The sequence below is a fragment of the Hirundo rustica genome, chromosome 8 (genome assembly GCF_015227805.2).
Source record: "Hirundo rustica isolate bHirRus1 chromosome 8, bHirRus1.pri.v3, whole genome shotgun sequence".
NCBI classification, from domain to species: domain Eukaryota; kingdom Metazoa; phylum Chordata; class Aves; order Passeriformes; family Hirundinidae; genus Hirundo; species Hirundo rustica.
The window spans coordinates 19,998,960-20,116,876 of NC_053457.1; the positions used below are offsets into that span (position 1 = coordinate 19,998,960).

Sequence of the window (117,917 nt, forward strand, 5' to 3'; positions counted from 1 at the left end):
TTCTTTTTTCTAGTTAGAGTTCTGTTTAAGTCAGTGAAGCTTTACATAAGTGCAAGGATTGTCCAGGTGATAATTTATAGGCTTGTGTGTGTCAATGCAGTGTTTTTATCAAGAACTTCTTGTTATTAGTAAAACCCACCTGATCTTGAATATTGTGCATCTTCTATGCAGTACAACACTGCATTGGGCAATATGCCTTCTTGGCTTTATTTTATATGTGTATAATATATACACAAATAAAAGGTATCACCTGCAAATAATATTTGGAATGTGAAAGACACAAAATGTAAACATTTTATTTGGCAGTTGTTTCAAACAGGTGAATAAATAAATGGAAAAGTACATCTTAATATTCTTTATAGCAACAGATGCAGTTGCACATGTATTTACATATTGTGGATGCAAAGAACAGTTAATTTAATTTCTTTTGTTAAAAAATGCAACTTCCAACACCACTAGACAATTAAAGATGAAGATACTAGTAATACTTTGTTCTAGCAATCTCAACTTTTAAAGGCATTCATTTGGAAGTAAGATAAGAGAGTCATCATGCATTTAGTTCATTTTGTCCACTTACGGTAGAAAGTCTGATGTAATCTCAGAATTATGAGTGTCATGCGCTTAAGTCAACTATGACATGTTTATAAATCAATGTAGTTCCCTTAAAACTTGAAGCAAAGAGAAAATCTCGTTTATCGATGGAGACATGTATGAAAGATCTTGGTGCCTGTACGTTTAATTCTTGAAACTTCACAAATTTTGCCTTTTCCGCATCCCAATAATAGACTTGAGTGAAAGAATAATCGCTTCCAAGAATGGCATATTGATAATTATTTATCTGAAGTGGTTGGAATACCATTGACCCTCGGGATGGCATCCTTTGTAAATCCAGAAATGCTGAACCACCCCATTTCATTACTTTAGAGTCCCCAATAAATCTTGTTAAGCAAATGTATACATCCTCTTTCACTTTGAAATGCTTCACAGCATATGCATCTTCCATATCTTGAATATCAAACCGCTTAACAAATTCATTTGTTCCTTTGTTCCATTGATATATTACAGGTCTTTGCGAACTACTTGACAGAATTAAATGTGGTTTGCCAGATATTTCAAGATACTCCACATCAGTATCTCTGTACCAGGCGTGCAGAGACTGATGGGAATAAAATCCATTCCCATTCCACTTGTAAACCGTGGTGAAACCAGCCTTTGAACTGTCTGCAACAACAAAATACCAGTCTTCAGCAATCCTGAAAGTTTCAATGTCATTGGGTTTTCGGATTTTAAGGATTTCAATATCTTGAATTTTTATAAACTTATTAGCAAAAATATCTCTTTTATATATGTGGGAGCCTCCAAACAGCTGTGCGACAATGACATACAGCTGACTCTCAATAACTATAGGTTTACACACAACAGTTGAAGTACCTATAAAAGGAAAAGTAAAAGACAGGGTTAGTACCACTTCTTGGATAATTCGTTGTAATGTTATCGGTCAAGCAGTGTTCATACCTGTAATGTTGTCGTAATTCCTGAACATCACTTCCACATGGTCCCATTCAAGAAAGATGCATTTTCCAGTAAAAGGCTGAGCAATAACCACGTGTTCATCATTCATATATGTGAAAGTATCTACTGACAGAGATTGGTATGGCAGGGACTGATAAACTTCAAATTCTGCAAAAGTGCGCACAACAGATGATAATTATTGAGAAATTTTACATACTATACTGAAAAAACCAACTGCTTATCAGATACAAATTTATAACAAATTACAGTATTTCATCATTAGTCCAATTTTTCTGTTGATAAAGGAGCACTGCAACTTGGTTTTCAATCTTTCTCAATAAAAAGGGGTACTGTTTTATGTCCCACTTTTCCAAATCATTATGTAACATATTAAAGTTTGAGTAGATACTGAAATATAGGACCCTGCTCCCAAATGATTCCCATGTCAGACTTAAACCAGCAGAGTTCATACTGATTTTAGTAGAAATTCAATCCAGAATGCAGCATTCCTGCAAAAACGGGCTCTAGAAGGAAAAACTATAGCTTTGACTTTAACAAGATTAAATAATTTGAGGCACTTTACCTGTAATAATGCAATCAAACTCTTTTGGAGAGAGGCTATTGATTTTGCGCTTCTTATATTCTGGTGGGCTTTCACAGTAAATGTCTTCAACAGTTGCATTGGTGCTGCCCAGCCACTCCACTAACCACTTCAGTTTGCAGTCACAATTAAATGCATTGCCTCTAAGATCTCTACAACAAATAAATCACGCATTGAAAATAAGTAGTCAGCTACTGTACTTCTCCTCGAGAACAACAAAACAGGCTTTTGTTAAATATGCGCCCTTTTGCATATTCTCACTTAAGGCCTTCCTAGTTTAATTTGTCCTGACCCATACTTTGCCCTACATACCAGAACCCACACAGATTTAATTATATTAAGGTAATCAAGGAGACCTTAACTTGGTGATCAGTCAGAAATTTTTATCAATTTCCCCAAGTTTACAGGTTTTTTACACAAAAGCCTCCCAAACTAATGATCCCATTTCCTTTGAATTACCCTTTCTCAGTAAGAGCATTCTAGATAACAAAATAGGAATTAATGTAACCTGATGGTCAGCCAGTCAGTATTCACTATCTCCTTTAGATACACTCATTTGGGGCTTCAGGAGACACAAGCCAAGGAGCTCTGCTCAAATCTTTTACAGCTGTCTTCAATCAGATTTCCGATGGTATGTACAGGAACAGGCAAGCGCCAGGACCAGACTGTGAGACCACCTGGCCACAGTCAGCCGTGCCAAGTAATGCTCCAGCCACGCTGGCCACGGCCACATCTTACTACTGCAGCTCTGCTCCAGGGATTCAGCCTGCCTTGTTCACCCTGGGAGCAGGCAAAGGACTTTCTGAGCTTGTTATCCCAGGTCAGATGGAACAGGATTTGGTATATTGAAAACAGGATCTGTTTCACTAAAGCAATTATAGGATTTATATGTTTATCTATATTTTGTATTTTTTTACTGGTATTTTGCATATATTTATATATTTAAACAAGCTGATGTTTTGAACTGGTTGCAGTTAGATTTAGTATGGGATACTTACTTAGATACATGCTTTACTGATAAAAGCTAGCTTTCCCAGGACTTGCTTGCACATTAAAATGTTACTCCATTAAATATCTTCCACCTTCCCTGCATGCCTTGCTCTCTCATGCATCCCTAAGGATCCTCCCTTCTTATTCACAAAATCTTAATGAACATGCAGCTTTATTACATAACTACTAATGATATTACTGATCTTCATAACTGATGGATTATTCAAAACTATCACAAATTTTCCACAACAGGAGACAAAAAAACCCCAAGCCTACCCACACTGTGTAGTCTCTACCCAGTAATAAGATCCATTACTGGCTACTGATTTGAATGGTTACTCAGATTGTCCTCTAAAATAATCTCTTTATACTTCTAGTATAATTAAAATATTAATTAATTGCTTTCTTACACATTTGTTAAAGAATCCAAGCCTTTAAAGATGTCTTTTGGAAGTGACTGGAGGTTATTATTTGCGAGACTCCTGTAAAAGAAAACACTTCAGTGTTAGTGCTAGTGGTTCGTGAAACTATTCATTTTTGCAAGTTGTGATATACTGTGTGGGGTTTTTTACTTACAGCAAAGAACATTGGTATTTTCCAGCACTTAGTTCTAAAATATTGCATTTTAGAATAGCTCATTTACTTTGTGACTTTTCCTTCCACTAAAATGCCGTGCCTCCTTCTGCTTTCTCACTCTTCAGCAGCCTTGCAGCATTTACAATACTTCACTTAGCAGAGTAAAAAGTTCTCACCTTTGGTGTTTTGCCAACACCATTTAACGTTTGAAAACAATTAGTCATGATTGGATCTACTGATGTTTTCCCTATGAGATCCCAATACATGGTGCTCATATCTGCAATTTTCCCACTTTCTTGTGCCTCTTCTGGAAGGAAAATCTTACCAATATGGGCTGATGGGCTCAGGTTTAGGTCATAGTTTTGGAAAATATGCAGTAATAGGCAATAAATTGCTGATTGGCATGAATTGCTTTCCTGGCATATGTGTGTGTGTGTAAATGTGTATTAGACCAGCAAAAAATGTTACTAATTCCCAGTTTTCAATGTTGGGAAAACTTGTTTAAATTCAGTGAGTATTCCAGCTGGTAGAAGTGACAAGGAAATGTGAGCAGGCTTTGAACACACAGTATATTATATTTCAGTCTGACTGTCTCTGTGAGTCTGCCAAAGGTCTCAGATGTCACAGAGGGCATGACAGAAGAAAAATAATGTTGTAGGGTATAGTTTATGCCCCTTCCAATTAACAGAGTTATTTATTACTTATGAGAAGAAACAAAAATGGAAAGAAAACATTTTAGATTAAGATCCCAGTTAAAATCTGTAGCTAGTAAGACTTAGAACCTCTTCTGTTTTAACTTGTAAACATAAATGTCATTTATTAACCACAATTTCTCTAGGCAGGCAAAGACACTTAGGCACATACTTAAATAGAAGAACAAGCCCAGATGTACTAGGCCTGCTGCCTCATTTAAAAGCAAGTGTTTCTCTGATCAGTAATAGTAAATATGGGATGCCTCCATTAGTCCATTCTGACTTCACTACTTTAAAAGTACACCTGAATGTAACACTGTACGTGAATGTATCAGGTGCTTCACTTGTGTGCAATTTTATGCTCCAGAGCAATTCTTTAAAAGTCAGGTAACTCACATGGAGAAAGCTGTGTGGATTTGCAAGCTGAGACAAGTTTAATGCCCTGTATTGTTTTTATATGTTATTATATAGCAAACTAAAAGGGAGGATGTACTTGGAAGTAGGAGTGGCTCACTGCTGCCATAGGTACCTGACTGACAGAAAAATCTAAGCAAGGTTTATGCATCTGCCAATTTTTGAATGAAAATTATGCATTTTATATCCACTGTTAAAAAGTATACTTATAAATGAGAAAACACTGTTTTGCCTAGATGGTGCTGTACAGGGTATTTGTGTTATAATAAGAGAGTAAAGGTTGACTCAAACATGCAGTTAAACTAATGATGACAGTTGATGACAATGCTAACTGTAAGATTTTGACATTAGATTAGCAAATTAGTAAAAAAATGCAATATTTTTAAAATTTTCCTGTTCTTAAGTGTACTCTGGCCAGAAAATAAATCCTGTTGCACAAAATAAATTCTAGATGGCTCTCTTTTACATTAAGGACATATGTAATTATTGAAGTTAATTGCATTATAAAAGTAAAAATGATTGGATAGCTTACTGCATTCCAAAATTTGTGTTGCAGAAAGGAAGTAAATAGAATAAATAGGACAAAGTTCATCTTATCTAACTTCATGGAACTTATTTGCATGCTCATTTGCTATGATTCTTTTTAATATATTTAATGTACACAAGTTCTCTCCTGTTTCTTAAATGAAAAGTACCTCAGGATGCCAAATGATCATTCTTAATGTGTATGTGCAATTTTCCCCAAAAGATGGGGAGTGGTTCTTCAAGGAGATTAAACTAGTGGTGCCTTTGCAGTTATTTTCCACAAATTTCTCATTGTCTTTGTGAATAGTGCTCCATGGACAATAGCAGCATGACACACAAATCTATGTCCCCAAAATGTGCATGAAATGGCAGTTGTGCCTCAAATGTGGTTCTGTCTTTTGCATATGTTTTCTCATGAAACTCCGAAGCATCCTCAGAAACCAAAGTCACAGACAAGACAAGATGTTAGCCTTGAACTATATGCTCTGTGGAGAAGAAACTGTGCCTTCCTCTGTTTCAGAAAAGCAATTTGTTCACTAGCAGCTGCAGCTACTAAATAAGTAAATGAATATGATAAATAATGTACTGGACCCATTTGTGAATATAAAGCTATTCATGTGCGCAAGTATTTTGAAGATAGGGTCCCAGTTACCAGCCTTATACAGCTATCTTTTTTTTCTAACAACAGTATAATTCTGCCTCTACCTCCAATATGGATTGTTATGGGATGTGCACAACCTTTTTATGTACCTCTTTCCCTCTCCTCTTTCCTCTTCCTCAGACCTAGAGCCATTCTGTAAGTAACTTTATCTACACGAGTAGTCACAGTAGGCTTGGTTTCAGCCAGCTGTAAATCTTGTCCTGACCAAAAGGGAAAGCATAAAGTGTTTTATGGTACATTTACTAGGTGGTGAAGATGTGGTGAATTGCAATTGGACTATTATATTTATGCATTAACGGTTTAAAATAGAACCTTTGTTTCTTCTCCTCTGTCAAAATATATGAAAGAAAAAAGTTAAACCACCCTGTTTCAAAACCCTCTTGGAGGTTTTATCATGTTAAGGCCAAAAGTTCAGAATCCACTCCCCTGCCTATGACATGCACATGACAAGCTTCAGAATGTAGATGCTCGGAACTGGGTATAAACCCATGTCAGGCACACTACAGATATTGTAGCCTCATTTTTTTTTTTTTTTTTCCTTTTCTTCTTTTGTATTTTTTCTCTGTTTTCTTATAGTGTGTATTTGTTGTTTGATTTTTTTTTTTTTAATATTCCTCATTAAATTAAAGCATTGCTTAAAGATAAACTTGCTGTAAGAAGAGAGACAAAAGCCTGTATAAAAACTGTCTCCCTAGCTCAGAGACAAGGAAGCTACTCTTGTTTGCAGTGAAATGTTGCAGGTATTTGTTGCCAATGTGTGTCTCACCTTCTGAGCACAGTGTGAGAAATGCTCCTGCTGGTGGGGGTATGGGGAGCGCTGTTCCTACTTCACATTGGCATCCACAGTGCCTTGGACTAACTCTCCCTCCCAGCTAACGCAGCAAGGGGCTGCAGCAGGTCAGAGGGCAAGAGCTGGCCGTGTTTCCAAGATAGCCAAAGGGCTGAGCGGCACACAAGGAATGCTGAGCAGATCCCAGTGTCAGCATGTGACTGATCCTGACTGTCGGAAGCTCCTGCTTGCATGCAGGAGAGGACACGGCGCAGAGTAGGGTAGGTGCAGAATAGAAGAAGTAGATCAGTAAGCCATAAAAAATACATCTTGTTGCAACTCTTCAATTTAAAATTGCGCTGGGTAGAGATTTCAAGTTTGCTTTCGTCAAATTCTTCTGTATACTATTACTGTCTTAAGAGGACACGGGCACAGACAGTGATGGCCTGTCCTAAAATGGCTGTAATATTCTCCTGGATCCATGTCAGACTGGGGTATCTGGGAAGAGGTGTGGGTCCATCCCTCAAGCCTCTCACATTCCTAACCACAGCTCCCACCTTCCTCCTTTCCGAGTCCCAAACTGGGACTCAACTCATCAGTGCCAAGATTCCCAATTCATACTCCTCCCTGCTCCTACGTGCTCAGCTGGAAATCCCCTGTGCTCCAAGCAGAGAAAGTCAGGGAATTACTGCCAAACATGTACTGCTTGGAAGCTGTTTGTGTCTTTGCCTTCTACACATACCACAGTTTGGAAGCCTTTGGTGGAAACACAAAGATTAACATTCTAGTTAAATTACTATTAATACCACTTAAATAACCATAAACAGTCATATATGGAAATCAGAAATTAAACAACACAGTGGTTCAGTTACTGTATGAAATATACCAAGTAATATATTCAATCACTTTACTTACAGGTGAATTAAAGATTTCAGTCCTCTGAAAGTATTTCTTGAAATTGACTTAATGTTGTTGTTCTCTATGAACCTGCAATGGATCGCAAAGGGATTCTGGTCAAAGCAATGCCTGGAACTTGGAAGCCCACCCACTCTATTTAATAATACCAGGAAATATACTTTTGTCCACTCACAAATATTCTAGATGAGGAAGGCCCATGAAAGCATCATCACTAATAACATCAAAAGTGTTGGATGTAAACAACCTGCATAAAGAAATTTTAAAAAATAATAAAAAAATAATAAAAAAAAAAATTTAAAAAAAAAAAAAAAAAAAAAAAAAAAAAAAAAAAAAAAAAAAGACCATTAGGTTATCAGCAGCTTTGGAAAATGGTTCAGCAAGCCATGGCAGGCCAAAATTCCACTGCCTGCTTTCATGCTTTTTCTGTGAAAGCACTATAGGACTGTAAGGCTGATATATTGCACTATAGTGTGGTGCAAAGGGAAGGATCCAACAATTGTCTATGGGGGCCATCTGATAAAATTCCTTTGACTTCTGTGGGATGTTAACGTGGGTTTATCATGCCAGCAAAACAATGGGATTGTACAAGTGCCTCTGGAAATATACTAGGACAACAATGAAATCTTCAAGTACTACAGAGGTTTAAATTGTCTTGGTTTAAATTTCTCGTTAGCCAGACATCAGGTTCAATTTGAAACACTGACAAGAAGGAAAATTCTTTAAGTTAAACTTCTGAATGTATTTAACCCGAGGGAATAGAAAGTTATTGGGGGGAAAAAAAAAAGAAAAGAAAAATCTCGTAAATTCAAAATCCAGTCAGTGTTCAAGTCAGAAGTATTTTTAAAACCTCATTATACCTCTTGGAGATAATCTCAGCATATACATCTAATGGTAAAAATACCAGCAACACATTCAATTTTATGTAATTTTGTAAGCATTAAAAGTGGACAAGCATTGATTTTTCCAGCATTATTTATGCTTATCAGCCATGTTTGCATTTGTCCATTATAATCTAGCCATGGACTGCCACACTTTTAATGTGGTGAGACATCATAAAGTACGATGAACTTTACCCCAGTGGAATACTACATGCACATCTATATTTCAATCAATTGACTTGATGGATAAATAGACTCATATTATGGCATCCTTAGACATTCAGGTATGCAAGATTTCCAATTACTAATTAATCCATTTAATGAGTTAATCTCTTTTTTTGACGTTTACATTCAGAATAAATTGCAGGTAATTTATTTTCTCAGTTGGCTGTTGCAGATTATGCTTTTTCCACTTTCAGTATGTTCCTATATGAAGTGTATGAAAAATATGAGCAGGAAATTCTTCCTTTTTGTCAAAATCAAGAAATACTTCAATTTTAGACAAAACAAGTATTTTTATAGAATTCTTGAACCAGAAGACCAATTTATTAAATCCTGCAACTAATTTTACTTTTCTGATGTGATTTTATTGGGTAATTTTTCCTTTTCTGCACTCTATAATTTAGAGAACAGAGTGGTATCTCTTTAAATAGTATTGCTATTTTAGAGATTGCCAGGCTTACAGCATAGGTCTTGCACTCGGTGAGCTCATTTGCCTTCCAACTCATACCTCTCCCCAACTGGCTATATCATAGGCATTTGATGCACAAAGTGTTTTTTCCCCCAGTTTGTCCTCAAACACCATAGTTGCTGCTTCCAGGGATAGAGGCTGTAGGTATGGCGCTGTAGCTGGGGACTGTATCACTTGGCAGGCACAGTACAGTGCTAGCAGGTACAAATCCTGATGCCATGATTACCTCCCTTCTTTCTGTGGGCTTTCATGTCATCAGTTTATAAGGGCGCCCTCAGCACGTTGCTGATACCCAGAGATAAAAGTGCTGAAGATGAGAGCTGGGAGGTTTTCTTTACATTTAGGGAACACTCCTGCTGGCATGTCACCGTAGTTGTGCAGGTTCTTTGTATTTTTGTTGTCAAATGAGGAGCATAGAGCTTACCATCCAAACTACACAAGAAAAGCTCTCCTGGACTGGGAGTTACGAGCAGTGTTTAGCTCAAGACCATGATTTTTTCCAGAGACCATTGGTGTTACTACATTAAACATAGTAGTAAATAATAATAGAGACAGAATTACACCATATTTAGAAATCTGTGGCTCGTGTATTGGAGATATCCAATTAAATTTAGACTTCAAAAATGTAATGCTAGAGACTATTTCTGTATGTATTTCTATAATAATAGAAATATATATAAGCTGCTAAATCTTGCTGTTGGCTAAATTAAACCTACCAATACAGCTATAATATAATAAATAGCATAAACATGCAAAGCTAAACTTCCTATAATGTTTATTTAACGTAAGTTTTCCATATTCTTATTTCCCGTACTATCTTTTGCCAAAGATGAATTTTTTTCTTTCCCACGTACAAACTGGAGTGTTGTCCCCACATATACAATCCTGCTCCTATGGTTTGTGTTTAAGGAGTCATTTACCTTAGATCAGCAGCCTGACATTCCAAGGAAGGCAAGCAGTTCAACTACCATGTTAAAAATATATCTGGAAAACAGATCACCGATCAAAGCCCACACTGGAACAAACCCTGATTTTCTGGGGTCATAGTTTTTGTTGCAGGATTTATGAACAGCAGCGTAGAATGTGCATTTCATTGTACAGTAGAAATGGAAATTATTATCGTTACCAAAATGCCATAAGACATTGCCCAAGCCCACTGTGCCAGGCACTATATTAACTCAAAATAAGATGACTGTGTCTGTCCTACTCTACCATGCCCAATTCTGCCTGCTTTGCAGTGGGATTGCTAAGTGTAGGTGGTGTATCGTAGCCAAGAGAGATGATGTCCTACTCACTCTCTTCAGATACAAGCCCCACCAGTGCTGCTGCTTTTTTTTCCCCTCTCTTTTGAAAGGCCCATTGCAGAAATTATGTGAAATGTGTCCCTTTTGTGATCTATGACCACCTGGGAAAAGCTCCTCTGGAATGAAGCACCAGGGAGAAGCATTTAGGTTTCCATAGTAACTGCATTTACCTATTTACCCTGTATCCAAAATTGTACAGTATGTCTGCACCTCCTTATCAGCTCCACTTGAGGTAGCAGAGTACAGCCAGGGTCAGAGCTTCAGCTATCGGTACGCCACCAGTTTAATTTAACAGCCAGAGAGCTCCAGTAAATCAGCATTACACCTCTGACCACATCCAGAGTGCACGGGAAGTCGCTTTGGGACAGACATCCGATTTTGGTTTTGATCACACTGGGAAGTCTGTCTTGCCGGGTTTCTGAGACAAATCTGGGTGTGTGTCAGGCTGGCAGCACAGCCACTATAAACAGTTCAGGTTACACCCCCTCTACCTCTGTATAGCTCACAATTATATAATCGTATGCCCACATTTCTAGGAAAGCCTGTGAGCCTGTAAAAATCCTATGTTGAAATGCAGCTAATAGTTAAACATCCCAAAATATTCTTTCTGTGTATACCTCATGGCAGCATTTGATTTTGAAATAATGACTTCGGTTTTTAATTGGAAGAAAATCGTCGTTACTTTTAAGACCGTGAAATAACAAACAGGGTCAAATCCAGGTACTATGAAGGCAAAACTCCCACTGAAGTGACAAAACTTCCACAGAAGTCAATGGCAATTTTGCATGGAAAAGGACTTCAGGACCTGTCCCACTGCAGTGACGGGCCTGATCTGAGGGGTTCTGAGCTCACAGCCGATGGGAGTTGCAAATGGACAGTTTTATACTGGGATCAGGTCCCAGGAATGCAGAAAACAAACAAGAATAGTTGTTCCAATACTTAAGTCCTTACTGTAACGTTAATTAAAGTATAATGAAGATAACATGCATTCTGTCACCAAAAGCTTCAGCATGTCAGCATTCAAAGTAGTACTGACAACAGACAGCCTTGCAAAATATGAAGTAAAAATTAAACATGCACCATCTTTCAAATTGCTAAAATTTCAAATTGCTAAAAAGTCTTGTATTTTATAATCTCATAAATCTGCTGCTGCTGTTTCTTATAAAATTAATACTAAGACCCTTTATGAAATATTTATGAATACATATACATAACAAAAATTGTATCATTTAAATATTTCTCACAGAAGCTGCAGAGATGGTGTGAGCAAAAAACTCCCTTCTGGGATTTTAGTAAAAGCAGATCTCACAAAGGATCTGTAAAGAAGAAAAAAACAACCATACATTAATGTAGCCTCATATATCCACAGTTATAATACTGATCTGGTGATCACAGAGAAATTTATTTATATAAGTAAAAAAAATAACCTACCCCCCCCCCCCCCATATAATGTGACAGGTTTCATGTACTATACTAGAAGGTATAAAATGAGATGTGTGCACATTCACAGACAGACAGACAGACAGACATATGAAAGAGATATAAAATCAGGATTCAAGGATGCAGCACAATTTTAACACATTAGCTGATGATTCTGAATGCTGGAGGTACTCCCTGCAGCAAGCATCCTTCTGTATGCACTGAAAACACCACACATCCTAGTTCATTTTAAATCATAAATTAAATAACCAAATGCTTACAGCCCTTACAGTGAGATAACATCAGGCGGAACGCTGCGAGGAATAGATCTGGCATTTTCACATAAAGCATTATCTTTGGTACAAGTACACCAGGCAGGACATTTTGGCTTCACTGGTTTCTTCCCTTCAGTCAGCAAAAGCACAGATAAAAGGCATAAGAAATAAGCAATTCTTCTAAAGGGTCTGCTGGCATTTCCCATTCTTTTGATCCGCTCTCGTTCCAGCCAGTTGAAAGAATATCCCAAAACATGAACAGGGTTCTTTATTCAGCCATTGGATGTCTTTCTCTAAGTCCAGGTCAATATTTGTCTCTGCTTTCCCAACCCTTTTCTTTCTCTTTCACTCTGTTTTTGTAGATAGAAACCTGCAGCTGATCTGTATGTTTCCACTCACTCAGGCAACGTACTGCTCAGAGAAGAACCTGCGAGGTGCTGTAAGATGGGGAAAATCCAACCGGCTGAAGGGAGAAAAAAAAAAAGGGAAAAAAAAAAAAAAAAAAAGACTTGCATCACCACAAAAACACTGAGCACAACACAGCATTAGATTGCAAAGTGATGTAACTGAGAAATACACTGCTTTCTGTTTTCACAGGGAGGCCCTTTCCCTGTTTCCAAAAATAGTACAGCATTATGTTTTCCTGGTGGGTGGGTGAGTGGGTGTGGGGTGGAGTGTATGTGTGTGGGGGGAGAAATCAGTCATCTCTTACTGGATCCCTACAACCTCATGAACCTTTCAGAATTATGCTTCACATACTGCAAGCAGCAGAACTAATGGCAGTATCCACAGGAAAATGAAATCAAATGAAACCATCAAAAGCATTGCTGCAAAAACTGTTAGATTTTTATCCTCGGCCTTTATTGCACATATTTGTACCACTGAAAAACAAACTGCCACACATGGAAAATATTACAATGTATGAGAGAATGCCTTTGACTGTCATTCCTAAACAAAATATTTTCTCATGCAAAATAGACCCCAAATACAGCTTTTTTTTTTTTTTTTTCCCTTTTTTTTCCCCATTTTTTTTTCCTCAGAAAAAGAATGCTTCTCATTTGTTTCATGTTTACTGAGCTGGTTAAATAAGGGCATAGGTGGATCAAGCACAGTTCTATATGGACAACATTAATTTAAAGTTCAAGTTAAAAAATGTATTTTCTTGGAACTGGTTTGATCATTTTAGATAGAAAAAAATTTATCATTTGAAAACCAGCTGTGTTAAACACATAGTTAAGAATGGACCTCCTTTGAAGAGTGACAGGATAAGGGCAGATCTTGGTGGTAATAATGAACCTTTACAATACTGCCTGGAGGCTGCAATCAAAATGAGTGCTAGGTGTGGTATGAGTGCTCTGTCAGATACATCCTCAGCCTGAAGACTTTACAGTAAACTACATTCAATATTTTACAGGAAACTGAAGCAGCACCTAAGTATTACTTTCTTAATAATGGTAAGATAAAACTAACAAATGCCAAATGGCTAGTAAGCCATACAGGATGATTTTTTGTTCAATATACTATTGCTATTAGATGAGTTTTGCAAACTTTACCAGGTCTTAACACTTCCCCGTTGGACTGTTTCCATTAGACAAACACTACTGAGGTCAGCCTAGTGGTACAGACATTTAATACAGTCAGGCTCACTATTAGCTCCTTCACATGGATGCTGTCTCCTCACCAGGAGACACCTGATCTCCTGATGAGATCTCTTTTGACTTCTGGTCACCCCTCCTTTGATTTCACATGGCCACATGACTCTGACCCATTACTCTTGCTCTGCAAGTCACAAAATAATATGATCAACATCAGGCCATGTCTATCTTCCTCAGGAACAATCCCAGCAAGGCCTTGGTCCATATCCAGGTGCCCACCAGGGATTTGATAGCCTGCAAAACTGCAAGAAATTCAGTCTACGGCTACAAGGCAGGACTCCAGTGCTGCTGAATCCTTGACTGGGTGGTGGCTGAGGTCACACAGGGTGGTGGGACTGCATCCTCTGGGGGACTGGGTGCAGCCAGAAATATCCAGAAAGCTTTCAGAGACAGATGGTCACCTTCAAAGGCCCTGCTGGGAAAGGACACACTTCCCGCCAGGCATCTGAGCCCATGGAAAAAAAGGGCAGCTCATCCTTTCTTAGCTCCCTTGCCCTCTCCACTGTTTTTTTTAAAGGTCTTTATTAATTTAAGTCTGGGGCCATGTTTCTGCTCTTAAGAAAACCTTCCCTGTCAGCAGTCTCTCCCTGAAGCAGCACCAGCTAAGAGTGACAGAAACCTGGGTTATTTCTGAGCCCATCCACCTCCTCTAAGAAAACAGAACAGAATTACAGTAGCCAAGGCACTGAAATCATTATTAAGTAAATGTTGATGCCTTCCCATGCCCCAGTATAAAGGTGACTTCTTGGTCCGGAAATGATCTAATTGTACCTACTGAGAAGGAAGCTGGATTTGTAGGACTTGCATAAGTAGGCTACACCATCTTCTCCCCTCCAAGATGTCCAGTGGCACAGACATGGTGAGGTGAGAACAGAAAATTCTCTTTTTTTTCTGAAAGAGGCCTGTTGTTGTTTGTTTATTCCTGGCAAAGCTACCCATTGCCATGGCAATATTTTACCACTGATGGTGAAACCCCGTGTTTCATTTCCTTTGGCTCATTCACTGAAATCCACCATCAATTACCTAGGCATTTCTCTTTAATTAATACTCCAACCACATTGTGAACCTCCTGAAAACTTTGCAGTGTAGTGTTTTCTTCAGTAACAAAAGCACATTCTGCAGCAGAGCAGTAACCTGACTCCAGTTTTGTCCATGCAGAGAACCGCCTGGAAGTTAGTTTTCTATTCCAACCCGCATGCCAAAACAACAGCTTTTTCCCAAAATTGCAATATTATTAATATTTATAACAGCCCCATCAAAAGATAGGCATATTCCCATTTTCCAAGGCCCTTTTCTGCCAAGCTCAGCATCTCATTTCCTGCCATGTAGCAGTTTAAAAACAAAGCGGTTCATGGATTTTCATGGGCACAGCTTCTCTCCGGCCCGGCGACACTTGGCTCCCCCTCTGCCGATGCCACGGCCGTTTGTTTGCGGGCCAGCGGAGCAGGCAGCGGCCCGCTGCGCCCACGGACCAGCGCCCGCCTCTCGGTCCCTGCTCGTTTCAGGTACTGAGTAGGCACAATGGGATTCAAAATTCAGCTCTTTTTCTTTCCGCCAGGTTCCAGCAGGGGGGATGAGGGAGTTGCGGACGCGTTCCTCGGTCTGCTTCCCAGCACTCGACGTTCCGGCCGAAAACCCCGCACCTTGCCGCGCCGCGGAGGGGGCCGGCGGTCAGGCGCGTTCCGGGCCGGGCAGCGGGACGCTGCGGGGGGCCGCTGCCCGGGGCTCACCGCCGGAGGGTCGCCGTTCGGGGCCCCGCGCCGCCGCCTCGCCGCGGGCCCGTATCCCGGCAACGCGGCGGCCTCGGCCGGGCGGGGGCGAGGCCGGGCCCGCGGGAGCCCCGGGGCCGCGCCCGCCCTCCGGCGGAGCCCGCGCTCGCTGTGGCGGCGGGAAGGAGCCGGGCGGGCCCGGGCCTGCGGCTGCGGCTGCGGGCTTTCCTGCACGAATGTGCCGTCACAGCTCACCTCTCCCGCCTTTACCAGAGCCAACTACGCCTTAGGGACCGATGGTTTCCCACGCAGTGGCTCTGCGTGGTACGAGACAAATCGCTGTTTCTTCCAATGGATCCAAATTGTTCGGCAACAGCAATTTTTGATGATAATCAGCCATCTAGTAAAAACCTGGGTGCGAGTATATGACAGTCAAAATTAAAGCTACTTTTGCTTGCTGCCACTAGAGGTATTCACCACCCACCGCTGCTTGTGTTCTTTGGTCAGACTTAGCACAACTTCCATGGCTTCATTGCTAGAGCAAACATTTATTTTATTTTTTTTATTATTATTATTACTATTATTATCTAAGCATACATTTTTAGCACATATTCTCCAATATCTGGTTAAAATATTAATACTTCTACAAGTGAACCTGTTTGCTAAAATATTAGAGGACAGCAAGCACAAATGGTCAGAACATAGAACAAAAAACATTTTAAAAAATATTTAATATTTTTCAAGATGTTAACTCCATGCCAGTGACTATATTTGCATATTTGCATTAGACTAGAATGTTTTTATTACCAATGTATGATAAAATTTGAATAAACTTCCTGTGAGTTCATGCTCAGTATATTGCCCTTTGCAGATCCATATCCTGTCACAGTTACCCTTAATTTCATCCTGCTTTTACAAAACTGTTGCCTTTTCTCTGTTCAGGATGAGCTGCCTGCACATATATAGCCTAATCCAAAATCCACTGATGGTGATGAAGAGACTTTACTGTGCTTGGTGTTAAGCCCGTAATATTACACCACACAGATGGGCAATAGCTCGAAGCACACCCAGTATTCACGGGTCTCCTAAAGAACAAAACATTGTCATTGCTGTTACCACTGTATTTGGAGCAGAAGGATTTTGAGATCAAAGACTTCTACAAATATTTTGAGTCCGAGTTCCTGCTCTCTTGGCTCCACCCTTTTAAGAATTCCTGTAGCAAATGGCAAATTTAAAGCAGCTGAGAGTGAGGCTGTATTTTCAATAAACAAAACTAAGTCTTGTGAATTCTAAACAGTTCTGAGAAGACTGTGCTTCCTGGTGGATCTGGCAATAAGAGTCATTGCAAGGAAGAGGCCTTCTGCAGGTTAAGTATAATAAAACTTGAAATGCCTTTACAACGGCTTATAGCACAGACAAGCTTGGGAATGATCTCAACTCTGCCGAAACTTTTTATTTGGAAAGTTCTGCTGACTTTGCCCTATCCGGACTATACAGGTTCGTATTATGGGTATCCTTCTTTATTGTACCAGTTTCATTAAAAGCAGAACCAGGCTAGTCCCTGTGTCAAAAAGCTGAGGAAATGGCTGCTTAACTGCTGCCAGCTTTGGAGAAAGACGGACTTGGAGGGTGCTCTCCTTTCCCTTATGTAGTCAGTTCACCAGTTCACAGTTCACTATGGACTTAGAAGCGATCACCTCTGAAGTAAGCTCTCAAAATTTTACAGTGATGTACAACACCTGCTCCACTGAGCATATCCTGATGAATGTGGAGGTGTCTCTGGAACTGCTTGCTGGTTTAGGTACACCAGAATTTGAACAATGACAAAAAATATGTCAGAAGAGATGTGCTGATATATGAATGATCTCTCTTTAAGAAAAACAGATGCACTGTATATTTCTTTCAAAGGGAAGCCAGGAAAAATTAATCTTTTTCTAGGTTTTATTTTGTTGCAAGTAAGAATTTTTGACCTCCTTATGATTCTTGATGCTCCATTTGCTTCTAAGCTCTGTTATAAACCAGTGTGCTTTGCCACACCCAACCCAGCAGCATCACGTTAACTGCTCCCCTGATAACCAGCCACTTTTCCCCAGACCTACACAAACAGTTCTTGCTTTGCTTCTGTTGTTTGTGTTTTGCCTTGAAAATGCTAACAATGGATATTTAAAGTTGTGGGGGGAAATGAAAGAGCAAACATACAAGCTCAAGAGCAAACCAGAGCCCAAATCAAAGGTGTATGAAGCTATGCTACTTCATGGTTCACAGCAGGAACTGATACCACACCTAATACAGGGGGAAGTGTAAGAAAGGAAACATTATAAAAGAACATGAGGTTTCCACCTGCTGCAGAAATCTGGATTTTTTTCAATTTTTCAACAACTCTCAAGAAAATTTGCCTGTTGTTTTCTCAGGGGAGATCAACTTCTACGTTGGAAATGGGGACACTTCTGAGACAGTCAACATGCCCATTCATTTCACTGGAACTGACATCACACTCATCACCTAGCATACATCTTACTGTAAGGTTAAGTGCCCTCATTATGAACCTCTCAGCAAGGAGAAGTCTTGTTCAAATATGCAAGTTACTTTTTGCCTTTTTTCCCCCCTACATAGCTCTATCAGACATTAAAACCATGATACTAGTGAGAGAATCTATGCTTAATTTGTAATTGCCAGCTTCTTCAGAACTGGCATGGCCATTTTAAGAACATATTTCTGTGCAATGCTTTCCTTAATAGGGTGGTTTCTCTCTTCCCAACTCTTGCAAGTACTATTGATTCTGCTCTCTTCCACAGATCACTGCTGGTGTTTCTGTTTTAATGCTATTCTCTAAACTGGATTAAATAAATTAGCTGGTAGAAGAACCATAAAACAAACAAAACCCCAAACAAACCCAGATCTTTCAAACCCCTCCCCCCCCCTCCCCGAAAACTGCTAGAGCCAGAACAAGCAGCTGAGGACAGGAGTGGGCAGAGAGCATTGGTTTCACTGCTAGAGAAAATGGGTAAGGAGCTGCACACTTAAGGGGCAGTTTCATGTTACAAATGCTCATATTTAAATGAACAATAGGACAGAACTGGTGACAAAGTACCTCAGTCTTCACCAAACAGGACAAAATATGAACCTTATAAAACACCCCAGTATTTACCTACCACTGTTTAAAAATTATCATCTAACTGGAGGACAGAAGTTCAACAGGTGTATACAAACTGACACTTCATAATTATCATCTGCTTTCTGCTAGCTCCTTGCACTCTTTGGTATTTATTCATAGAAGGTATCCTTCATGCCTACATTCAAAATATGAGGGATAGAAAATCCAGTCCACTAAGAACTCTGCATACAAAACAAAATGTCCCAGATTTTCTAGCATGAGCAAGTGCTTTCTGCAGACCCAAAACAACATTCTACTCTCAGTGTAGCTAAATGCCATTTAATTGGCAGCTAGAAAAGTCTATAATACATTTCTTCATGGAAAAATGTCTGAGCTCTTCCAGTGTGCCAAGATGCTAATTAAAAACAGACGGCGTGTTATAAAATCCTTTCCTTGACCTGTGCTATCTTACATGGCCTTCTGTACTTTTTCATGGCATTGGTTCCCTGAAGAATTATTCTAATCTTTATAAACTTGTCTTTGATTTTCCTTGTAATTTTGAAGTAACTTTGAAAAGAAGTAACAAAATATTATTTATTTAAATGTACATAGGAAATTTATTTGTTACATGGCAGAGACAACAAGCTTTTGAGGAGAAAGTCTTTGTTTGTTAAAAACAGGTTTCTATGAATTCTGAATAATTTACAATTAAGGAAATCTTAGCGCCACTAAAGTCACTGAAGTACTTCAAGTAGAAGCCTTGCTGGAGTGCCCTGGACATAATGAGCTGCACAATAGGAAGGATGTGCCTCATCAAACACATATTGTTTCATCATTGCTAATTGACATGCTTTACAAAACAGAGATTTGGATCAGCACTTTTGGATCAGCATTTTAAGGGGGTGTTGGTGATAGCACCACCAGTGTATTTTACTGATGTTTTTATTGTTCTCAGCAACTCAAGAAATTTGGAAAAATACCGTATTTCAGTAAGAGTTAATCCTTTTTACCTTAAGCAAATGTCAAATCTGCCTGACATCCCGCCTTGCATTATGGCAGGCATGCTGCCACTGCACAGATTCTCCATCAAGTGAAGTACTGCACCAAGCTGAACTCCAAGGTCCCTTTTTCTTACAAACCACATTCATCCTGCAGAGGAGACTTCAGAGTGCTGAAAATTTCATTACATCTGTTTGTTCATATGCCAATATGCTACATATTTAGTACAGCCTTAAGAAGAGATTTGCTCTTTTGGCTGCTGGCCCTTTCCCTCTACAGTGGGAGAACAAAACCAACACAGCATCTTTATCTAAAAACTGACTGTAGTTTAGTTTTAAATATAATTTTCATAGCAACAGAGAAATACACATTTTAGTTATGACTGCTCAGAAATGGAAGTATTTTCCCTGCCTTGAACATGGTAACATTCATATTTTAAGTTCAAAATGAGTCCTAATTACCACTTTTCTAAGACAATAATCCAAATACTATACAGCTGACTTTCTTCGTGACACCAATCACATGTAGGCATCTGTAAGTTTCCACTGTTGCTGCCTTTGTGATTTGGGCAGAGTCATTAAAACTGGAGGGCCTAATTCTCAGGCTCAATATAACACATCAGTAAGAAGTAATAAGCTTCTTCATGAAGCAATATAGCTCCCCAGCTAAATAAATGGCACACAGTACTGATTAAACAAAGGCACATGTGGCCTTTTTTCCCCAGATTTTTTTTAGATGCAAATGGATGAATATATATGAGAAAAAGACAAGGACAAAAAAAAAAAAAAGACTGGTTTTGGAACTCAAGAGAACAGTTAACATCACAGAAACTGAGATGTTGGCTCCTAGGCATGGAAAGGGGGACCTGAGAAATTCACTAGAGAATTTCTTGGAGCAAGTAATGGCTGAAAAGAGCTTGAAACTGCAAATAGTCTCCTGCTGTTCAATTTTCTCTTCACTCAGGGAAATGAAGGCTATACATTCATTGCAAATAAAGACTGGATCAAAGAGACCCAACTGCATTAACAATTTATTTTCTTAAACAGAACAATTGGAAATAATGACTTTTTAGATAACTGCTCAGATCACAAATAGTAATAATGCTCTACTCTATGTTTCTGACACTCCTGCTTCCCCCTCAGGGAGACAGATATCCCTTCATATGCACATTATATATATACATATATATTAAGATCTCTCTCAAGAGCTATATATAGCTTCTATTCACAGGCAAGCACCACAAGCACTTATTCATTCTTTCCATGCTTTACCTGCTGTTTTCAAGGCTGCCCTGATGCTAAAAATAGCTCTGCATATTAGAGGAGGGTTGCTATAGATTCAGAATGGGTGATGTTCCAAAGCCAGCTAAATCCCTCCTTGCCGAGGATCCGTGTGGATGCATGTGATGGGCATCTGTGGCCAGGGCTGTGATGCCTTTTCATAAAGACTCTTAGGCTCCAAGGATGGGGTATTTGTGTTGTTCTTAAGGCTACAGTGAACTGAAATCAATACAAATCATGGATGCCATCGTAAGTTTAAAGCTTTGTTTTCCATACCGTGGTGTCAGATCACAATACAACAGTACCTTCATATATTAACGAAGCTAATGTTCACATATCTTTTTAACTGGGAGAAAAAATTAGTATTCTGTTGCATGGGTATATTTTTCTGCAGGTACTGATGTCTTCAAGTAAGAAAATATCAAAATGCTTCACTAGTCTTCTTACTTTTTCTAGTTGTTTAACATTTGTGGCTAGATTATGACCTAGGCTGAGCTTCAAATAAAAGTTTTACAGGAAAAGAGTGGAATGGATTCACTAAACCAAGATTGATAAAAAACATTAAAATAGATCCTAATACAAATCTAAATAACACAATCCATTTTTTATGAGCAATATATTTAAGGCCAGTGTAATGCAAACTTGAGAGAATATTTTATGAAATGCTAAAGGAAATGTTTTTTCATTCAAATCTCACTTCACATCCTGACCCTTATCTTCTATGCGGTTATGGTTTGTTTCCATTCAAGAAAGTCATCTAGATATGCAACTGTTAACATTTTGACTTACCACTTGCAAACTGAATGTGGTTTCAGCAAGTAGCAGCATCTCCCCCAGGGTACAATCTGCAGTATTTCTTTTTAGTTGCAGTAGATTACTTTCCTCAGTGTTTTATTGAGTCTGCCATTTTTATTTCTAGAGCTGTGGATATTGCACAGCTCAGTATTGCTGGCTATAAATATTATAACTTGATATTTGTAACTAAGTTAGACTAATGGTTGCAATTTAGGATAGTTATCTTTCCCATTCTACTTAGGTGCCACGGAATGAATAGTGTTCTGGAAATACTTTCAATAGAAAGGTTGATAGTATTTCAGCACTTCATGTCTTAATGATATTGGTGATTAAATAACATAGAATCGTATTTAATTTGAAATATAATCCCTATTCTTTCTAAACCCTGGCAAACAGCAGTATACTTTTACTAATAAAAGGTCCGTTCTAACAGAATGGCTCATGGTATTATTAATTAAATGAGGTCTCACAGCAGTACTCTAAGAATGTTCATTAAAAACTGTGGAACAGGAATTTTTAACTGATTCTTCCTACTTCAGTGCTTGAAGCAGCTTTTTTATATCCCTGCATCCTCCTGTTTTCATTGAAGGGTAAGTTACTGATTACCTCAACCTGAATACTAACAGCCTCTACATGCAGCTACTGTACTACTTTACTATGGAACCCCACTGAAATAGTAAGATAAAGTGAGGGTTGATTGTGTCATCATTGTTATAACAATCATTACATTTTATTATGCTCTTATAACTTAGTTTATTAAAATCTGACTGTGAGATTCCAAACAACTGACTGCAGCACTGTATATTGCAAGTAATCTCTGATATATTTTCTCTGCTTACAGACAACCAGTGGAAAACACTGTGATGAACTCATCTTACCAGCCCCACAGTACATCTCTATTAACATGGCATCTGAGACTTGGACTTTGAGGCAACTTTATTTTCCAGGTTCTGTGGAACGCTGGGAACACCAACAGTGTGTAACTGCTTGATTCAGATGACAGTGACTTGTCTGCCAACTTTTTATACAGAAGACTTCAGATTCCAAACATACCCTGTCAGTGATTTGTACCTTTCCTCAATTCTCATAAGTGAATATTATGTATATATACACATGGTAGACATTATGCACAAAAATGCATGTCAGGAAAAGAGGGAATGCTTTTCTTGTCCACTATGGTTTAAAAATACAATGGACTGTAACTTTGCTCAGGTATTCTTTTTTCCCCCCTTCAAAAAAATCCAGTGGAAAACAATGTAATTTAAAGAAAATAAGTACATTGCTTGTCAGTTGTTTTATTTATTTCAACATTACTAGATTTACCTTCTCTAATTATTTTCTATGATTTTTTTTCATCTTTCATAATAACTCTAATATCAAACGAAAAACAAATTTGCCTTTCTCTTGTATTTATGTAATTGGATGCCATCAGTCACTTTCCACCAAAGCAGATCTAGCCATAAAAGTAAGATTAGGCATTCTTTGCTCTCTTAGGAAACAGCTCATACTTCAGGGAAATTAAGCATAATGAACTTCTAAAATCTCCTCAAAGGAAAACTGGAACATGGTGGTGGAGTTAGTTTCTGTATTCCACTTACTTAAATGCAGGTTGATAAAACTAAGAAGTAGTATTTGTACATACTGGTAATTACTCTTAAATTAAATTCCTGATAGGCTCAAGTCACTATTCAAGTTCATGCATGCCTACATGCATGTGTAATCTTGTAGTGAGCTTTTTCTGAGCAGAACTGCCAGACTAAGCTCTGGAGAACATAATCACCTGCCACAAAACAAATGTGGGACTAGCAGTGACAATTAAAGGACACTAGATAGGAGTCTACATAATATAACTCTAGGGGATTTATTTAGTAAAATTCTGTACATTGTGCAAAAAGAAGCCCAAACTTCAGAGATAATACAGGGAGTTGATTCTAAGAATTATTTTTTATCAAAGTCTGATTTATTATTTCCATAACTGAATCAGTTGTTTTCACAGGATCATACTGTTATTATATACAGGATACATCTTAGCAAGGACTTACATAGAACTTAATTTTAATGATTTTTTTTTTTAAGTACACAGAAGTTTTAGGATCAAGGTTAATGCTTTGAGTGTTCCCTTAATTACAACAAAAAGAATGAAAGAAGCAGTCTGGTTTTCAAGTTATAAGATTCTTTCTTTCTTTCCTATGTTATGTAATAACTCTGTAGTCATAGGCAAGAAAACTAAAATAGATGTTAGAAATTAAAACAGTTATAGTTTTTCTATATAAAGAAAAGTAACTGTGATTCTTTAACATGTTAAGAGTGGAAGTAATGCTACCGTCAAATAAACTGTGGAGCAGGACTTCAACTACTTCAGTCCGTAATAATGAAGACTAAGGCTGCTCTTCTATCAACAGTAATAAAAAAATCTTGTCAATTGTGTATGAAGTTGAGAGGCCTTATATGCATCATAGGAGGTGGAGCCAAGGGAATAAATCAGATTATTTAGCCTAGTATTTAGCTTAGTATTTTCTAACATTGTGGCCTAAACTGGGATATTGTTTACCAAATTGATCAGCTGAGAAAAAGGATGCAATTTCCACATCTTTGAAATCCTGGGAGATTTTCAGATCACCAGGAAATTTCAACTTTATTTTTAATAAGAGCCTTTGACATTTGTTTTTATCCTAACAGCAGAACAAGCTTAATGTGAATTCAGGATGTGCACCGTTGTCTTCTTCAGCTTTCCATGACTGTTTATTAAACCAGTTTCCAAACTTTGGTCTCCAAATAAATGCTCTGTAGACAGACAATAGAACCAGCACCTTCAGTGCACTTGGCAGTAAGTAGTTGTGGAGATGGCAGTGATTTGTTCACTCTAGAGGTAGAGGAGCCAGGAATAAGAAAGGTCCATGGATCAAATTCTACCTCGTACGTCCTTCTAAAATGCCATTATCTGTCGGATCTGCCTTCAGATATACGAATTTTCAAAAGAACTGTTTTCCAAATTGCCTATCATATTGGAAGTCTTCATGTTCTAGAAATTCTACCTCCACACAATGTACATGACATGGATATCCAGTGGTGTTAAACAGGAATAATTGAGAGAAAATGTCCGCAGATAACTGGAATTTAGGAAATTCAATACTCTTATAATAGGATTAGATATTATATTATTAGCTTAACTTTATCTTATTAACAAGTGAAATGCAATAAAACTATTGTGGCTACTTATACAAAGGCCTGGGATTTTAGAACAAAGAAGGAAACTGATGATCAACCAGATGCTATTTTTTCAAAGGCACTTTTCTAACAATGATTATGCACTGAAATGGTAATTGCAACTTCAAAATATCAAAAAACTGCACAGCTGCTCTTCAGATAATGGAAACAGCATGGGCTTGTCTATGATTTTTTTTGTAACTGACTCTATACTGGAAATATCTTTAAATACAGAAGTTCTTGAGGAAATTACTTTATCAGCCAAACAAATAAAACAGTATTTGCCTTATAGCACAGCAACATTGACATCTAGTGGCTAATTAAGATTCACGTTTAATATTCCCTGCATGGCAAAAAACTGTGGAACACAGCATTCATTGAATTTGACAAACCAGATATGCACTGCCAGCTACATCCACATAGCCTCTAGATGATTACAGAATATCATTAGTCTTTAATGACTAGTTTGGAGTGACCAGTACCTGTGATGGGAACTGGTGAGCGTGAGCCACTGCCCCTCACGTATACCCCGACTGTCAGGAAGTCTTAAGCTTGGGAATCAGCTTCCTGATTGCAGTGTATACCTTCCTCAGGGCTTGTTGGAAGGCACAGTGCATCCCTAAAATTGCACACGGGTACAGCTAAATGAAAAAGAGGTACAGTTACTGAATGTGATGTTACTGGCATATGTGAACGTACATTTTTAGCTTTACTTGCTTTTTCTACAAATTACTAGGGGGCTTCAAATAGGAGGAGATAAAAATCAGGATCATGACAGATGCCAAAGTACTGTTCGTACAATGAAGAAACAAAAATAAATTATTTGGCAACTTACTTCATAGACATGTAGGAGATAGGAAGGTGCCAATATCAAATAGCACCAGAAAATAATGTCTTCATTTGTCAACAAAAGAACTGACTTAATGGAGAAAGAGGAAAGATTAAACAAGAAAAATCTCAGTTTTACTAGCATTCTTGATGCTTCCGCATTACTGTTGCATAATCAAACTCAAATGTAGTCTCCAGCAACAGCTCACAATGAATGTAGTTGTCAGTGACTGCTCTGCCCTTGCTCTCCATACCAGTGGTAGCTGCCTCCTTGGGCCTACTGGCAAAGCCTTCTGATTTGCTTCATTAAAAATTGGAACAATTATTTTAACTGGCTAACCAAACTGATTTTGATTCAACAGATCAGAATCTGTTGAGTTTAAACAACTTTACCAGAAGATCTTAGGAGGCAATCATCTTCTACAGGAAGGCTGATGTGTTTCTTCCTGGCTAAATACTGTTAAGGAATAAACATCTACTCTTCATATTTCTTAAAAATACATAGAGAGATCTGAGTCAGAAAAAGAGCAATAAAATGTAGTTCTCCAATACGTAACCTATATAGAAAGGTTAAAGTACTTTCTCAGGCTGCAAAAAAAATTTGTGGGGATATATGTCTTCCAGTACTTAAAAATGTTATTCAAATGATGACGGCTTCTTGCTTTCTGTACAAACTAGTGCAAGGCATTAAATAGCAACAAGGAAGATTTTTCTTAGATAGTAGGAAAAACCCCTTTATACCTAAGAGATTAATAGATTAAGGTATTTAGCTGTGAAATCTCCTATACTAGAATCTTTTAGGAACAGCTCAAAAAGTATGTCAGGTATAATACTTTGAATTCTGCATCTCTATGATGTATGTACCATGTCTGACTTAAAGTTTTTGGATGCACGAGTTCTCATACTTTAGCCCATTCTAGATTTAGGGCAGAACTAAAGTTAAAGCTACAGTGATGTTTTCTCCTTTATGGACCACGAAGTTCAGGACTACTGTAATTTGAGACAATTGTTTCACATTACTGCTGACCTGGCCTAAAAGAGAGCTGCTGCTGAAAGGACAGCCCCTGTTTTTCACCTCCCACTTCCCTCCTGTCCCATCCCTCCATCCCTAACATTTTTCTGCCCCACCAAGGTTACTCACACAGATACCACATCAGGACAGTCACAGGAGCTAGAGTGGCAGAAAATTAAATTCTGCAGTTCAGCAGGAGTGGTCAGATGAGCACTAAGGCAAATTCAAGAAGAATGCTCTCTTCAGTGGCAGCTTGACTTACTTGTAAAGATTGGCATAGGCTGACTTACTTGTAAAAGGAAAGCTGTGCCTCTAAGGTTTGGCTGTACAGTCATTGAAATCCAACTTAAAATGTAGCACCTCCTGCCTTGTAAAGAGTTAAGCCCATCTTGTCTGGTTTTTTTTCCCCTTCCAGTCCTGTGGGACTCATATGAGAGAAGTGCCTTTTTGGTGTCAAAATATGCTGTTGCTAGAATTAAACTATGGAGCAAAGTATAATGTATATACCAAGGGCTAAGGGCACGTTCAGATTCAACTCCCAGTTTATTTGGGAGGCCATTCCTGAACCCATTCTCCAGCTGTAGCTTACTCTAGCCCACATATAAAATGCAGTCAGGTGATGTTCTAAAGCAACTCAGTTAGACATCAGAAAAGCATAGCATAGCAAGATGAAATTATCTATCTGCTATTCTCAGAAAAGCTGTTTATAACATAACTTCAGCATCTACAGCAGCTGCTATAGTTGGACTCACTGCAGAATCTTCCTGTCCCAGAAACTGTATTTTTTCTATATGCAGGCTTTTGTGGCCACAACACAATGCCAAGAGATTCAAGAATTGTAAATCTTTCCTCTACCTTTCCCACTCTTCTTCAAAGTGCATAATCAATGATACGCTGGCCCAGTTTCCAGAATCATGTCAGGATTCATTCATACTAAAATAGTCTGTCATTGCCATAAGTCAGGAACAACAAAAAGATGCCTGCTATTACAGCTTTGAGAGTATACATTATTTATTTTGATATATTTAAATTATTAATTAGGATAATTCCATTTTTGCAACAGAGTCTCTGCCCTTTAGAGGAAATGGGCCGCATTCAATAGGACTTCAGCAGAATACTGCATGCACTCACACACGCAGAGTGCCACTCAGCTCCTTTCCGTGGGACACTTCAGCATCATCTTTGTATCCCTTCACAGCAGTAATGACATAAGAAGTAACACAAACACTAGGTCAGGAGAAAAAAAAAATCTGAAAACAGAGACTGAGGAGCCAAGGTAAGGAGATACACTGTCAGCTGTGGTGTGTGATTGCCCTACTGCAGAAAAACAACTACCTACAACTTTTATTTTACAACTTGCATATTACAAGGGCAGCAGCAGTATTTAAATTTTTAATATTTCCCTGTATTAAGTGTATTTGTGGTTTAACTATCCAGGAATCAATAACACAACTGGAAACTCTAACACAGTCCAGAAGAAAGTACCTGTGATGGATTACAGCATTTCAGACCTCAGCAGTTCAGGTTGTGTTTGAGGGGAAACTATCAATTCATTGACAGCTAACTGCTCTATCTGATGGCTTAATGCCAAAGATTGGTGCTTCCCAGCTACTTGATCAGCAAATACTTTTGGCTTATAAAGCTCCTTTTTATGATGCAACCCACAGGCTCCCAAACTCTTATCGCCCAGTTGCCGTCGGTCCTCACAGGGAAACTGAGTCACATACTGCCTTTCGTTCTTCTGCCTGCGAGATGCGACTGAACAGAAGAGAAGCCGCTGGCACAGGCAGAAATCAGTGTTCCAGATCGCCGTGCCGAGGCCGCGATCGCGGTCTGTGCCGCGCCGAGGGCAGCGCGCACCTCCCGGGCACGCCTGGCAGCTGCTGCCCACCGCAGAGCGCCTCCCGGGGCCTCCCTCCCTGAGGGGTCCTTGTCCCCTTGTCCTCCTCCCGAACAACGACCCCCGCCTCCCCGATCCTCCCGAGGGACCCTTTCCGCCGAGCCCCGACTCCCGCAGCGGGGTCTAAGCCCTTGCTCCCGCAACAGGGACTGCGCTGCCCGAAAGCGCCGGGGACGGTGCGGGACCGACCCGGGCCGGGGAGAGGGGCGCACTCCGGCCTCTCTGAGCCCCTGCGGCGGAGTCCTACCTTCCCAGAGGCGGAGACCGCGGCAGCCGGGGCCGCTGACCGGGTTCCCGGGCAGAGAGTCTCCCCTCGCCCCTAAACATGATGAGCGTCTTTCCCCTCCCCTCCCGTGCCGCTCGCCCTCCCCCGCGCCCCGCTGCCCCGCGCCGCCCGCCCGCGGCGGAGGAAGGGAGGGAGGGAGGAAGGGAGCCCGCGGTGCGGCCCTGCTCCGCCTCTGCCCCGCTTTCCGGGAGGGGCCCGCACAGCAGCGCCGGGGCCGGGAGCGGGGCCGGGCGACCGAGGAGGGCCTCGCCGCGGCCATGGAGCCCAACCAGCTGCGCCTTTCCGCGGCCGTGAGTGGGGCGGGCGGGGAGGGATGGAGGGGGCCCGGCAGAGGCGGGCGGGGACGGGCCCGGCGGAGGCCGCGGCCTCCATGGCGGAGGGGCCCGGCCGTGCCCGTGGGGGAAGGGCCGAGCCGCCGTCCCCGGGCGGCGGGCGGGCAGCCGGGGGCCGTGCCTGTGCCCCGCTCCGGCGGCGGAGGAAGGGTCGGGTGGGCAGGGACAGCGCTGCGCCACTTGCGGGAAAGCAAGCGAGAAAGAACGGCTTCGGAAGCTGCGTCCGACCCACGCGGCCCGGTGTTCGGTTTCTCCGTGGAGCTCCACAAAGCTTCGATCCTCGATGTCATTGTCTGCTGTCACCTACCTTTTACTCGAACTTGTTCTTTCATAGCTGTAATAAAGGGGCAGTATCTTGCGAATGCTTTTTCTCTTTGTTAGGGCCGTTCACTGTACAGTATATGCAGGCAGTCCTTGTAATAGGTTTTACTAGGAAGAATAGATTTGAAGCTAGTTTTACTAGGAAGAATAGATTTGAAACTAGTTTCACTACTATCAGTTTTTTTTCCCCAAGTCGCAGTGGCAAAGCTTCATGGACAGCGTCAGGGTGGGAAGAGCACGTTGCAGTGAAGCATTCTGACCTTCCACACAGTATCCTTTATCCATCAAGGATGGCTTCTCAAGTTCTCTTATAGATTCAGTGTGTCCTTCAGACCCTCCCCGAATAGTTTGTACTAAAACGAGCACTCGGATCTGCTCTGGGCCACTTGTGGGCTGTGAGCAGACACGGCCGCAGGTCTGCGTGCTGGGCAGAAAAAGGGAAGGACGGGAGCAATGCTTAGGAGGGCAAGACTGGGCCCGAGGTCAGGAGCCACCAGTTGGGAATATTCTATAGGATTGTTTGGCCTTTTTTTCTTCTTTTTGAAAGTTGTTTCGTGTTCAGTCGCATGTTGTGGTTGGGAGTCAACACGAACTGCGATGTGTCCATTTCACGAGTGTGTGTTCTCCCCATTGAAGAGGCTTAAAGGAGGTGCCTTCTCTGGATGCAAATACCTGCTGTAAATGCAGTACTGGGCAGTTTGCAGTGTCCTGTATTGACATCAAGTGTTGGTATCTCAGTCGGACATCGGTTGTGTACAACGTTCATGCATTTACTATGTTTTTTGTGTGTTTTAGGAGCTGAGAGTTTAGTGGGCCCTGTTCTGTCTCCACTTGTTTCATTATTAAATAATCAAAGATGTTTGGTTTACTTAAATGTGAGCTAAATGTACCCCAAAGCATATTTGTGCTTATTTTAATTTTGTGGTTTCAGTTAGTTTTATTGTTTGGGAATAAAAATTTCAAAGTTGGTGCAGCAAAATACACTCTACCATTTAAGTTACATAGCTTTCAGGTTTGTGTTTTGATAAAACACTTGGTATTTGTATTAATAATTTACTAGAATCATTCTGAGTCTGACAATTTCCATCAAAGCAAATTTTATATTTAAGGATGTATTAAATAGTGAAAGTAGTTACTCTAAATTTTGTTGATGATTATGCATGGCCATGTCTACATCTGCTAGACTGGGCACAAAGCTTTGGTATCTGCTCCTCTATTTCTACAGTTAAATATTAAACATATTTTCCTTATCTGGGACTTTTGTCTGGCTTTTTTCTTTCTTTCTTTTTTATTTTCTTTTGGTGGGTTTTGTTTGTTTGTTTGTTTGTTTTTGTGCAGAAGGGGAGAAATCTGTTATAAAATTTTGCAGTATTAAGTAGATGTCTGTTTACATTGTCCTACTGAAATGGCAAGATTCATTTATGAATGAGGTTCCTTGATGGAATTCGTGAAATGAACTAGGTGTGTTTTACCAAAAGTCAGGTCATCTTGGAATCATCCCAAGGTGTCAGGTTCAGTCCCAGTCTCTGCAAGATTGGTCCAGCTCTGCTGGAGCTGCTGCTGTCAAACCCAGCGCCAATGCAGTACCTGTCGGTCCTGCTGTTACCTTCAACAGAGGAGTGATCCAGAAGTGTCATGTCAGTCATGGGTTGTTCTTTTCCACCCTGAATTTATCTGTGAGCTATTGGAGTGATTCAGAGGAATATCTGAAGCTGTGAAGAGCTTTCCTGTTGGAAGAGCAGCCTAGTCCTTAGCCAAACCTGCCCCTCAGGTATTCTCAGTCAGCTTTACAAAAGGCATTCATTAACTTCTGAGAGCTCTACAGTATGACTCTGTTGGAGCAGCTTTTCTGCATCTTTTTTTTCTATTATTTGAATCATTCCTGGAATGATTCAGATTGAGAGCTAATTAGTGAGGATGGCCATTTCTTTCCTGGGGTGCATCATCCAAGGGCAACTGCTTTGTGAAAATCTCCTTTCATTTGCACTTTCCTTTCCTTGCCTCTTTCAGTACTTCATCTCTCTTCCATGCTCATGGTGTTGTCTGGGACTTTCTTCCATTTTGAGTATGAAGGAAGCTCTCGATGTTAATTTGGGAAGCTTTACTAATGCCATTTAGAATATTCCCAGATTAGCATGATAATTTTTAAATTTAGAGGCCAAGTATAAATATATTTGCTGCTTACTCATGGAGTGCTCAGACTTTTCTAAAGGCCATATAAACTTCATTAACAAAAGTAGTGACAGGCTGGCTACTAAAACCACTTAGCTATGAGACTACATCGTTGCTGCTTTTTTGCCAGTGCATGAGGATCGTTTACAGCAGACATCTGCTACACTTGTTTATTTGGTTTGGGGTTCTGTTTGTTTTGTTTGGGGGGGTTTGCTTTTTGGTTTGTGTCTGTTTTGTTTGGTAATGGACAATTTTTTTGTCCCTTGGGAAATAGAAAACAGTTCAGAAAAAGTTTTTATTTAGCTTTTGTTGAAATATATATGTGTAGAAGAGTTAGTTATGTGTTCTTCAGAAGCATCCAGAAGAGTGGGAGGAACATTACAGTATTTGTTTATCATCAATAATAATGATAATAATAGTAGTAAAGAATTTTTTAAAATCTTAAAAAGAGTTCTTCACTGTCAGTTTGAGAACATGCTTTGAGAACAGTTTGAGAACAATGCTTTACATACTGTGCACAATACAAACCAGTTATTGGTGTCAGTAGAGGATACAGCTGACTCTTCAGCATGGCATTTCTGCAAGGCATTTGCATCAAGAGAAGGTACCTCATCAAAATCATCCTGAGGAGTTGTGTCTTTTTTTCAGATTTTGTTTTTCTCAGCTTTTTGGCTGAGGAGGAATATAACAACTGTAGGTAGTGTAAGAATCAGCTGAATCAAACACGCTTGTTTTCTAACCCCATGTCTTTTCTTATCCAGTCTCACATACCAAGACGCTTTGGTAGTGTGTGTGGAATCTTTCCACATGCAGCTATATTAATAACCATCCCTCTTGTTTTTACCTCAGTTGTGTAAAAGCTGGTTTGGAGTCGATGCTGGTTTACACAACTGGTGGCCAGCCCTGCTCTGGCTGCGCTCTCCCTGTGTTGCCCCTTCAGCTGGCTGGTGTAGGTTGTGGGGGCTCAGGACAAACTGTAAGGAAACTTATCTGGGTTAAAATAATCTTTTTTTGCATTCCTTTGTAACTTGGGTGGGTTTGATCTGGTTTATGTGTACTTTCACAACTGTAACTGGAAGAAAGGTACCAGGGTAGGAATGAGGGAGAGGAGATGGGTTCTGCTTAAGCCATTGCATCTCCTGAAGGAATAGAACATGGAACTGTGCCTTGAAAAATGGAGGTGGTAGATCTGGGCATCAGTCAGTGTTTGGTCATTTGAAAGCGTTACAATATGGATTTTTTTGTTTTCTTATATGTATTAATTTGACATTGTAGTCCCAAAGTGTGTGGAAAAGGTTTCATTTTTTAGTAGGAATGTTGTGCTGATGAGGCGATTCATTTTTGCAAGCATATTGTTGTTTTGTACTTTCGTTAATATTTCAATCAGATTTCCAGCTTCCAGTATAAGATCCAATGATCTAAAATGCTGTATCACAGCCCAAAAAATTTTATTGCCATTATCCTGCATTTATAATGTTGGGGTATCACTTTCTGTCCTCCAGCTCCCTGGAGGACTAGCTCCTGGGGAAGATACTCAACTTTGCCTTACATAAGGAACATTGTTTAGAAAATAAAAACCCAAGGAATTTATCATACTTTTAGTTTCCTATATATATGTGAAGATTAAATATGAGGACTTACGCTTATAAATTATTTAAAAAGTGATCTATTTTACAAAGTGATCTTTCTTTGTCCTGTATTACCCGGAGTATACTCTGCATTGTCTGTGGAATTTTGTTTGGCTTAGACATGTGAGAATTTGCACTTGTTTGCTTGCTCTCTGTCTTTCTGTCTTCTATTTATGCATGATGGACAGTACTGATTTGTAATTATGCTCTATCCATATTACATTAGTAGATATATTGACTGGTCTATTATTTTCAGGCACGTGGCCATGGAGGCTATGACTCTGATTTTAGTGATGAGGAGAGTGGAGAGAAGTCTCTGCAAAAGACTAAAAGGTAATGTACAGAATTAACACTTTACATTATGTATTTTCTACAAATGGCCTCTTAGTGTGCATAGAAGATGATGCTGGTGCATGTAAGGTCTGGTGTTGAAATGGGTTTTGAAAAAATCAGTCTCTTTGATTTCTGCATCTCCTCATCTCAAGCTTGCCAAAGCTTGTCATCTCCTAGGGACAGCTGATAAAGATCTGTTCTGCCATCTCCATCTGGTGTATATTTGCCCCTCAGTTCTTGGAGCAGAGTGTTTTGTTTTTCCAAGCATTAGTATCCACTGCTGGGTTTTGGCAGCGCTGTTTGCTGCGCTGTGATCCATCAGGACAAATGGAAGTGCTAGGAGAGCAAGGCAAAAAAGGCCAAGTGGTAGCAGGCTTTGTAGATATAAAACACAAAGAGCTCTGAAGTGAAGAAGAACTGATGCTGCTTCTTTATTATTTAATTTGGGGAGAGACCTGGGAATTGGTAAATTGTGTTGTGATCAATCCTTGATACGTACCTGCACATCTCTTATTTGAGATGACCTTGGCCAATACTTTCAGTGGTTTGCACAGTTTCAGTGACCTGGAATTTTGTAGTCTGATCTGACTGTATTGTAAATATTTTTATTTAATTATGTATTTATTTTGCTTTTTTACTGTAGTTCCTTGACACTTTCTGCACCATACTGAACATTTGGCCTACATTTTGCATATACTTTTCTTACTTTTTCCTGTCTCTCCCTTGCTCTTTTATTGGTCTTTATTTCAGAAGGCTTTCTGGAAACTTTCCTAGGACTCTTGCATATTTTTCCTCTATAGAAGAATTGAAAGAATGGATTTTGTAGTGTCTGATTGCATTCTGGAAAAAAAAAATCATATTTTAAACTTTGGAATAATAGCAGGCACTGTGCCATTTAGTTTATTTTATAAATATAGCTGTTCTCCATTAAAATAGTGACTGGTTTTGTTCAGATTTCATTTTCTTTAGATGCCATTGCATATTCTACCATTCCACTTTCTAGGTGGAATATTAACTAACTATCAGGAGCCTTTCAAAAATGCCATCATTATCTTTCTTCTGGCACACCACTGCTGATTTCCCAGTAGGGCTCTTATGTTAAAGTTCCTTTTCTTGCTCTATTATAGTATTTATTTCCACTTTAAGGAAAATAGTAGTCTTAAATTCTCTCCAAATTGCTGGTTTATAGATCCTTCTTATGAGAATTTTGTGCTTACAGATCCTTTTGAGTAAATGATGCCTTAAGTTTTGAGAGTCCTATATTCCATCGCTAGAAACAAATTCCCTAGCTTGCTGTCTTCAGGTTTCAGATTTCCAGCCCTTCTGTGCACTGATAATTATGGGAAAAAAATCTTTTCTTCACTTCAGTTTATGAATGAAATTAATTAAATGTAGCATTTACTAGCTAAAATGTATATATCTAACTTTTTATCACTTTGTTGAACTCTGCAAGTAATTTTAGCTGCCTACTGACAAGTATGGTTCGTTACATGGTGACTGACTTTTAAATTTGTGATTCTGGTGATTGCACTACAAGAGGCCAAGCTGTTTAATGAGGTGTTGAGACACTGGCCTGAAAGGGTGGAATAGGGTTACTGCCAGTCACTCTCTTGCAGTGAATGCACTGTCCTTCCTGTTCCTACTTTGTTGTTTAGCTGAGATTTGTAAAGGACTTTAAATGTCAGAGTGAAACTGAGATTCTTCCAAGTTTTATCATTGTGGTTCTATAGTGACAATATTAATGAAAATAAATTACAAATTGCTTTCTTAAGCAATCGACTTCAAATGCCAGCTGGAAGCAAATGCCTTTCTGGTTTTCTGTAAATGAGGTGAAGTCCAAGCTGATGTTGGTTCTGAAGTTTCATTTTATTCTTGTAGAAAATAGCAATATAATAGAATAGGTTTTGTTACTCAGGATAGTGCAGTGTTTAGCACGTGAGAATTTAATTGCTTATGAAAAGTTCTTGACTAACTTTTCTTCCTTTTCCCCACCTTTAGAACACAGGAAGATGCCCTTCTGATAAAGCCATTCCAAAAACAAAAACAAGGGAGTGTGGTTCATAAACAATTTGCAGCTGAAGAATGTGATAGGTATCTTTTATATATTGCTTTTGTGAGACATTTTACTCTTCATGGAAAGATGATTTTCACTGGAACATGTTTGTTATTAACAGGGAAGAAGCAAGAAAAAGAAGATTTCACTTGATATCGATGGATGCTGTATCCTTCTGTTTCATTTTTCAAGTTTGAAGATGGGGCACAGGTTATGCAAAATACTGGGATTTCTCAGTTATCACATTAGTGACAGTGCAGCACCAGATACTGAGCCATTCTTCAGAGGAGCTTCTTTTTGCTGTTAAGATAAAAGTTAATTGAAAATCTTTTTAAGAAGCCATGTATAAAGTTTTTGCTTTATAAGCGAAGACACTTATTTTCTGAATAAGTAGTTACATATTTTGCTCAAATTATGGTACAAATGTGTTTCAAATTATGTTTCTATTTTGGCCTCACACTGAGGCCAAAGTGTTCTAAGAAGCATTACATGTTTTTCCATGATTTTCATTTCCAAACTGAAACGTACAACTTTTATTTGTATGTTGGTGGTAAAAATGTAACAAATTATTCCATTTTAGTAGCCAGACTGTTTTTATAATACAAAAATACGAACTTGTTTTAAACCAAAACTGCAGTACAGAGAAGCTGTTGTCTAAATCACAGCTGAAAAAATGAACCAAATTTCTGTGTATATGCATACAGTACATCTTTGATAGAGGAAGACAGTTTTATATATGATGAATGAGGTTTTAAAGATGAAATTGCCTTGAATTCCTGTATTTGGAAATTAGCTTCTATGAGAGGTTATTAAGCTCCTAATTAATTCCTTTTTTTTTTTTTTTTTTTTTTTTTTTTTTGAAAATTGCTGAACTGTTTGTGAGAAGAGTAGTCTTTCTTTTAAATATTTAAAAATATTTTGGTTGGGTTTTTTTGGTTTTAAACTGTGGTAAAAGGAAGCAAGTTCTGAAACAATCCTTAATTGCCTTATTCAGTACGAAAGACACAAAAAGTTTGTGCATGACTACATTTTATACTATGGCGGCAAAATAGAGGATTTCCGAAGATCTGGGTGAGAACTGTTTGCAACCTTTCCCCTTCTGACTTCAAAGCTCCCCTGTTATGTAAAGCTGTTAAATATATATTATAGCTTTGGGGGCAGAGATGGATGTGGCTGTATATCAAATTACTAATTATTTTGGTCACAAATGGTAACTACAGTAATTGGAAATACCCAAACACAAAAGTGCCTTGTTTCATTTTGTTTTCGTATTTTTAGATAAGAACTTAACCATGAGCTGAATTATTCTTGTTTTATTATGTAAAAAGGAAGAATGACAGGTGATCATTAATAAAGGGTACATTGAGAAATATCTGTCAGTATCTTCAAAATAACAGTCTGAAATACTTCTGAATGTGCAGAATTGCTATCCATTGTCCAGAATAATAACTTCTTTAGAGCTATCTATAACTGCCTTTTAACATCACTGTCTTCAATAAAGAGTATAAAAAGTCATCACAATTTCAGTGGCCATTTTCCACCAGGAATTTTTTTATTTGGGAACAGGTATGCCAAGGAATACATTTTTGATAGTTTTATTTCATAGAAATGTATTTCTTTGTGCTGTGAGGTAGAGATCAGAACTGTAAAATATTGATGCTTACCAAATTATTATTTGATGGATTTTCATTTTAATGTTACATTGTACTAAAAAAGTGTGTCCTTTTATAGAGCAAATGACAAGACGGATCTTGATGTTATTAGAGAAAACCATAGATTCCTGTGGAATGAAGAAGATGAGGCAGACATGAATTGGTACCTGAAACTATTATTATTATAGGATATGTTATTTTTAGATCACTTGTACTAAATTTGTGGCTTCTCATACTACTTAAGAATTACTGTGCATACTTGGTGATCATTCTTTGATGCATTTGAAAATGAAAGATCATTAGGAGGTCTCTCATATTGAAATATTGCTCAAATGCCAACATGAATTGATGACAGAAAGAACTAATAAATAATAGTGATTCTCTAAGATCCAAATGATTGTTCAAAAACTCTGAAGAAAGCAGAGTTTGAAAAAGCACAGTTTAGTATGTATAGTGGATTTATTTTATATATATTTTTCCAGTTTTATGGAAATTACTCTAGTTTAGTGACTGTGGATCTGTTGCATTTCTAGGTCTACAACTTATGTTCTTTCACTGAAACAATGTGTCTGTCTTGCTAATGCCATTACAATGTAAAGTGAATTATGTTGTCTTCTATATTTAATAAAAAATAATACTTTTCATTTTAGGGAGAAGAGGCTTGCAAAGAAGTATTATGACAAATTGTTCAAAGAATACTGTATAGCAGATCTCAGCAGATACAAAGAGAATAAGGTATCTTTCCTTACTGTAAATCATTTTGGGTTTTGAAGTATAGCCTTTTTAAAAATTGCTTTATGATTGTGGATATGTTGTAAAACCAGAATGCTAGTACCCCTTCCATAGAAAGAGAGTTGTGAGAATTTGTCAAGTTACTTAATAAGCAGCAGTTTGAATCCAAGCATTGTCACTGCCTCAAAAATGTGCTTCTGTGGGAATAGGAACACTTCTGTCAAATGATGTTTTATGAAGAAGTACATTGTGTGTGAAAGGCAGAAAATGCAAAGGGGTTAAAGAAGGAAGGCTGGAGAGCTTGCTAGGAGAGGAGTAGTAGATGAGGCCTGAAAACCCATGGAATGTTACTGTTAAAAAAAAAGTCTAAAAAGAGTTTTGTACTTGAATGCTGGCAGAAACAATTTTGGAAAAGTCTATTCTAAAGCAGCATCTTTTGCTGGTTGTTCTTTTCTGTTTGTGGAAACAGGATTTGTATGTGCCTTGTAAATAAATAGAATTTCTTAAGAGAAGCAGCCCAATTCCAGCACCAGGTTTTCTTCTTAACTGGAACAGCCTTTATTTTTTCTAAGTTTTTGGCTGACTAAGTTCTTAGTCAAAGAGTATACATGAATTTCCTATTGTGATTTTCCAAAGACTGGTGCTGAACTCAGATGTGTCTCGGTGTTTCGAGCGCACAGTAACCCAGCCTATCCAGTTATTTTCAACTACTTGTAGTATTGAAAATTACATTCACTGGTAAATATTTGCAAGGACTGGGCTTAGCTGTATTAGGAAGATGACAGACATCTAAAGACAATTGGGACATTAAAATGCAAAAATTAAAACCAACAAAAACTAAAATGCTGAAGATGCCTTCCCTCCTTTTTTGAGTAAATTGGATTTGATTTTCCTGTAGCTATTTCATATCCCTCAATGTCTGCTCCATCCCCCCATCCCCCCAGCTTATTTCCCTTGAGCATGCTTACAGACTTTTGTTTCTCTCACTACTGTGCCAAGTTTCCATATGTTTGCTGTCTTTTGTGGGAAACTTCTGTTCTGGCCCAGATTTTTGTGTGTGTGTGTTTTGTTGTGTGAACAGTATTTCCCTGTCAGACTTCAACTGTGTCTATCCTAACTTTGAGGTCGCTCTCTGTTCCCATTTAAGCTCCTAAGTCATTACCTGGATATTTGGAATTGCCATGTCAGCATAAGTGCTGCATAATGCAATTTGTAAAATATATATGCTTTCTGTTCTCAAATATGTTCTGATCATATGAAAGTCCTTTCTTAGAAATTCTTAGAAAAATAGAAAAAAATAAGAGATTTTTCTCAGTGACTGATCTGTCCATGCCCATGTTTGGTACAGAAGGATTTCAAAGCAGGCTTTTTACTTGGAAGTCTTAAATAAGCTGCTCATCCCATTTGCACTGATGGAATACAGTCTGTGCTTTCAGATTTTTTCTGCCGTATTTTTTTTTCTGCATTTCCAGAAACTGGAAGCTGGATATCTTTAGCCCCCTGTGCCTTCTATTTTGCAGTGCTGGTGCTGTGAGAGGTAGATAACAGCTTCTCAGCTAGTCGGCCGTTTGCATGCATGATACATATTGCTGCTTCACCTTGATATAAGAAAGAAATTCTTTTATAGTGAGAACATTCAGTTGCTGGAAAACCTCCCCAGTGGCATAGTGGAATCCCCATTGCTGGAGTTTTTCAAATGCAATTGCCCAGGGTGATAGATAATCTCATCTGGGCTCCCTTTCCCGTGGGAGGTTGAAGCTGGTGGTCTGTTGAGGTGCCTTCCAACCTTAGCTGATCTTTGATCTGTGGTTCTATATTGTGCTACTTGGTGTCAAAGCAAAAGTTGGAGGTCCGTTTTCTGTTATGTTTTAAATATATATATTGCACAGATTGAGTCTTGCACATATGTGCTTATCTGTCTTTTCACAGCTGTAATTGTTCTGCTCCTGGCCAAAATCTTCTAGTCAGATAATTTTTCTAAAGGTTTCTGCCTAGAGATTGTAGCTCAGGTCGCTTTAGGAACTTTTCATTTGAAGTAAACCACTGTTTTACAAAGGACTGGATAATGGTAAGGACCAGTTTCATGGGAGCATCTCCTTTGAGAATCTGAAAAATAAGCAGAACTGCCTTCTCAAAGACCAAAGCTCAGAAGAAAACAATAAGAAGCCCCAAGACATAGGCACCCCTGAGGCCACAGGCAGATTCCAGTTGCTGGTCCAAACTGTTTTACTCCCTCACACACACATGCGTGGCTGGGACTCCCCTGCGCTCATCCCTAGAGATTCACAGGTGCTCTCACAGCCAGAGCTGGAGACCCACTCACTCTTCTTGCTCCCAGGCTGCTTCACCTGCTGATGACCAGTCTGTCTTGGTCTTCACTGATGTGTCCTTTTAATCAGAAATGCCAGTGGGAACCTCTGGTGTGAGGCTATGTAGAGACAGTGGAAGAGTGTTCTGACAGCGCTTGTTTGTGCTGGGTCTGTTACTCCTGACATTTTCCCTAGATAAGAATTTTCTAGGTCAAGGTTGTCTTTGAACCTTCAGTGCATCTTGTCTGCAAACTCTGAGGCTGGTAAATGACCGTCTGTATTGTCAGATAGTTCAGTTCTATTGTCAGCTTTGCAGTGCAGCACGGGAGGGTGTTCTGCATTTAAGTTTTACTTTGATATGCACTGGACTGGAAATGTTCCCTTTGTTGTCTTATTTTCCTAGAGAATTTCTTATTTGCTGTCTCCGTACTTTGTTTTGTAGCTTAACAGATTGGAAGTGTCTCCTATTTACTAAGAAATGAGATCTGTTTGACACCTGGTCATTAAATAAAATACATTTTATTATTTTGTTTTTATTTCCAGTTTTCTAGGCCAACTTGTCTTCTACTTGGAAATGTTAGTGTATTTGCTTTTGTAATTGTTTTTCAGCATGGAGGACTTCCTATAAAAATAAAAATATTTGAAGTATTTTATTAAAAAAATACCATGCCTCAGCAGAGGCAGAGAGATATTTTTAATTAAAAGAGAAAAAAATTAAATTTTCTGGATAAGAATTAAATGGATGAGCCATGTGCAGGACATCAGTCAACTGAAATTAGTCTTTACAGTGCTTAATATGTTGACTATTCACAACTCAATTTTGGTTCTAATCTTAACAGTTTGGATTTAGATGGCGACATGAGAAAGAAGTAATTTCAGGAAAAGGTAACGCTGTCTTTCATTTTACATTACATTTCTTCTTGATGCTCCTTTTGCTGCTTTTTGATAGATAAATCATTTTGTTAGATAATAATTGGTGGTACTGGTAAGTTCATCAGATAATAATGTACAATAAATCGACTTGTCTTCCAGCTTTGCTGTTTTATTCCACATAGGTTCAGATTGCACACCGATCTGCACAAATTACAATTAAAAGAGAATATAGTTTATTTTCACTAGGTCAGTTTTGTAATGAACACCACCTTAATGTGTTTGATAATATAGAATTTCATGGGTGGGCTTTTTAGCTGCTTTTTTCCAGTAGTTCTGCTACCTCATTAGCCTTTGATACCTGTAATTGAAGTCTCTCAGTAGTTTTCCTCAGGAAATAATTTATTGATTAACAGTTTCTCCACTGCTGTTCTGCAAAATGTTAACTTTTAATTAAAGTTTCTTGTGTGATACCTATTTTAAGCTAAATTGGTTTTGAAAACTTCAGTGGGAATGATTATCATGTCTCCCAATCCCATCTCTAAATCAGTACCTTAATTCTGGGTGTGAAGTCTTACCAGTGTGTTACTGGGACTTTGTACAGTGGTCCTCGTTCCACGGCTGAGGTGCTTGGGCTTTTTCAACTTGCTGAAGAAGCAAGAAAATCAGGTGAATGAGGTATTGCTGTTCCTGGAGTGGATTCTCATACACATGTGGTTTTCAGAAGTCATGGATGCACATGCCAGAAAATTGCATGGCATTGTACTGCTGATCAGTTTCACTCAATTACAGTTCTTTAAACAGCTGTATTCTGTAAACACCTGTATTGTAATGTATTTCAGAAAGTTAGAAATGCATTTATGATTTTTTTCAAAAAAATAAGTATTTCAGACTAGAAAGCATGAACATTAATGGTGGGGATTTTTAAACTGTAAATAAAGCCTCCAAAGGTAGTTGTAGTCATATGTTGCTTTCATCACAACACATTATATTAATAGATAGTTACATTTGACAAAATTACATGCTTTATTGAATGCTTTAACAAGATAATTAAAATTAAATGAGAAGTAAATTATTATATGTCTTATGGGGGAAAATTATAGCTTTGTAAGTTTAATATGTGGTACTCCATATTTTAAAATGTGGGAAAAAGTGCGGAATTACATATTTCAAGCTTTTTGATGGAACCCCAATGAAAAGCGAACATTAGAATGTAAGAGTGGATAAATCCTCTCTTTCACCACTGGGAGGTGCGAGAACCCAACCCTCTCACGGGTGTGGGACGCGCTCTCCAAGTGCGGTTCCAAACAATCCTTTAAAAAAAGCCGTGGGTCTTTTACACAATTTTTAAATATAAACCAGCCATATCAAATGCTTTATTTAAATGTAACGACACATCAATACCTACCTGTCTGATAATTAGCATTAGCATTGGATGTACTTTTGGTGTGTACTGATGTAGCTGTGTCAGTACAGTGGTGATAAGAACCACTGCCGGTGCGCTGTTACTAAGGTTTGGGGGTGGCAGCGAGGGAATGCAGGAATGGAGTACTCACATTTGGTTGCTTTGCATTTGCTGGCTGTCTTTGCATGGTCACAAAGATAAGTGAAAGAAGAGGTGACACATATTACTAATTGTAAGTGCCAAATTTTGTCTTTGGCTTCTTTTCTTTCTAGTCTTTGCAATAAGTGTTTTGAAAGGAGGTCATATTACAGATTGCTATGACACAGGGTACTGATAGCCATATCTTATATAGGCTTAAACATACTTAATGTATATTAATTTGAAACTTGCTTTTTTATGAGAGTTCTGGGTTTTGGGTTTTTTTATTTCAAATGTGTTCATTGCAAGTGGTGTTTCATTACAGAACTAAAGTATCTGAGGACACTGCCAATCCACTAGTTAGCTGCTTAAGCAGAATTTTCTGAGGTTAATCGTTCACCAACAGTCCTGTTTGTGAGCCTATTAATACACATCCTTTCTGCTGCTCTGCATTCAAATCAGTCTTCTGCAAAGAGAATGCATATATCTTTATTACTCCAATATTGGGACTTCAGTGGTGTAAACAAAATTGATTATGTGCAGATCTGTTTTAAAATCAGTGTTGCTTTCATGTGATAAACCAAAGGAAGCTTTTAAAGCTGACATAGCATTTTCACTAAGTTGATTTCCTTTTCTTAAAAGAAAGGTATTTATGGATAGTCACTAGAAGAAAAATTGTATGTATCAGGTAGACTAGTTATGTATAAAAAATGTGGGCATCTTCATATTGTATAAACGTGATACTTTGAATAGTTTGATGTCATTAAAGATGCATGTCAGAATCACAACTTCTGATCCATCATCCTCTGCTAAGAAAGTAATTATTTAGAGTACAGGATGTAGCCTAGTGACATTCATTTTTTCAGAGTTCACATTAGGCTTATTATTTCATAATGTACACCATCATTCATATATTTCAAAACACAGTTATGATTTTTCTTTTGCAAATAGTCAGTATTGGACAAGTATGATTGATTGCTTTGTTGTTCCCTGTTGTTCCCTTAATCTAGATGTTATTTTTAGATTTGTGGGGTTTTTTATTGGAAAGAAATGGAAAATGAAAAGCAAAAACCGAGCAGAACTGGAAATAACAACCCCATATCTATTCATGTTAATCATTGAAGCACAGTTTGCTGGTTTCGACTCTTTACAGGTCAGTTTTCCTGTGGAAATAAACACTGTGATGAGAAGGAAGGCCTGAAAAGCTGGGAGGTGAATTTTGGTTACGTTGAACATGGTGAAAAGAGGAATGCACTTGTGAAATTGAGTAAGTCAGCCCTTCTTGGATATGTACACTTAAAAGAAGACAAGTATCTTGTACTTTGAATGGTATCAAGTGAGACCCAATGATAATAATATGAGTTCATGACACATGCAGAGTAGGAGATCATTTTGTTGAATTAATCACAGGTGGTAGTATGGTGCTCTTGATTTAGAGAGAACTGCTGTTACCATTATATATGACAAAGTTGTTAAAGATTAAAATGTTATTCTTTATAATTAGCATTCATAGAATTAGAATAATTGGGTATAAGTTGTTTCATATAGAAACTTTTCTAGTTTTAATGGACAATACTGCATTGCAAGGAGAATTTCAGCATTGTCATTGCTCATTCACTTACTTGGCTTAGAAGTCCTTCAGTCTTTGGACCAGACAACTTCTTGCACATCTTCAGCTCTACTGATTTTATTTCCAATATTTGTGTTTTCTTACAAAAGTTCTGTCTTTAAACAATTTTCCATTCTTCCATCTTGACTGGGATTTTCCGATTCAGTATTGAGTACGTGATGATATGTTTATCAGATAATTAAACTTGTTGCAGTTTATACAGTTACTTTGTGTAAAATGACTGAGTAGTGGGGTTTTTTTCCTTTTGTGCACAACACATTCCATGTGGGAGCACTTGGTCTCTGACAAAGCTCTAATAGACTTAACACGCCTTCAGTATAATTGGAGAAGAATTTGATCTGTCCACAAGGATCCATAAATAGAATGTCTGTACATGAGAAGCACTGATATTACTTTAATGAAGACTTGCCAGTGCTGAACTTATGATCATCCTTCACATTTAGTAAAATCTGGGTTTGTACTGGAGATTTTCATCATGTATTTTTTCAGTCCTGACGCAATTGTAACTAGTGTTTTGAAGGAAAAGCTTGAAAGATCTAGTTCTACCTCATTTTGTAGTTTGGTTAATTATCCTTATGAGATTCTTGGCTGCAATGTTCTCATTTTTTCTTTTTCAGGACTATGTCCAGAATGTTCCCACAAACTAAACTTCCATCACCGGTAATGAAATACTTTGAAAATAATAGGGACTGAATTATTGATAAGTTACAATTATGATGAACAGTACACAGGGACAAAACATCAGTGAGGTGATTAGGAACTTCATTCATCCTGAAATAGCATAAATATTCTGGAGTTCTTATAAAGCCACTGACTTGTCACTGTTGAGGGTTAAGATGCTGTGCTAGTGACAGCACAGAACCCCTCAGACTGGAAGAATTCCATCCCTACCACCACAGAAGTTTCGTGAGCTTAATTTCAGCCCAGTGAATATTTTTCTTCTGCTTCTAATAGCATTATTTTTTAACTGAATCATTTTTTTTTCACTTTAACTACTGATAGGTGTCTGAAAAAATGACACATTTGACTGAATTAAATACTTCAGATTTACTGTTGCGTAAAAAGTACATATAATAGAGGAGGTGTACATTCATCTTTTTTAAAGGAGGAAAGAAGTCAAAACATGCAAGAAAAGAGGCAGAGCTGCACAGGACTCTGAAGAGCCAAAAAATAAGAAGACAAAAGTATCCCATTCGGCAAAAAAGAAGTCCAAAAAAAAGACTCGTAAAGGTAAATTTAAACTTTAAAACTTCAGTTCTTAAAATACTCATGTTAGTTGAACCTTAATTTTGCTATAGCTGCATAAATAGAGACATATAATTGTGTATAAATACTTTTAGTTATACATACTGATATGTAACTTTCTTGACTGCAACACAGGTAGTCAAAAAGGTAAATTTCTTAGGTAAAATTTCCTAGATGCAGAAAAGAGATAAATTTCTTATATTTAATATAACAGAGAGGGGCAGCCTTTTAAAAAGTATGCACTGCAAGGGGAAATTTGTGCTAGCATTGGATGTTGCATACTAGAAAGGGTTGTGAAGTATTTAATTCTCTGAGGCTTTGGGGTTGAAAGCCTTTTGGAAATGTTAGATAACCTTTTTACACCAGAGATCTTGGGTTGACATGATTAGGTTCAAATTGATGACCTTTGCACTCATGCAAAAAAAATCTTTTTATTTCAGTGTTTGCTTGCTTTCTTTGAATGTGGTATGTGCATGTATTTGCACATGTTTAGTGTAAGAAATTGTGATAGAAATATCTTTGTAAACAATTTAAGATAACAGATAAAACCAAGAGAACCTTATTGGTTTTTTTTCTATTTTGTTGTTTTTTTACAGATCGGGTTTCTTCAGATGATTCAGATAATTCTGATAAAGGTAAAAGTATTTTAATAACCTTTATGTTTTGGTAATAAGTTGCATAATATCATAGACAGTTGTGATTGATCTTAGTTTATTAGCTGTCTGGTTTAATACTTTATATTATGAGAAAGCTGTCTGAAACAAGTACAAAGGTTTGAATGAATGACTTACATATCTTGCAGAAAAAGTTTAGGGAATTTTAAGGAAGAAATTGTTTAATCAAAAAATTAAAAATGTGGGCGGATAACAGAATGGAAATAACCAGAAAAATGAGATGTCAGGTTGTTCCAAAAAAGAGTAGAGTGCAAAAATAGGTACATTGTTAATAATTTCATGCTGTGTAGTCTGCACTGTGTAAAGATAGTACTTTTCTGATGTAATAACTGCTACATTTTCCTTCAGGGAGTTATACTGATATGTACTCCACTCAAAAAAAAAAAAAAAAAAAAAAAAAAAAAAAAAAAAAAAAAAAAAAACCACCCAAAAAAACCCACCAAAAAACCCCCCTACTTTAAATAAATCCTAGGCTTTAATTAATGTCTTTTCCAACTACCACCTGTAGTACCTCAGAGACCTACTTGTTGCAAGTGGATGCATTCAGTGACTCTGTAGTCACTGCTTGTGTCTCAGTGATTCCAGTCTGCAGTTTCTTTTTTTGTGAAACAGACCCCATCTCCTGGTCATGCCAATTCTTGTTGCAAACTGTCTAAAAGCGGTTGACTGTTTTCACTGATTGCTCTGCTCTGCTTTACATTTTTTGGAAGGTCCTCACCCCCTAGGCTTTCCCAGGTAGATACAGGAAGACCTGAAGCAGTTTTCTTATTATTTGGACCATGCCCAAAGTATTTGTTTTGTCAGGCAGCTTATTGGAAGATTCAAGGGAAGGGGGGGGTGCTTCTGAAATGAGATTCTAATATGCTTGCAATAATATGCAATAATCCATGTTTTCTTAAAATTTCACTGATAAGTCACAAGTGGTAAGAACTATCATTTAAGTAAGGTAATTGATTAATCTAATATCATAAATTGAAACTGTCTTGTAATTCTGTGTTTGCAATTATTTAGCATTAGAAAAAAAAATGCTATGTTGCTGTTATATCAAGATCATTGTTTTGGCATGATTGTTGTTATGTTTGACCAAAACATTGGTGTGTGATACCTAAGAATCTTCTTGATACTACACTAATTAATATTGCAGAACATTTTCATTTTCACTTTGTGCAAAGTGTTCAGTTTATTCTCATGCCTGCAATTAAACGTTGCTTCTAGCAATGTATCATCTAATTAAAAAAAAGATAAATTATTTTTAAATTTATTTAATAAACATTTTAAAATTTTCAACAGATTTAGGTAACAGCAATGCAGAAGATGGTCCTTCAAAAGCTGACTTTTGGAGAGGTCCTTCACGAGAAGCAGATGAAAAATCACGGTTAGTTTGATGTAGTGAACTTGCAGCTATTGAAGCGTACAGGGTCCATTCAGAATTGCAAAGACAGAGTTGTCCTGAGTGTTTCAATGAGTTTTCACACATAAGAGGTTATGTCAAATCTCTTTCCATGCAGTGAACCAAAAAATGTGTTTTTAAAGAGAAGACATCCGCAGCTCTTGAGGAGAACCTTTGTTAAGCCACTACCGCTCCACTGCTGCTTTGCCCCCTACTATACCATTAATTACCTTAGTGGTAGGTCCTAAGAGTCAGCTCACACAGGGACATGTGAAGGGTATTGGAATGTAGTGAGTAAGTCAGAATTATCTATTCCTTCTACAATTCTAAGCAGAAGTTTTTCATACAAAAACTGTCCCCTAGGTACAAATCCAAAGCAGAACTCTCTGACTTTTATTTTTTGTTGTTGTTACAGGGAGGAGGAGTTTAATGAGTATTTTCAAGACTTATTTCTGTAAAACTTGTAATTGATGTAGGCTGATTTTCTTCATGATTTGTCAAGATGGAAGTCTGGAAATCAAGTCATAATTTTCCAGAGACCTCTACCTGCCAGCATACCTTTTCTACAGTCAACTCATATGGACCATTTGGGTGGATTGTCTTTGTAACAGGCTCCAAATCTAAAAACTTTCTGTTTCTTGTAGTAGGCTGCATACTCTTGAAACAAGAAAAACAATTTTTTCAGCTCAGTGCAAAATATATATGGCACCCAAACTTAAACAAACAAGAATATAGTTTATTAACATTACAACAAGGAAGTTCACTGCGTTTATTTTATCCCAAAATTCAGTTGCTGCCAGATTTTTGTAAAGAAACATTTTGTAAAATTGTGTGAGTAGTTTAAAGCCGTACATTTTAATATATTTATATTTTTAATTTATTAAGCAAGAATTAATAGCCTTAAATTTATTGGATACTTAGCCTTCAATAATTGTCTCTGTAAATATTTTCAAATGCTATTGGAGAAGTTCAAATTTTGTCAAATATGTGTTCTACTTGAATTAAGTAAACTATATCTGAAATCTCTCCTACTCCTTTAAAAAGTTCCGTTTATTGTGGCTTTCTTTTAAATTTTAGTTGTAAAGTGATATGTCTTACAAATCCACCTATAAAAATTTGGTTTGATGTGTGGCTCTCTACTGGAGATGTACGTGACTTTTTATGTTATCTGTGCCTTCTGATCTCCTTTCTGTTGATTGAACGTTAATCCTTCTTTCACGTGTAATCCTAAATACACAAATAAAGCATGTATATTGCTTGAGAAACTTACTGGGTTCATTTTCTTCTTTGAGTTGCAACACATCTTTAAACATTCATTCAGTCATGTTTCCAAAGAAATGCGAATAGGTACCATGCCTATATTTTTTTTTGTCTGGTGAAAATTACTGTGGATACAAAGGTCAGACTTTTTAAAGTTAACTTTCCATGTTAATCTGTGGAAGTTAATGTTGTATAAAATATATTTTTGATGAGTACTTCTCACTGTAGGTAGAGAAAGTATTTCTAGTAAGTATTTGACATGGACAATGTAACAGCAGAGATGGTTTTAGTGCATTTATGAACATTTCACATACACTCATATAAAGCAGTTGAGAACTCTATTTACAAGTATTACTTAACATAATTACATTTTAAACATTTTGTACTTACATAATAAATGACAGTACAAGGACATATTTAGGGTGTCCTTGAGTGAGAAATAAACGTATCCTTGCATGAAGGCTTCTTTAGGTAAGAAGGTGGATTTAAAGGTTAATTCTCTGTCATCTTGCGTCTTGCAAGCTTGGCTGAGAGTCAAATCCAATCTGCAGCAATCTGCTTAAACATGTGCACCTTGCCCAGAGGGGTTTTTGTCGACTGTGTTGCTATATTTGTTGCTTCAAGTATTGTATATTAACTATGTGTTCTGATTAACTAGTTTCTCTTTGGGTCTTTAAAATACAGTTATAAAAAGTTACACTATACATATGAAATACATCATTTAGTACAGTTAAAATAAAATTACATTATCAAACAACCTTGAAATGGTTTTCTTTAGTAGCGGCATTTAATACAGAAAATAACATGATACCCAGTTTTACGTCATAACTGTTTGCAAAAAATATTTGGCCTTTCTAAGTTTTGGAGCCTTTGGAGTTTTTTTGTGGATTCCTTTAATTTTGAGTGGTAAGTGTACACAGTATCTCTCTTCATATAGCATTCTTAGAAGGGTTTGTAAAGAGCAAATGGCTCATTCTCCCTTCCATGTGGATGTGGAGGGTCCTTCAGAGGAAAAAAAAATTGTGGGTCTGCTTTGTTTAAAGGGGCAGGAAAAGTGGCAGGATTCAGTCTGAATGTTGAATTTCTCTATTGCGGGAGTTGCATTTGACATCGATCCCCTTAGATTTGAAGCTGGTTCCACTGAATACTCAGGTCTGTGCCAAACAGAGTGGCCATTTGCCTTCCTCCATCTGCAGGAGGAGCTGGCTTCCTGAGTGGAAGGTATGGAGTGGACTTGTTCTGAAGGTTTGGGGAGGAAAATCAATCTTCATGAAGAGCTAATTTACGTGCAGTCTGTCTGCTTGGTTGTAGAAAGACAGGTAATGGCAATTTTGATGTGCTTTACTTCTGCTTTGTTCTCCCTCAGGAGATTAAATTGGTGCCAGTTAATTGGTTTTCAAATACTTTAATTTATCGCATTTTGGAAGAGATGCCCTGGGAATATGTGAGCCTTTTAAAAAGCCCTTTAATGCAGATCCTGCTGTAGATACGCTGGTGTATCTTAGCAAACTTTTACTTGTCTGTAAAGTATGATGTTTGTGGTCTGCTATTTTAGATTTTTACAATGAAAGCTGGTCAGTTTAGGAACTGTGGGAGAGCCATTTGCATACGATCAGAAGGCTATAATGGCTATAATTTACAGGTTTATCATTGGTAATTTTGGAAAAAATACAGTGTGCCATGGGCTTGCTTTTTATAGATAAGAGCTAGGGTATTGTGTTGTGCATTCCTAAAGTGAAAGAAATGTTTTACTCTAGGACTTTATATAGTATTGAAAATAAAGGAAAATGACAGAATTACAGGTTAGGGAAATACACATAATATAAAAATCTAAATATTCAAGTTAAAAATATTGTTTGGACTTTACATCTTAGATTTCATTCAGTAATTTCATATAACATCTGTCAAAATAATTTATATTTTTTCTGGACAGTGTGTAGAAGTTACATATTTTAATAAAAGTACTATATGTAAATTGAGTGACACGAAAAAGTACCTAGAGCACACAGTTAACTCATTTTGCACCATTATTTTTTCCAGTTTTTAATTTTAACAGGTTTTTTAATCCATTAAAAATTATTTCCAACAAATGGCAAGTGTTTAAGAGGATTAAGAGGTTGAGCTATACTATTCTATGCAAAGCAGAAATCCACTGGGGCTCATTGAAGTTCTTTCTAGATGTCTTTTCTTGTAGCAGGAGCAGTGTCTGAGCCAAAGAATTACAAAACTACACATGTTTTGGATTTTACTTCTTCACCACCACCACCACCACCACCACCTGCAGCTGCAGCAGCACTTTCTGTTAAAAAACAAGGAAGGAAAGTAAAATGAGTATTTTCTGTTAAGCTTTTTAACTGCTCTAATTCCTTATTATGGAGTGCTGCTTTTATTTCATGCATATTATGTTTGTTTGGCTGTCTGAAATTTCAGTGCTTTTCTGCAATATTGGAATAAGAAACAATGACACGTTATATATACATTTGTGTAAATAGTGTAGGAGTTGATACCAACATTTCTCAAGGGACCAAACACACACTGAACCACTCTTACTGGAAAGTTTCAGTATTTAAATATATGACTCTGTCCCACACATACAAAACTGAGGTATGCAAGCCATGCAAAAGAAAGAAACTCTTGAATCAGTAAAATCTGTGAATCTATTTTTGAAGCAGATGATACAAAAACTTTAATTTGACCTAACTGCATAAACTTTTTTCCAACCCTGCATGAATCCCTTTGTAATTACTAATTAAGAGAGAGAGACACTTTTCATGTTTTTATTTATAGCTACTGATTCTGTTACACTCTCTCAAATGATGCCACAGATGTTCATTGGTCATAGTTAAGATTCTTTCAATGTAATAAATTACATTTCCAGATTCACTTAAGGTAAGATACCAATATTAGAATTAAAACTTACATTTGAAAGCTGTGGATCACCATGTTACTAGGTCATTTTCGACCCTTTCCACCTGCATTGAAACATGTCACACAATCAGTGTCCTACCCTCTGTAATTTGTGGATATAATCAACACTATGTTACTAACTATGTATTTGATTTTCTCAGTTTAATACGGTATTTTGCTTTAGTTGAGTTCTGAACTTTCCACTGTAGTGGTTCAGCAAATATGTTTATTTTGTGTCTACTGAATGGCTAAGAATAGCCAGGTCAGTATGTTCTAGAGAAACTACCATGTATCAAATCTTTGTCTATATGAACTGACTTAAAAAACCCGTATATTTACATGGCCTTGATTAGACAGTGTCAGATCTGTTCTTCACAAATGTTCATGGCCTCATTCCATGTTTGTTTTTAAAGGATGCAGAATAATTCCCTTTTGTTTTGTGTTGCTGATTATGATATGCAAAGGCCAGATCCTCAGCTTCTGCAAATCAGTCTGTTCCTGCTTGCCTGTGAAAAGGTTTCCTATTTTCCTATAAGGAAAATATTTCTTAATTCAATGACTTAAATGATTCCAAAATACCAGTCATGTAGGATGGTCATAACTTCCAAGTGATTGACCTGATTCTTCCTAAATTGATTATTTAATTTCTATTTTAAAAGAAAATAGGATGCTCATGCTTAGGAGCATTGGATCTGACTTTGCTAACTTTTTTTGGTAATATTCTTTGCTGAGAAAGCAAACGTATGAGGAGATTTGAAGTTGTGTAAGGAGGTTCCAGGTTTTCTTTTGCTTTGTTTTGTTTTGCTGGTATTTCTGTAAAGTTCAGATGGTTACATTCCAGTGTGAGGAAAAACATACTGACAACTAGCTAGTTCTCAGCAATAAATGAATCTTAAATAAAATTATATAATTTCTAAAAAATGAAAGTGTCATTGAAAATAAATTTGGGAGCAAGTAGGAGGGTGGAATTTCTGTGAAAATGTGTGTAGGTAGTATCACAGTGTGAGCAGGCCAAAATATTTGACTCAATCTATTAAACTCTCAAAAATCTGCTTTGATTACTGTCGCTTACAGTGCTTCTTAAACCACTTTGCCACATCTTTTTGATTTTTTGTTTTACATTTATTTTTATTGTAACCTAGTATCAATTTTGTAGGAGCCAATAACTAGTTCACACACTGACAGTAACTTGATGGGTGGCCTTGAATAGCTTCTTTTGTGTGAAATGTGAAGAATACTCACCTATTTCCCACAGATACTAATTAACAAATAAATATTCGGTACTGTTTTATATTTTAAAGATGCATGAAACACAGAGTAAACTAACTTTTCTTCTTCAAACTAGCTGACCACATATCACTGTTTTAATCAGGCATGGGTTTTTTTAATCTTTGAACCTTTTCAGTCATCTCAGTCAATTGGCAGAGATGTTGCTCTGCATGCAAAGAATAAAAGTAACTGACTCGTTTCATGCTTACACTTGAGTGACAGGTTTCAAGTTTCTATAAAATCAGATTCTCTTCTATGTTAAGCTGTGCAGAACCATGCTTCCAATTTTAGGACTTGATCTGTCTTTGGAAGATTAATGCTGAATTTGTTATATGGGAGAGTGTATTTCAGCCGAGAAATGAGTGGTAGGGAACTAGAGCCAAAAGCTTTATCTTAGACTTGGAAGAGAAGTGGGGATTGGCACTGGTTTTTTTATGTTCTCAATGCAGCGTCTCTGTTCCCTTATGTTTTTCATTTTCAACTGACAACAAAGCACCTGAATACATTTGGGGATGATGCTACACAGAATTTTGATGCATCTTTTGTATTTCACATAAGCAAGTGTTTAATTAAATTCAATTCTAAGTCTTTAGATAGAAGAAATGTTACATTCCCTTCACTTTTGCGGTGGTCATATTATATAATTCTGCAGTTCAGAAAATGAGGTCAGCGTTCTGGATTTGTGGAATCTTTAAAGGTTACTTCTCTTTCAAGTAAATACAAAGCTAATTTGGCTAATTCAGAACTTGCATACCATTAGTATAAGTTTAATATTGCAGCACAACTGCACTGCATGTTGAGAGAGAGAGAGAATGTTGACTGCCGTAAAAATATATGTAAATGAAAATCTAAGAAGTTACTTAACCTTTTTGGGCAGCTGCTGCTTCTTCTTCCTTTTTCTTTTGTTCCTCAATAGCTTTCATCTTCTCTTCATATTCATCAGCTCGTGTTTTCCATTCAACCCTGTTGTTTTGGAGACCATCAAACATAGGGGTAATTTCCTTGTGAAACCTCGAGAATTCCTGTACAAGCAATTGAAATTAGTAAATTAGAAATTTGTAAGCACTGATGAATTGTTAAGTCTGAAATTGTGGAAATACTGCTGAGAAAACATTTCATTGTTTTATTATATCTAATTCCAAGGCATATTGCTGGAAATACTGTCTTGGGATAATAATGCCCTATTGTGCACATAGTCTGTTAGGAAAATATTGGAATTATATACTACACATTTTAATATCTTCCCTAATCCCACATATGATAGCCTGACTCATATAATAGAACTATGATACATGATCTTTCATCATATGATTATCAGGATCAAATTAAAAAGTCTGTTATCCGGAAATATATTTCAAACAGATGAGGATATTTCTGATGTTAAAAAAATCACATCACATTTCTGGATAATATTAAAAACCAGACAGGGATTAAGAATGTGGACATTTCAGTGCCTTACAGAAGAAACAGCATATCCACATGCCCCAAATATTGCATATTCCTATTCCCTTTGCTGTGCTATTAACTGCTTTCTGTAACCATCCATGCTGCTTGCTTATGTTAAATGGGACTAGGAAGAATCAAGCTGGACTTTGTAACTCAGTCTTTCAAGGCAATAACAAAACCTCAGCACCCTGAAGTTTCACTGGGATCTTCCTCTTTTATGAAATTGCTTCACATCTCTTGAATTTCCTCTATGGGAACAATTATTTGATGTATCAAAATACTGAAAAATTATGGTGGTTGTGATAATTAACCCTGTGACCAAGGGTACTGCTACTGTCAAGAATGTTTTACTGCAACATCTTGTCACTAATTGTGCCATCAGAACTGCTGGAACGGGAAAACAAAACCAGTTATTCTTACCTTGTACACAAATGTACACACAAAGTCTATGAAACCAACTTGAAGCTTAGGTAGTTCATCTCCCTTGTTTCTGTCCATCATAGGCTGGAACAGAAGAGCAGTAATTTAGAATATCATGCTTATGAGCTCATGGTTTATTATTTATTCCATGTTTTAATAACAGTTAACATTGCTTAACACAGTTAAATTATTTAGTACTTACAATAGGTTGTTGCTGCAGCACGGTTCGTTCCAGGTCACCTTGCTCCCAGAATTCATTTGCAACCATGAGGGCAACCTGAACAGGTACAATGCAGTGGAATTGTCAGCAGAAAGTAGAACATTTAAATAAATAAAACAAGGCTTTCCAGAAAATATGAAAAAACAGACAGACACTGTCTGCTGTGCTTAAGGCTTTTCCCAGCAAATTATCACTAGCAATATTTTAATACATGCTGAGTAAATAACAGATTATTGACAACAAAAACAAGGCAATATTAGCAACATAAGAGTCTTGTAATACCTGTAATGAGTATAACTTAGAAGAACAAGTATTTGCAGTTGTATTTTTATTATGCTTTGTTAAAACATTTTCCTGTAAGGCTAAGTGATGACCTTCAGCAGGATGGTCAATAAATACTGGAGTACTTGAATACTTATGCACCACTCTGTATTACAGAATTTTAGTGTTTAAGCTGCTTTGCAATGGTGCCAAGATCTACAGAATAGACACAATTCACTGTTGTTAAATCTATGCCTTAAAAATAGCTGGAAAGTAGCAAAAATTGTCTAGCAAAGAAATAATTGAGTAATATTTAAGGGTAGCTAGAACAGCTGCCAGAATCAGTGGTGCCAGTTTTAGTGGAAGGACAAGTAGAGAAGGGTTGGCAACTGTAGAGTGATTGAGATGTCATTGACCACCTACACTCACAGTGACAGAAGGGTAGAGGTTCTTTTCTGGAAGCAACAGGTACTTAAATAGGTATCAAGTAATAATAAGTTGTTGGGGTGTGGTTTTTTTGTTTTTTTTTGTTTTTTTTTTTAATTGATCATGCACCAAATGGGCAACAAAACAGAGAGTAAATGCAGTATTGTCTCCTTCAAAAGTACATACCTTACTCTGCACTTCCCAGGGCTTGGTTATTGCTGACAGGTCACATCCAGTCATCATCATAGCCCTTTGAAAACAAAAAAAAATCCAAAAAATACTACAGTTTTGGGTGTCAGGAGGGTGGTACTAGACTCTTTCCAGTGCTGCCCGCCAACAGGGTGAGGAGCAATGGCAATAAACTAAACCACAAGAAGTTCCACCTCCCCATGAAGAAGAACAAATATCCATTAAGGGTAGAGGAGCACTGGAACAGTCTACCCAGGGATGTTGTGGAGTCTGTCTGGAGACATTCAAAACCTGCCTGGACCAGTTCCTGTGTAACCTGCTCTAGGTCACCCATCCTGGGAGATGAGTTGGACAGGATGATCTCCAAAGGTCCCTACCAACCTGAACTATCCAGTGCTAGGATGATTATAAAAAGTCTAGATTTTAAGGAATTTAAGATGCCAAATGAATTAATATTTTGTACATTTTAAGAAGATTATAGGCATCAGTTTCTAAATTAAAATCATGTTCATGCTCATCATTGGATAATATCACTAAGTCCAAATTTGCATGTTTAGGTGCTCAAATTCTTTTAAAATCTAGTTCTAGATAATCGATTGAATAAGGAGCAAAGTATTAACCACCTACATGATGACTTCTTTTTTCGTTGGGTCAATAGATATATACTTAATTGCCTGCTCTTCTGTTTCCATTTTTTCAATTGCATCCACAATCTTTTGAAACATAGTTCTTTTCCTGTTAAAACAAACCATTAAAGCATATATTACTGAATGTGAGTTCCTGCATTAAAAATGAAATATAAAATCACATTTATGATAGTTGTGCTTTTCCCAAGTACCATACTAGTCACAGTAGTATCAAAGTAATACTTTCCTGCTGTTGAATGCGAACTTTTTAGGTAACCTAGACACTTCAATTTTGCTACATACCACTGACATGTGAAGTAATATGTCAGAGTTTCTGACAGAGAAACAACCAATTTGCTGCCTCTTCAGATTAAACTCTTTGGGGCAACAATCTCGTTTTTTAGCATTACACGTTCATTACTTCCTGTAACTTACTGAATTGGGAAGAGTGAAGCAAACACTAATATATGGTCTGCCACTCCCTCCTGTCAAAAATCCTAAAAATTACTAGAACCTGACTGAAAAGAACTTTCAAAAACATAAGTCTGTCTTGCTGTTACTTCATAAATCTTCTAGTTCTTGCTTAGAATTAATGAAATAATGGAATTACTGTTCTCTAAATCTTAATAACTGCTATTAAACAATTTCCTGAATTTTTGCCTGTCTTCTGACTTGTCCTAGTCATAAAACAAAAGTCTCCACATATCTTTAAGGAAGATACCCCTTATTAAAGCACATTAATTCACTAACTTAGGAACAGAATTGATAGTTTGATATTTGAAGACTTTGGCATATTTAGCACTGGGATCAATGGATGTCTGCTGGGTTTTTTTCATTTTCAGCATGCTCCTGTTTACTCTGAGTCTTTTTTATGGTATGTTCAACATCACACGTGCACACAACCTTATGATTAGGCTACTGAATCCATACTTCTGGAATACAGTGCTTACTATAACTAAAAGCATATTGAAATGACCTACTAAATGTATTACCTAGGAAGTATTATATACATTTATGCTAATTTGAAAGCTTATAATCAAACTAAGAATGTCTTGGTTTTTGCAAGAGTTAAACTCAATGATAATGTTAAATAGAGCTCTGTTCTCTGCATATATACATCTTTGCTGCATATAAACAACTAAAAACTACAGCTATACATTCGATAGGATTTATCTTTTTCAATAGGAAGTTATACAGAATTTAGTACTTACTTGAAATACAAAGCCAAGTCAGTTGCTATTATTGCAACTTCAAATAAGTGTAGAACGGTTTCATACTGGCGCTTATTTAGGTTCTGGAAGATGTTTAAACTCTGCAAGGGGGAAAGTTTAGGATTTCAATTCCTTTTATAACACTGTATTTGGTTTGTACTATGCAGATTGTCTCACAGAATAGGGCTACAAAATTGGCCAAATATGGTCCTTAAATTAATGATAAAAATTAAAAATTCACATTCCATTACCCTCATTTTCCTGACTTTTTAAAGCTCCCCAGTTCCCCTTTTCTTCCTGTTAAACTGGGTTGGCAAAACTGCCTGCAGCAGTGTATGGGACCTACCATGGTATGTGCAATGTCCTTTTCCTCATGCAAAGGGAATGAGACCCTCATACAGCATTTTTCTATGTGGTTTTATTTTCTTCTTTAACAGAGATGCAAGGCCTGCGTGAGGCAGGGCACAGCGATGCTGCTGGTGAGAGCCTCCAGAGGTCCTGCCAGCTGCTCTGCCCGAGAGCAGGAGTCAGTCCCTGGCATCTCACGTTTGAAAAAGTACATCACCAGCAATAAAGGGGAAGGTCTTTGTTTTCATGTCATAAACCTTCTAAGGTTTTTTATTAACATAGTGCTACTGCTTAGTGTAAGGATTTATTCCGTGTCCTCATGAGGTCAGGTGACAGCATCACCACAGGGATTAGAAGTGGAAAATGAGGGTGAAATGGGCGCCTGCCCTGCTACTGCAAACAAGGGGTGGAAGGGGTGTATATGTACATGCCCTGCTGTTAAATTACCCTGCAAAATACACGGTAGAGAGTGCCAGTAGTGTCCTTGGCTGTGGCCGGGCCAGAGCCTGAGGCCACTGGGGGCAGAGCGGCCGGTGCCCAGAGGAGCAGGGCCCTGAGGGGCAGCTGAGCCTGGGGCTGCGGCGAGAGCATCAACCCCGCTGCTGGGACGGGCAGGAACAGAGCAGCCCCGCGCAGGAACAGCGGTAACGGGCCGCAGCACAGCCTGCCAAAACCCGCCCTCGGTAACGGGGCTGCAGCACAGCCTGCCAAAACCCGGCCTCGGTAACGGGGCTGCAGCACAGCCTGCCAAAACCCGGCCTCGGTAACGGGGCTGCAGCACAGTGTGCCAAAACCCGGCCCCGGTAACGGGGCTGCAGCACAGCCTGCCAAAACCCGGCCTCGGTAACGGGGCTGCAGCACAGCCTGCCAAAACCCGGCCTCGGTAACGGGGCCGCAGCACAGCCTGCCAAAACCCGGCCCCGGTAACGGGGCTGCAGCACAGCGTGCCAAAACCCGGCCCCGGTAACGGGGCCGCAGCACAGCCTGCCAAAACCCGGCCTCGGTAACGGGGCCGCAGCACAGCCTGCCAAAACCCGGCCTCGGTAACGGGGCCGCAGCACAGCCTGCCAAAACCCGGCCTCGGTAACGGGGCTGCAGCACAGCCTGCCAAAACCCGACCCCGGTAACGGGGCTGCAGCACAGTGTGCCAAAACCCGGCCTCGGTAACGGGGCTGCAGCACAGCCTGCCAAAACCCGGCCTCGGTAACGGGGCTGCAGCACAGCCTGCTAAAACCCGGCCTCGGTAACGGGGCTGCTGTACAGCCTGCCAAAACCCGGCCCCGGTAACGAGGCATGGTGTGCGGCGGGTCTGGCCTGAGGGCCAGGGGCCCTCCATGGACATCTCGTTTTGTTCCTCAGCTGCCAGAGTCCGCAGTGAATTCCGACCTCATAAATCGGCACAGCCTTTTAATGACAAGATTTTGTGTCTGTGTGTATATATATGTATGTATGTATGTATGTATGTATGTATGTATGTATAGTATTTTCAGCTTTGGTTTCTACATCAGCTGTTTTGTGCAAACAAAAAAACCCCTGAGGAGTGTGAGTGAGGCCCAGCAAGGCCCAGAGGAGAAGCTTTTCTATCTGTTCCAGACAGAATAACTGATGTGTCTCTAAAAGTGGAAAATGCATTTGTCTTAAAAAGACAAAAAGAAAAGAATTTGTCTTAAAGGTCTGAATTTTAGCATTTCTTATGTGGACCTAGAGACATGCATGAGACCCAGTGAAATTTGGAACATTATAACTTAATAGGATCTTCAGTGTTGATTGGTATGAGCAGAAGGTCCATGACGTACCTCATCTTGCAGCAGGGTTTTACTGTACTCTAGGTGATGCCTTTCTAAAATAGAAGAACCATGGAGTTTTGCCAGGGGAGCAGCTGACCTGTGGAAAAATAAGCAATTCATTAAAATATTATATATATATATCTATAATTTGAAGGCAATAGTTTTTAATCAGGTTTCATATTATTGGTATGATAGTGTAATATGTATACATTAGCTATTGGTATGATGCAGACAGAAAAAAACCCCAACTTGCTTCCCTTAATTTTTGTGACTGAGTAATGATGGAACTTGGAGAGCACTGGGTGATCAGTGCCCCCTAAAGTCAAAGTCATTGTTAGATGCCTCAAAACTCAAAAAGTTTGGTATTTAAAATATGCCTTTATTTTGTCTTACGTGTTCAGCTTTGCTGTTTGTTTAATCTATGCTCCTTTTATGTACCTTAAAGCAGCCTTTATCCATCTTTTAGTGTTTATTCTGTGGCATGGCTTTTGAACTCTTGTACGTCGGTAATGACTGGGCCATGTGCCCTGGGATTCTAGTTAAATGTAACTTAAATTAAAAGTAACAGTATAATGGAGTTTAATTCCTCTAATGCCATTGGGCTGCTTCACTCCCCCAAAAACTCTTGTTTTGTGAACAGCAAAAGTCCTGATAGCTCAGGTTTGTTCAGTTTTACCATAGGTCTTAAAGCATTCCCTGACACTGACTCTTCAAGAAGAGGAAATTCTGCATCAGATTATAGTTGTGAGATGAAGGGAAAAGCATCCTACCTACATGTTTAGAAGTGTATTTTCCTCCTTTTCCCTTTCTTTATAGCTCTCTCTCCCAGATAACCCAAGCTGGATTGCTACAAGGCACCATGTTTTCTGATGTGATTAGGACCGTTGTGGTAAATCCTGACGAGCTCTATAAATAGCATCAGTGCATAGGACCTCATGTAGAGGTCTTTCATCCAGGGAAGACCACTGTGGGAAGATTTAAATCCGACCTGCTACAACCCTTCTTAAACCTGTTTGGATGAGAGGCAGTCCATTGAATAAGAATCAGCATCTGTCATTCTCTTTCCTACGTCACCTGGAGAATCCCTGGGAATAATCAGAAAATCCTTTTGCGTCACTGCTCTAGCACACAGGCTGAAAAGGCTGAAATGTGAGGAGTGGATTCAGGGTCAGAGAGGCAGGATCAATCACTCCGGAGATACGGTTGGTGGAAACTAGCCAGAAAATTATAATCTTGTACACATGACATTCTGAGAAACGTGTGTTCTCTGCCTAGCACATGGAAACAAACCCTCACAGATCATGTAAAAAACTAAATGATAGGATGTTCACTCCTCAGGAGAAGAGTGGATCTCATCATGACACATAATGTTTCAATACAAAGGGAAATTTAAATGAATTCATATTGTTTCATAACAAACAAGGTAAAAATCACAAAGAAATCCTTTAGAATATTTTTTCAAAACATATTACAGCATGAATTGCAAAGCTTTAATCTCATGACACTTAATTTCTGGGCCTGTGGACCCAGCGGTGGAATTCAAGCTTGTTGACTCAGACTTTTATACAACATGAGGAGATTTACACCTCAGGAAAGTACCTATATCAAGAAACTGAGTGTGGTTTAGGAACAACTGAACTAGTCAAATTAGCCAGTGGAAAACAGAGGAAAAAAATCAGTCTCTCTCTAAACTGGCCCTTGTCTATGTCACATCTTGAATCCCTCTCCAGAAAAGTGCTTATGCCCTGTCTTGAAAAAGTAATCCCATTATGGATTTTAATTTCTTTTACTAATTTCTTTGTGCATGAGGCTCTGTCTGCTACAATCTAGATTCTAGATCAATCTAGATGATACAATCAAGCATTTCTAGAGTTTTAAAAAGCTAGAGTCTTCAAGAGATCCTTCTAAGATTCTGCCTTTGCACTTTGTCTTTGTGTTTTCAGCTGCCCGAAGCACCCTGGGGCAGTATTCATGCCAGATGAGTATGGAAAATATACCTTGTATTTTTGCAAGTTTTGACTTTTTAATGTTTGTTTTCCACTAAAAGTAGTACATTCCCCCATATTTTATCAATTATACTTACTTCATTTGGTACAAGTTATTGGTCCCTCTGTGATCAATGTCATGGCAGAAAGCAGCAGCAACCATGGCAAAGGCTTCTAAATCAGTGTAGTATTTCTTTATTTTTCCTGTCTGTAAAAGAAAACAGATACCTCTGAGCCTCTGTCTTCCTGAATTTTCCATCTGGAGCTGAAAGAATACCAATTAATGAATTTGGGGTTAATATTAGCAACATTACCATCAGCAGAGTAAACATTGTTTGTCCAACGTTGAATCCATGTCTCCAGTTATGGTAAGTGATATCCCGATAACCCTTCCTGACTGTGTACATCCATCTTGTAAGGACCTGTTGGGAATAAAAGTGAGTCAGACAGCTGTTAATTGAAACAGAACAAAGGAATTCCCATTAAATAACTAGAATATACTATGAAATTACTTAAATGTGCCAGTTCTTTGAAAACAAATGTTTTTAATTGAAACATCAAAATGGGAAATTTTTCTTACATAGATGCATGTAGATTTAATTCCTTACCTAGCTTACACAATTCAGAAATAATTTTATGTCTGTTATGACAAACAGGGAAACATTTCATGGAGAATGGAAGATTGCTAACCATGCCACTAATATTTTAGTATTTCCTACTTCTAGATTAAAGTATGTCAAATCAACTATTTTTCTTATATTTAAAAGTAAATATAAACAAGAAAAAGAAACCAGACCTCAGCTGGAACTTTGAATTTTTCAACAACATTTATCTCAAAGAACAGTCGTATTCCACAAGTTATCAGGCCGTGCTCTGAAACAGGGAAGTCACTGAAGCGGAATTCATACAGCTCTAAATCTTTTGGATCAGGTAATTCTTCTTTCTGTTAGGAAATATCAAAAACAAGGGGGTTTCCGTCAATAACGAAGTTGGAAAAGCTTTTTTAATTTTCTTCAGTAGAAATATTGCTCAAGGACTATATGCTTACTATGTCTTCAAAGGTCTCAGGTGTCAGTATGAACTAATGTGTATTAAATTATGAAATACAATCATGATACTGCTGGCTTTCTTCTCAAAATTAATAGATAAAAGCCTTGGGCAATCCCTACTCGAATTCCAACACAATGTGTTGTGACCATCTCAACATTACCTTAGTTTAGAAATCTTGGTCCTTAGAAATTCTCTTCCCTGGAATAAAATCCCATGATTCTCCCACTCCTCAAGGCTACATTCTCTGATCTTAAGGCTACATTCATCTTTTACTCAACCAATTAAATTGCCTATTTTGTATATATGATATAGATTTACACTGAATAGCTTAACTGATAACAGTGCTACTAGTGAACTGTTCTCTAACACTCTTCATCTCTCCCAATGCCTAGGGAGAACAGCATCTTATTTTAAAGAATGTGTTCCAAACAAGAATTCTTCGAGGAGGTCTGATGCAACACAAAAAATAGCTTGTACTATCACAATGACTCCCTTCCTCCTCAGTAGTCTATAAATGATCTTTACTTTGTGGAGAAAGAAAAAAGACAACTGAATGTATGTATATATTTCAACAAATAAGGCTGATCATCCTTTTCCTTCTCCCTGGGTTTTTCCTTTATATCTATGTGGATCTGAGATCAAGGACAAAGAAACCTAGACCAGTGTTGTTTTAAGACCCATTACTTGGTGAATCATCAGATCTAGAAACACTTGCTTTATCCTATTAGTTATCTAGGATTCCAGGTCTTATAATAGGATAAAGCACATGCATGTAGCCTTGGCAGTGCAAAAGATACTAGACCTTTGAATTTATGACTCCACAATGTTGAAAGAATAAATTGCTTTTTGTAGATTTAAAAATTCATACCAGTATTGTGTTTCTAAATAAGGGGCCTGTATCAGAATAATCAGATTTTGCTCTACCCATGGAGAAATTTTATGTCTGTTATTTTTTGAAGATTTTCATGCTGCTAAATTAAATTTTCTTTAAAAGGCATGTGAAGCTACACACTGTCTGTTGATGTTTTTTTATTTCACCATATGCAAGCTGTGTGAGCATCTGTTGCGTGAAAGCCAGTAAAACATTAACACCAATGCATTCCAACATGCACATATAGATAACTAAAAAGAGTTTAATGAGATCTTTTCCCTATGGCTATGTGTTCATTAGCAAATGTGGTGTAATAGGAGGAAATATGTGCAGTGGCTGGTACTGGAAGTCAACAGATTTCTGTGTATTTTGACCTTTTTACTTCAAACTAGCTCTGATTTGATCCATTAACAGTGGAAGTTCATTCAGTGTTTTCATTCAGAGCACGTCTTTGCTCTGAATTTGATATTTTTTTGGCTAAAGTAGGCTAATTCATCTGCTCCAGGACAGCTAAAGCACTCTAAATGGGCAAAAAAGGGAGCTTTCTTCCAAAGACACTGCCTTCCTAGATTGAAATACTAAGGCAGTCAGAGGGGACTGCACTACCAATTCGTTTTTGTTTTGGTAGCAGCAGAGTAGTAGAGCAGAGAACTCATTAGATCAAATCTGCTTTGTCACTGTAGAGTCATGGGTCACTGTCTTTAGACTTCTCTGCCTACGGAAATGCAGGAAAAATAATCTGAAAGTTTGTTCCACTGGATACTCCTACCTACCTTCTCTTACCGAGAATGAAAGTGGCCTCACCACAATATCCTTTCTTTTATTTTCAGAGTTAAATAAATTAAATTCAGTTATAGAGATAGCATTTGCCCTATGAATATTTTAGGAAATTTAACATTTTAAATGTTAATTAATATAAAAATGCCTATTTAACTCTGACTGTTTAAGTGTCTTGATGTACATTTGGGACAGAATGCTTCCCCTAGGTAGCAGTGGGGTCTGCACAAAGAAGGAGAGAAGAAGTTGAAGATGTGTTACTAAACCAACTCCATCTAGCCTGTGGAACTGATAGCTAACATTGATTGTATTAGTCAGGATTTCACCATACACAATCTTTTCTATGATGAGGACACATTACTGTCTGATATAAATACACCACCAGAATTTTCAGTTTAATGACTTACCAAAATCCTGATTAGATCCTTTTGATCACATTCATCTAAACTTTTTGCATTTAATTTCTCTTTGTATTTCTAAAAATGAAAAAGAATAAGAAAATTCAAGTTTTCTGTAGTAAGTTTCCCATTTTAATTTTGTAATTTTTCCCGATTTAATTTTTGTAAGACAGAAACTTACCAGGATAGATTCAACTTCAGCAGGGGTAGCCTTTGTCTGGTACATAAGCATTTCCTGAGCAATGTCTTTCCTGTTTTCAAGTTTGTTCATTTTGTCATAAGTGTCAGTATTCAAAACAGACCACCCCAGGAACTGCGTGAGAGCCTGCAACAAAGTCAAGTAAAGCAGAGATGATGCCGTGACAACAGAATGAACCTGACGATTGGAACTTGGTTTTTGTAAAGTCCCATTTCTCTTAGTGCCCTTTGAAAAGCAAGGTGCTACTCTGCTTGTTAGAGGCCTTTATCTTCCTTCAGCCAGTTCTGTTAGCACTCACAGCTTCTAATGACTTTTGGCTCTACCTGGTAGTTAAGTAATTAATATTCCTATTTTATATACAGGACTTTGAGGCTTATGAAGCTTAAGTCAGGTAGCTGGACTTGGGTACACTGTGTAGCATCTTATCTCGCCTGAGTGTGTGCGATTATGAATGCTCTGTGAACTCCCACGATCACAGGCTTGGCATCCATTGGCAAGCAGCACGCCAGGCCTGCTTGCCAACTGCTACTTAGGAGATGCTGACCATCATGAAAAAGTCAAAGGATTAAAAGTAAAATTATAAGCAACTTTTTTTCATCACTGGAATGTAAATGATCACTCAAAAATGTTCAGTTTTATAAAGGGAGATAAAATCTCAGATTCTTAAGAAACTGCATTTTGATGAAGATAGACACTTGGCTAGATGTAATTATGGCCTATTTGAAAAATTTTTGACATAGAAAAATGACTTTTAACTGCAATATTTCTTTAAACATCACATAGCTCCTCAAACACTCTAATCCTATTAAGCTTACTTCAGTGATCTGTTCATCATACTCGTCAAAAGGTTTTCCATCTTTCCTATTGTAAAATGTTGCAACTCCCACAATTTCTTCTTTTTTGTTGACAATAGGCAGTGACAAGACATTTTTGATAACCCATCCGGTTTCATCCACTGGTCCTTTCTGTAGGAAAACCAAAAACCATGAAATGTGTATTTCTTTGAAAGTAATAATACAGCTATGGACATAAGCAATGTAACAAAATTATTTTGTTTGTGAATCACAATCAATGAGAAATTATTTTTACAATCAACTGTATAACCAATTAATGGCAAGCACTAGAATATTTTTCTACAGTATTTTATAATTATTAAAATTACTGAATTTACCTGAAATGCGAAGTATTCATCTGCTGGTGCGTTCATCATGTTACAAATCTGCAGCATAAAGAAAATGACACATTGTTCAAATGGAATGTAATGTTCATCAAAATTTCATCTAATATTTTTAAGAGGAATATTTATTTTTTAAGCTAGAAATAGTTAGCATCCTAGCTAGCTACAGAAACTAGAACAGTTCCTCTTAAATTAGATGTGGTTATTCTAACAGACATCATTTTGGAAGGTTTGAAGCAAATTCCCTCAGTGTCTCACAGTGTAAAAGTATAATGGTTAAGAAAATCACTTTCAGTCTAAAATGGCATGGGGGTTTCTAGAAAGAAATAATTGAGTACTAAGGGCTCTGTTAAAAATGCCATGGGGTTATTCATAGCTGTCATATATCCTGACTTTGAAATACTATGTCTATGCAAGAAGACATAGGAAATTAAGAAATTTTTAAAACATTTGCATTGTGATGATTTTCTTACTTTGACATTATTGGTGACATTTAGCACACCTGGAAAATGACATCAGACACACACCATGTTCCCCTGATATCACCAAAATATGAGGGAAATTATCCTGCTCTTTCCACCATTTGTGCTGAGACCTTGTCTCCATCCAAAATACTGATTCAAATTATTTCACTGGGAACCAAAGACACTGGAAGCATCATGGTATTTTTGTAGAGGGTTTTGGTCATGGGGAGGTTTGGGGGGTTTTTTGTTCAATCAGAACAGCATGATTTAAAATGCTAGCTTTTAGTTTTGCTGTAAACTTACAAGACCATTTTCAGCAACATATGTTGGCAATCCACTGACAAGACACCAGTGATCTGCTGGAGGTGACCTTTTGAGAGACAATGAAATTAATTTATTTCTACAATGTAGACATGCTGTTCTATCCCAACAATATCTAATTACTACGCATTCACAAACTGCCAATGAATACTCACGGAATGACTTTGATTTCTTCTTGTCCATGTAACAGATAGTCAATAATCTTATAAAAGTTGACTGCCTAAATAAAAATATAAAAACATCTAGGTGACTTGCACAACTTCAATGTCAAACTTAAGATTCATAAAAAGAAAAATTAATATCCTCACTCGTCCATCGGGTGTCTTGGGGCCTTTGTAAGGCTCTTCCTCCCCTAGCCGGATTGGCCACTCATCATAGAACTCCTGAGAAAATGATACACAGGAAAAAAGGAAAAAAAAAAACAACTAATCAGTTCTGTGTTCGTAGATAACATCACATCTGTGTATTACTGTTTGATTTTTATTTCTACATAGCTTACTATGGTCATATTTCAGATTATATTAAGAAAACATTGGTAATTATATTCCAGACAAGAAATGTTTGCCAGCAAATTGCAGGCCAATCTTGTCCCTAAATAGTTGTACAACTTAGTAGGCTAATATTATTCCTAAATAGTTAGGGATACATCTTAGTCTTTCTTTTAGCAGGTAGATATTTCTAAAACAATAATCAGACCTGCACCTCTACCCTTTCTCATATGGAATTATGAATATGAAAAATTATTTCAGAATTGGCATTTATGTTTATTTTGGTTGTATCCTTTGCCATACTTATATTTTGCATGTAATCTTTGTAACATTGTTATATTTTATATAAACAATCCCAAAGAGTTAGAAAACATGGTAACTTTATGTTTTGGAGACTTCACCTTAGGATTTTCTAGCAAGTAGGAAAAATGGTTGTTACCTTCTCTTTAGTCATGTCCAGCAGACCAACAGAATATCTTTCACAATTCAAATACATTCGAATCGTATACAGTGCTTTATGAAACTGCCGTTCTATATCTGTTAGCTCTTCAAATACTTTGTTGGCAGACCACAAAAGCACCTATTTACAACAAAAGAGAAAGAGGATAATGTTCAGAACAGTAAGAAAACATAAACATATGAATCCTAGGCATTCCAGAATGAAATTATAAGGTGCATCACTGTTAACAAATTTAAAAAGAATAAGTAGATTTTATCCCTACTTCAATAAGATTGCAAGAATATAAAATAGTGGGAATGATAAGTGTTTCAGAGAAAAAAAATAAAGTATTTTTATTTAAAAAATGCTTCTATACCTGGCTTTTTCGTGATTCAACACTGTGGAGATACGACGTATGATTATTTCTTACCATCAAAGATATAAAGTTGATGTATTTTTTAAATACCTAAAAATGACAAAAATCAAAAATAAGACAAAAATATTAAATTAAGATATAGAGTCACTCAAACTATTTGTTGAACTTAGAGCTGTATTATTGTGTGACACTTTACCTCTTCATCCTCTTTTGAGAACTCAGGGGCATTTAATTTGTTGAGTGCCATCACAACAGCAAGCGCATCTTTACCCTGTGTAATTGCAGTTGCCAACATATTGACTGTTTTATAACCAGTTCTTTGGTCCATAAAGTCAGAAAAATGGCTGTTCTGAAAGAAAAGGGGAAAAAAAATCACAATTAAATGCACAATTACCGTGCCAAGAGCAAATGATCATTTCATTTGATTACTGATGTTTGGAATGCTGTGAACAGTTTCACCATGCAGTAGATTTATACTTGAAAAAAACCCACTGATTTCTTAACTCAGCCATGCAGAGTTATATGTACAAGTTCAACTGAGGAATTGGTTATGAAGATAACTTCGGAAACCAAGTTCTGTACAGGTCTTTATTATAATGGTGAGGAATTAAAAATACGGGAAATATAGTATAAATGAAATAACAATATGACCTTGTGACTACCTGTGAATCTAATGTATGTGGCTTGCATTTTAGAAAATTACTTCATAGCTAGGTTAATATTTATTATTATTTAATTATTTCAGTAAATAAAATTCATTATGCATTTCTCTCATATAGTATTTAAAAGTACCTCCTTTCCTGTATCAAAATACTTATGGCAGAGAAGCATCCCCAGCAAGTATTCATCAGGCTGACTTGTTTCATATTCCTTCCTGTCTGACACACTCCCATCCTTGTTGCCCCCAGCTCTACAGGATATTTTGGCGAAAGGAAAGGATATAGGCTATAGGCTATAGGATATAGGCTATAGGATATAGGATATAGGACCAGAGCTGCTTTTGTTGAGTGTGTGATCCTGTGGGAATAAGGCCATGTGACTAATGAATGAGCCACAACTCACTACTCCATATTTACATTTTCATCCTTTAAACCAAATGCTGAGGAGAGTTTAGCAAAAGCTTTTATTTTAATTTATTTTAATGCAAAAATACTGAGAAGCTAGTTCATGCTTTGCAGAGAACTGTTTTATTTCCTCATATCCTCAAAATTCTTGTTTTCTTCAAAGGCTTTAGTATTCTCTTTAATTTAATATGAAAGGGATTTAAACATTTTCAGGGAAATCTGTTTGTCAAGGGTTGTTATATTTTGTTATATTATTAAGAAAATGCATCTGAATGAGGTGAGTTATGAGTTGGAGGTTTGAAATCTGTTGATGTACTGAGAAATGCCATGGTTCTACTAAGCAGCTAAAATAGCCAGACTCTGTCTTCATGGAGCTTTTTCCTTCCCCTCACACTTCACTGCTAACGTGTCAGTACTCGAACTTCTTCAGAGATGAGCACTCAACCCAATTATAATGCATGTTTATCCCCAGAGCTGGCAAACATTGCTGTTATTCATTACTGCATTAACTTTGGCAGCTGAGATCTGTGTGGTGCATCCCAAGGTGCCTACCTTGCTGATAGGCTGGAGAACGCTGCAGGATGCCACATCATGGAACTTCAGCTTCCACAGATTATACACAAAGCCACTTAAGCCAAGCCCCAAACAAATAAGCATTTTCTAGGTTATAAAATCAAGCATGACAATGCTTGGAAATGCCAGAACTAAAATTGTTTGTCTATTATTTAGACTTTTCCTCTCTATTTCTTTTTGCCCCTCTTTCCTCAAGCAATTGTTTTTAGTATATGTTGAATTTTTAGCATATACAACTTTAACAAACAGAATTTTATTATGTCATCAAAGTATTAGGGTTTGGGCTTTTTTCTTGATTTTCATAGTCTATAGGCAGTCCCTCTTTTAAGTTTGCATTTTATATTTCCTTCTAAGGCTGCATTTCAGTGAAACAAATAAAATATCTGGAAGTAACTCTTAAATATTGTATTTATGCCCTGGGCTCTCTTACAGGGCATTGATTCCCTTAAGGACAGCCTGTATCATCCCCATAAATCTCATTCAATGTATCAGGCTCTATTTATGTTCCTAGAAAGTGTAGCCACTTTTGAATATATTGTCCATATGAAAAGGGAACACTTTTTCTGTTTCCATCAAATTCCCTGAGTCGTTATTTTCTGTTTTTCTCAGAGAAAGGTATAGGAGTATCTCATTTAACACACATCCAGAGAAAATGCCAGGCAATCTGTCTCTACTGTGCAAGAATCAAAAACTGTCCTGCAGCCTGCTGAACAAGTGTGTTATTTCATGGAAATATTTGGTTTTCTGTGGGATGTATTATCTACTGACACAACCATTCTGGACTTGGTTGTGGATTTGAGCTTCAGGTTTTGGGCTTCTGACTGTTTTAGCCATTGAAAACCCAGTAAATCAGACAGGTAACTTGATGCTCTTTTGTAGTCCCTCTGTGTCACTAAGAGCATCTAGTGTTCCTGGCAAGACCCACGTTCCTGGGTTTAGGGCACTGAATTGTGATGTGAGGGAATAAGTAAACATTTCAGACACTCCTGGATTTCTGAACACTTAAAAGGGATCTGTAGACACGAAATTGAATGAATCAGCCAGATTCAGCTACTGTATCCTTGTTTAATAACTCCAGAATGAAGGTACAAGCAGTGGTGATCAGGAGTGTTCAGAAGAAGCCCTTTGGACATGGAATTTTTGCAAAGGATAGAAACATTTTAATACAAGTCTCTGCTAATAAACAGAAAGTTCAGTAACCACAAACCATCCTGTGCCTAGATAGTGTGAAGTGGAAAGATAAAAATACCTTCTAATGCATTGGCAGCATTCCCACGGCACATACAAAGACTCCTTTCTCACATGATTTTCATATACAACCAAAACATTGCGCTTAGATTTAGGTTTTTCATTGTTGAATATTTTATACATAATTTCTAGGAGTTTTGAAGCCTTTATTTCCAACAGAGTTTTAAAAATACTTTCTCTTGGGAAGCTCTTTCTTTTTTCTAAAGAAAATCACTTTTCACAATGTCTAAGAAATCATATTCATAGACAAGCAAGAAATGTGATCTCCAGTACCAGAGCCAGAAGAACATCTTGGTGCTTCCATGACGACATTTAGTCTATTTGAGCCTGATCTTATGAATCAAATTATCTTTTAGAGCAATGTTTCAAACTTTCAGCTCTCAGTTAAATCACAAAATAGGCTTTAAAAGAATTATGGAAAAGAAATCTGCTGCTACCTCCCTAACTGTGGTACATTTGCAGACATTTTCTACTAGCTCCATTAAATGCTGAGATACCAAGCCATTTACTAGACAATGATCAGTTCTTTAAATAGGCTCTAAGATATGCAACATATCCTGGATTTGCAGGAAACCAGCACCGCACCTAGCTAGCACAACCAGCTAGCATAACCCTTTTGATGGAGGAATGTTTCCTAATATCCAATCTGAACCTCTCCAGGCTCAAGTTGAGGCCACTTCTTGTTATCCTGTTATTTGTTAGTTGGGAGAAGAGGCTGACCCCCACCTTTCAGGGATTTGTAGACATTGATAAGGTCTGTCTGGGCCTGCTTTTCTCCAGGCTCAACACCCTCAGTTACTTCAGCCACTCCTCACAGGACTTGTGTTCCAGATCCTCCTTCAGCTTTGTTGCCCTGCTGTGGAGATGCTCCAGCACCTCAACTTGTTTATTGTAGTGAGGGGCCCACCAGGATGCAGGATTCAATGCGTAGCCTCACCAGTGCATGATTCAGGGCAGCAATCTCTGCCCCAGTCCTGCTGGCCACACGGTTTCTGATCCAAGCCAGGATGCCCTTGGCCTCCTTGGCCTCCTTGCCCACCTGGGCACTGCTGGCTCCTGTTCAGCTGCTGTTGATCAGCCCCCCGGGTCCTTTTCTGCCAGGAAGCAGAAAAAAGCACTGCTTCCTGCAATGCTGCCTGTGGTTGAAGTGACCCAACACAACAAGGGATAAGACTTAATCCTGCAGGTGAGGTGATCGGGCTAAGACAGCAGATGCCTGTCTTCCTCCACCTCTTTCCCTTGTAAAGCACAGAAGAAGGGGTTATTGGGACCCCTTGCAGTTATTTTGCTCCTATTTGGTGGGAGGTTCTGTGTTGGATAGATGAGCTCAGATTGCACATATTTCTTTGCATTATCTCCACATGTTTCTGGTTTTCTTTCTGGTAGTTCTACACTATTTTCTTCTCTTCCTGATATTTGTTCTTCCACTGATTGTTTTGCATTGGCTCAGATTTCTCAAAAATTTAACCACTTGATAAAGTGGTATTAATGTGCTATAATGCGTCATCTCTTACTTCTACTTAGCCTAATTTTTCAACTCACAAATGTTTTTGTTTCATAATGATATAACTGAGTATGAAGAGAAAATAAAAAGTACACACTACCATCTACCTGGCCCTTTCTTAGGCCACACTCCAAAAATTACATATTGCCAGGGATGTAAATTTCATTTTAAGATGTAACTTACTAGAATTACAGAACAAATTGACTTTGTTATTGTCAACACTGAATCAAGGAGAAATGAATATATATTTAACAGCACTTGGGGGTTGAACTTTTCAATTATGTCACTGAAATGCCTGCTTGTTATTTGCCATGTATAGTGACTATCTTGCAACTTCTTGAAAATGGATCTGTATTATATTAAGTGTTCTTTTCACATGAAACAAGAAAATTAGATAAAAGAGAACTTTTAATTTTCATTTTTGATATACATTTTTTCTTCCGTTTTGGAAACTTTCCTCTTAGAACAGTAAATAAAGGAAGTTTTCTTCTGGAAGGCACAATTAATAGGAATTTGTTCCTTTGTTAAAATATTTTCTGGCAAATTGACTAAATCTTTGCATGTATTTTATAGACGATTGGAACGTCTCCATTTTTCCAGTTCATATTTGTTGAGTATGAGTTTCTGGCAATCTGGTATTTATTATCAAAATAAGATAAAATGGAGGAGCAGACATTAACATTTGCAGTGTACATTCTTTCCATGCAAAAAGCTACCTCAGACAGCCTGGAGTCTGAGGACCAGAACATCCACATTAACGTGAAACTCCCGTCAGGTTAGACAGGCCTGGAATGAAAGTCTCTCCCACTCTTGGGTTAAAAGTATAGAGCTGCTCTTCTGAAGCTGGATCAGCTTACAAAGGGATGATGCCAATGCTTGCAACTTGAACATGTATTTAAGTTGATTTCCAGTGGTTAAATTAGGTGCCACAACAATCACTCTTCTGGCTGCTTAATCTGAGTTGGAATTTCCAGTGGTCTTGTTTCTTCTCTTCACTGGGAGTTGTGAGTTCCAGTGCAAGACCTCTAAAAATGAGGGCTGGTTATTTCAGCATCAAAATGTTTCAGCTTCTTTACAGATCTAATCCAAAAGCCTTCACTTCTTTTGAAGCATTTTTTCACCGTTTTTATAATTTTATACTCAACTAAAACAAGAATATTTTTTCTTGAGTTTCCAGTCCTTAATTAAATCCTTCTTTTCAAATATCTCTGAATTGAAAGGAAAAATGCTATAATTTAAATAGGTTGTGGGTTAAAGCAAATATATCAAGTTTTTATTATTGGTTCTTACAAGCAGAGAATGTGAGATTTTGATTCCTCAAAAAAGACATACTCCTTGTGGAACTATTTTTTAGTTCTTAGTTTTATTTGGAAATAATGCCTTGGAGAAAGATGTGAGATAGTTGCACTCTTCTTTATAACATTGTCTGTGTTATCAGTTATTGTTAAAAGAATATTAATGGACATATCAAATTTTTCACAGTCTATTATTTTACTTTGTAATATTTGAGGCACATACTCTGCTAGACCCTGGGAATAATGTGAGACAAATTATTAGGGTAATGGTCCTGCCTGGCCTCCTGTTTCTCACAACTGTTAAATCCTGGATTAAATGCTATTAGCTCTCACAATCAACAGGTCCATAATCTTGTGGGGAGGAGACTCCTACTAAGTTAATTATCGAAGGTCTGTATCTTTCCCTCTGCTTTTCTTTCCTGGAGCATTAGTCAGGATGAGGAGCTTCCTCACGTTTATTGGTACCTTTCCAGTTAGAAGAAGGAGATAATCTCTAAAGAACTGGTTGCTAGGCACTAAAAGTGGAAGGGGGTTTTGTTGTTTGTTTTTTTTTTTTTTTTTCTCCCAATGATTTATTGCTGTTGTGATCTTTTATTGCATTTACTTTTGTTATAAAGGGGTAATGATTGAAGCATGAAAATATCACACCATGCATTTGTCAATGTTGTCATGTACTTAAGACTTAAAAAACACTATGCTGTTTGGATATGGACTGTGTCAACAGTAAAAAGCAGCTAGACATAACATTTTTAAAGTACCATAGCCAACTAGAAGTAATCATTGTGCAGTTTGTGTTTTGACAAAGCACTAGGGGCAAAATTCCCTTGCTTATCTCTTCCTGTCATTTTTTGTTCAGAATTTGGGTAGCAGACAATCTTGTTTGGCTGAAGTGTGTATGTGGTGAACTGAACAATAATTGTCCTTTCTAAAGTGTGACAAAGACTCCAGTGGCTGTGTATTTCTGCTGCCAGGGACTAATTCTACACTTTAAGCTTTACTGACTCCAGCTGCAGTTCTGGGTTTGCTACGGAGATAAACATTCTGGTGACATAACTGGAAGCTCTGCCTGTGCAAGGAGTGTGAACTTGGATATTGGCTTTTTGTACACAAAGAATGAAAATGCTGACATTTTTGAGGTCTTTAGGGTTGTTTTTAAATATCAAACCTTGGTCCCAGAGAAGTCTCTGGGAGTTTTGCAATTATCTAATAAACTGTCGATATTCTGATGATATTTAGTTACCAAATTTAGATTAATGGGACCATACTTGAATTGCATTTTTAAATGTGTGCCTAATGGCATAGACCTCAGTAATCCTAAGAGAGTAAATGGGTACCTAAGTAAAGATTACCTTAGAATGATTGAATAATAACAGATGCTCAGCTGACATAAATTAATTTATGAGAGCAAAAGCCCTAGCAGGATCAGATGGACAGAAAAGGACTGGTCTGTTACTTAAGCATATATAAATAACATTTGTCACAAAATTTTGAACAAATCCTATTGCAAACACAGAAATATTTGGTTAGTCCTGCTCTAGGCACCTCACACATCATGATATTAAGAAGCAGTGCAGTTTCTGATAGGAGGCACATCTTTCTTGATCCTCCTGATCTTTTGTCATGTAATCAGTCTTATGAACTTGGACAGATTATCCTCCAATCTCCACACGTGGTGGTAAGAAACAGTAAATCAGACACTTCTTGTCAGAACAGCAGCCATTGAAGAAAGGATATTAGTGACCAGGTGAAAATGAACTGATTGTTTTCTTAAATCAGTCAGTTTTCTGTTTGCCCCTGTGATTCCTACTTACATCTGAGACAGTTTACTGTATATTGGAATGTTATTTTCATATATATATATATTCTTTTGTTTCTGAGCTTTAAAAGTAGTCGTTTATAACTTTTAGCATGATAAAATGTATTATTTTTTGTTTATATCCTGCAAACATAGTTAATCACAGTGTATAAATATTTTGGTTATTTACATAGAGCTTAGGACACTGTAGTGGTTTCTATCTCTAAAATATTCTGGAATTTTAAATTGACTGTATAGGAAATACTGAGAATCCAGACTGTCATCTTGATAATGATTTTAGCACCATTTGATTATGTCCAGATTTTTGACGTAGGACTAAAAAAAAGTGGAAAAAAAGAGCCAGCATTTGATGAGGCAAGGTTAGTTATTTTTAAAGAAATCTTTAAATTCAAAGCAGGTTTACATTTCCTCAGGTAAGTTGCTATCATACATGCATGTTTCACTTTTGTTAGGTCAATCATTTTAATTAAGATGTGTAAAAAATAATGAAAATAATAATAAAGATTTAAATAAAATTAATAGATAATATAATAAATAAGCACCTTAAAGGAAGAAGGTGATTCAGCGCAGATTCAACAGAAACTTCAAAAATGTCAGAACAGCTCTGACTCAATAATTTTCTTCTATAGATGGTTTTGAACAAAAGCCCTGGATCTAGATACTCAAAATCAAACCCATTTCAAATCAAACACCGACACGAAGCTGAACATGTATGTTGACATCATCTTCCTCTGTCCTCATTCACTTACTAATAAGGATACATCTTCATTACAAAAGCTGCAAATTAAATGATTCAGAGATGCATGCCTGGCAGCATGGAATGATAACAGAGAACACTTGCAAGCCCACACTGGAAAACAGAACACAAGCCTGCCTTGTTCAGCAGAAACTCAGGCATTGAATGGTCTCTATTAATCTAATATTCTCCTCCATTGTTACAGTCATTGACATTACAACTACTACAAGGACACCAAGAACACCTAACTAAAAGTGGCTACATGATGTGGTTCTCTTGGATTTTAAGCCATCTCTGCTGATGCTTTTCTCCTGTTATTGGTCTGCATTTCTGTCTCTGAGATTTTTCTGAAGAACAACTTTTTACTTCACGCCCTGGGCAGGAAGCTAAGTAAGCAAATGCACAGAACTCCATTCCCCAAGAGAAGTCACTTACCTTTGTCACATCAGGTATATTAAAAAACTTCTTGGTATGAGCAACCCATCCCACAATCCCGATGTCCAGAGGAAAAACAGTCTCATTATCTGGTTTCACCAAATTCTGCTCATAGTTGGAAGTTGGAGTGATATCAAGAAGCCTGGAGGCTACCTCTGGAGTACCATTTCGGGAACGATACATGAACAGACTACACCGATCAGCTGCCAGCAGCTGTGCCAGCCTCTGCAGGGCCTTGTGCACCATCTTTTCCATAACACATGCCTCATCCTGAATTTCTTTTATCAACTCAAAAATTATGTTACACTCCTCCAGACGGGACATGTCTTTGAAGCTGACTCCTTCCTTCACATCTCCAGGGTTCACGTTAAAGATACTTCCAACCACTTCTGGTCTCACTTTTCGGTCGAAGTACTCCTTGGCAAACTGGGGATTGTTCTCCAAGTATTTTTCAACGGCATCTTTATTTACCTCACCCATTTTTGCTGGATTTTTCTTAGAATTTCTTTTAGACCTGCATCACCATCAAAGCAGGAATGGTAGCAAGAAGTTCTAACCTGTTACTAGAAAGAAAAATGTACTTTGTACATATTATATAGCTCACAGACATAATACATTCATCTTCCTCTCTGGCTTCCAAGCCTTCTGATAGTCCTGAGATATGACAGAAGGCACTGGCTTAGCATCTTCTTAGTGTGTGATCTTGGAGACCGCTAATTAAAGAGATGTCAGGACACTAAACCCCTGAGCTTTCTTAGCTCATAAATCCTCAGGGAATCATTTTAACATTTTAAACTAACCAATTAATTATTATAAAATTGTCTGATGTGTAGGTATGTATACCTGTATGTTATCTCCTTCATTCACAGTATATAGGTGCACACAGATGTTCCTATTAAAACTTCATATGAGAAATTCCACCAAGATGTTTGCCCCACCTTATACACGTGCATAGATGTACACACGTGTATTTGTGAGAGGCATTTAAGGGCAGGAAAACAGAATGTTATAGAGAAATCTTTTAAAAGGTAGAATTTAGTTTTCCTTGAAACAGTCAGGAGATGATAGAAATTGGATTACTAGAAGTAAATAACTATGAAGATATACACGAATAAAATGGGTGAAATCCTTAAGGCCTTACAGAAATCTGAGCTTGCTCAAGCACCCAAATGATTTGCCTAGGTGAAGATGAATAAAAGAATTAGAATTTGACTTAGCACAGCCAGATACAGCTTTTTTTTTTCTTTTTTTTTTCTTTTTTTTTTTTTTCTTTTTTTTTTTTCCCTTCAAAAGGAGAGAGCCAAAAGAATAAAATCAGAAAAGTGATTAAATTCAAACTAAGTTGAGGAAACAGTAGAATTTTTATTCTATAAGCATAAATATCAGTCAGGGTCTACACTTTCTTCAGAAAAATTTGGAGATGTCTGTTCTATTAAATAGCACAAAAAAGATAATAACTGACAAATATTAGGCAAAAAGGGAATCTTGAGTCTGGTCATAAATATACCATGGATAACCATGTATCTATATAGACACAGATATATGGTTATACATGTTTAAAGCTTCCTGCCATTAGAAGTTCAACGTTACACACATGAATGGAAAAGGAATGGTGGAAAATGTGTTGAATTTGAGGAGCAAACATTCCAAAGCTACATGAGTGAGAAGGCTGAATTTAACTGCCATCTATGACAGCAAATGATCAGTGTTCATTGAAACTGGTCTGAATTGCAGCACAGTAGGAGGACTGCAATACAATTAATCTTACTTCTGTTTATGGCATCCACATAGATCAGGAACAATGAGAGATCTTTGCTGTAAGAAAATAAAACATACACCCTTTGCCCATTCTTAATCTGAAAAGAGTATTGCCAAAGTACAACTTCATCTGTCTTCCAGAAGCCACAGTGTGTTTTTATCAACATTTTAAACATATTTATATTTATATTTATATTTATATTTATATTTATATTTATATTTATATTTATATTTATATTTATATTTATATTTATATTTATATTTATATTTATTTCATTTTTTAAAACATTTGTTTTTATCAACAGATCCCAAAGAACCAACATGGGCAAGTCACACAGATGCTCTCGAGCACAAAGGACAGGTCACTGATAGATGCTCAACGACACCTAACATTACTTTTCTCTCTGACCATGATATGAAACATTATGTATGGCACTATTTTTTGCCAGACTGCAGATGCTCTACAGATTTTAAAAGGTGTAAGAAAATCAGCACATTACAAACACATTTTGGCCTGGGTTCTTTTCTCTGACTGGGTTGCTGCTCCCAGAACCCTGGGGGACAGGCCCCACCCTGGTGGGTGTGTGAGCTTGCAGCATCTTGACAGGTGACCCAGTGATGGGAACTTGTGGCAGAACAGCAGAGTGTTCTCACCATTGTACACACACACAGTTTACAAGAAAGCAGCAGAAGAAAGGCACATTTATTCTTACTCAATTTCAATATTAGTAGTTTCAATACATGATCAATACATATAAAAGCAGTAGAGACTTGAAAAGAATTTTAGGTGTAACTACATAGAGTTAAATTATTTCTTGTCATCTTCCTAATTTCTAGCTGATTACTTTTCATTCAGTGCTTTGAAAGAAGAGGATGTTGAAGAGCCTCAATGAAATCGTGTGAAGGAATAGTAACTTTTTTTGGTGTTCATATGTGTTCAGTCATATTTTTTACTGGCTTGGAGCATTTCACATAATAGTTTCTTTGAAGCAGAAGGCACCTATGGAGGATCTGTCTCATGCCCAGCTAAAATATTTTTAAAAATTAACTTCTATGTAAGACTTACATATTCATCTTTATCACGTGTGATAAATCAGTTTAAACATCAATTCTTTATATTTTGATCACATTAATTCAGTGACATAGAGTGGCATGTCAGTCTCTGGAGGGAGAGTAAGTGAATACAGGCAAGTGGTACCATTTTCTTTGGGGGCAGGGAAGTTGGGGATTTACATTTTTGTAAATTAACAATTTTACTATCATTTTATTATAATTTTTTATCTATGTGCAAGATCACCTAAAATACTTATCATGCTTTCACCAAATCTCCCTACTGCTCATCTGTTTTTGCAAGAGATAAACAACACAATTTGTACTTTGAGATAAAAAAATAAAGATTTTTTAAAATTAGGTACTACTGTATCTAATTATATTTTCTTTGTAATAAAATATTTCAGATATAGCTGGGCTGTCCCTAATCATTCTTATACCATAAAGCAATTCTTATTGTATTTTTCTTAATTTAGATTCACTCTTAAAATTGCACTCTTATGCTGTCAAGTGTGAAATGACATGGAAAGAAATATCAGAACCCAAAAGAAGGTTTTTTAAAATGTTGTAATGAATTTTAAAGTTTCTCTGATGAAATATGACATTTAATTTCTGGTCTATAGCCTTTACTCTCTCTTTTTTCCCCACAGTTTTAAACATTTTATCTTTATTAAAGCTAATTCACGTTTGTATTTAAACTTAATTTAATTTCAGAGACTCTCAGAAGTGTGTGTGCTTTGTGATTTTAATACGTATGATGTCTTTTGCCTTTGACGTTCATAGTACCTGCAGAAATCAAACTATTTTTGGAGTAGTTCTTAGTAGTAGACCATTCCTGAGCCCTTGTGATACATGGAAACTCCTAAGAAGGATAACTGACAGACATGGTTATTTAAATAGATTCAAGCAGCACGTAAATGTCAAAGGCATTTATAAGGTTTCCCAGTTCAGCTCAGTGTTTGTATATCTGAATGTCTCTGCCCATCCTGATAGCAGTTAATGTGGTTTGTTCAGTTACGATTTCCTGAAAAAACACAGATCAAACACGCTTATTTGAATTGCATGACTTTTGATGTGGTTAGTATCATGGTCACTGTCTGGACATTGGAGATTCACATGTATAATCCAAGAAATAAATATTCAGAGTTGTGAGGTTTTTCCCCTAAATGGATAGGTTGTGAGAATGGATTCCGTCGGTTTTTACAACAGGTACTGTGTGACCCTGACATAACCAGGTTTCGGCACCGAAATGTTTTGATGTCATTGACTTGCTGTCTTCTGGGAACCCTTATAAACATCCTTAATTTCATGGGTTTTTTACCATAATTCTCTCTCCCTTTTCTTACAAAAAAAAATCTTAAAAACATAAACACTGAAGATAGTAGGTTAACTGCTTTTTCCATAGAGCTGCAAATGTTTATGTTCTCTTAAAACTACCAATTATTAGCTCTGGGGCATCATGAGATTAGTAATCAACAGATATTATAGATTCTGGGGGAGAGTTCCTGAAGTAAATGGCCAGTCTAGTGTGAAGGGGTTTACCGGGGTTGCCAGATGCACTGCAGCTTTGGCCAAAAGCATGGATTTCTTCATAGCTTGGCATGAATTTTAGTATACAAACTAAGGCAAAAGGCAGCAGATTTTTAATCTCAGCCATTCTCACGTTTACTCCCTGGTGATCTTACGTTACCTGACAAGTTTTTACTACTGAGAATGTTATTCAATACTGCTGAGAAGGGGCTGACTGTCTTCTTCGTGCCCTCCTGCCATGGATGCATTTCGTTAAGATCCCCTCAAACCTTTTTGGGCTGAAGAGTCTCAGCTCCCTCAGCCTCCATTTCTGTCAGAGTCTCCTATTGCTTTGTGATCTTTGTGGTTCGTTGCTGGACTCAACTTCATCATTTCTGTGTCTCCCATCATTGGTAATTGAGAGCTCCGCTCATCTGGCTGGCCAGCCTGTTAGAGAACTTTAGATCTTTGTTTCAAATTGTTTCCATTCTAGTAACATGCCCAGAAGAAATTTCAATTCAGAATTACAGCCCCCAGAAAGACTTGCTAAAGAAAACAGAGGTATCATTTAAAAGTAGCTTTGTTAGTAAATACTGTTTGTAAAGAGTTCAGTGTAAATTTACTCCCCGAACAAAATGTCGCGTCATTAAATTCCAAAACCAGGTAGTACACAGGCTGGCATGGAACAAAGAGTAATCTTTTCTATTCTGTTCTGTCCTTGACCTCTGTACTCAGACTGCCACCAAGAGGAACAGTTGTGATGGCCACAGTGTACACTGTTGTCCCTTACAAAGTACACGGAGCTCCTTGGCTCAGCTCATGCCATTTGTTGTTGATGTAAGTCTGGTTTCACAGGGCAGTGGCTACGCTTGCATCCCCTGCTCTGTGCACACAGTGGTCATTCATTTGCCTGCAAATCTGTCCCTGAGAGTTTAATGGATACCCATGTTTGTGAATGGCATTCTATAAATAATCAATCAAGAGAAGACAGCAAAAAGTCTTTCAATCTACGTGTAGACTGGCTAGAAATGGGTGATCCATTTCCTACTATTAGTTTTTGAATCAACTTTCTCCTAAGATCTTGACTTATTCTTGTGAGCAAAAATAAAATTTTAGTTCTTTTAATGTGTAAAGCTTGAAAGTTGCAGTGTTAAAAATGTTTTAAATAGTAATTTAACTAGTTTCTTCCTCTTTTTTATAGTCATAATAAATATAAAATAATTCCTACAATGAAACTTCTTTCTAGCAATTTCCTTATATATGTTTTCCTTGCTATAAATAATTGAGAATATTGCAGAATTTTACATGCTATTCTAGAAAATAATCCAGTTACAGAATCCCTGCCAGAAGTTATACCCTTTTCTGTCCTCTTGGTAAAATTCAAAGGTAGACTACCTTCTTCTGTTTTCGTTAAATATAGCTCCAAAAAATACATAGTGACTTAAAAAAAATTCTATAATATTCATAATATGCTGCCAGCCTCAGCTATCAGAAGTCATGTGTGAAACTTATCAATATTTAGATAATTTATCAATATTTTATTAATTATCTTAAATACACTTGACTGAGCTTTCCCAGAACCTGGAAATCCTTAGATATGATTGACTCAATCTATGTATATTCCTCTCAGATTCAATTGAAATCCTGGCCCAAGTTCCTTTCCATTTGCATGAGAAGTATAAAATCTGCGAGGTGAATAGAGAGGTCTGGATGAGGATCACTCGCTGACATCATTTCTCAAGCAAACCCAGAGCCCAATCAATCCAAATGATATTTAACTGAGGCAAAGTTTACACTGTTTATGAGTTTACACAGTTCTGCTGGCGTTGCTGTATCTCTTAGGACTGAGGAAGAATTCACCCTTGAATTGCCACTGCGATGCTCGTCTGCCTTCCTTTCCTCCCTCAACACACCCTGATCTAGATGTAAACAACAACAGAGCAGACTTTTTGCCTAAAAACCTTGTCCCATTGTACCAAGAAAGTGCTTCCTCTGTAAGTCTGAAAGGACTTCATCAGTGTAAGCTCTGTCTCCAGCAGGCAGAATTGGAGGTATAGCTAAAGCAGAGGAGGCAGAGGGCTCAGCTCCCTGTGTAACCTTCCTGTCATTTTGCCCAGCTTCTCTTCTGCTCTTGTCAAAATCTGACTGGGAAATAGTGACGTGATTTCTCTGTAGCTGCACTGCCCCAACTTCCCAATGATAACACTTCAATGGGAGAGTTTCCTTGGGCATGGTCTAGAGTTTGTAGAGATCCTAGACGTGACCTGAATTGAGTGGAAGTTGTAATTACTAAATCTGTCAGACACCTTCACCAAATATGTATTGTCAAATATTGCAGAGATCAGTGGAGATACATAATTAAAGAAATGCTGTTCTATGCCTTATACAAAATTACATGTTTCTGATTTAGATTTATTGCATCAGATTAATTTAGGAGACTGTAATATCTCTTGCACACATTTAGAACTGATCTTATTAAAACTTGTCAACAGAAGTAAATTTTTTGTTTCATTGATACCCGGTTTCATTTCCTGTCTGTAAATCTTCTGACAACAGCAGTATGTATAACAGGAACACTGATCTAGATTTTCAGAGGCAGTCAGATCTGAACAGGTTTTAACTTATGTGGATGCGTGACTGCAGACCCCTTTGAAAACATCATTGCCAAAAATGCTATTTAAAAAACTTTATAGGAATAGATTTGATCCTTCAAGAACCTCTCTGGTAATATAAAGCAGTATGCAGATTTTTGAAAGGACAGACTTAGGAGAAATTATAATATTTCACAAATTAGCAGAGAATAAAGAAAGAAATGTTTTCTTTGGTATTAAATAAAGTAATAGATTCAAAGCCTATGAATTAAGCTATAATCCATCTTATTGCTATCAGTCATGTGAGACACTGAACATGTGAGACACAAATCATGTTGATTTTGGTCTTGTTCATATGATGAATTCATATATTAAGACCAATGAGTGTTTTGTAAAGGTTTTATTAAAAATGTGCATGTATCACTGGTATCACCATTTCCAGACTAGAGCAAGATTCTGAAAATCACCAGAAGAACAGAGTTTACGTTTTCTCTTCAGTCTTTGTAGGAATTAGCAAATTTGAAAATCTCAGCTTAAAAATGGAAATGTTGATTTATCGCAAAGCTACCACTGAAAGTTTCAGGACAATATACATGCACCCTTCTAGTTCCCTGTGTTAAACATGTTCTTTACTATGAATAGAAGCTTAATATTAAACATAGGGGGATTTTTAGTGTCTAATGTTATCCAGGAAATCAAAGGCAGACATGCTACAGCCCTGAGAAATAGATGTTTGAGAAAGAGAACAAAACAGTCACTGTGCAAAAAGCCTCCAACATAAAGCAGAAAAGGAAGATAAATCAACCAGATTGTTTGCATTGTATTCAAGAAGAGATTATAAAGGACAGCAACAGTAAGAAGTCGAATATTTTTATGAATGTATATGAAAGGTGTATTAAGTAAACTTCTGGGAAAGGCCATGCAGAATAAATTGGTTAAAGCTGTACATTGTCTACTATTGAGGTATTTTTTATACTACATTGGTATCTCCATATTTAAATTATATTGTACTTGATTTTTAAAGTAATGAATACCAGCCTTTCAAATAAAAGGCTTCTGCCTTTATTCTTTAAAAAAAATGGGAGGTGAAAAAAGTAGGCGAATTAGTTCTCTTGGTAGCAATCACCTATCCTGCTTTGGTTACATGCCTAGAAAATAATTAACAGATTTTCTCTAATGCTTCCTAAAGATGTTGAAACTAGAGAACAAATATTGACTGAGAGGCAGCAAAACTTGCCTGGACAGGAGAAAATAATGGTTTATATAACTGAAAACTATTTGCCAAAGCCAGAACAGAAATTGTGGAATATCTGATTTAAAATTAATCAGATGTCAAAATGGCCAGATGTGCTGTGTATGTGCACTTGGGGATTTGCAGGCCACACTTAAGTCCTGCTACCACATAAAAGGGCTCTTTCACCATCCTGAGGATCTGCAGGGCCCCCATTCCTGTTGCTGGGAACTGCTCAGGAGATGATTTAGTACCCAAGAGAGCCTTTTGGAAGCAAGAGGGAACCAGTCATGAGGACCAGAAGTTCTGGCATGACCAGGCTTTCAGAAACATGAGCAGAAACTTGCAAGTATTATGTTTGCCACTGTTTATCACGGTAAAAGAGGAAAGGACTTCGGGGATGAGATGGAGGAAACAAGTCTGCACCTTGCAACTGGGTCGAGCACGTTGGTTAAGATGGATTTTGGACTGAAGTGTGTAAAATCACAGGGGAGATGGAGGCAGTTCGCTCTCCCCCATGCAAAGGTGGGATGCCTCTCATTCCATTTGTTCTCCCCACACATGTGAATACCCCTTCCCTCAGGTGTGAGCTCTGCTTTTGGGTTGGGAAAAACAAAGAAAGGCATTTGTTCCTAGCGCCTGCTTGGCTGCAGATCAGGGTCAAAGACCACCTGAGCCCATGGGTGTTATGCAAGAGGCTGTTATGAAGGGGCCCCAGCCTGCAGCATCCACCAACCCGCCTCCCTGCTGCCCTCTCCACCGCTGGCTCTGTGGCTCAGCAGGTTGCGAAAGCCCCAGGAGTACATAAAGCTGTCCCTGTCTGGGCACTGCCACCACCATCAACACTTGGGCTCCCAAGAGGCTCCAGAGACCGGCACCGTCTGTAAGGGACCCTGCTGTTGTGGGCTGGGGACAACCAGGTGCCTTGCCTGCACATGCTTCAGGGAAAGCTGCGTGACACCCTGGCAACCTATCGGGGCGGCCTTCCTCCCTTCACTTGCGTGACAGAGCCTGTTTCTGACGCTATTCTCTGTTTGCTGCAGGGACAGGATGGCCCACACAGAGAGAGCTCTGCCCTGGCTGCTGCTGCTGTCACTGGCCTTGCTGGGTAGCAGCACTGCAGAACGGGACTGCCGAGTAAGCAGCTTCAAAGTCAAGGAGAACTTCGACAAGAACAGGGTAAATTTTTTCTCTCCTGGATCTGTGATGCCTTGCATAGCTCTTTCCAGGCTACAAAATTTGGTATTCAGTAGCACCAGTGTGGTCACATTTCGAAGTTCCCAACTGTAATTCTGGGAAACAGCTAAAGTGTGTGATGTCCACACCTCCACAGATGCTGGGTTCTGATGCACCCGATAAAGGAATACTTCAGAAACTGAATTTTAGCAGACTGGTTTCAAACTGTAGGGAATAAGCAGAAGGAGTGTACTGACTTGGTTGTTTCCATGAAAAATTAATACTCTGATGTTTTCAGATACCTTTGCAAAGAAAAAAATATACATAGATCTGTCAAGATCTGCTAGTTGTTATTCCTTTTTCCACTAAATTTTGTATTCCTTATACTGGACAGTTGCAGATACAGATAATATTACCCAAAAAATGTCAGTATTTCCACAAATGTTGACTGCACTAGGATGTATTGATGGGTTTATGCTGTTGAAACAGCTAGATTTGTTTCTTAGGTACACCTTTGAGGCACGGTGTCCAAAATCTGCATGCTCTTTCCTCTGTCACCTCCCCTATTCTGTACCGTCTGATTGTAACATTTCCATTGTTCTAGGTCTAACTGCAACCTTTCTTATTTCCTTGCAGTACAGTGGCACCTGGTATGCTATGGCAAAAAAAGATCCTGAGGGGCTGTTTCTGCAGGACAACGTGGTAGCCCAGTTCACCGTAGATGAAAATGGACAAATGACCGCCACTGCAAAGGGCAGAGTCAGACTCTTCAAGTAAGCTGTTTGCCATTTTCCTCTTGCTCCATTTCACTAAGCTACTGCTCCAATCCTACCTGCTGTCTCTGTGCTAGTCACACTGAACCTGTGCTCTTAGATTGGAATGTGATATTTTCCTTGTCTCTGGCTACAGTAACTGGGATGTCTGTGCTGACATGATCGGCTCTTTCACTGACACAGAGGATCCTGCCAAGTTCAAGATGAAGTACTGGGGTGTCGCCTCTTTTCTGCAGAAAGGAAGTGAGTACTTAACTAAAGAAGATGCAGAACTACTTGGAAGACTATTTATGTTGCATGTCCATGCTAGAGAAGTACTGTTGAATTTCTTAAACACACTTAAAAGACATAATAACTATCATATTGCAAGGCTTAATGTGAACAAGGTAATCACTGCTTTTTATATGGGGCAGCTGGTTGGCTTTCTTTAAACAAGTGAAGAGCTGGCCTTTGTATATCTTCATATATCTTTTGCGTGTTACCCAACAATATAATTGAAGGCCACTGTCCGGGAAGAAATGAAAGGGAGATGAAATATTTTAAGACTTGCTTTAGTTCAGAACTCAGATACCAGATGCTTCTGATCTCTCTGAAGCCTGATGTCAGAGCTGGCCAAGCAGGGAAGAGGATTTAGAAAATGTTGTTTTGTTTCGTCTTGCATCTGCAAATGTAGAGATTTATCTGTTTTAAGAGACAAGTATGATCATATGTATATATTGATATATTCATACTTTTATGTCATCTCTCACACCCTATTCAAAATCAATTCCTTGAGCCAAGTAGAGATTAGGACACTCTGTAGCTCAAGACATTTCCTGGGATTGTTTCCAAGAGAAGCAAGTAGAATTTGGAACTGACAAGAGCTCCATTCCACCCAAAGACAGTTACAAAGCATGTGGATGCCAATTTATCTTAAATAGTTCCCAGATCTCCTTACAATATGCTGCTGAGTCATGGGTTCCTCAGGTTGCTGGCTGACCCCAAACTCTACCCTTCTAAAAAGTCTCCCACGGGAGAAAAGGGCACCACAACAGTGTTGCCTTCACCAGTGCAGATTACTGCAAGGGAGAATCTTTTTCTCCGGGAGAGGAAGGTGCAGATATGTCAGGTTTTACTACAGACATTGAAACAACCTCATTTCTGTTAGAACAGGGTGTCTGTGTGACCAGGTCTTTGTCAGGGTACAGCTACATAGTTAAGAATTCTCGGAAGTTGGAACTGTGTTCTAAGAAGAGGGTTTATGGCAGAACTTGTAGCAAATATACTACTAATACACATTCAAACTGCATGATAATCGTTTTCCTTAAAAATGCAGTCTAAGTAACATCGCTGGTAGGAAAATATTTATGGGTTTGTGTCATCTTGAGCAGGCCTAGCATGTTGTCTTTATTTTTTTTTAAACAATAACCATGGAATTAAATACTGGAAACAGGAATAAATGAAAAGCCAATCTGTTATCATTTGTACCGATCTTCATCTTAGTACTTTCTTTAGAGTTATGGCAGCGATCCTTTCTGATTTACTAGATTTCACCGGTGTCTCTAACACTTTTCCTTCTTTGCTATGGTTTCTTCCAGATGATGATCACTGGGTAGTGGACACAGATTACGATACATATGCTCTTCATTACTCCTGCCGCCAACTAAATGCAGATGGCACTTGTGCTGATAGCTACTCCTTTGTGTTCTCCCGGGACCCCAAGGGGTTGCCTCCAGATGCACAGAAAATTGTCAGACAAAGGCAGATAGACCTCTGTTTGGACAGAAAATACAGAGTTATCGCTCATAATGGTAAGAACGTGTTTTGGTTTTTATTCCTGAAGAATTTTATTTCAGGGTTTAAGGACTAAACCACTGGGATTTTCTTGCTCATTAGATATCAAATACATAAAGTCTTTTGCTTAGGGGCTGTAACATTGTCTTTTGAAAACTGGAGCTTGTAGTAAGTTATTTCCAACTTTTACTTCCCTTATCTGAAGGAGAGCTGAGGTGCATAGATTTTCATGCATCATATCAGATCAGCTGAAACAGTGATTAGAGGAAGTTGTAAAACAATTAAATCAATGCAGTGTGAGTAAACATAGTTAGGATAAACTTCATAGCTATGGTAAAAAGTAATTATTAGGGGTATAAAGGGGGTAAAAGATCCCTTTGCCTTTGTTCAAATACTTTTTGGAGAAATTCTTCAGAAACGTTCTTAAGGAAAATAGAAGTCTTGGAAAGAATACCTTATAGAAGACCCTTTCTCACAAGTCCTCATGTCAACTTTTTCACAAAGACCTGTGGAAGAGGGACATAGCCCTTATACTAGAATCATGTCATTATCTTGAGCCATAGAGTCAGGCTGAGCTTACAACACAGCAAATTAACTCACTTATGCTCAAGTATATTACAGAAGGCCAAATGGTAACGATCTGTAAGAAACCATAATATACTTACTGATAAGAATTACACACGAAGTGGGGAATTGTAAAGAGTGAAGGAGAAAAATCAAAATATTTAGAACAAATAAAATAGTAGTACCACTCCTTACTCCCTCCCCACCCCTCACATCCTGGGAGACATACTATCTATGAAAGACATGACGGGTGAATCAACTGAATGGGAACTCCCAATGTAATGATATGAGCAAAAGAGTTAATAATGATTCTTGGATGCGTAAACCAAGACTCACGTGAGATTGTTGTGTTTGGCATAGGTCTAAATGCTGTCCCATTTGGTGACAAGCATAACTGGAAAAAATACTGAGGGTGAATTAGAAGTTTCAAAGAAGAGCAGAGAAAATGATTGAAAGTTTGTAAAATGTGTCCTCTAGTGAGTGCTTCAAAGATTTTAATTTTTTCTCATTAGAAAGAGGTTAAAAGCTGACCTGAGCAAAGTCTGTGCTTGTCCACACAAGCAATAGGAATTGGATAGAAAAGGACTTGCAAACACAGAAATAATAAATTTAAATGGATGGAACTTTAAACTGGACACATTCAGAGCAGAAATAAACAGCCGTTTGTTTAACTCCAAAGGTTATTAACCTTTGGAACAGTTTACCAAGAGCTGTTGTATGTTCTTATCACTGAAATCTGTAAATCAAGATTAAAGGCTTTTCTCAATGACATGCTAGAACAAACTGGGATTGACTGAAGGAACTTCTGTGTCTTATAAAGAAAGTCAGAACAGACAAGCAAAGTCAGCTGTTGTGGCTCTATTATCTGTTCATCTGATCCATAAACACTGAGTAATATATAGTCATGTTGTAAAGTAGTATGCTGGTAACAGGGTGCCTTGAAGAAAAGGGTGCCACCTACTCTGCTAAAGTAGGTGGTGTTTACAGTACTGATCAGTGACCCGGGAAAGCTGTCTGACAACAATGAAAAAAAATTGTCTTGAATGAGAATTTGGCAACAACATAAGTCAGTTGAGAGAATAAAAGACATCATAAATGCAAATGGAATCACCTTCTGTGAATGATTTATATGATTGCATAAATGGTAGGATGGAAAGTATGTCATTATATAAATTGATACTTTTCCATTTTGAATCCTGCATTCCCTGCTTTTCAAATGTAGTCCAGCAAGAATAAAAAATTCTGAAAATAAGAAAGCCAAATAATTAGATTTTTAGGGATATTCTATTAAATCTAAGATATTTAAAAGTTGATTATGCTTTCTATAGTTTGTTATAGATAGCAAACATCTAATCTGCCAAGTCACACTGTTCTTTGTTTGCTATCCTAATTTTACTGAGATGTTAGGTGTTGAGGGCAGTGTCTGATATGACTGTGTGAGTTCCGTAGTTTGCAAATGAAAAATAGGAGCCTGGGTACTTTTTAATTAAGGATTATGCCAGAGTTTATAAGCCCAGCACCAAAGTATAAATTAAACTTAAAGCCAGCAATTTGCATTTTCCCTTTTATTGATCAGGACCCTATCATTAGTTGATTCTGAATTCTCCGGTATCATTAAGCCAAAGTCCCTGCATCGTAAGAACATTTGGGACTGAGGAAACGATTGTGAGCTTAACTGGAAAAAAAAAAAAAAATCTTGGAAGCATCATATGAGAAACTCTTATAAAATTTGCTTAATTCCTTATGTGTGGATTGGAAGCCTTACTACTTCAGTTTTAACTCTGCTATTAAGAGCTACAGAATTATTACCAAAACTGACCTGCATCCAACTGTTACTGTGATAAAATTCTGACTGATGTTAGTAAATGCTGCAGGAATAGCCTGGTATCTGTTGCTAATTGTGCACACTCTGCCTAGGTCTTGAAGCTTGTGTGTGTGGGTGTGTGTGGGTGTGTGTGGGTGCGCCCCCTCAACTAACAGATGTACAAAACACACCTTGATTTGGAAAAAAAAAAAAAAAAAATCTGTACTGGCTGTTCAAAGCAAAAGAGAAGCCTAGGAAATGAAAGTTTTTTGTTCTAACTTACACTGCATTTATGATGGCAGCTCCTTCTCAAATATAGCTCAAGCTATGATACACTTAGTCTCTCAGAGTAATAGCTCCAGTAACTTTAAGCTGTGTAAATGTCAGTGTCAATATTAAGTGAGAGTACTTGTAAATACAGTGTCATGTCAGTAGAGTTGAAAGCTGCATCTCTTGTTAGCATTTGCTAGAAGCAAAAATTGTGAAATAAAGAATTGTGTATTCCTTCTGCTAATTTACTATTGCCATTAGAAATTTTGGGGGTCAGGCGATTCTTACTTTGTTGAAAGACTTTCTTAAATTAATTATTTTTAGGCAAATAACTAGAAGCCGGTTAAAGTATAGACTCTTTTATCACTGAAAGATATTCTTTTATCACTAATCTGCCCAGTACCTTGTCTGCAAAAGTATTAAAATGCTCAGGAGAGGTGTAACAGATTGGATGAATTCCTGTTTTGCTCCGAGTTGAAAATTCCTTGGATTTATAAACTGCAGAGTAAGGTCATGGCATTATTATTACAAGTAACAGACTGCTGGGCTCAAGAGCATTTTAAAGAAATTAGATGTGTATGTATTTTAAATTTGGCGAAAAATCGTGTAGTTAAATTTTGTCTAGACTGTTTGACAAACAGAGCTGTGTTTTTTGTGTGTTTCAGGATTTTGCTCTTAAGGAGATCCAACCCTATGGAAAGAAACCATGCAACAGCAGCACGAATGTAAAGTTAACACACTGATCATGTGTTCTCTGGAAAATGCTTTAAATGGCTTCATTTAGATTTTCAATATATTTATCTGAGCTGTGTAGCTCACCTTGTTAATAAATCAATGAAGCATTTTAATAAACTTGGATTACAGGGGATGCAAATTGTATGCAAATCTGTACATATGTAGACATTGGTTTCATTAGTAGCCTGTTATCTCAGTGCACTGTTTTGAGCTGGTGACACATGGTGATAATTAAGAATTTAATCTTGCTTTTTTTAGAGGTTTCAATTTATGACTAAAAGAGTATTTATCATAAACTTCCAAGTGTATGTGTTTTCTTTTCACATAGAACATTATATTTTCTCTATAAAATACTGGAAATCATTGAGAAAAGAGAAAGGAATTTCAGTGGCCCATTACATCACTAATTAACTTTATTATATGACTAGTGAAGACATAAAAAATATGCATCTTTTTAAAAGAACTATTTTACACCTGACAATTTATTTATTTATTTATTCTTGTAAATTCACATGTATTAAGTCCATATTTTTAATCTGAGATGGAATCAAACTGGTCATTTACTTGGTGATAGCACATGTTCATTACCTTGTTTCAGTTAGTCTGCTCAAACCTATGTTAGGCAGTCAGTTATTGAACTGTTAAATCAAGTTCCCTTTAAAAACCGGATTAAAAAAAAAGCAGATACTTTCTGAAGATGAATATTTTCACTAGAAAGTTTAAAGTAGTTAATTCAACTATTTTACATAGACCAAGTTCACTGCCATATTTCTATTTATTTCAGCATAGAGAATTCAATCCATTGGATTAAATTGTCCAAACCTTACCAAGGCAAAGCAATGGAGTCAAGAGAACTTAATCTGCAGGAATTAAAAATACATATTTAGCTTTTTTCCCTCCTCCTCTGGCATGTAATACTATAACAAAATGACCTATGTGACCTGGGATAGCATAGACAAAATCCAAAGTGTGGCACAGCTCAGACTTTTAATAATTATCTGGTAATGAAAGACAAATGTGGCTGTTCACGGTTACTTCTTCTTGCAGTGGTTTCTGTACCTGCTCCATGCCTTTCAGGGTTCCCTGTACAACAGAGAAGAATTTCCTGACATTTACGTCTGAAATGGGCAACATTATACAGAATCGGATTGACAGCAGAGTTGGCAAAAGTGAATACCACTATCCAGAAGAAAACCGATGGCAAAATATTTAAATCTTTTTTGAAGTTCTGAACTAAAATTAAAAAAATAATTACTATTATTGGGCTCCACATAATGAAGAAAGAGATCATCAACAGAAAAAGGGCTCGGAATAGTTTGTAGTCTTGCCGGGAAACACGAATCTGATGATGTTCTGAGTAGGCTAAACCAGCATTTAAACTTCTTCTTGATGCTTTTGTAATCTGCAGTAAAAGAGAAGAAAGCAACTTTCACTGAAACACATTTCTACAAGTGAAAAAGTAAATCTTGGCACATGATGTTTTCTTTTGAAAAGTGACTACAAAAGAACGCATTGCAAAATGCATTTGTCCTTTTTGTCTCTGGTTCCTTTTCAAACGTTCTCACTTCACTAGCAATTCTTCTTCCTCTCAGCTGAGAACTCACCTCAGTATTAGGTGTTCTTTTCATGGCGCTCTACCAGCCACAAACACTTTTCAGCATAAAACAATCTTAATTACTCATGAAATCCCATTACATTCACATTATGATCTCATTTGTTCTATCTAAAGAAACCCATTGATTTTTTTCACAAATGCAAACTGGAACATATCAACAATCCTGTTGATGCACAAGAAGGAATGTGATTCAATTCTCTTACAACCATGCTGGTATTATAAGGTAGGTATTAGAAGGAGCATGAATTTATTACAATAAATTATTACTATGAGATTGTGCATTGTTTTGTGTCACACTCAGCTTTTCAGACTAATCACAATTGCTTTCTATGAACTAACATGAAATCTTACAGACCTTTACAGTTACTATAAAAATCTGTGTCTTGTAAAACTACTCTCTGATGTAATAAACTAGACAATGGGTAGCTTGGAAACCCAGTATTCATGGGTGTGCATCATCTGCCATTAGGTAGAATATCGAAACCAGTGGCTTGCAGAAAACTCTACATCCCCTGCTCTACATCCCTGTCTTCCCTGAAGTTGGCATGGCACAGTAAGTTTGTTCAAATAAAATAAAACTGAAATATCTAGCAAACAAAGATTCGTGCTAAATAACTGAAATGCCACTTTATCCCCTGCATGCATAAAGAAGGGGTGTTTTCAAATGCCTTGATCAATTAGCTCTTTACGTAGGAAAGTCAAAAGGTAAGACTGCTCCTGCCACTTCTTCCTTTAGCAGAAACTCCAGGAAGGATAACACTAACACTAGCACCACTTTTTAACTTCCTGGTACAGGTAAGGATGAAAATGTTTATAGAGTAATTTGTCATTCTGATTGCATTTTTTTTTAATTTGTCACAGAGATAAATACTCATTAAGAATCTTGACATCTTCTAAGTATTTCAATAGAATGTAGGTGTATAAATTAAAACTTGTGAACTAAAAATGGATTTCTTAGCAGCTTCTGAGGCTGAGAAGGGGACAGTGTCAGTAGCTGCTTCTCTGATTTAAAAGGAACAGAGAATTCTGATATCTTGAGCAAGTAAAACTATTTCGGCTTGCTGATCTGCTGTACCATCTGGAATCTAGAAACTAGGTTAACTCTTCCAAATAGTCCCAAACCGAGAGTTGCTCTCAGAGACCGCCTGTCTTAGTAAGAATGAAGGTTTCACAAAATGCAAAGGACTAATATCCACTTCTAATACAGAAATAGGAAAACTGGGTTTTCCTACTTATTTCTCAGTCTCCACAGTTCAAAACTGCTACAGAATGTCCTCATCAGATAAAGTTTTATATGTCCCATAGAAATACTTTCTGTCTTCCCTGCAGGAGTTGCACAGCCTAGAAATAAGAATGCAAGACTCACCAGGACTGTGGTAAATAATACACAACTACATCTTAAAAAAGTGTTCAAGAGAAATGGGGTTGCAGTGGTATGTTGCGGATCCCTTTTTGGCCTGCCCAGTATAGATGCCTATCCTGGGCATCTGGACCATACTTGGACAAACAGGAATTTAGAAGGCAGATATGTATAAGCTTGTAACTTCCAGAACACAGATGTTCCCCATCTCTAGCCTCTGACAAAGTCTTGTCTGAGAGGCAGAACGATGGAAAACCAAATAAATTACAAATCATGGCTTCTAAGCTATCATTTTTGCCAGGGTTCTGGGAAGTGTTATGTAAAAATAATACTCAGTTTCAGAGTAAACTGTGAAGTACACATTTGTAGTAGTGTGTATTTGTCAAAAAATTTCAGATCTTATATCGGTAGTCAGTCATCATCATCCCCATCATCGTCATCATCATCGTCATCAATGTTGTAACATGAATACATGAATGCTTGGCACTGCTTCCACCAATACTGAGAATCTTGCTATGTGTGCACTGGCATAATGGAGCATTCTCACAAAGTGAGTCTGCTCTTGGGAATGATTCAGGGATTGAGACATTCTCCAGTTCAGTTCTGGTTGCTTCCTGGAGAGAGAGAAGATTCAATTATATTCTGCTATGGGCCTCAAGCCTTCTTCATTTCAGGGGAAATGATAATATATTTTAGCACCTCTGTTAGCAAGTTAGAAAAGAAACTGGAGCAGAGCAGCATGGGGATGACTTGTAATCCAGTATTCCAAACACTGCTTTTGGTTTCTAGCTCCCTATGTGCCTTGATGTTTTAAAATTTTCCTGTAATCTGGAGTCTGCAGAGACACGACAAACACCATTCCTGCCCTGGCCTCTGACCAAGAACTGTGGCATTCTTTGGCCTGCAGTATTTTGCAGTTCTTTCAAAGGACTCACACTCTCCACTGAGTTACTCTTCCCTCTCTGCCTACAGCAATATGTGGTTGCAAGTGCTTTACTTCACTAGAGGAGGTTCACCCAATGCATTTACTTCAAGGTTATCGTGAGCTAATAGACAGTACAGAAACTACAGGCTTATGACTTTGACTACAAGTTTAAGTTTGATCAATAGGCAAGGATGTGTGGAGAGAAGATTCTAGGTCCTAGGTTCATTTTACACCTACATCCAGCTCTGGCACATGCATCCACAGCCCCTTGGTGCTCAGCATTTCATCAGTTAACTCCTTGCTCAATAATCTATGAATGTTGAGGTTCCTTTCCAAAACCTATCATTTTCTTATACATATTATGAGATGTTTAATTGCCCAATAAAGGAATCAAGGATCTTGTGGGTGGTTGCTAAAAACTAGACACTGCAGTGATTAGTTTGAAGTGCTTGAAGATTTCTAGATCTTTCTTACTCTGGTTTTGGATAGTTTAAAAGGAATTTAGATGCTAATATAATGCTTGCTAGACTGTAGATTAAGACTCTGTGGTACTACGTGGCTTGTCTTATATTTCAGCATATATGTTAAACATCATCCACTTAGAAAGAAAGTGGAAGCAGAGGGCTTAATTTACAGGTATTGTTTACAATATTTGAAATTGTGGAGGGTTAAGTATAATCTAATGAGATCTGTATACTAAAGATACATTCAGAAAGATCGTAGATCAAAAGGCAGATGGTTTTTTTTCTAGTCCTGCCTTTCTCTGCTTTCTTACAAATCCCTTGCGCAGGTTGAAATGCTTCATTTTATATCACAAACTTATAATTTATTGAACAAATGATGTTTGTTCTCTTTGCATGCATTTGTATTCCGTGACAATATGCTGATGCCTAGTGAGTTACTGTTTACTTCCCTTTGTTTTACAACAAAATTTAAAGGAAGCATACCTGTAAGATTTTGGAGTAACTGATGACAATGACGAATCCTGGTATCAGAAAGAAAACAATGGCAAAGGTTGTATCCCAGACTGTTTCTCCGGCAGTGCTGGGCCAATCCAGAGTGCAAATGTGAATGTCCTATTTACAAGAAATGAAGAAAAGTAATACTGTACCTTTATTTTCTGTACCTTATTCCCCTCTATGCTTATGGGAAAAAATGTCTAAACCAAGACTAAACCAGGACTGTGAAAATGTTCTACTTAGACAAAGCAAGTCTAGTAATATATTACTTGATGGTTTTAACAGCCCATACAATTACAAATAGATATGTCCACAACTGGAACACTCCCATTAATTTCATATCAAATGGTAATGGCAACTTTAAAATTGAAACTTACAGACCCTAAACTTAATAATTTATTCCAGTGTCACGTTGGGTGTACTTTCGTATGCATTTCAAAATATCAGGGAGAGAAATCTGTGCCATTTTGTACAGAGGGGGCTGCGGGTGCAGGGCAACTCTCCCAGGATGCTGATCCCTCGGTAAGGGGAAGTGAGCTGAAAAGAGGATCTCTGAGCCGCACCGAGGAACGCAAAGAGAATCCCAGCCGATGCGCGTTTCCCATCGAGCGGGACGGTCCGCCGGGGGAGCGGCCCGGGGGGCGGCCGGGGGGAGCTCCGGCCGCTGCTCCGTGCACAGCCTCGCACCTGCCCGGCCCGCAGAGCGCTGCCCGCCCTGCAAGCGATCTCCTCGCCGACCGCTGTCCCGCCGTGGCAGAGGCGGACGAGCCTCCGCCGCCGTCGGTCCCGGCGCTCCCGGCCCGGCCCGGCCCGGCCCGGCTGGCGCGGGCACGCCCGGCGCTCGCCCTCACCTGGCCGGCGGGGCCGGGCAGCCGCACCACGGTGAAGAAGCAGCAGAGCGGGAGGGTGGCGAGGGCGGCGAAGCCCCAGATGAGGAGCAAGGCGGCGACCAGCACCTTGCGGCGGAGAAAGGCGGCGTGGCGCAGCCGGGCGATGCTGACGACGCGCTCCAGGCTGACGGCCGACAGGGAGAGGATGATGACGGTGCCGCTCAGGCTCACCACATAGAAGAGCAGGTGGCAGACGACGTTGCCCAGCACCCAGGACTCGGTCCAGCGCACGACGGCGATGAAGGGCATGGCGGTGATGAAGAGCAGGTCGGCGCAGAAGAGGTTGAGGACGAGGCAGTTGGCGGCGCAGAGCCGGCGGTGCCGCCTCACCAGCAGGCAGATGCCCCAGATGTTTCCCGCCAACGACAGCAGGAAGACGAAGGCCAGGGCAGATGACTCGCCGATGCGCAGGGCCGTCACATTGTGGCCCCTGAAGTCCGAGAAGAAGGGGAAATATGTCCTGTTCCCTCCTGCTGTGCCCCTGGGCACCGGCATGAGGGTGGCCAGTGGGCATGAGAGACCCACCGTGGATGGTGGCACCAGCCCTAGGGGAAGGGCTGCGCTCCCAACCACCACGGCGGCACCTGGGGTGCCCTCCCAGCACAGAGCCAGGGGATGACCGCCATCCCCCTCCCTCCTCTTCCTCCTGCCCCTGCTACCAAGGGCTCAGCCGTGCCAGCCCGGCGGTTTATGGCCCTCGCACTGGAGTGGAACAAGGAAGTGGGAGAGTAAACACGGTGGAGCTCACACAAAGGCGAGGCTGCCGTGCGTGGGCAGTGAGGGGCTGCCCGACACCTCCCTGGGCAGGGTGTGGGCCAGCACACTGGCATCTCCGTGCCCAGGCACCAGGCCCAGCCCCAATCTGCTCGGCTCTCCAGGTAGGCCCCTGGGCTGCCAATGCCTCTGGGAGGCCATCCTGTCTGCTCCCATCCACTGAGGTGTGCATGGCTTAGGAACATGGATGGCTGCCACACCACTCTGAGAGCTCTCCTCAGGAGCCTGGGATGACCAGACTAACCTAGGGTTAAAAAAAAAAAAAAAAAAAAAGAGAGTTTATCGCTTCCTGTATTGACAATGGCATTTGGGAAGAGTAGACCTGTGCGTTGCTTGTCCTAACTGTGGAGAGGTGTCACTGACATGATTTTGGGGATTTTTTTACAAAATTGACCTAGAATTTTACCTGTGTTATGAGTTCTTGCTGGAGAGGCCTGTTAAAGTAAGACAAACCTAGAAAATACCGTATTTTCTCTGAACTTCAATTACTAGAAGCAGTTGCTCAGATTGTAAACAAAAGTAGGGCTTTCTTTCCACTTAGGCTCTTCACTCCAGATGATTTAGAAACAGGCTGTGAGTAAAGCGTGTAAATTGTCACAGACAGGCAGATAATGTCTCATAAAAGAAGATAAAATGTTTTCATAAAGTATGTCAACAGTTGTATAACTTTAGACAGCTCTGGGTGAATTCGTTTGGCTGAGTGCCAGTGCAGGCGCTCAAGGGTACACTTGCAGGCTCAGCGTGTGCACCTACACCTTTTGATTAGGTGAGAGTTATTCCAAACCCGTGTGCCACGGGGAGCAGGTGACAGGCAGTGCTACTGCAGTACCCTGGGTGCGACCCTACCATCAACCATTTACGCAACGGCATTAGCGGGGATTCCAGATTAGTGGGGATTCCAGAAACTCGGGTCTTTGATGGGGCAATCTCCTAATGAGGGATGACAAGAGTGACATCTTTGCTGGACTGCTTCCCATGTCTGTGCTTGTGCAGAATTTGCATTTATTTCAATTAGCGTTTTTTCTCCTGAACTGTAAGTGGTTCTAACTATCTATGCAGTCTCATCAAACAAGGATTTTGCAGGGCAGCCTAAACAGGTGGACGATACACTCCATTCTACTGCTGCTGACTGATGACTGTATGAAATGTAGGCACAACTGCTGTTAAAGTGGAATGGGCTAGGAACCCAAGTGAAGACAATAAGAAAACTTGCAGAAATTGTGGCTTTCTTTAGCAAGCAACACAAGTGACTAGCAAGTGTCTTGATATAGATACTTTATTCTACATAATTTGATGGGAGAAAAAGATATGCGCCCATATTACAAAAAATTCAGTAAATTTAATAGACCTACAGATTTTTTTATTAGTATTTATGATCAACACTTGGCATATATAGCCACAATTTATGTTGGCTCTGCTATGAACTGATTCATTATAATGATTAATGAATCTTGAAATATAGCAACACCTTCCAGTTGCCACAACCTCACAGGTCTGTACTTTATACGAGCTGACAGACCAGCCCCAAAGTTCTGGGCAGCTGAGAGTAGCAGTGGTGTGGTCAGCTCTAAATAATGGCAAGGATTTGGGGAAGAGCTATTGTTAATAGTCTGGTTGCACCTGTATGAAAACTTGGGAGGCATTAAGAGGGCAAGGGGAGCAGAGGTGGGGCAGCTGGAAATGGTGGCACAGATAAATGCGAATTTTACTATGAAGAAAATCTTTGGCCCCTTTAACATTAGTGGAAGGTTAAATTAGAAACTGGTCCTGTCAAATCAGGGTTAAGAGTAAACATATTTGAAACAAAATGGGGGGAAAGAAAACAGGAAGTGAAACATCCAAAGCCGCATTATTGAAGAAATTAAGATACTTTTAGTCAGGGAAGAAAGGAATGCCAGAAAAGAAGAAGGTTTGAAAATGAGATGATGTGTGGAAGTGTCTGGGTAGATCTTTAATCTTCTTTAGAGAGGTTCACCTTTAGCTTTGGTCCTTAGGTGTGAGTGGGAACCTTACTTGACATAAGACTGTTGTTTGTTCAGGAGAACCAAAGTAAAATGCTGTTTTTAGTATGCTGTTAGTGAGTGAACTTCACACTGACCTGTGTACAAAATCCTGTGCCTGGGGATAGCAGAGGTGTGAAGAAACATGCTCCTTTCCATCAGGTTTGATCAAACAAGTGGGGGCTTCTTGCAGGATCAAAAATAGTCTGATTACTCATGGATCTAATGCATCCATTTTATGCAAGAGTAACTTTCTTTTCCCTCCCATGAAGTACAAAAGTTGTATTTGCTGTTGGGTAGGTCTAATCATAGCAACCATCACAATATAAAATCTGAGGACAAGAGGAGTCGTAACCTCCACAGAGCTACTCCGGCTTTACTGTAATAGGTGGATGCTGTGTGTGGTATGTGCACCACGTGATTATGACAAGGAAGTGATTAACAGAATGCCTGGAAACCTGTTATGATTGCTTAACCTATATAATTTTTTTTAACCAATGTTTTCTTTTATTCTCAGAGTCAAACATGGAGTCAGCTCAGATTTCATTGCTCTAAGTTAAATGAAAGCTTCAGAGACATCTGTGGAGCTGGTTTACCTAACATAGCAGGGAAAAATCTTGTTTCTTTTTTCATGGGTGTTTTCTCCATCCCTAATGAAAGCCCAAGGTTTGGCCTTCTCTGTTTCAGATAAGGGCTGTGTTACCTGATACCATTAGTCAAGCTCTGCTTTTCAGATTGTTCCCCTGGAAACCAAGAACTGTCGTGACAGATGGGGATCGATCAGCTTATTTATATCTTGAGCATTAAGAAATATTCCCAGAGAGAGGGACCACTTGGGTAGGTAACTCTGGGAGATGGAGTTCTTGTTCCATTTGGATGTGATCTAGTAAAGATTTTTGCCTTATTTATGCATCTTCTCTATGTAGATTGGTGTTTTAAGTCTTTGGGTGTATTTTTGTGCACCTGTATCACACTGGGTAAATAGCACTGACTTCTGTAACAGATGTATTGCATATTTAATGTTTGCTAAGTGATGTAAATTCATTTCATTAGACATGTTGTCTCTGTTTTCACAAGAGAGGTTGCAACCTTGTAGATGACTCGTGTCTGCACAATAAGATTTTTATCCTAAGTTTCAACCAAGGTTAGCTTTCTGTTTTCATTTTTGCTCTTACATATCACGCTGCAGCTGTTCTGCCTCTAGATAGTCTGAATCCTGTGTTTAGAAGATGTTACACCATTGGAAGGTACGTTTCAAATACAAGTCTGTTTTGATTTTTTTTTAGGAAGTTTACTAACTGCTCACCCATTTTATACTTTGATGAGCCAAAGCACTTGCACCAATGTGTGAGGGACAATTTTAAACTTTTAGTGCAAATATAAATGCATCTGTTTGTTTACATATAGTAGCAAGCTCACACATTCCTGTATCCACTGAAAATAGCTTGATGCTTCACTCATGTCATCATGTCAAAAACTAATTTCTGTTTCTCCTGGGACATGAGCAAGTCACTATTTCTTCTGGAAGTCTCATTTTGCTGTGGTTAGTACCCATCAGAAGCTGGCATGCTTCCTCAGATGAGTGCCAGTGGCACTGTATTTTCAAACTGCAGCAGCATTACTGACCAAGGCCTCAGCCAAAAGCAGAGCTGCCAATAATCCTGTCAGATGTGCTTTCCAGTAACAGCTGGGTCAGCTTTTCGTTGTCAAGACCACCAGAAGTTTTGCTGACATCAGCATTGTGCCTTGAAGTAAGGAAGGGATTTCTCTCTGAACCAAGTGCAAATTAAGAACATAATCCATGTGACATAGACTTTGCCTGGATGGTCACATTTTCTGTTCTGCTGCATGTTAACCAAGCTTCACCAGAGTAACCCAGCTCCAGCTAATTATAACTAAATGAGGTTGTTTCTTAACAGTTTTAGAAACTGTATTACACTTACACATCTAGCCCATGGATTTAGGGAGTTGATCAGTGAATACAGAATATCAGAGTGGTTTGTTTGCATAATGCAAGATCTGGTAGAGCACTCTTACCAGGGAACTGAGACCCTGAGTGAGTTTTTTGCAGAGTTGGATGTGAAAGTGCGACTGGACCTTTGCTTAACTTTCAGGTGCGCATAAAGTTACTTACATTCCTGCTAATGAGCTTTGATGCGGAGACATCAAAACAAAAGCTGTGGTGAACGTCTGAAGGATTTACGAACTAAACTTGTCACCAGCCTGTCATGCTCAGATGTACTCAGACATTCCCTGAGCACATTGGTCTGCTGGGTTGTACACTGTGCAGAGGTCACAGATACCATTGTTTCCTCTCATAGTCAAGAAGCCAGTGATTAGAGAATGCTCTTATTCATGAAGTTTAAGGAGAATCGTCCCTTTTATTTCCCTGATGTCTCATCTTAGAAGAGTAACTTGTTGGGAGCAACAGAGGTTCTTCAGCTCCAAATTGGGATAGCAGCTTTACTTTTAAAAGCCACATGTTTCCATAGTAAGGTCTACAGTGCCTGTCTGCTGCAAAGAGCATCTGGTGCAGTAGCTGCTGATTTAGCATGTAGTGTTATTTCATTAAAGAGGAAGATGAAGAGTCAATGCAGAAAAACCATTGTGGCTTTTTTATTTAAATCTCATTTTGTCTTTTTTTCTCACAGGTCTTTATGTGGCATTAAAAACAGGGCTTCAAGGCACTATGAGAAATCAGTGGCTGATATCCCTGAGCCAAGGCAGCCTCGCCTGTCAGGGATGGTTTAGGTAGTTACATAAGTGTCCCCATAAATCTCAAAGTGGTGGAGATTTTACAGCCTCTGTAAGCAATATGTTTCACTGCTCATCTACTCAAACCACCAGAGTTTCCTTTTCTCTTGCAGTTTTGAATATTACTCTTCTCATTGAGCACTGAAAGACTTATTTTTCTTTCCTCTCTATGAAATGTTGTCATTTTTCATGGCTTTTTCTAGGCTGGAAAAGCCTGGTTCTGCCATGACTTTGATCAGAAATCTGAAGGACTTCTACTACATTCATATTAATCTGAATTGTTCTTGAAGTACAACACTCAAAATCAACAAAACCATGTGAAAGATGGTTATCAAAACTGAGACTAAAAGCTACACCAGCAAGTAGAGTATTAGAAGTTGATTCATGGATCTAAGAAAAATAATAGAGCCATCTTTCAGTTTTTATTTCACAGGACGCTCTCCTTATGGGGGAAAAAAACCAAAATGTGGAGTTTGTTGAATGTGACACAACAAAATGTGTCTTTTCAGCCACCCAATATTGCATGAAAACCATTTAATTTGCTGTCTAAAAAGAACAGTGTGAAAGCTGGGATTTATAAATATGCTACTAGTGGTAAACCATTGTATTAGGCCCCAGGCTTCCCTTGGGAAGATCAACAGCTTCAAATAATGCAGTCTTTCTGGTAGGCTGAAATTCAATTACTTGAAAGGGGCATAACAGAAAAGGGCTCTTGAAACTGTAAACCCAAAGTGCTTGAAGTAATGAAAACATTGCTATTGCTTCCTGCCCTACAAAGAACTATACATACAGCTAATTAATTCTTATCAGTAAGGTGAGCATGTTAGGCACAAACTTCTCTTTTCCTCATATAACTAAAGAGAGAAGCAGCAGATCTCCTTCATTAACTCTCAGAAAAAAAAAATCTAAGATTTCTTGGCTTCTAAGGAATGGAAAAGAAACAGTGATATGGTCTGCATACCTTATGAAGTTGGAGTTTTGTAGTTGATGTGGGTGATGTAGGTGATGACAGTAGTATTTGTGGGTCTGCTTTCAGAGTGTTTTACTTCACTGGAAGGTCATTTTGGTATCTTGCAACATATACCACAGTAATGACCTGTATAAATTTATGAGCACAGGGGGTTTTTTGTGCTTAGGTGTGATATTTCTCAGGTAGGACTAAATCCTTTGTTAAAGTTCAGAAAAGTGGAATGAACAAAACTTTTTAAACATTATCACATGATCACTTTCTGAGTCTCCCTCGACAGTACTTGCTTCTGATGCGGAAGTGTTTTATGCTAATTTAAGAAAGCCTCAGAACCACTGCAGAGTGCTGACCTGTGGTAGACAAACCTATTTCATTTATAATACATAAAAGATCAGGATTTCCTTTTGCAAACTATGCTGAGTATGCAGCTGGGAATAGAATACTAGCTGATTAAGGTGTTGTTAAAGGACAGACTTAAACTTTCAAAAGTACTTTAATTAGAGATTAAAATTATTAGACTGCAATGAAAAGCATAGTTATTATCCTGAATGAAAAAAATATTAAAAATTAAAAATATATGAAATCAAGACAATTTCCCTCATGGTAAAACCTTGAGATTCTGAAGCACAATTTCTGTTTTACTCATTAGCTTATCATATCTTTGGTCAGAAAACCTGTTGCTAGCAATTGAGCAAATTGTCAAATACAAAGATTAGCGTGAGACATAGTGAAATTGAAAAGTGGATAGAGAGTAGCTAATACAATAAATTTAGATATAAAGATAATACCTTTTAATATTTTCTGTCTCATGAACACTGGATTTAATTGAGAATAACATCACTTGATACTATCAGTTATTTTCAATAAATTGGAAAACACCTTTTTTAAGAATTAGATTTAACCATCAGGTATTAAGGTGAACATTATGGGGTAAATGTGTGCAGTTTGCAGCAAAGCATGATGGAGAAAGCTGATAGCAGCTAGCAGAATCAGCAGGCCAGAGAAGGATACACCTTGGGTACTTATGTGTCCTCAGCAAACCACAAACTTGTAAAATGCACAAATTTATTCTTAACTAGTGTGTCTTTGTAAAATTTCCCCATTTTAATGATTTCCACAGAAGTAACTTCTTGTTGGGACTTCACTACATATGCAAGGAACAAAATGCTCACAACACATTCAAGTTTACAGTAGGTGCTAGAGGAAAATAACATTGCAATTGCAATTCCATTAAGGATTTTTTTTTTTTGCCGGTTTCTAATTTGTTGCCACAATTTGTCATTAACTTGTGTTTTATATTAAACCAAAATACAGTGCCACTTCAAATCCACTAGAGCAATTTGTTAAAAACTGCACTTTGAGACATTTGTCAAATCTAAGGTTGAATAACTGACATTTCCCAACTTTAACCTCTAAAATACAGAAGCAAAACAAGTTTAATTCAGCATAGTTCTATATCAAAAATTCAAAACTGGCCTCTGACATTGTCTGAAATACAAACTTTCTTCAGCACCAATGAAGTTTATGTTTGCTAGGAAGTTGGTTTTTCTGAGATTAAACCTTGGTCAGCATTTTAGTCACCCCTGATGGTGGTTCAGGATAATCAGCTACTTAAGATCAACATTTTGAACATCAATCTTAAGCAGCAAAGATCTAACATGACCCTCCTGAGTTTTTATGTATCAAGATGTTGATATATTCCACATACATATGATATATAACACATGTATGTATATACTACACACACTACACATATATACACACCATGTATAAATAAATATATATAGTGCACCTAGCAGGGCCAAAAATCTTTTGCAGCTATTCTTGTCAGTTAAGATGCAAGCACAATCATCGGGATTCAGCAACCAAGAACAGGATATGCCAAAACTGAAACACAGTCTGACACAATAATTGTGCTTTTACTATTCTTACATTTAATAGTGCAAAAAGAAAAATAAAAGTCAGTAGTTTACTATTTAAAATATCCCTAATTCTAAAAGTATTTCTGTTTGCAACTAGAAAATGCAGTAGATGTTTTGCAAAATAATGAGGTAAAATACTGAGGCCAAATTATAATGTTAATACTGTTTTTGTGGAACCGAATTATCATTTTGTCATTTATACAACTGAAAGAAAAAGCTTTAAAAGACCTTTTGCCAAGCATATTGGCAGCATGCATGAAGCAAAAACACTAAGTCCATTTGGAGCTCAAGCTGTACAGAAGTCAATGTGTGCTAGTAGTTCTCTATGCTGGCTCGTTGGATACGGCACTTTACATTTGGGACACTCGAGAAAACTTTCATCAAAGCAGCTGGAATGTTTCAGGGGAGGACTTCTGTCATGTGCGGTCAGCTTCTTGTCAAATACAGCTTGCAAATCTTCTTGCGATTCCATGTGTCCAAACTCCCGGAGTTTCTGGAAAAGGAGGAGCTTCACAGTAAGACAGGGGCATGCATGCACTGATCAAATACTGTAGGAAAATATATTAAAGCTTGATGGCACGCAAGCCTTGGGTATATTACAGCACTAAGGACTGTGTCCTGTTCACCAGCAAAAAGTCTGAGTAGAAGCACATCGCAGCTTTGTCATGGTGCAACAGACAAAACTGGGTCACACAGTGTGTTACAAAATACAGAGTGTTCCCTGCTCAGCACCCTGGCTGCTCTGGAGCTCCTGCTGCAGTGCTCCTGCTCTGTGCTTGCTGGAGGGAAAAGCAGTGCCTGCCTGCCTGGCACGAGGTGCTGCACCTTGGGGAAACAGACATAAAGCATGGAGGAACACTTAGTGCTTGAAATAAGATCCCAAAGGAAGAAGATGTATGTTTATGCAAAATCCCTGAATTCACCTGTGAGTTACTCAGTACATACCAGAGGATCCAGACGGGTTATTTTCTCCTTGGTCTTGCGCAGCTCCTTGAGAACATGGTTTAACTCATGCTTCAAGTTCTGGCGATCGAGCTTTCCATTCTCTAAGTCTGTGGTGCATATCTGGATCTGGCAGCCCAACAAAGTGAAAAATTAAAGTCAAAGTTAGTACAAACTGGGAGGAATGTTTCCCATTGATATATTTAAAGTCAGTTTTGCTCTGCAATAACATCTTAATATGGGATTAAAAGGAAAATTTAAATGAAAAATTAAAAATTGCTGTTGCTTTCATTACAGTGAAATTCATGTATGCCCAATTACCAAAATCTCCTTTAGCAGAGGTGCAGTTTAAAGTTACTTTTGTTGGAGGGTGTTTCAATTTCAAAGAAATTAGAGTAATGCAAGAATTTTTATAACTGTATCAAAAATACAATACAAAACTTTAATTAGGTGATTAGTTTTAAGCTGTTTCCTGTGCCTTATCTGAGGCTTTACCTGTTGAACAAGTGATTGTGGAGAAAATAGCATCAGGTTTGATCATACCCTCTTATCAGATTTTCCTCCTGACAGATGTGTTAAAATTTTTGAAAGCATCAAGAGATTATGCATGGTTGAATATTCATGCCTAGCATTACTTTATTAAATATACTAATCATTCTTAAATGTGAAGTTAGTCTAGAAGGACTTTATGCTTAACACTGATTAAATATCAGCATTTCAGCACATAATTGTTTACCTGTTGTTCCAACAAAGTTATTCTTGTGTGTTCTGCCTCCTGTCTGAGCAAAGATTTACGAAGAAGTTGCACCTACAAGGCAGATGAACACTTGTAACAAACAACTTCCACATACAAGTTAATAAGCTTAAAAAAAATCATTTATAATGGGATGGAAGTAAACTCGTATATTCCAATGCCAACAGAAAATGTATGCCTGTTATGCAAGAACCAAATTTAATTCAAATCACTGCTTCCCCAAGGAAAATCCTAGTGAGAAATTATTACTGCACCGAGAAGGGGGAATGCAGGACGATGTTATTGTTAAAAAAACAGAGACCAAAAACTGAAGCCTCCTAGGTGATTGCCAGGATGCTGACAAAAATATACTCACAAAGCCTTTGTTTGCACTAGCATGATATGATATTAATAAAAACAAACAACGCAAATTTTTTTAATACAAGAGAACAAGTTTAAGGGTCAGAATGTACCATATTCTAATCATTAAGTAAACGCATATATTAAAATATCCTTTGCTTTCAGCATAACTTTTATGATAATGCCGTTGTTCAGCTTCAAAAAATAAAATAGAATAAAATAGAATAGAATAGAATAGAATAAAATAAAATAAAATAAAATAAAATAAAATAAACATGTTTTAATCATTATTAAAAAGTGAGAACCAGCCTGTCTTCGGAGAGCTTAACTGTTATTCTGGTTTTGTCCTACTTTGGTGTCTAGTAAATCTTATTCTCTTATTTCAAATATCAGTTGTATTTTAGCTGCCAGGTGACAGCAAATATTAGTGGTATTCCATAGTTAGGAGCACATGAGAAAATGAATTTTTAGCTTTCCTGTTCTCATTTACTATTAGTCTCAAGGATGAACTATATTAGAATCAATTCAATATTTTCTCCCTTCTCTTTTGTGTCCCTTAAGGGAAATAAATGAACAAAGAAGTTTCTTGTTTAAACAATTCAGTTTTAACCACAAGGACATGAGTCTAATTTATGTAAAGAACCAGAGAGACGGATGGTCTATTCTGATTAACCATGAATTTTCATCTCTCTTGATTCTTTGCTAATGATCTCAAACCTCCAAATCCATCCACTTACTTGACATAAAAGATCTTCAGACTTTTCCTTTTCTTCTCTGAGCTGTTCTTTGACGATTTCATTTTCTTGCTTTAGTCTTTGTGCTTTCTCTTTAATTTTATTTTCATTTTCTTGAATCCTCATTTCAGCAACCTGTTGTGACTGCAGTAAGGCATTTAAACTCATCATTTCCCCCTGTGTTTCTTCATATGTCTTTTTGAGTTCAATAAGTTCAGATTTCAGCTGGGTTATCGTGCGTCTTTCAGTCTCAGAATCTCTCTTAGCAGTTCGTAACAGCTGGTCATCGTATTCTTGCTTTTCCTGACCTTAATGAGTCAGAAATAATTGAGTTAGTGATGTGGAAAAAAAAAATCAGAGCACTAAATCTTTAACAGCATTTTAAGGCTTTTTAATAGAAATTGACATAGTAGGCTTTTTCACAGCTCGGATTAGAACTAAACTTTGGTTGAAACAGCTTTCAGTATTTATAATACATTAAGTCCCCTTACCAATATACTTACTGGAAAACACAGTTCTAGGGCCTCATGCATTATACTGACACATGGGGATCTGACCTGGATTCCTACTTCCACTTTTAGGCTCCATAGCCAAGCTGCTGGCATTTTTCCCTCCCCAGAGATACCCTTGGGGATGTGATAAATTCTACTTCAGCCTTGTTGACCGAAGCCAGACCTTCCACTGTCTTTTGCAGACCATCTTGTCCAAGTAGTATGCCATAATTGTCTTCTAAATAGCAAATATAAAGCACTAGAATAGTTCTTTTGATTAAAAATGCTTGCTTCTTAGGTAGCAACTATTACTTGAACCAAGGTTAGAAAATTTCTGCTTGTTAACCCAAGAAAAGTTTAATAAGTAGGAAAAAATAAAGAGGTAGACTGCAAAAACTCAGGAGCAATACAAAATATATCTGGAAACAGAATGAGAGATGCAGAATTTCATGGGCTTTGCTGATTTTTGGCACTGAAAGTATTGTGACTTTGATACTTTTCCTATTGAAGACTTCCCGTAATTCTTCAAAGAGTAATTTACTAGGGAGAGTTTCCTGCTTGACTGTTCTCCCTTCCCTCAGTTATCAATTAAGCCCTACCTTCTCATTAGCAATACTCCTTTATAGGGCAGTGGCATCCTCAGAAATAGGCCAAGTTTTTCCTTGGAGAAAGTTTTCATATGTACTTTCAACTTGTATAGCTAGGTTCTCAGAAATCTGGATTTCTGCTGCTTCCTAGCTGCTTGAAGAGAGGAACTTTCTTATGTCCTGTCCTCAAGTCTCCTGCTGCTCTTCTGGCAAAACTTTGACTGCAGTAACTGAGGTACATTTCCTGGTGAGCTGAGTCTGCCTCCCTCTAAAAATACTGTGCACAGGTTTCTGAACAGCACCAAAACAAGATTATGATGATATTGTACTGTTTTCCAGAGAGATTCAAACAGCAATACAGAAACCAAGCCACTGCCCATGAATTACTAATGGCAAGTCTGTGGGTATGCTCTTACTCCACACAATGTTCAGTGAATTTACCTTGCAGGTCAGTTGCAGTGTGTATGAAATTAATAATCTGGTAATAAGACAAGCAAGTCAATGCCTTCTGGTTCTTCTGCTCAATATGATTTTAATTTTAGTAGTACTGAGAGGGTGTGCCTTATTGAGGAACTGCACAGCAAGAAAATGAGCTGGAGGTGGCCAGATCCTTATTGTGAAACACTGTTTTGGAGAGGTGCCAAAACCTATCACAGGCTTTCTTGCCCTGTAGCAACTGTTCAGGTGAGTAAAGAACATGGCGATCTTGAGTCATTTTTATAATATTTATTTTGAAAGAAGTAAATTTAAAAAAATCTGAACCACACCTAGCTAATAAATCCTTAATGCTTCCATTATGTCGACTGAAAAGTGTACTTTGAAGGATGGGAGATGTACATCTATTTGCCTCAACGCTTTCCACAAACAGAGAAGTTGCTAATAGAGTGTCAAGGCTGTTAAAAACCATCTTTGAAGTGGATAAGAACAGGAAGTACTGTTGGTCAAGTAACACAGCTAGGTAACAGGAAGCAGAGAAATATTATTTAACCAAGTTTTACCATTAAGCAGCCAAAGTGTTGAGAACAAAGTCTTGATTTTAAGTGTGCTATAATTAATTTTCAGAAAATTTATTCTACAGATATTTATGGTTTGGGTCGCTTGTGGGGGTAAAAGTAAAGTCGATACCTTCTGAGTTTGATTTAGATTCTTGCTGGCTAACTATTTCTGCCTTCTGTTCAAGTTCAAAGATTCTTCCAAGCAATCCCCTGACATATGCTTCCCGTTGCTGGTCATACAGTAGCCACTGCTGGTTTTTCTCAAGAGCCTTCATAAAAAGAAACAGAACAACAACAAAAAAGTCTCTGGAAATTAATCAGTTTTTAAAAGTATTTCTCTTATGTCTTCAAAATATTAGAAGTTACATATTAGACAGTTTAAAGATAAGCTAGTTAAATCTGCTGCAAATTGTAGTAATCTGAACAATAAATAAATCAATCCATCTTCATTTGGAAAGATAATTCAGGATACTGAGCATAAGTTAAAACTGCAGCAATGGGAAAATTACTTTAAGAACAAAGGCTTTCATGAGTCATGCCTAGATTATGAAGAATTAACTTTTCAATCTCAAATATAAAATAAAATATAAAATAACAGTCCTTGAAAATGCAATAAAATAAAACTGTATCATTGCAAGTTAATTTGTTAGAACAAGGACGTGGACTTTTTAGCTGCTTGGATTGTAGGCTTATTCAGCTTGGAAGAGACCTCAGGAGGTTTCTGATCCAACCTCATGCTATCCCAGGCTCCTAGAGACTCCTGATATTTCAACAACCACTTTATTCTGATGTTCCAAGCAAGTTTTTCAAAGATGATGGAAATCTTAATTTTTTCTTCTGCAAGTTTTTTGATTTTTAAATTTAAATTATTGCCTTGTCACAAAATAATTTTAGGGATTATATTTTAGAGAGAAACATACCCTCTGAGGTCCCATACTACCCCAAAATGTACATGATGATAATTTGCATTCTTCTGCATCTCAATACAGATGGTATGTGCTTGAAATTTACAGGAAACTTACATCTTTCAATTGTCTTTCAATTTCAGTGCTGTTTGTGGCAACTTCCTAAGGACAAAGAACAACTTGTTAGTGTTGTTTAAAATAGGTGCCTGAAACAGCAAAACTACTTCTGTACAACTATTAATCTCACATAAATAGCTAAGAATATTTTAAAATTAAAACAGATGTGCCTTTTGTGTTTAAAAATCTTTATGGTTGGTTGCTGGAGGTTGGTTTTTGAAGGATCCAAGTTATGTAGAAAGCCATTACGTATATTTAAAATAGACTCTTCTGCAAAATATGGGACAAAGATTTCCATGGAATTTATTCCATAAGTCTGCAACTCATAGTTGCAGTACACAAGGAGGGGTAAATGTTTCTTCAGTTTTTGTGTCCTCGTACATACGACAATGACTCAGACATACAGGAGTTGTTGGGGAAAGCCAGAGGCCTCGATGCTTCCCTGGGATTGAGGAAGATTGGAAACATCTGGGAAATCGTGCAGGCCTGCCTGGAAGCATAAGGACAAATTGCCTGATTTTCTGAGACCTGATCCCCAGCACAGTGAGCATGATTTATGGACACATATGAGTAGAAGAGTTCTTGAGAGCCATCTAAAACTGGGGAGCAGTTACACAGTCATATTTCTTCCACTCCGACACGTATCTTCCCTGCATGATACAAATGGCTATGAAATTGTGTAGGTATAAGTCAGAGGGAACTTCAATGAGGGAAAAAAAAAAAAAATGTAGATTACTACCCAAATCTAAACTACATTTTTTCCAGCATTTTTCTATGGATCTTGGAACGTGATTAACAACAAAATTTCTAGCTGAAAAATACAGAACTCTGAATGTAATTATTAAACTTAAACATTTCCTAATAAAAATAGGATTTAGAGACACTGAACTTGTTTCTATGAACATCAGAGTCCTGCCTCAGTAAAAACTTTCCCAAAATTGTGTCATAAAACTGTGGTTTCCATTTCAGAGCTCGTATGCCACCTAGCAGTTTCAAGCAGCATTGCTAGACTTATTTTCAAGTTCTCCAAAATATCCAGTCAAAATATCATTGTCCTCTGTTGATAAATCAGTTAAAAATTAAAACAAAACTATTAATTTAAAGTAATACATATGTTGGTGGTTTATTGACAAAAATATCATGAAAATCTGTTGACTTAATATGCATTTTAACACCTCTAATGAAGTTTGAAGTGTCTTAAAATTTAAAATTAATATTTTGCATTTAAAGTGGTATTTCTCAAACTGCATTATTCGAAGTACATATATACATGTGTTATTCAAACGCAGTAGATGAAGATAATCTGTTATGTATTTGGCTATGACAGAATTTCTAGAAATTGCTCAACTCCCCTGTAGCATGCAGGGAACCAGCACCATCTGCAGGTCAAAAGCTGGAAAAGAAAGACAGCCACCTATTTTTAGGCACCTGTGCTTAAACAACTTCCCTGAGCCCCTCAGGGATACCACTGCATTTTTCAAAGAACATTACAACAGGGCAGGGGTGGAAAAAACAACTGCAGAGTCCTTCATGGATGTGTAAACACAGCCAAGGATTGGTGCCATACCTATTGACCACTCCACACGAGAGGAGAAACTCATTATTCCTGTCCTATCCTGTGTCACATTGAAGAATTTACCATTTGCGATGCCATAGAAGGTAAAGACAGTTAGTTTTAACAACTGAGTCACAAATGAGGATTCATAAGAGCAGAGAGAAGAAAGATATTCTCATGACTGAAGCTGAATTAGGTAAGGAGCTTAGTTTGTCTTTATTAGTGGCCCATGTATCTTATCACTGCTGCCTTCTCACTCTATCCACTGAGCACACAAATCTGAGAAGGGCACAGGGCCTGCCTAAGCAACAGTGGATCATCCCATGTAGTATCACCAGTCACACTACCTGAGTGTGCACTGGAACAAGGGACCTTGCAATACAGCAGGAGAGAATTCCCTCCTCAGCTGTGCTGCCTGAAGGGTATTTGACTGTTCCTCATTTAGAGTTCAATCTGGATACCATCTCGCTTCATACAAGAACATTTCAGCATGCAACACAGCTTGTAAGAAAATTTAAAAAACACCCTATTTTATAACAGGTATTGGTGCTTAGTGGGCACAAATTCCAATTTGCAATTGCAATATTTCTTCAGTGCTTACCTGGGATGCCTGAGAAGTACTACTGGCTTTGTTCTCAAGATCAGAGCATTTTGCCATGGCTGCAGATAAATTACATTTTAACCGGTTAATTTCTTCTGATAGAGAACAAAGTAACTGTTCTCTCCTTTCTGCTTCCTTTGTTTTTTCCTCTAGTTGATTTTGTAGTAAGGAGATCTCACTATTCTTGGTTTTCGACCTCAGCTTGTCTTTCAGGTTTTGGATTTCTCTGTCCTTCTCTCCAAGAAGATGGTTGTATTTTTCTTTTTCTTTCTCAAGGGAAAGTATTTTCTAAATGAAACAGAATAAAGGAGTAAGCGTTAGCCTATGCCTCAAATGCTTTAGCAAGTTTACAGTAGATTGAAATGATCTCAGCAGCAGGGTCTAGTGGAAGGTGTCCCTGCCCATGGCAGGGGGGTGAGAACTAGGTGATCTTTAAGGTCTTTTCCTACCCAACCCATTCGATGACCTTATGATTCTATGATGCTCACTTTCAAAGTTCTCTGTTAACCTTTAATTAGCTGAGAAAATTACTTTTCACTCAAAGCAGACAATACTGGAGCAATCATCTGAAATACTTCAAGTGATAGTAAAACCAGTCTGAAATAGATGAAACAAAGAGAGATATGCAAAGAACCAAGTTTCATAGGCTTAGTAGGTACTCAGGTTTTTTTATATGAATAAAGATCACTACAGTATTTGAGCCTTAAAAGCAGTACAAGAACTCCAAAACGCTCCAGCAAAGAGATTGGTGCTACCTTTCTTAGTATATTTCTTAGTGTATTTGGTAACTTTTGGGAAGCAGCAAAGCCTTCTTGCAAATTACAAGAAACGGAGTTACAAGATTTATCGTAAAGCATTCAGGAGAAGGATCCTGTTTATCTGGCCCTGTAGTTTCAAGATGTGCTTTAGTAGATATTTTCAACATGCACTGTTTTTCCGGTAGGCCCCCGGCAGAGATAATAATTACACAGAATTAGTACTGCATTTCAGATGCCATGGGGTTCTGCATGAATTTCGGATGTGACAGCATTTAATTCTCCTGAGAAAGTCATTAGAAAGAGAAACTGAAAGTGAATTTGAGAGCCTCAATAGGGAATGGTTGAACATCACTGCTCACTAAAATTAAAATAGTGACACCAGAGAGTATCCAGTATATCAAACATGACAGTGATTTTCCACCTGTTTTTCCTAGTTTATAGGAAACCAGTATTAAGTAGCCAACACCAAACAACCAACAGACTCAGCAAATGCACCAAGGAGTTTAGCCAGAACTGTGCATGGGCTGCGCAGCCATAGCTCATCCTTGGCTTAGGACTTCCAAACTGGCCTGGTGGCACAGACATGTGACAAGCCCTTTTGTTAAAAAAAGCAGACTCGAAATATGAGTATGCCTAGTCTACATTAGTTGTATCCATTTCTAGAGTCCATCTAAAGTTTTCCTGTCCTTCTGGGAAGCCTGACAGCCTGTGACTAGGTCACGTATTAAGTCTTGAACTTCTCTCTTTGCAACCACAGGTTTACCTCGAGTGGAACAGCCACACAGACATACAGATGCTTCGATACCTTGCAGTGTCTTAGTTTCTGCTCTTTAGCTGCAATGGAAGAATAATGTAGCAGCCCGATTACAGTTTCATTTACCTATAGCTGAGTGAAAGCTTGACAATTCAATTCAAAGACTGGACAGAAGTGGACACTTTTTGTCATGTTCTTAATCAAATGTTTGCAAACGTACAGTTCTTTACAGGAAGTGCTTAAAATACTTCTCTGAGACATGATCTATTGGAGATGTGAGGACAGATCTTAATGGACTAACTGGCCTTGTCAGGGTGTGATTTTACTAGCTCAGCTGTCATTTAAAAATATCTGAGAATGAAAGTGCGAAACCAAAAGGTTGTCCAGTATCTAACGCTACTAAGCCAGCCGCATCAAAAGTTTTGAGAGGAAAGGTGTGGCTCCTGCTGCCGAGGCCGGGTGCCGTATCCGTGGGACGCGGCCCGCGCTGGCTCGGGGCGAGCCCGGCTCACCTGGAGGAGCCCGCTCCTCTCCGGGTCCGTCATCTTGCCTTTGCCCGTGGCCGCTTCCTCCATGGATTTTCGCCGGGCAGCGCCCTCCCGCTCACCCTTCTCGAGCCCACTGTCAGTTCTGGAGTTGCCCGACTTTAGGCCTCCCTTGCCAATAATTCGATCTATGGCGGTCTTGGCGATCATCCTTAGGGGCCTGTACAAACCAAACGAGGCGCTACGGAACAACGGTCACTTCTAGCGGGCAGGACAAGGCTTCCCACTGCTGGAGTCGAGCGCAGGCTGCGCGGCCCTTCCCCGATCCCGGGGGGCACAGAGGGGCCGCGGGTCCCGGCGGCGGCTGCGCCCGGGCCCGGCCCGTGCCGCTTCCGGGAGTTTGAATCCCGCGGCTCGGGGCCGTCACTTCCGGGCTTTCCGGCTGCTCCCCGCGGGGCGGTGGCGGCAGGGGCGGTGTCCCCTCGTGTCGCCGCCCCCTCGTGTCGCCGCCCGTCCCCAGCCTCCGCCGGCGGGATCCCAGGCGGAGTGAGCGGCCGTGCCGGGCCCGCAGCGGGGCGCGGCGGGGCGGAGCGGTGCAGAGCGGTGCGCTGTGCTGCTCGGGACGAGTCTGTTGGGCTCGCTCACTGCTGTCTCCTACGTGTCTGTGTCCTCATTCCTCTCTGAACGCGTGTGGTTTTCTTCTCCAGAAATTTTCTTCATCTATCCCAAATCTAATAATTTTCGAAATTACGAAGTAAGCTAGGATATGTCTCATGTGACCCTGTGAAAAGTAGGCTGAACTGCGCTCCCTTGTGACTCATTTTGCTCCCATCTTTTTGGCTTGCCCAGTTCCTCTCTCCTCGGGGACACGTGTGGCAGTGGCAGCGTGAACCTCTGGGGTTTTCACGTCCGTTCACTGCTGAGAAGCACGAACGCTGAGCACGGGGGAGCTCAGAGCTCTTGTGCTTGTCATGGAAGTGTGTTAAGACTAAACATCCATATGCCTCCAAACAATACCAAGGGTCTTGTCACTTTTAATT

At 38.3% G+C, this 117,917-nt stretch overlaps 6 protein-coding genes across 10 annotated transcripts; 2 read left to right on the forward strand and 4 right to left on the reverse strand.

Annotated features, from left to right (window-relative positions):
- Positions 1 to 262: 262 nt before the first annotated feature.
- LGI1 (leucine rich glioma inactivated 1) lies at positions 263 to 29,775 on the reverse strand. 4 transcript variants are annotated; one of them, XM_040070845.2, is made up of 9 exons: positions 29,630 to 29,775; positions 12,241 to 12,688; positions 11,776 to 11,847; positions 7,831 to 7,902; positions 7,656 to 7,727; positions 3,514 to 3,585; positions 2,096 to 2,265; positions 1,516 to 1,680; positions 263 to 1,431 (listed from the first exon to the last, which is right to left on the reverse strand). In XM_040070845.2, the coding sequence occupies exons 2-9, from the start codon at positions 12,429 to 12,431 to the stop codon at positions 614 to 616; spliced, it is 1,632 nt and encodes a 543-aa protein (XP_039926779.1). In that variant the 5' UTR covers positions 12,432 to 12,688; positions 29,630 to 29,775; the 3' UTR covers positions 263 to 613. The 4 variants fall into 4 exon arrangements, with proteins under 4 accessions (XP_039926779.1, XP_039926778.1, XP_039926780.1 ...); XM_040070844.2 differs by lacking the exon at positions 29,630 to 29,775 and adding an exon at positions 28,952 to 29,076; XM_040070846.2 differs by lacking the exon at positions 29,630 to 29,775 and adding an exon at positions 14,656 to 15,437.
- Positions 29,156 to 49,137, forward strand: LOC120755625 (protein FRA10AC1). The gene is made up of 14 exons (XM_040070849.2): positions 29,156 to 29,280; positions 33,700 to 33,776; positions 35,775 to 35,867; positions 35,951 to 35,996; positions 36,824 to 36,900; positions 37,561 to 37,644; positions 38,132 to 38,216; positions 41,362 to 41,407; positions 44,089 to 44,202; positions 45,183 to 45,225; positions 45,671 to 45,795; positions 46,407 to 46,445; positions 47,775 to 47,859; positions 48,290 to 49,137. Exons 1-14 carry the CDS (start codon positions 29,248 to 29,250, stop codon positions 48,330 to 48,332), a joined length of 990 nt encoding a protein of 329 aa, XP_039926783.1. The 5' UTR covers positions 29,156 to 29,247; the 3' UTR covers positions 48,333 to 49,137.
- A 2,216-nt stretch (positions 49,138 to 51,353) lies between these two features.
- PDE6C (phosphodiesterase 6C) lies at positions 51,354 to 77,940 on the reverse strand. The gene is made up of 22 exons (XM_040071591.2): positions 77,461 to 77,940; positions 68,986 to 69,138; positions 68,790 to 68,879; positions 68,414 to 68,554; positions 67,795 to 67,869; positions 67,642 to 67,706; positions 67,469 to 67,535; positions 66,696 to 66,743; positions 66,340 to 66,489; positions 65,507 to 65,650; positions 65,335 to 65,403; positions 63,026 to 63,172; positions 62,544 to 62,651; positions 62,328 to 62,437; positions 60,254 to 60,341; positions 58,110 to 58,210; positions 56,900 to 57,007; positions 56,270 to 56,333; positions 55,379 to 55,453; positions 55,177 to 55,260; positions 54,176 to 54,332; positions 51,354 to 51,433 (listed from the first exon to the last, which is right to left on the reverse strand). The coding sequence occupies exons 1-22, from the start codon at positions 77,938 to 77,940 to the stop codon at positions 51,354 to 51,356; spliced, it is 2,604 nt and encodes an 867-aa protein (XP_039927525.1).
- An 8,424-nt stretch (positions 77,941 to 86,364) lies between these two features.
- On the forward strand, positions 86,365 to 92,931 carry RBP4 (retinol binding protein 4). Its single transcript, XM_040071370.2, has 6 exons — positions 86,365 to 86,482; positions 86,643 to 86,778; positions 87,412 to 87,548; positions 87,685 to 87,791; positions 89,126 to 89,338; positions 92,625 to 92,931. Exons 2-6 carry the CDS (start codon positions 86,650 to 86,652, stop codon positions 92,636 to 92,638), a joined length of 600 nt encoding a protein of 199 aa, XP_039927304.2. The 5' UTR covers positions 86,365 to 86,482; positions 86,643 to 86,649; the 3' UTR covers positions 92,639 to 92,931.
- A 757-nt stretch (positions 92,932 to 93,688) lies between these two features.
- On the reverse strand, positions 93,689 to 98,957 carry FFAR4 (free fatty acid receptor 4). 2 transcript variants are annotated; one of them, XM_040070962.1, is made up of 3 exons: positions 98,510 to 98,957; positions 97,542 to 97,670; positions 93,689 to 94,096 (listed from the first exon to the last, which is right to left on the reverse strand). In XM_040070962.1, exons 1-3 carry the CDS (start codon positions 98,936 to 98,938, stop codon positions 93,689 to 93,691), a joined length of 966 nt encoding a protein of 321 aa, XP_039926896.1. In that variant the 5' UTR covers positions 98,939 to 98,957. The 2 variants fall into 2 exon arrangements, with proteins under 2 accessions (XP_039926896.1, XP_039926895.1); XM_040070961.1 differs by having other exon boundaries at positions 98,405 to 98,957.
- A 6,546-nt stretch (positions 98,958 to 105,503) lies between these two features.
- Positions 105,504 to 117,238, reverse strand: CEP55 (centrosomal protein 55). Its single transcript, XM_040071487.2, has 8 exons — positions 116,905 to 117,238; positions 114,881 to 115,168; positions 112,725 to 112,769; positions 111,833 to 111,971; positions 109,633 to 109,937; positions 108,539 to 108,610; positions 107,806 to 107,931; positions 105,504 to 107,353 (listed from the first exon to the last, which is right to left on the reverse strand). Exons 1-8 carry the CDS (start codon positions 117,085 to 117,087, stop codon positions 107,147 to 107,149), a joined length of 1,365 nt encoding a protein of 454 aa, XP_039927421.1. The 5' UTR covers positions 117,088 to 117,238; the 3' UTR covers positions 105,504 to 107,146.
- Between the last annotated feature and the right edge of the window lie 679 nt (positions 117,239 to 117,917).

Coding starts and splice junctions, on each gene's coding strand:
- LGI1 (XM_040070845.2), bottom strand. CDS start 12,431: ATGGGAAATGCCAGCAGACCCTTTAGAAGAATTGCTTATTTCTTATGC. Junction 7,728..7,830: donor CTTCCTCATCTAGAATATTT/GTGAGTGGACAA, acceptor GATCCATTGCAG/GTTCATAGAGAACAACAACA. Junction 2,266..3,513: donor TTGGATTCTTTAACAAATGT/GTAAGAAAGCAA, acceptor TATTTGTTGTAG/AGATCTTAGAGGCAATGCAT.
- LOC120755625 (XM_040070849.2), top strand. CDS start 29,248: ATGGAGCCCAACCAGCTGCGCCTTTCCGCGGCC. Junction 41,408..44,088: donor AGAAGTAATTTCAGGAAAAG/GTAACGCTGTCT, acceptor GACTCTTTACAG/GTCAGTTTTCCTGTGGAAAT. Junction 45,796..46,406: donor CAAAAAAAAGACTCGTAAAG/GTAAATTTAAAC, acceptor GTTTTTTTACAG/ATCGGGTTTCTTCAGATGAT.
- PDE6C (XM_040071591.2), bottom strand. CDS start 77,940: ATGGGTGAGGTAAATAAAGATGCCGTTGAAAAATACTTGGAGAACAAT. Junction 65,651..66,339: donor ATGATGAACAGATCACTGAA/GTAAGCTTAATA, acceptor ACTTTGTTGCAG/GCTCTCACGCAGTTCCTGGG. Junction 58,211..60,253: donor AAACCCTGCTGCAAGATGAG/GTACGTCATGGA, acceptor TCCCCCTTGCAG/AGTTTAAACATCTTCCAGAA.
- RBP4 (XM_040071370.2), top strand. CDS start 86,650: ATGGCCCACACAGAGAGAGCTCTGCCCTGGCTGCTGCTGCTGTCACTG. Junction 86,779..87,411: donor AGAACTTCGACAAGAACAGG/GTAAATTTTTTC, acceptor ATTTCCTTGCAG/TACAGTGGCACCTGGTATGC. Junction 87,549..87,684: donor GGCAGAGTCAGACTCTTCAA/GTAAGCTGTTTG, acceptor CTCTGGCTACAG/TAACTGGGATGTCTGTGCTG.
- FFAR4 (XM_040070961.1), bottom strand. CDS start 98,938: ATGCCGGTGCCCAGGGGCACAGCAGGAGGGAACAGGACATATTTCCCC. Junction 97,671..98,404: donor TGCCCGGCCCCGCCGGCCAG/GTGAGGGCGAGC, acceptor TCTTGTAAATAG/GACATTCACATTTGCACTCT. Junction 94,097..97,541: donor GTTACTCCAAAATCTTACAG/GTATGCTTCCTT, acceptor CTTTTACTGCAG/ATTACAAAAGCATCAAGAAG.
- CEP55 (XM_040071487.2), bottom strand. CDS start 117,087: ATGATCGCCAAGACCGCCATAGATCGAATTATTGGCAAGGGAGGCCTA. Junction 109,938..111,832: donor ATCTAAATCAAACTCAGAAG/GTATCGACTTTA, acceptor TGACTCATTAAG/GTCAGGAAAAGCAAGAATAC. Junction 107,354..107,805: donor TAACCCGTCTGGATCCTCTG/GTATGTACTGAG, acceptor CTCCTTTTCCAG/AAACTCCGGGAGTTTGGACA.